Here is a 144,179-nt window from a genome sequence, read left to right as displayed (position 1 = left end):
TGGGCATTGACACAATTTTCATCATTTTGGCTCTGTATACCACCACAATGGATTTGAAATGAAACAATCAAGATGTGCTTTAAGTGCAGACTTTCAGCATTAATTTCAGGGTATTTACATCCAAATCAGGTGAACGGTGTAGGAATTACAATACATTTTATATGTGGCCCCCCCCTTTTTAAGGGACCAAAAGTAATTGGACAATTGGCTGCTCAGCTGTTCCATGGCCAGGTGTATGTTATTCTCTCATAAAGGGAGTTCGTTATTTCATTGACAAGGAGCAGATAAAAGGTCTAGAGTTCATTTCAAGTATGGTATTTGTGTTTGGAATCTGTTGCTGTCAACTCTCAATATGAAGTCCAAAGAGCTGTCACCATCAGTGAAGCAAGCCATCGTTAGGTTTGTTTTGATTTTTCAGCCTATCAGAGAGATAGCAAAAACATTAGGTGTGGCCAAATCAACTGTTTGGTACATTCTTAAAAAGAAAGAACGCACTGGTGAGCTCAGCAACACCAAAAGACCCGGAAAACCACGGAAAACAACTGTGGTGGATGACAGAAGAATTCTTTCCCTGGTGAAGAAAAACCCCTTCACAACAGTTGGCCAGATCAAGAACACTCTCCAGGAGGTAGGCGTATCTGTGTCAAAGTCAACAATTAAGAGAAGACTTCACAAGAGTAAATACAGAGGGTTCACCACAAGATGTAAACCATTGGTGAGTCTCAAAAACAGGAAGACCAGATTAGAGTTTGCCAAAAAACATCTAAAAGAGCCTGTACAGTTCTGGAACAACATCCTATGGACAGATGAGACCAAGATCAACTTGTACCAGAATGATGGGAAGAGAAGAGTATGGAGAAGGGAAGGAACTGCTCATGATCCAAAGCATACCACCTCATCAGTGAAGCATGGTGGAGGTAGTGTTATGGCGTGGGCATGTATGGCTGCCAATGGAACTGGTTCCCTTGTATTTATCGATGATGTGACTGCTGACAAAAGCAGTAGGATGAATTCTGAAGTGTTTCGGGCAATGTTATCTGCTCAGATTCAGCCAAATGCTTCAGAACTCATAGGACGGCGCTTCACAGTGCAGATGGACAATGACCCGAAGCATACTGCGAAAGCAACCAAAGAGTTTTTTAAGGCAAAGAAGTGGAATGTTCTGCAAGGGCCAAGTCAATCACCTGACCTAAATCCAATTGAGCATGCATTTCACTTGCTAAAGACAAAACTGAAGGGAAAATGCCCCAAGAACAAGCAGGAACTGAAGACAGTTGCAGTAGAGGCCTGGCAGAGCATCACCAGGGACGAAACCCAGCGTCTGGTGATGTCTATGGGTTCCAGACTTCAGGCTGTCATTGACTGCAAAGGATTTGCAACCAAGTATTAAAAGTGACAATTAGATTTATGATTATGTTAGTTTGTCCAATTATTTTTGGTCCCTTAAAAAGGGGGGGGGCACATATAAAATGTGTTGTAATTTCTACACCGTTCACCTGATATGGATGTAAATACCCTGAAATTAAAGCTGAAAGTCTGCACTTAAAGCCCATCTTGATTGTTTCATTTCAAATCCATTGTAGTGGTATACAGAGCCAAAATGGTGAAAATGGTGTCAATGTCCAAATACTTATGGACCTAACTGTATGTCCAAATCAGGTTGGCGACTTTTACAACAAATTGATTATGTGCTCTCTTCTTAGATTGCTCTTTAATTTGCAGTCTATAACCACATCCTTTTATTTACAACAGCACGTGTGGACATGCTGACAGTCCATGCTATGGTGTGGAACAAGTACAAGGGTGAGACTCTTCACCTGGCCCTCTCCACAAGATATGTGAAGGTATTCATGTTAGCTGTGTTATTGTATTTTGTGCATGTGTCCGGTTCTGTAGGGACATCTATATGGTGGTTCCAATGAAATCCCACAGTTGAATAGTAATATTTATTGATTCATATTATTATCATAAAACAGACTTGTCAAAGGGCTGTGGTTGAGGCAGCAAAACTGTCAGAGCTTAAGGTGGAGCTACATTGCTCTGACCAGATGGCACTAAAGTGGGTTGCTGATGTTCAGTATTGGGCTGTGTAATAGAATTTTGGGTTGTATGTAAAATGTGCTTTTTATTCAATTGTGGTTGAACTGTAAGCTCCTTTGTTAATTGTTAAGGAAAACCCTGGGACTAGGTTACATTTAGCAGAAATGGAGTTAGGTCAAGAGGGGTGAAGGATTTTGAGGAATGTTTGTTTGACCTAAGGGTGTAGTTTGATCAGGGAGGGAAATCCAGAGACACAATGTTTGGGTGGCTTAAGAGTTATGAGTTTTTGGGAATGTGTTAAAAAGAATATGCTTTTCCTGTTAAGACCTCCATTGTGGAGAAGTGTGTTCAATGTTTATATTGATTGATTGTTGTTTAGAGAGACCAGGGCCACGTTCGTCGTAAGGGTTGAAGCTAAGTTAATCAATTGTCCCTTTAGCCCGTTAACATTAGCGAGATGAGTGAGAACAGCAAATATCGGTTCGTCAACGGCTGATCCGCATCCAAATCATGTGGTTAATTTAAATCAGGCTAAACTTATCAGGGAAATTGCACGTGCACGTCCTACTTCAAAAGGCAGGAAAGGTCGATCGCCAAAACCGTGATTTTCTAACGGTATGATGGCGGAAAAGACCAAAGAGAGAGCGGTGATAGGCTATTCTCGCCATCCGAGCAAACTATTATAATGAGTCTCTAGACAATAAGCATATTATCATGGCTAAGTCAAACACCGCCACCGCTGCCAGAGCAAGACAAGCAGCTTGGGAAAAAATTGCCGATAAGCTAAATGCGAAAGTTTTGGGGAAATGTATAGGCTCATCTTAAGTGCCTCATTACCCCAATTTATCAGATCACATTTCTTTAATTGTGCCTGCTGGTATAGGCTTAATGGAAATTTATAATCGAATGAGATCTTGCTAGCGAAAATAATGATCTCAACTCTTTCAGAATAAGTAGGCTAGATAAAAGCAAGGCCAAAGAGTATCTAATTGATACGAATTCATAGACAATTATGAGGATATATGTAGGCTACTGCGCTTATATCATGTACTATATATGTGTATATGTGTAAATCCCTCTTTGATGTCATTGACTGGGACATGGCCAGGGAATATGATGAATTGATTCATCAGCTGGTTAAGCGCCAAGTACACTTTTCTTACAGCAACGCATGCTGCGGCTTTGCCAATGTTTTCTGCATCGCCTATACTGTATAAAAATTTAGCCTATAGCCTACCTGACGCAAAAAAAACTCAAGGCTATGCAGTCTGAAGTTTCAAGTAGCTTTATTGTCAATTTCTTCACATGTCAAGACATAAAAAGGAATCGATATGACGTTTCCCACTCTCCCACAGTGAAACATAAAAAGCACAGGCACAACAAATAAGACAAGACATTTCGTAAAACATAGCATTACATATTCACATACAGCAGCATAAGCTCATAATAAAGCATAAAGCTTGCTGCAGCGTGTGATATTTGCAATGTACGGCCCGAGAAGGTCTTGCAAACAAATGAGTCCATGTCGGCTGAATCGATATCGCTCAAACAAGAACTCATCCGTGTGAAATAAAGGATCTAATTGGCAATCGCGAAGAACTCTATTGGTATGGAAAGCTAATCGAACTAAAATATAGCTCCTTGGTCAACTGGGTCTCTCAAAAAGGGATCTGCCATGTTATTTTCTGGGGGTGTGGCAAGCTTATCCAGCTACACTTACGTTAGCCTGCTCTGGAGCAGGTTAGTGCTAAATGATAAGTTACTATGGTGATTTATTGAAAGTTGCTTCCACGAACCAAAAAGAGGGGCGTTTTTTATCTTAGCCTGAAAATTAGCTCGCTAAACCGCTTAGCGAGCTACGACGAATACCACCCAGGGGGGTATTCCAGGTAGCGGGTTTAACAAACTGTGAGCGTAAGACCCAAACATAAACAAAATATCTAAAACATTTTTTTTTAAAGTGAGATGATGTTGTCAGAATCAGAATCAGAATGGGATTTATTCACCATGACAGTTTGCACAGACAAGGAATTTGCTTTGGCAGGAAGGTGCATACAATAAACATATACCTAAAATTTAAATATGTGGACTATCTATACTAAGGGTACATAAACTAGCAGTACTAAGTGGGATTAGAATAGAATTAAATATACAATAAAATAAAATATAAGTTTCCGTAAATTACAATATAAAAATACAAAAATACAAATATTAAAAAAAATACAAATGTACAAGATACCATTATTGTAATGCAGTGCAAAAAGCAGTGTGTTTTAAGCAAGAAGTCATTAGAGTCAGTGTGGTCCCTTGGCCTTGTTGAAGAGGCCAACAGCGGAAGGGAAGAAACTGTTGTAAGAGTCTTCTGATGAATATAATGAAAGATTATTAAAAATAAAAAGTTGTTGTACGTTTTTAGGGCAACGTTGTAATATTGCAACGTTGGGCATAGTTGGGAGCAGAATTTCAGCATTTGCTCTCAAACTGTCAGAACAAATACACAAAACAACTGCTGGTTAATTTGGAGTGTGTATTGCTTACTGGCACTATAACAGTACATTTCATTAATAAAAATCACCCAACAGTCATATTTTTATGAATCATAATTTATTAAAAATCTATAAAAACTGGATAAAATGTTATACAAAACAGAATGAAAACTTCAAAGAATCAGTGTCCTTGCAATTTCAAGTCCTTTGCAAAAAAGTGTTTACTTGCAATGGTAGTCCCAAAAACAGTTCCTTTCCTCCGAAAAGCAGAGACAGACATTGCACTTTCTGCAAAGCATACTGGAATATCCTTTCACGCAGTGTCTGCAGCGTCCTCTTGTTGTCTTCACCAGGAGATGTGCGACCATGTCCCTGCGCACATCGGTTGGTGGTTCACATACCTTCTTGTCTGGAACCCTATTTGGTGGACTCCCATTTCCTAGGGATGGTCTTCTCTGAGCAGTCACAGGTCTCTGAGGTGTCACTCTTATCGATGTCAAAGGGCTCCTACTGGCTGAAGATGGCCGCCCTCTCCTTGGTGTGACAGCTGTGTTTGTCAGGATGAGAGAAGAAGCTAGTTGTGCCTGAAACAGTCTCCTGTTCAACGTGTTTTTCTTTGGAGCATTGAGAGCTTTGCAGTCCCGTTTGTAGAGGAGCCAGGCGTTGATCACGGCAAGGATGATGGTGTGCCAGAAGGTGTAACTGTACCAGCGGCGTGATTTCATGGGGAACTTATATTTGGCTGCAAAAGAGTCCAGCAAATCCACACCACCCATGTATTGGTTGTATACTCCCACAATATGGGATGTATCAATGTAGGATTTGGTGGCTTTGTTCCAGCGTTGAATATTTTGTACAGGATCAGTGCCACCAAAGGATGACACAAGTGTGACCGCCCTGTTGTCATACCATTTGACAGCGCATATGTTGTGGTTTGCCTCCACTCTGTTGTCAAAGCTTCCTCTGCCTCATCACAACGTCACCTGACGTTCCAAGTTCGGATTTGGCTCGTTTTCCATCGACACTGCCTTGGTATACATCAAAGTCACAGATCATGCCAGAGATTCCAGTTCTGACCCACAATTTAAATCCCCATGGGTTAGGTTTGCCTCGCATATATTGTTTTATACTGCTGAATTTCCCCTTGAATGGAATCATCATCTCATCCACTGAGTTGTGCTCTTTGGGTACCACCTGCAGGCACTTCTCTCGGAATGAGTCAAGCCACGGTCTGAGTTTCCACAGTTTGTCTTTCTTCATGGTCTCTGGCATTGTCAGGTTGTTGACTAAATGTAATGATGTCAGCAGGGATTGGAACCTGTGGCGTGACATCACATCAGAAACCGGGGTGTAGCGCGTGTCTGACTCCCAGTACATACGGACCCCAGACATTTGCACCAGGCCCATCTTCAGGTACATGCCAATCATCTGTTCAATTTCCTTGGTGTTTGTGTTTATATTTGTTCCAGTCTTTTGAAAGCTGTACTGATTAGTGTGTTCTGTCAGAGCCTGAATCATGTCTTCGGACACAAACATCTGGAAGTACTCCAGTGGTGTGTGGAAGGAAAACGTCTTCACTGGTCAAGTCTGGACCAGAGAAATCAGTATTAGGACTGATGAAATCCTTTTTCAGCCAGCGATGTTGACTCCATGTCAACATCGCTCTCTCCATTTTGGACAGCCTCAATGACATCGTGGACACTGAAGAAAGCTCTCCTTGCTGATGTCATTCTGAAATGGAAATAATAGTTAGAGAATGTTCAAGTATAACTAATTCCAATGCAAATTAATCCTATTCAGGCAATACATTCCACTGAAGGCACACAATACTGTCTGGATAGCCTAATGTGCTAATTACAAAAGGAAAATACAACCCCCCAGAACTCTTACATCCCCACATTCCAGAACATTCACACCTGTCCCTAAACAATGCACCATACATGCAACCCCCACATTCCAAAACATTTACACTTGTCCCTGAACAACCATCCTCCAAAACATTCCACAAACATTATCTGGCTTGTGTAACGAGGAGATATTTGGGCAAACAAACCAAGTCCAGATATAAAAACTTATATTTCACTGCTAACATAGAAATAACATTTAGAATTATTCAAATCTGGTCTAAACTTAAAATTATAACAAATAACCCATTTATAAAGTGTGAATCATCAAATACATTATATTTCTGTAAGTATTTATCCTATACCTGAACATTTGAGAAGTGGAATGTCGTGTGCAAGGTGCCTGTAGTGTGCAAGGTGCACATGGTATTTTAGCTACCCTTTTCACCCAACGTTGCAAAATTACAACAATGACATAACAAGCTAAAAATCTAATGTGATGCATGAATTTCAAAATAACGTAATATTTACATAAACTACATATTATAACAATCACCCAAAAAAATATTTCATGAAATTTACTTACTTCAATGTTTAGATATATAGTTGAATGAAACAAGGAGATGCACTTCCAGGAAAGTTGGCAGGTAGAGTGAGTTCATGGCCTTCTGGCCAGACCTATATACACATTTACAATCCAATGGCATTGCAAGGCAATACAATAGGACCCATTGACTATGTAAATGTGGTCTTTTCCCCAAAAATCTTTTTTGAAAATGTGTTTTTTGGAGCGATAAAAGTGACGTTGTAATATTGCAACAAGGGGTCTTACAGGGTTGGGGAAACTCCGACTTTTCTGTTCCAGAAAAGCTGATTTGAATTTGTCAAGTCAGCTCGGAGTACGTCCGAGTACTTATTCGACACCACCCTTATTGGGCTCATCTCTGGTGGAGACGAGTCTGATTATAGGTGGGAAGCGGCCAACCTGGTGACCTGGTGCAGCCAGAACAACTTAGAGCTCAATGCTCTTAAGACAGTGGAGATGGTTGTGGACTTCAGGAGGAACACAGCCCCACTCACCCCCATCACCCTGTGTGACTCCCCAGTCAACACTGTGGAGTCCTTGCGCTTCCTGGGCACTATCCTCTCCCAGGACCTCAAGTGGGAACTGAACATCAGCTCCCTCATCAAGAAAGCACAACAGAGGATGTACTTCCTTCGGCAGCTGAAGAAGTTCAACCTGCCAAAGACAATGATGGTGCACTTCTACTCAGCCTTCATTGAGTCCATCCTCACCTCCTCCATCACCGTCTGGTACGCTGCTGCCACTGCCAAGGACAAGAGCAGACTGCAGCGTATCATCCGCACTGCTGAGAAGGTGATTGGCTGCAATCTGCCTACCCTCGAGGACCTGCACACCTCGAGGACCCTGAGGCGAGCGAGGAAGATTGTGGCCGACTCCTCCCACCCTGGACACTCCCTGTTTCAGTCACTCCCCTCCGGCAGAAGGCTGCGGTCCATCAGGACCAATACCTCACGCCACAAAAACAGTTTCTTCCCTTCCGCTGTTGGCCTCTTCAACAAGGCCAAGGGACCACACTGACTCTAATGACTTCTTGCTTAAAACACACTGCTTTTTGCACTGCATTACAATAATGGTATCTTGTACATTTGTATTTTTTGTAATATTTGTATTTTTGTATTTTTATATTGTAATTTACGGCAACTTATATTTTATTTTATTGTATATTTAATTCTATTCTAATCCCACTTAGTACTGCTAGTTTATGTACCCTTAGTATAGATAGTCCACATATTTAAATTTTAGGTATATGTTTATTGTATGCACCTTCCTGCCAAAGCAAATTCCTTGTCTGTGCAAACTTTCATGGCGAATAAATCCCATTCTGATTCTGATTCTTCTGTCCACTCTGAGTTAAGTGCGGGCATGAGAAGTACTAAAATCCAGCAGTGGAGCTCCGTGGGAGACGATTGCTGCCGAGTCAATGCATACATTTGAATGCAGTAGCCAGTCCATACATTGAACATTTAACCCCACTGTCCGTTAAAATTCCAGGTGAAAAAGTGGTGGACTTAATAAAATAGCATGTTAATGTTATATTAAATATAAAAACATATATATATATATATATGTTGCTTAGGCTTATAAGCTTGTGATTTGAGCAGGTAACATTACAGGTACGCGTGTTCCATTCGACACCAGGGCTCTCGCCTAGCAAGGGTGGCAGTATGCAGGTTACCACTCATTTCACCTGAGCAAAAGCACGGAGGGGGGATACGGAAGGAGAGGATTTATTACACAAAAGTGGTAAATATTTGGCAAATTAGCAAAAAAGGAAATCAAGATGAAAAGCAACAAATAGCTAATCCCCTTTACTGTAAAATACAAAATGCTTGTAACAAGCTTCAAGTTCATGGACAAGCTTTGGGCTGATGTAGTGTTTCTAACAGTTGTCAGTATGTTCTGTTCTTCTGTAAATTGTTACTGTAACTGTACAAAAAAGAAACTATGCCAGTGTGATGATTGTAAGTATTTTATTTTTGGTCAGGTATTGACCAAAATGTATGTAATTTGTTTTAAACAAATAAAATAGCTTTTTTCTTTCATTTGCTGCCAATTATTTTTGTTTTACTGTACTTTATAGCCTGGTATTGATTTTTGTTAACCAGTGTTAGTGAGCAGTTTTGTAAAACATTTATGTACAAATGGTTAATATGTGTTCTGTTGATAGTTTATAGGCATTCTACTACACTCAACGTTTTTTCACTTTAATTGGATGGTCCTAAAACACGTCTACAAACATTTAGTGGAGAATGCCTTCTAATAGTTTGTAAATAATCAAGAAGAGAAGCACATTATCTTTAGTTGAGAATCAATACATTATCAACAGATAGTAAACATATCAGTTAACTGACAATTAGTTGAATGTTGGTTCAAAAACCTTGAAAGTCAGCAGACATTTTGTAAAGTCTGTATATCAACCCTTGAAATGCATCTGATAATCTACAGACAGTTAGTTGAATGTATGGTACTAGTCTGTTGAAACTGTGTTGAATGTAAACTGATACATTGTTGACCTGCTACTGAGTAGTTACTGATAACATATAGTGTGTCAACAGATGGACCATCAAAATGAGTTGTTCAAACTTCATCTCATGAAGAAAATGCCAAAAACTGACCAAGTAGGCCTACTTAGGGCAGAAGAATAAAGGCTAATCTTGAAATAGATTACAGATCCAGTTACAGGAGGGTGCATGGTAACAGGTGATGTTAACTGTAGGAACAATAGCCTATATAAATACTCATAGTTGAATTTATTTTGCTGAATTTCTATTTTGACCAAGAGATTGTGTACTTAGGGCAGAAGCATGAAGGCTGATCTTGTAGGGCTAAGTGTCAACCTGCCCCCACCTCTCATATGGTAAAATCTGGAGTTACTGGATGGAGTATCAACTTGAAGGCTTGCACACCTCATTGTGTAACTTACTGTAGCATTGCTAGTCATATGTTCATATAAGTAAGGTTCAAGATTGGTTGTTCTTGGGTATAAAAGGAATTGTGAAGCATTGTTCTGTGGATTCTTGATCTCCTGAGACCTCCTCAGCTCTGGCTTGTCCTACTCCTCCTTCCTCACCTCCTGCTTTCTATCTCTAGTTTACAATAATCATGGTACAGTAAGTACGAGTTAACCTTCATCTGTAATTGATTTCATTCATTTGCAATATGATAAAACTATTATTTTATTTAACCTTACTTTGACCATTCTTGCTCTGATTTAACCCAGTCAAATAACTGTAATTCCATTGGTATTGGCATTATTTTGTTAATGTTAATACACCTTTCAGTTTCCCATCTTCCTTCAAACCATAGGGGAATTAGTTTTGGTTGTTTGGCCAATATTGACCCCCTACAATCTTGAAAGAAATGTGCTGGTACACCAGTTACAGGACGGTACATGGTCCACAGGCGAATCATGTAAATTGTACAACCCCAATTCCAAAAAAGTTGGGACGTTGTACAAAATAAAATAAAAAACAGAATCCAATGATTTACAAATCGCATAAACCCATTATGTTATTCACGATAGAACATATAAAACATGTCAAATGTTTAAACTGATGAAATGTACAATTTTAAGGAAAAAAATCAGGAATTTGATGGCAGCAACATGTCTCAAAACAGTTGGTACAGGGGCAGTAAAAGGCTGGAAAAAGAATGTGTTACCAAATAAAAACAGCTGGAGGAACATTTTGCAACTAACTAGGTTAATTGCAAACAGGTCAGTAACATGATTGGGTGTAAAAAAAAAACTTTGAGAGGCAGAGTCTCTCAGAAGTAACGATGAGCAGAGGTTCACCAATCTGCGGAAACCTGCATCTACATATTATGGAACTATTTCAGAATAATGTTCCTCATCGTAAAATTGTGAAGACTGAATATATCATCATCTACAGTACATAATATAATACAACTAGAGAGGGTACAATTTCTCGGGAAATTGTTGGATGTGCTTGCTTGCGTCGGTTGCACAGGGGTCTGTATATTTTATAAAGATTACATAGATTTAAAAGCATCTTTTTTTTGCTGCTCATTTATACTCAAAATACGAGTGAAGCGTAGAATGAAAAATGATGTCTTCTCATTTCCCCTGCAAGAGGCAGCCTCATAGCTGAATCAAAACAAATACATTTGGCAGACCGGTGTAAAAATTGACCTAATCTCTATGATTTAAACGTCCTTTTAAGTTTCCCTTCTCGTGATATTTTCAGGCATTTAGCCTACTCATATTGCATTAATTCATTAATAAAGAACCCCCTTTGAAGATTATTCTACGATGTTACCGGCAGTAGAAGATGGAATCGTGATTAAAACAGTACCATCTGCTAACTGAAAATATGCCCCCAAAAACGTAAATAAGCTTGACATTTATTTAGTGGAAAATCGCTCATTCATAAAAAGCTCACTGGTAGCGATCATTGTCAGTAACAACGCAAAATGCGATATAGCCCTGTGTGGAGAAGCTGCCCCGGTAAATTGTACTACTACGGTACAGTAGCCTACTAGACTACTGCTGTGTTCGTCTTGGTAGCGATTGCGTTGGTTGAATTGGATTTAACGTTCCGTTGTGCGGTTTAGGCTGAAATTAATTATTTTCATGAACAGATTGACAAAGTTTAGGCTGTGGCAATGAAGTTCAGGTTAGTAGTCAGATAGTTTCACCTATTGAAAGACTTTTGATTTAAGTAAGGGGAGTGCCGAACATGTTCTGTCGCCGTTTGACTTCCTAAACAGCTGTGTAGATGTTTTTGTAGTGTGTCTCGCGTAGGCTACAGCGTTGCAATGAGCAACACTGGTTTGGAACCACAGGTAATGATAATTTCACCAACAAATCGTTTACTTTACTTGTAATGTAATGTCATAATAAATCCTACAACGAAAATGTATTTGTGAGGAATGTTTATTTTAACGATTGAAAACAAATACATCCTAGACCACTGTAGTATGTGTTGCCCGGGCAACACAGACTAATGTCATGATGCTAATACTTCAGTGAAATAGTAGACTACTGTTTCCGAAAGTAGATGTACTTCCTTAATAATATCAGCTTATATTGTACATTACACATCACAATTGTGTGTCATATCACAAAGTAAAATGAGTAAATAGTTATCACCCTGGCCTCTTTTCTTGTGGCGTTTCTGCAGCTGCCTTGCAGTAAAGCTATAGTTAGCCTAGCTATCCCCCAAGTTAACAGATGCGAAACGAATGTTCTGCCAAAGGTAGTCACGCGTGTTTTCGTGACGTTAGTGACGCAGGGACGTTAGTAACGTCAGTGACTGTGGCTAGCAAATTAGCCACCGTTAGCTTCACTTTTCGCCACAAAAACTTAACTTAAGCCTAAACCATGCAACGGAACGTAAATTCCAATAGAAGCAACTCAATCGCTAACAAGACGAAACTTTTGACACCTACTTTGTCTATGTAGGCCAAATATTGACTGAGTTTTAGGGGGGCAAAAAAAAAATAAAAAAAAATAATAATATATATGTGAGAGAACAAAGGTTGTGCCCTTGCCGAAGGCAAAGCACACCCAATTATTCAGAGAATCTGGAGAAATCTCTTTGTGTAAGGGACAAGGGGGAAAATAAATTCTGCATGCCTGTGATCTTCAGGCACTCAGGCGGCACTGCATAAAAAAACAGGCATGATTCTGTAATGGAAATCATTGCATGGGCTCAGAAACACCCTCCAGAACTCATTGTCTGTGAACACAGTTTGCCGTGCCATCCACAAATGCAGGTTAAAGCTCTATCATGCAAAGAAGAAGCCACATGTGAACATGATCCAGAAACACTGCCATTTTCTCTAGGCTAAAGCTCATTTAAAATGGACTGCCAAAGTGGGAAAACTGTTCTGTGGTCAGACAAATTGAAATTTGAAATTCTTTTTTGAAACCTTGGACGCTGCATACTCCAGACTAAAGAGGAGAGGGACCAACCGGCTTGTTATCGGAGCTCTGTTCAAAAACCTGTTTTTCTGATGGTATGGGGGTGCATTAGTGCCTAGTGGTCAGCTTGCACATCTGGAAAGGCAACATCAATGCTGAAAGGTATATACAGGTTTTAGAGCAACATTGCATTTGCTTGCATTCAGGCATCATCCTTTTCAGGGAAGGTCTTGAACATTTTAGGAAGACAATGTTAAACCACATCCTGCATCTGTTACAATTGCATGACTTCGTAATAGAAGAGTACGGATGCTGAACCTTTCACCAGTTAAAATCATTTGGTGGATCATGAAACGAAAAATATGACAAAGACCCAGGATCGTTGAGCAGCAAGAATCCTGTATCAGACACAAAAGGGACAACAGTCCTCTCCCACAACTACAGCAACTGGTTTCCTCAGTTCCCAGACAGATACTGACTGTTGTTAAAAGAAGAGGGGATGCTACACAGTGGTGAACATGGCCTTGTCCCAACTTTTTTGAGACGTGTTGCTGCCATCAAATTCAAAATGACCTTTTTTCCTTAAAATTGTACATTTCATCAGTTTAAACATTTGACATGTTGTATGTGTTCTAATGTGAATAACAATGGGTTTATAAGATTTGTTAATCATTGTATTCTGTTTTTTATTTTATTTTACACAACGTCCCAACTTTTCTGGAATTGGGGTTGTAGGAACAATAGCTGATAAAAAATATACTCATTGTTGGATTTCTATTTGTAGGCGATGAAGAAGACCAAATGCAATTTAAATGATTTGCCTTTATTTCAGTATTTTCAGCATTTGTTCGGTTCTGAGTGCACGTCCACAGTGTGTAACATTAGCGATGTAAGGGCTGAGAATGTTGCTGGAAACGGTAACGTTAACTTTGGTATTCATCAGGGAATTAAAGCACATTGAATCGCAGTCTTAAAATCCTCTCCCGGCGTATAACTAAGTTAATTACATTTTGTTCGAGATTGGTCGCTGAACCAGGAAAGGACATCCCATGTCTGCCAACTGTATCAAGTGGGAGGGGATCGGTAGTAAAAATGCAGAGTTTGTCATGGAAAACCTGCTAGAGAGCAGGTTAGGTTCACAGAGTAAGTTGCCATGGACACTGACCAAAAGTTTTCGTTACCTCTCTTTCTGGAACGGAAAACCCGGAGTATGCCTCTTTTCAGGGTTAACTAACTAAAAGTTTTAACTAAACCGGCTACCTGGAATACCCCCCCAGATGCTTGACAATTCCAGGGCACTCCTTTTAAATATCAAAGCTGAAGATAGGTTGGGCATCAGAACTTGTGAGACGCTGTTTGGGCGTGCGCTACTTCTGATCCCATCTGATACATGTCCAGGGCATCAGAACTTGTGAGACGCTGTTTGGGCGTGCGCTACTTATAATCCTATCTGATTCATGGACAGGTGGTTTTGTGTTATCGTCTTATGTCTGTGTGTTGATGATGGTCACGTTGGTATAAAGTTTTGTTTGAATTTAAAGTCTTGTCCGGAGGGTCTTTATCACTCAGCTGAACGACATTTGTGTCCTCCAGAAGATTGGTCACAGAGTGCTCTGTTAAGTACCTTTTTATATTGAATAATTTGTATTAATCCAGCATTTTGACTATTTGAGCGCACAGTATTCAGAATTTTCCACATAAATAAATAACTAAAACTACTCATCTTAAATAAATACAATAAATACAGACCATATCACACCACCAATCATACACACTCATGGATACATACTAAAAGAATCTGAGATATTAGCAGCATAGTGGAAACAATACAATGTAACAGTTCAAGTTTGTCAGTTCTGGGGTGTGGCTGAGTTAATGAGTCTGACAGCTTCTGGAAAGAAGCTGTTCTTCAGCCTGGATGTTCTGGCCTTGATGCTGCACAGCCTCCTACCTGAGGGGAGAGGGACAAATAGTCCATTGGCAGGGTGAGAAAAGTATTTCATGATGTTAGTAGCCCCGGACCTGCATCTGTTGATGTATGTATCACAGATTGTCGGGAGACTGCATCCAGTAATTTTCTCCGCCAACTTAACCACACGCTGCAGGGCCTTCCTATCTGCACACACCTATAAAAAGATGTGAGGACTGTAGTTCCTAGACCAGCCCGTTTAAGCCTCCTCAAAAAGTACCGCCTTTGGTGAGCCTTTTTTACCAGGCTACTGCAGTTGGTTTTCCAATTGATCATTAATATGCACTCCGAGGTATTTGTAGCTGGAGACAACTTCCACATCAGCCCCCTCAATGCAGATGGGAGGGGGATGGCTCCTGTTGTTTTTCCTAAAGTCCACAATCATTTCTTTATTTTTTTTTACATTTATGCAGAGATTATTATCCCGACACCAGGCCACCAATTGTTCCACCTCTGACCTGTAGGCTGACTCGTTATTCCGAGAAATGAGTCCCACCACAACAGTGTCGTCTGCAAACTTGACAATGTTGTTGCTTGGATGTCTGGCAGAGCAGTCATATGTCAACAGTGTGTAAAGCAATGGGCTCAGGACACATCCCTGTGGCAAGCCGGTATTGAAGCAATAGTGAAAGAAAAGATGTTATGGATCCTTACAGACTGTTGGTTAAAAAGTTCAGTACCCAGTTGCACAGTGAATAACCCAGTCCATGAGTCTCCAGTTTATGTATCAATGTCTGTGGAATAATAGTAGACCTAAAATCCTTAAAAAGCTGTCTCGCATAGGTGTCTTTGCTGTCAAGATGGGTGAGGGCCAGATGTACAACCGATGAGACAGCATATGCAGTGGACCTGTTCTTTTAATATGCGTACTGATTCTGGTCAGTGCTGACATAAATGTTGTCACTGATTTGAGTCATAACCAACCGCTCAAAGCACTTCATCACTATCGGGGTGAGTGCTACCGGGCGATAGTCATTCAAGCACGACACTGTAGTAGTCTTAGGCACAGGAATGATGATAGCAGATTTGAAGCATGATGGTACAACTGCCTTTGAGAGTGAGATATTAAAAAGTACCTCTGCGAGCTGATGTGCACAGTCTTTCAGGACCCTGCCTGGGATGTTATCTGGGCCTGCAGCTTTCCGTGGTTTGACTCTCTGTAGGACCCTTCTCACGTCTTCTGTTGTTACACTGGGTGGCTGCTCACCAGGTGGTATAGTGAGTCTAGTGCTTGGAGTGGTGTTAGAGTCCTCAAAGCGAGCATAAAAAGTGTTAAGAGCATCAGGAAGAGATGGGTCTCTGGGACATTCAGTATCTCTTCTTTTGTAGTCAGTGATGGAGTGATTGAGTCCATCCTCATCTCCTCCATCACCATCTGGTGATGGAGGAGGTGATTCTCAGCAGTGCGTATCATCCGCACTGCTGAGAAGGTGATTGGCTGCAATCTGCCTACCCTCAAGGACCTGCACACCTCGAGGACCCTGAGGCGAGAGAGGAAGATTGTGGCCGACTCCTCCCACCCTGGACACTCCCTGTTTCAGTCACTATCCTCCGGCAGAAGGCTGCGGTCCTTCAGGACCAATACCTCACGCCACAAAAACAGTTTCTTCCCTTCCGCTGTTGGCCTCTTCATAAGGCCAAGGGTCCGCACTGACTTTTATGACTAAATGTCCTTAAGCACATTTCATTTTGCACTGCATCACAAATTGTATCTGGTACCATTTGTATTTTTTGTATATTTTGTAATATTTGTATTTTTTTATATTGTAAAAACCTATATTTTATTTAATATTTATTGTACTTTTTATTTTAATTCTAATTCCACTTAGTTACTGCTAGTTATGTACCCTTGTAAATAGTTAGTCCTCATATTTAAATTTAAGATGTTTTGTTATGTTTAATGTATGCACCTTCCTACCAAAGCAAATTCCTTGTCTGTGCAAACTTTCATGGCAAATAAAACCCATTCTGATTCAGATTCTAATTCTGATGCTCATAACGCCAGCCCACATTCTCTGGGGGTCATTTGTAGAAAAGTAATACTGTATCTTAAGTATACACAAGATACAAAATTACTACTGTGATAATAGACAACGTACACCAAATACCTTTTCTTTACATACTTATTTTTTTGTAGAGCAAACCAGTACAACAAACCCTGATCTTCGGGCTCTGCAGCAGTCCATTGAGGGGCTTCATATAAGTGTGCATGCACGAAAACAAAGCCTGTAATAATCTATTTATTATGTTAAATATGAGGAACATAATCAAATTACATTAGAGATAATTTCATTTAGATAAAATGTTCTCACACCACCCCTCCCTGAGTCACCACCTTACCGCGGTGGAGGGGTTTGCGTGTCCTAATGATCCTGGAAGCTATGTTGTCGGGGGCTTTATGCCCCTGGTAGGGTCACCCAGGTCAAACAGGTTCCAGGTGAAAGACAAGACAAAGCGTGGCTCAAAAAACCTACCATGAAAAAACACAACAATGGTTCCCAGTTGCCCTTGCCCGGACGCGGGTCACCGGGGTCCCCCCCCTGGGGTGCTGGAAAGCGCTCCTCCCTGAGATGCCCTTGTCCTCCTGGGGGACTTCAATGCTCATGTGGGCAACGACAGTGAGACCTGGAGGAGCGTGATTGGGAGGAAAGGCCCCCGCGATCTGAACCCGAGCGGTGTTTTGTTGTTGGACTTCTGTGCTAGACATGGCTTGTCCATAACGAACACCATGTTCAAGCATAAGGGTGTCCATATGTGCACTTGGCACTTGGTCGGTGCATGTCGCGGCAGTAACCCCTTGAACCCGGTGGTGGATGCCGGAGGTGAGGGATGCCGTCAAGCCGAAGAAGGAGGCCTATCGGACTTTATTGCCTGGTAGGAATCCAGAGGCAGCTGATGTGTACCGGCAGGCTAAGCGGAATGCGGCTTTGGCGGTCGCAGAGGCAAAAACCCGGGCGTGGGAGGAGTTCCGCGAGGCCATGGAGAACGACTTCCGAACGGCTTCGAAAAGGTTCTGGACCACCATCCGGCGACTCAGGAGGGGGAAGCAATGCACTGTCAACGCTGTATATGGTGGGGATGGTGCGCTGCTGAACTCGACGGGGGATGTCCTGGATCGGTGGAAGGAATACTTCGCTCCTTCATTCCACCAACACGCTTTCCAACGTCGAGGCAGAGTCTGGGGACATCGGGATGGGGCCTTCTATCTCTGGGGCTGAGGTCATCGAGGTGGTTAAAAAGCTCTGCGGTGGCAGGGCCCCTGGGGTGGATGATGTCCGCCCGGATTTCCTTAAGGCTCTGGATGTTGTAGGGCTCTCTTGGTTGACACGACTACCGGAGGGTGTGCTCCAACTTTAGGGGGATAACACTCCTCAGCCTCCCTGGGAAAGTCTATTCAGGGGTCCTGGAGAAGAGGGTCTATCGGATTGTCGAACCTCGGATTCAGGAGGAGCAATGTGATTTTTGGCCTGGCCGTGGAACTGTGGACCAGCTCTACACCCTTGGCAGGGTCCTGTAGGGTGCATGGGAGTTCGCTCAACCAGTCTACACATGTTTTGTGGATTTGGAAAAGGCGTTCGACCGTGTCCCTCGGGTCCTCATGTGGGGGGTGCTCCGGGAGTACGGGGTACCGGATTCCCTGATCAGGGCTGTTCGGTCCCTGACCGGTGAGTTTGGTCCGCATTGCCGGTAGTAAGTCGAACTTTTTCCCGGTGAGGGTTGGACTCAGCCAGGGCTGCCCTTTGTCACCGATTCTGTTCATAACTTATATGGACAGAATTTCTAGGCGCAGCCATGGCGTTGAGGGGGTCCGGTTTGGTGACCTCAGGATCGGGTCGCTGCTTTTTGCAGATGATGTGGTCCTGTTGGCTTCATCGGGCCGTGACCTTCAGCTCTCACTGGAGCGGTTCGCAACCGAATGCGAAGCAGCTGGGATGGGAATCAGCACCTCCAAATCTGAGGCCATGGTTATCGACCGGAAAAGGGTGGAGTGCAATCTCCGGGTCGGGGAGGAGATCTTGTCCCAAGCGGAGGACTTCAAGTATCTCGGGGTCTTGTTCACGAGTGAGGGAGGGATGGAGCGTGAGATCGACAGGCGGATCGGTGCGGCGTCCGCAGTGATGTGGGCTCTGCATCGGTCCGTGAAGAAGGAGCTGAGTCGAAAGGCGAAGCTCTCTATTTACCAGTCGATCTACGTTCCTACCCTCACCTATGGTCACGAACTGTGGGTAGTGACCGAAAAAACGAGATTGCGAATACAAGCGGCCGAAATGAGTTTTCTCCGCAGGGTGTCTGGGCTATCTCTTAGAGATAGGGTGAGAAGCTCGGTCATCCGGGAGGGGCTCAGAGTAGAACCGCTGCTCCTCCGCGTCGAGAGGGGCCAGTTGAGGTGGCTCGGGCATCTGATAAGGATGCCTCCTGGACGCCTCCCTGGTGAGGTGTTCTGGGCAAGTCCCACTGGGAAGAGGGCCCGGGGAAGACCCAGGACACACTGGAGGGACTATGTCTCTCGGCTGGCCTGGGAACGCCTCGGGATCCCCCAGGAAGAGCTGGTGGAATTGGCCGGGGAGAGGGAAGTCTGGGCCTCCCTGCTTAGGTTGCTGCCCCCGCGACCCGACCCCCGGAAAAGCGGCAGATGATGGATGGATGGACTTAATTTAAGATTCGTATATGTTTTGTGTTTTGCACCTCGCTGCCACAGTAAATTCTGTGTTTGTATAACATACATGGCGAATAAACCGAATTCTGATTCTGATTAAAGTTCCAAACCTAACAAGTAAATCAGAGCTAAAGAGGCAAGTTCGGTAATCATACAAAAATGTATTTTTTGCAGTGGGACACTTAGAGACAGCAAGAATATGGATATCATGTGTTTCTATATGAGGTGCGTTGATTGGTTGACAAGCCCCAGCATCAGTAAAAAGAAATTTCTCAACTTTTTAAACGCTTTTTATCTGACACGTCGTGCCTTGATTCCCCTCCCTCAATTTTCATTGACAGTGTATGGCAACATGCCGTGCCGCTGCATATGTGAACGCCCAATACTTTTCTGCTGTACTATATATTGTACTTTGTAATTGTTTTCTCCATTGACAAGTGAAATATGTACAGTAGTTAGTTACCTATAAGTTAGCCACCATAATTTTCTTCTGAAAATAGCATCTCATCTCGATACTCACTGGGGGATTCAAACACATAAAAACTTTTCGTACCCTTTATGGTACTTTAGAACTTGCCTTAACCCTTGTCCTGCCTTCGGGTCACATGACCCAAAAGGGACATGTCTGTTGCAGTGCCAATAACCAAGTTGCTAAGAAAACACAAAGACTATCACAAAATGACGTCACAAACCACACCATGGTAGATTAAATGATGAACATTTGTATGATTACTTTTTATACTTTAATACATTCAGTAGGCCTAAACTTTTTCAGCAATGGTCAATTTAACCCCTACACTCCACCAAACATTGCCAAACGGGTGTATACTTTGGGTGGTTCAACTGCCTTAAAAAAATAAAAAGAGTATACAAACTTCCCATTTGGAGACCAAGGGGGTATATTCCAGAAAGCGGGTTTAACAAACTGTTAGCCTAGCCTTGAACTCTGAGTTGATTTACCCTAAAATGGGAAACTCAGACGTTTTGGTCCCAGAACAGTTTATTTGAATGAGTTCAATCAACTAGGAGTATGTCCACTCTGAGTTAAGTGCAGGCATGAGGACTATAAAAAGCCTAAATCAGTGGAACTCCAATACTAGGATCAACCATGGCACCCGGCGACAAAAAACATCCTCCTACTTATCCACACTTCAGTTAGAAGTGTTAATACGCGTTTGTGGTGAATCTAAGCACATATTCAGGAAAATAGCAACATGGCTTTCGCAGCGAAAGGAGAGACCATTGGCATGGGAGACAATTCTTGGCCAAGTCATTTACATTTAGTCATTTAGCAGACGCTCTTATCCAGAGCGACACAGTAAGTACAGGGACATTTCCCCCGAGGCAAGTAGGGTGAAGTGCCTTGCCCAAGGACACAATGTCATTTTTCACAGCCGAGAATCGAACCGGCAACCTTCTGATTACCAGCATGATTCCCTAACAGACCAGCCACCTGAGTCAGGTGGCAAATGTCAAATGCAGACATTTGAATGCAGTAGCCAGTCCATACATTGAATTTCAAATTGAAGTATCAGTACAGTAAACCCGTAAAGGGGCGATTGATTGCAGAACCGAATTTACCTTGTCACAGTTGAATAACGACAGTTCAGTGGGTAAAATGGACATACAGTGAACCTCAAATTGGTCCATTGGCACCTCTTTCCTATGTAAATCTCACAATTAAAAAATGTAGCTGTGAAACAGTAGTTCTTGAAAAATCCCCCGCTGTGACGTCCCAAACGGGGCTCCACCTTTTTTGGCTCTGGTCTGTACCTTTGTCCATCCATCCATCATCTTCCGCTTGTCCGGGGGTCGGGTCGCGGGGGCAGCAACCTAAGCAGGGAGGCCCAGACTTTCCTCTCCCCGGCCACTTCCACCAGCTCTTCCTGGGGGCCCCGAGGCGTTCCCAGGCCAGCCGAGAGACATAGTCCCTCCAGCGTGTCCTGGGTCTTCCCCGGGGCCTCTTCCCAGTGGGACGTGCCCAGAACACCTCACCAGGGAGGCGTCCAGGAGGCATCCTTATCAGATGCCCGAGCCACCTCAACTGGCCCCTCTCGACGCGGAGGAGCAGCGGTTCTACTCTGAGCCCCTCCCGGATGACCGAGCTTCTCACCCTATCTCTAAGGGAGAGCCCGGACACCCTGCGGAGAAAACTCATTTCGGCCGCTTGTATTCGCGATCTCGTTCTTTCGGTCACTAAACTTCTATATCTGTTTCAGAATATTCCCCTGCCACCTCCAAAACACCTTTTTTCTGACAGTTAATAAGTTGTTCACTAATTTCATTTGGAATAACAGACGTCCTAGACTCTGCCTATCACTTCTATATTTGCCATACGATAGAGGAGGACTTCAATGTCCTAACTTACAGTGGTACTATTGGGCTACTCAACTTAGAACCATTATGTTCTATTTTTCTTCTCAAAGTACTCTGTCTTGGGTTGACATGGAATCTTCTACAATCTCTTCTGGCTTGCCCTTAAACCTATACCTTTATTCATCTGAACTCAAAAACCTTTGTAAAAACACCTTTAACCCAATAGTAATGAATATGATAAATGTTTGGTATGAAGTCAAGAGATACTTACGAATTCCTAACAACTTGTCTAGTTTTAGCCCCATCTGGGGCAACACAAGTTTTAAACCAGGGAGGCTTGATGCAGGGTTTAAAGTTTAAGCAGGTAAAGGAATAAAGACAGTTGCAGATTTATACTCGTCCAATCAGCTCATGTCCTTTGGGGAAATAGCTCATTCTTTTGAAATTCCTGGAAAACAATTCTTTAAGTATTTACAAATAAGACATTTCATTTCTACCTCCCAACATAACTCTTTAATGAAACCCCCTCTAACTATTTTAGAGAGGGAAATTATAAAAGATTGCTATAACAGGGGTTTAATTTCATCACTTTATGATATCATAATTTCAGGATCACAAGAATCCTCAAATCGTAAGCTAGAAGCTTGGAGTAAGGACTTAAATGAGGATATAAATGTGAATGATTGGATGAAGGCATGTAAGGGGGCTCAAACCCAAACAGTAAATGTAAGACTGAAACTACAACAATATAAGTGGTTAATGCGTACTTATATCTCTCCAGCTACATTACACAAATACAGTGAAAACATCCCTGACACTTGTGTGAAATGTAACAAATTTAAAGGCACTTTGTACCACTGTATTTGGGAATGTGAACACATAATGAACTTCTGGAAAGAGGTTAGCGATAAGATGAATACAATTTTAAATATTAGTTTCCCATTATCTGCAAAATCATTTCTATTACACGTATATCCTTGTCACGTTACACTAAGAAGTACAGATTATTCTTTCATAGACATGAGTTTGTTACAAGCAAAATGTTTAATTGCCCTACATTGGAAGAACGTCCAAGCACCTAGAGTAGGTAGTTGGATGAAAGAAATGGCTATGAACATGTCTATGGAAAAAATTACTTATATTGTGAGAGGTAAATACAGGAAATTTGAGGAAATATGGAATCCATTCTTTTCATTCCTTGAGCATGGTGGAGCTGACGGGATGGCACTTAATGGAGAAGGTGTTTGAAAACTTGTAGAATCTTGCGAGAGGCTTGTGTTTGTTTTTTCTCCTTTATTTTCTTATTTTTTGTTAAACTGTTTGTCTTTGTCTTTTTATTATTAATATGTTATATCTGTGTCATGCTGGTACATACGTGTACCTCAATTGTCAAAATGTTAACAGTGTGTTAAAAATCAATAAAGATATTTGGGAAGAAATAAGGCTTTGAAATCTTCTCTGCTTGAGACTGGGGGGGCGTGTCACATGAAGGAGCTGAATCTCCGCCCCCTCGAATTTATTGAATTTAGCAAAAACAGCAACACTAGCTGAATCAATTGCAGATATCAGAACAGACCTACCTGCAGTCTCTGAGTGTTTTGTGTATGAATTACTTTGTCTTTGCATCGTACCAGCTGAGTAACAGAATGCAACCGTCTGTGATCTGACGTAGATACACTACCGTTAAAGTTTGGGGTCACCCAGACAATTTCGTGTTTTCCATGAAAACTCACACTTTTATTTATCAAATAACTTTCAAAATGAATAGAAAATATAGTCAAGACATTTACAAGGTTAATTATTATTATTAGAAATAATTATTTTTAATTGAAATATAAATGTTGTTCTTCAAACTTTACTTTCGTCAAATAATGCTCCATTTGCAGCAATTACAACATTGCAGACCTTTGGCATTTTAATCCTTCTAATCATCCATTAGTCTTCTAAGGCAATTAGCAAACACAATGTACCATTCGAACACATACAATAATAGTTGAACCTCGCCAAAACAGAACTTCTCATCATCCCGGCTAAACCCTCCATCTCCCACGATCTCTCAATCACCCTGGGATCTGCGACGGTGACCCCTTCATCCTCTGCCAGGAACCTTGGGGTTACCATGGACGACGAGCTCTCCCTCACGGCCCACATTGCTGCGGTCTCCCGGTCGTGTAGATTCACCCTCTACAACATCCGGAAGATCAGGAGATACCTGTCTGAGCACTCCACCCAGCTGCTAGTCCAAGCACTCGTCCTCTCCAAGTTGGACTATTGCAACTCTCTGCTCGCTGGTCTCCCAGCATGTGCAACCCGCCCTCTTCAGAGGATTCAGAACGCGGCGGCCCGCCTGGTCTACAATCTACCCAGACGCTCCCATGTTACCCCGCTCCTCATCTCTCTCCACTGGCTACCTATCATGGCCCGTATCAGATTCAAGACCCTGGTATTGACCTTCCGAGCAGTGAACGGGACTGCACCCGTCTACATCAAGTCTCTCCTGCAGCCTTACACCCCCACCCGCCACCTACGGTCTTCTTCAGACAACCGCCTGGTGGTCCCACCGCTCAAGACCGCCCGGTCCCAACACAAGCTCTTCTCCTGTCTAGCCCCCCAGTGGTGGAATCAACTCCCCACCTCCATCAGAGACACTGACTGTCTCTCCACCTTCAAGAAAAGGCTCAAGACGCACTTGTTCCGGGAGTACAACGGTACTTAGGAACGGTTCGCTTGACCCGATGTTAGTTTCCTCAAGGATCACAATGACTCTTGCTTAGAGACTTGTTGCTCTTGTGGTTAGTGGTAACTGATTTAAATTTTTGGTTCTCGCTGTGATATATTGTTTTATTACTGTTGCTTGCTTTTTTCCACAGGTACACTTGCACTTATAGCTGTTCATGTTGTTTGGTTGTGACTTGTTCAACTACATGCTCTTATGGTTCTTCCCTTTGGCACTTACTTTGGTTGTTCACAATGTGTGCTTCATGTTTTGGCTACTCACGATGTTTTTTGGCTATCTTGTTGTTATGATCAGTGACCTATGCACTTTGTAAAGCTCTCTCTTGGAAGTCGCTTTGGATAAAAGTGTCTGCTAAATGAATAAATGTAAATGTAGTTGCTGGAAATGGGCCTCTATACACCTATATTTCATTAAAAACCAGACGTTTTCACCTAGAATAGTCATTTACCACATTAACAATGTATAGTGTATTTCTGATTAATTTAACGTTATCTTCTTTGTCAGTGTAGATTGCCGTGATGTAGATCGGTCGGGTTTTGGCTCCGCCTATACAAAACCTGAGCTGAAAACGGAAGAAAAACTGTTCAACGGTTTAACTCCACATTTCAGTGCGACAACGTTTTCGTGCTTTGCACATTCTTTCAGGAACTAATTTTGCCCGTATATAATGTACTGAGAAGCAAATCATGGAATATGCTTTACAGGATCTTTAAATGTACACTGAAATAATGAAAATAATTATTCATCATTCATTTACACATTCTGATCCTGTTAAACAGAGCATGGATGGGCATCACCAGGAGATGTGTGGGGGGGTCCATCAGCCTGCATAGCTGCACACAGTGACATGTTCAGTTAACGGCAGGTACATTCTGCATCTATTATTCTGTCAAATGTATTCCCAGTTACCAATAAAGTTGTACACACTGCATGTACCGGGGGGAAAAATGACCAAGAGATGGAGTAGCTACTTAGGGCAGAAGATCAGGAAGGCTAATCTTGAAATTGATTGCTGGAACCTCAGTTACAGGTGGGTGCATGATTAAAGGTGAATAATGTTAATTGTAGGAACGATATATAAATACTCATGGGTGGATTTCTATTTGTAGGCAATAAAGAACACCAATTAAATGTCAATGATTTGTCTGTATTTCAGTGCCAAAACGCATTTGGTTGGTTCTGAGTGCACTTCCACAATGTGTAACATTAGCGATGTAAGTGCTGAGAATGTTGCAAACATAAATGATGGAGTGTGACAGAAAACGGTTACATTCATCAGGGAATTAAATCTAATCGCGGTCTTATAATCCTCTCCCGACGTAAGGCTAAGAGGTCAGTCGGCTGAACCAGGAAAGGACACCCCATGTCTGCCAACTATATCAGGCTTAGAAAGTGGGAGGGGATAGGTAGAAATGCAAAGTTTGTTATGAAAAACCTGCTAGCGAGCAGGTTAGGTTCACAGAGTCAGTTACCATGGACACTGACCCAAAGTTTGCGTTACCTCTCTTTCTGGAATGGAAAACCCAGAGTGTGGGTTCTGCAGGGTGACATGGCAGAGGGTTCTGCAGGGTTCCCTTGTACCACAGATAAGCTACAAATTCTCATGAACTTTCACTCAGGGCTGACAGAAAAATCACCTTCACTTTCTAAATAAACAAAGCCAACCATCCACTCTATAATTTACTTGAAAAATATATTGCAAAGTGTATCCTCCTTGGAGACAATGGTTCATGTGGGGGTAAGGTGAATGGGGTTGGCAAGTAAGACAATATTTTGTATAAACCCAATGAAAATGAAAAGTTAGTGATCTGGCTTAGGCACTGTAGGGGGCTTGGTGGGAAAGTGGTAAGAATGAATCTGATGGGTTGAGAAGTATTTATCTAGTAGCCCAGAGGATCAATGGGTTACATAAGAGTAGCCCCCCAGCAGGGGAAGTTATCTTTGGGCTGCACACAAAGTGGAAAGGCTCTTGTATTTTTTTAGAAACATGACAATCTTTACATGATTAAGTGATTACAGAGTACAATTACATCCACTATAATAGTCCATTAATGAATTTTATAGGTTTAGGTAATCTATATGAAATACAGTAAATATTCAGAGATGACAACCTGCAAAAAGGACTACCATCCCTGAAGCTATCCATGAATCATGTCTCTGACAAAGTGGCTCAATAGCTGCTAAAATTGAATAAATAAAACAACCCTGCATATGATTGTCCATCAGAAATCTGCCAAACAGCAAACTTGTGCATTCACTAATACACTTTGCACAAAGTAAAGTTAGGCTGTGCAAAGTAGGCATTGGGACACTGTCAAGCTACTTCTTTTTTCATAAAGTTAAAATAGTCAGATACAGTTAGCAAAACATTTGGGTGGGGTGTTTTGGGTCCAGATCCATGCGGCAATGGGTCCAGATCAGCGTGCATCTCACTGTGTGCAGCTATGCAGGTTGCAACTTTATTGGTAACTGGGAATACATTTGACAGAATAATAGATGCAGAATGTACCTGCCGTTAACTGAACATGTCACTGTGTGCCATGTTCAGGGAGTCAGGTGGCTGAGCGGTGAAGGAATCGGGCTAGTAATCCGAAGGTTGCCAGTTCGATTCCCGGTCATGCCAACTGACGTTGTGTCCTTGGGCAAGGCACTTCACCCTACTTGCCTCGGGGGGAATGTCCCTGTACTTACTGTAAGTCGCTCTGGATAAGAGCGTCTGCTAAATGACTAAATGTAAATGTGTGCAGCTATGCAGGCTGATGGACCTCCCCACACACCTCCTGGTGATGCCCATCCATGCTCTGTTTAACAGGATCAGAATGTGTAAATGAATGATGAATAATTATTTTCATTATTTCAGTGTACATTTAAAGATCCTGTAAAGCATATTCCATGATTTGCTTCTCAGTACATTATGTACGGGCAAAATGAGTTCCTGAAAGCATGTGCAAAGCACGAAAACTTTGTCGCACTGAAATGTGGAGTTAGACCATTGAACAGTTTCTCTTCCGTTTTCAGCTCAGGTTTTGTATAGGCGTTGCCAATACCCGACCGATCTACGTCACAGCGACCTATCTACATCAGATCACAGATGGTTGCATTCTGTTACTCAGCTGGTACGATCTGAAAAAAGCACTTGTCAGAAGGAGGAGCACTTTGCTCAAGTAGCGGTCATAATGCCAGTAGAGAGTGGTATGAAGCTATGGGAAGTGAATGATTGCAGTTATTTTTCTAACGATTGTGCTACCAATTACTAAGTCTAGGATTTAAAAAATGTTATTAACCCAAAAAAGGATGAAAGAAGTGCTTCAAGCATTCATGTCTATGTTTAATACTAATGTAAACAGCTTGCACTAAACTAAAGTAAAAAGATTTTAGTTCACCCCTCAACCCTGCTTCCACCCCTGGTTACCTCAGTGCTTATGTCTGGACGTGTCAGAGTGGATGATGTGTTAAAGTAGCATGGGGCCTTTGGAAGGCTGGGAATCGGGCCAAACGCTGCCTAAATCCAGTCCCCCGCTCCAGTTTCCTGAGCCATCTAAGTTGTGTAGGGCTGTGCTAAAGCCCTGCACAATGGCCTGCACAGACCAATACACAAATTTACTCATGTGTGACCAAAGGGAAGAATGTGTATAAGCCATAGTGTGTGTGTGTGTGTGTGTGTGTGGGTGTGAGAATTAATGCATTTCAGAGATGCATGATCGAGCTGTTAATTTCAAATAAATAATGTCAAATAATGTCAAACACTTAATATTGTCATACAAAGGTATACAAATAATTATATTTTGTTTAAATAATCAGTTTTGTTTTAAAATCACCTTCAGTATTCTATTGCCCCTCAAGCCAGTATCACACAAATAGTGGATACTGACAAGATAGATGGTTCAAAAACTGCAGTGATAGGGAAGGTAACTTTTATTGACACATTCAGCAATACATTGCGGACGGAAAGATAATTTGTCAGAGTATTTGGAAAAAACATCTCTTGGCCATCATGAGGGACAGATAAATCTTATTGGGTCATTCCTATGGCAAGAGGATAGGGATATAGAGTTCAGTGGACCATAGTCAGATTTTGATCCTGTACAATTATTCTAGGAGTAAGGTCTAATTCATGTACCAATGATTTGTAAAGACATAAAATCCTCAAAGTCCTCAAATCTACCAGTAACATTTAATTTGAACAAGACACCAATTTAACATAGCCTAATTAACTATTTGTGGTTGCAGGTTGAAATTCACCCCTGTGTTTAGGATTAAACTGATAAATGAAGACACTTTCATAAATATATGTAGCACTGAAGGTCAGCAGACCTGAAGCACTGCTGTCAGCATATTATACATGCTTAATAGCTGATGTGTCCCAGGTGTCTTGAGGTAACTATATTGTCTGAATAAATGTATTTAAAAACCAATGACAAGGAGCCAAAGTGTGCTAGTGAGAACACACCCAATGAAGTACGATAGTTGGTTAAAACTATCGTCAACAAGTTTGTTTCAAGCTTGTAACCATGATCTTTACAAACGGTGGTTATCACGCACAGCTAGTTACACAAATGCTTTTATGCGACTCAAGAAATATCGTTTTAAAGAAAAATCCTTTCAACTTCACTAATAGAACTAAAAGCCTTAAATGAGTTGTAAAATATAATACAATTTCAGTATAACCAATGCAAGTACACTATTGCTATATTTGATTAAAGTTAGCCAAGGCCAATTTATTTGGTCCTCTACATGTGTCCGCCTTGTGTTTTGTCAAATATATACCAAAAATCCATTTTACCTCACTCCACCGCATTTGACGGGAAGAATCCGGGTTGTTTGTACACAAACCGCGTCATAGACATCTCCTAGTGTTCGTTTGCTGGTGAAGATGAAATGCCACTCCCCGCCCTCCTCAGGCTGATGCAATGCTGATACATATAAAGGTACGGTCCAACCTTTCCTCGTTTACACAGTGTAGATTCCAGTTTGGCATCGCATCATCGAGGAGAGTTATTTTCAAATGACAACAAACGCTTTTAATTGATAAAAGGACACAACATTGAACAGATATCTTGTCTAAAAAAGACATACTTTCGAACGTCTATTGATAAATTTCTTAGGATAGGCTAAATTATTCTCAATAGCCTTTCGTATCTCGTCGGCGAAGGACTCTTCAAATACGATTTTTTCGTCGAAGATATCCACGTTTTAATACAAGGAGTCTTGTTCAATTTCTAAGGTAAGTTTCGATCTCCAAATTCGGGTGTCCCTAATATCAAGAGACAAATACCTAAAATATTGGATACCTTACATTGGCGTCCTCGTCTTCTTCAAACTATTGTACATAGGGTTATACTTAACTCAGGCTTGTATGGTAGAGATTGAAATGTTATCAATGATTAGTTTAACACAATAATATATATATGTATATAAAAACAGCATTGCCAAGTCCAATAAAAATTCCTGATGTAGTCTATCCTATTTAAGATTAAGTTAACTAGGTTACTGCCGATGTGTTTTTACCTTCATCCTGAAAGATCAAATAACAGTTTAGAAATGATGCAACTCTCTGCTTAAAAGACCGCAAGAAGACACATTAGACTGGGCTCTGCGCAAAATGGAGCCATGCCCATAACATAGAAGCACGTGTCTTTGTTTCTAAACCAACCATATATGTGATAGGCTAAAAAGAATAATTACATTGATAAACATTAGGTTAGCCTATTATGGGAACAGTTTAAATAAGCAAACGGTTATTTAAACTCAGTAATAAGTTATTATAACCCAAACATATTTTCTGTAATATTATTTTAGAATATCAGAGATATTGACTTTAGCATGTATATAACGCCGATCTTTGGCAAGATTTGTCTTTCAAGGCTTTCTGGCATTGATGATGCAGTGGCTTATGCCGACTGGTATTTTTCCACTGCCTTCACAGGATGAGTCACCCCCCTCTTTGTAAATGTCGGACACGTGACCATATATTTATAAAGTTGGCTGCGACGGGTTCCGTTTTCACTATCAAATATTGATTTTAAAACAATTTAACCCAAACTGAAATATTATTACTGTTGCGATAGTAATAAATGTTATTCGTTTTGTTTCATTCACAGCATGAAACAAGCCACTGCGAAAACGGAGATGAGCCGTTTTAACATTTCCCCAGATGAAGATAGCTGTTGCAGCTCAAATAGTAATGAATACAGTTATCAAGACTGCAACGCCAAGAAGGTCCCACTTAGCAGGTGAGAATATGGGCTTGACAATCCATCATATTCAAAGCTCAGAAATATAAAAATATATTTAAAATAAAAAACACATTGTACATCATTTTAAGCCAATACCCGGATATGGATGCAGAGAATCAAAACTTCCTTCCAGAATACAATCTGGGCAAGAAAAAATATGAAACAGAATATGTAAGTACTGCCAACTAGTTAATCACATTTGGAATTGATAATTGTGGGCATAGTGTCTCAGAGGCCTTTTTCTAACAGTGTTTTACCTCTTCCAAACAGCACCATGGCACTGCTTCTTTTGGGATGTCTGTCTTCAACCTGGGAAATGCCATTATGGGCAGTGGAATCCTTGGCTTGGCCTACGCTATGGCCAATACTGGCATTGTTCTGTTTGTGTAAGTATTCATACTTTTTGTCAAGAATTATAAAGCCAAATATGTAGCTACATTTGCTGAAATCTAACATTTGCCTAAATATCTTGCCAATGTAGCACTTATGAAGTCATTAGGGACTACCATGGGCCACTGGTCATAATTATGTGACTCATGACTAGCTAAGCTAACAGTCTGCTTTTACACCTACAGCAGCTGTGTCCTTTCAGCTGGATGACCCTCAAAAGATTTTATAGATGACCATAGGTAGTGTAGCTGAATTAAGTGGCTACATACAGACTGAAGCATTCATTACGAATTAGTTGAAGGGTAAAAAGTAGAAAAGATCCTTTGGGTATTATCTAGTATTAACTAAAGATTAAACACCCCTCTGTTACTTAATTAGAGCAAAACCACAATCACTTGTTAAAGGTAACTTCCTCCCACTCTGTGTCAACCTTAATACAGGGATGTCATAGCTTGTGAACACCCCAGCTTGTATTTACAAACAGAAGGAGTAGAAATGTGAGTTGAGGTTGGGTGAGTGCCGCCCACAAGCTAGCAACTCAGGCTTTACTGGCTAGTGGGTTGAGAGAAGCTGCTTAGCAGTGGTAATCTTGCTGGCATTTGGGCCAGAGTTATATAAACTCCAAGGTACCTTTCCGGCCTCTCACATGATGTTGTATTGCACATGAAGGAAATGTTCTTGTCTGGACTTAACAGGAAAGTAGATTTGAACATCCCTAAACGTTGTTTAAATCTACACTCTGTGTAATATCAGGAGACAGGTGGCTGAGCGGTTAGGGAATCGGGCTAGTAATCTGAAGGTTGCCAGTTCGATTCCCGGCCGTGCAAAATTACGTTGTGTCCTTGGGCAAGGCACTTCACCCTACTTACCTTGGGGGAATGTCCCTGTACTTACTGTAAGTCGCTCTGGATAAGAGCGTCTGCTAAATAACAATGTAATATAGTTATACATAGTTTGAGCTGATTTATTTGAAGATAATTTACAAAAAAGGGTGGACTATGTTTTTTCTTCAACAAAATATAAAACTCTTTGCTTTTCATGAACTTTCATGTATATTTTTGCTGCTATTTCAGTCATGTCTTCAGATGTCTATTTGCAATGTTGATACTGTATCAAATTGTATCAACTTCAAAGTAGTTTTTCAGATTATTTTATGTTACAATACATTCTGAATTGGACTTAAATTTGAGAGGACAAGGATGCTTTCACTGTCTCTTTCTTTGTTTGTTAGCTAGCTAACTACATATCTGGACTACATTGGAGTTATATAAGTTATTGACTAAACAGTCGATGATATATCTGGCAATACATCCAGCCATGAGTTTACAGCTAATTGCAGTCGGGAATAAAGTCGTTTTATGGGAATAATTGGAGAAAAACGTAATTTGAATTTGTGGTGACAATTGTGAAAATCATAATGGACCATATCAGAAAATGTCTGTTCTTAGAGGCACTATTGTCTGTCTCTCCCCAGAATTCTGCTGGTTGCTGTATCTATTTTCTCCCTCTACTCAGTGCACTTGCTGCTGAAGACTGCCAATGAAGGAGGTAACTTAAAGTACCAGTTTGTTCATACATTACATTATACAGGAAATAATAAAAACAAAAAAACAACAAAAAACTAAAAAAACTGACATTGTGTCCTTGGGCAAGGCACTTCACCCTACTTGCCTTGGGGGAATGTCCCTGTACTTACTGTAAGTCGCTCTGGATAAGAGCGTCTACTAAATGACTAAATGTAAAATGTAAATGTAAGTAACTACATACCAATATACATTGTATAAGAACAATATTGCAGTTACATAGGAACTGCTATGTAGTTACACTGTATGTAGTTACACTGCTATGTAGTTAAACTACTTTATGATTTAGCGGTACAAGCTATTACCCAAGTTAAAATTGGTATGGGGGAAATTGGGCTTTTCGGCCATTAGTGGATGTTGACATTAATTGCCTCTTTACAACATCCACTACATCCCTCCCCATACTGTGCCTTTTTAGACTTTTCTAATAACTTACACCCCTAATACTATTTAATTACATATTTATCATACACACATACATATTCTAACATAGTATGGTAAGTACGATTGGATAATAATGAGAAAACATATGAGGAAGTAACATGTTGGTCAATCCTTATTGGTTGTGCTTTGCCTTCGGCAAGGGCACAACCTTTGTTCTCTCACATATATCTTATTATTATTATTATTATTATTATTTTCCCACCCCTAAGGATCAGTCAATATTTGGACTACATAGAAAACGGCGGTGTCAAAATGTTCGTCTTGGTCTCGATTGCGTTGCTTCTATTGGGATTTACGTTCCGTTGCATGGTTTAGGCTGAACTTAAGTTTTTGTGGCAAAAACTGCCTTTTGTCAACAAAGGGTATCAGTGCTAGTCTACGTCACAGCGTCAGCACACGTTAGCAACGACGCATGGATACAACGTGCATGGATGTTGCACGATACAGCGAGTATCGTGCCGTGGTGTACTAACAGCATCATACATGTACATTTAAGCAAATCAAGCCTTGCATGTACAGTAAGTAATGTAACATTAAATAATGTATTAAACTCAAGCTTGTGTGGTGCATCGCTGGCTTCAGTGCCACAGCCTAAACTTTATGTCAAAAGAAACATTCTCATTTCCGGCGCTTTCAAACAATCCCCCCACAGTTCGGCTAGCCACCACAACTAGCTTGCTCGTAGCAAACCTCTTTTGAAATAGCCAATTCTCCCTAAATAGATGTCAAGCTTATTTACGTTTTTGGGGGCATATTTTCAGTAGGCAGATGGTACTGTTTGAATCGCAATTCCATCTGAAATACTGCCGGTGACAGCGTTGTTACAGTCGTTTGTTGAAAAGTTTTTTTTTTAATGAATTACGCAATATGAGTAGGCTAAAAATTTCACTAAAAGAGAAAAACTTAAAGGGACGGACCCACCTGCAACCGACGCAAGCAAGCACACCCTACAATTTCCCCAGAAATTGTACCCTCTCTAGTTTCACATTGCTGCTCTTAAATCAGAGAAGAGCCGCAGGGGTGAAATACCCGGTTTTTTAAAGTTGTTATGAGTGCTATTAATTGTATCCTCTAAATATCATTTTCTGTTTAATTACCCCCCTTAGGGTCCCTGGTCTATGAGCAGCTGGGCTATAAGGCATTTGGCATGCCAGGAAAACTGGCCACATCCTGCTCCATCACCATGCAAAACATTGGAGGTAAGACAAGGAACAATTGATGCACCCTTTAAACTTTCTATCTAGGCTGCGAAAAAAATATCAATTTGTGGTACAATTGTCTTCATCAAGTTGTTCCAGAATACACTGCACAATTGCACACCTGCATTACACAATTGGTGTCCATAATATTATTTCCACATCTTTATACTTAAATAATATGGCTATAATGACAGAGCAAGGAATGGCAACATTTAGTTGTTTTGTTTGTTTTTCAGCAATGTCCAGCTACCTCTACATTGTGAAGTACGAACTACCAATTGTCATTCAAGCCTTCTTAGGGGCCAGCAACGGGTAAGGCACTATATGTCTTATGTTTATATGTGTGTATGTACATAGGTATATGTATGTACAGTTAGGCAGGTGCGAAAAAAAATGCTGTAAAGTAAGAATGCTTTAAAAAATAGACATGTTAATTGAATATATTTATCAATTAACTAAATGCAAAGTGAGTGAACAGAAGAAAAATCTACATCAAATCCATATTTGGTATGAGCTCTTTTGAAGAAGCACAAAGAAACGGGCAACGTTGAGGACCGTAGACGCAGCGGTCGGCCAAGGAAACTTACTGCATCAGCTGAAAGACACATCATGCTCACTTCCCTTCGCAATCGGAAGATGTCCAGCAGTGCCATCAGCTAAGAATTGGCAGAAAACAGTGGGACCCTGGTACATCCATCTACTGTCCGGAGAAGTCTGGTCAGAAGTGGCCTTCATGCAAGACTTGCGGCCAAAAAGCCATACCTCCGACGTGGAAACAAGGCCAAGCGACTCAACTATGAACTATGAACCACGAAATCACAGGAACTGGGGTGCAGAAAAATGGCAGCAGGTGCTCTGGACTGATGAGTCAAAATGTTAAATATTTGGCTGTAGCAAAAGGCAGTTTGTTTGCCGAAGGGCTGGAGAGTGGTACACGAATGAGTGTCTGCAGGCAACAGTGAAGCATGGTGGAGGTTCTTTGCAAGTTTGGGGCTGCATTTCTGCAAATGGAGTTGGGGATTTGGTCGGAATTAATGGTATCCTCAATGCTGAGAAGTACAGGCAGATACTTGTCCATCATGCAATACCATCAGGGAGGCATCTAATTGGCCCCAAATTTACATTTAGTCATTTAGCAGACGCTCTTATCCAGAGCGACTTACAGTAAGTACAGGGACATTCTCCCCGAGGCAAGTAGGGTGAAGTGCCTTGCCCAAGGACACAACGTCATTTGGCAGAGCCGGGGATCGAACCAGCAACCTTCTGATTACTAGCCCGATTCCCTAACCGCTCAGCCACCTGACTCCCCACCAAATTTATTCCCAAACATACAGCGAAAGTCATTAACCCTTGTGTTCTCTTCGGGTCATTCTGACCCATCAGTCATTGTTACCCACTGTCATATTGCGACAACTTTACTGCATACAAAAACAAAGTGAAGCATTTTCTTTTAACCGTCGGGCTGTCTCAGACCCTCCACATTGCGAAGGTTAAAAGAAAATTATTTTTATTTGTTTTTGTATTGGGTAAAATTGGGTAAACACAACAATGGTTCGTTATGAACCTTTGGGTCATGTGACCCGAAGGAAGCACAAGGGTTAAGAACTATCTTCAGCGAAAGAAGAACAAGGTGTCCTGGAAGTGATGGTATGGCCCCCACAGAGCCCTGATCTCTCGAGTCTATCTGGGATTACATGAAGAGAGAGAAGCAACTGAGGCTGCCTTTCATCCACAGAAGAACTGTGGTTAGCTCTCCAAGATGTTTGGGCTAACCTACTTGCCGAGTTCCTTCAAAAACTGTGCACACGTATACCTAGAAGAATTGATGTTTTGAAGGCAAAAAGTGGTCACACCAAATATTAAATTGATGTAGATTTTTCTTCTGTTCACTCACTTTGCATTTTGTTAATTGATAAATATAAACTATTAATGTCTATTTTTGAAAGCATTCTTTGAGGGAGAATGTTAGGAGGGGGCATATTCCAATAGGCATTTGAGCGACTGTGTATGTACATATGTCCTTATGTGTATTTAATGACTTGTGGTGTCTGTGTTTTAGAGAATGGTATGCAAATGGAGACTATCTGGTGCTGCTGGTGTCACTCTTTATCATCTTGCCTCTCTCCCTGCTGCGAAACCTGGGTAAGGATGTACAGGAAGTGGGTTTTGTAGCTGTATATTTGAATGACAAAGAGATTAATGGATGTTCTCAAGTTTCATTTAAATTAAGCTAACACACACACAGATTCCTGGATTTATCAATAGATAGATAGTACAGTGTCCGTGATGCCCGTGCCTGTGATGCAGCCAGTGATTAAGATGTTGGTTAGGTTATGTTAGTTGAGTGTGTTAGTTTAATTGGAATTTATGCATGTTCACAAAATGCAGGCAAAGGTTTTGCATCAGTAAATCCATCAATTCACTAACATAACAAAATGTCCTGACCTATACTGAAAATAAAGTGGATACTTTATATTGTCGGTTAGTTATCTAGCTAGCATTTCATCCAGAATTAAAACCTTCTGAATTAAGAGGATTTAATATCGTGCAAGTGTTGTCAGCTCTGCTTATCGGGCCGTATCTGCGTAATAGCGATAGGAAAATTAGCTAAGTGAGTTTGGCCAAAACATTTAATGATGCCTAGCAAAGCAATGGAAATCAAATTCCTGTAATCAATATAGAGCTAAGCTATAGTGACTTTGTGTAGCCTACAGAGCAACAATTGTAACATTACAGAATTTTGCCTACTCACTTTTGCAAATTTGATTTTGGGCATATGGATTCCGGTGACCTGTTTCGTACTGTCCACTTGACTGAGTTTGCATTCGCAAGAATTAACCATATCTGTCTTAATGTTGAGCAGCCTTTTGGATCGTCATTGCGAGCTAAGACAAAGCATACTGATTGGTAGAGCAGTTTGCGAGATGCATGGCTACGTCCCTTAGTGCAGTGGTTCCCAAAGTGGGGGTCGCAAGACAGCGGGGGGGCATGTCTTTTCTGTCTCTACATCAGTGGTTCCCAAAGTGGGGGTCGTGACCAGCGAGGGGGGGTCGCGAGATGATTTCCAGAAATCAAGGAACATTTTAAAACCATTAGAAATAGCATATTTTAGCAAAGAAAATTACAAGTAAAAAATAGTAGTTAAATTAATGCATGCAAATAAAAAAGCCATCAGCCTTTTGATTTTCCATTCACTGTAAGTACAGCAAACCATCTGACATCTGACCAGAAGGACGCATTACTTGAACTGTCAAGCGACCGAACGTTAAAGGCAGCGTTCTCAGCCAAGACACTGGCTGAGTTTTGGATTTCAGTGGAGAGGGACTACATGGCCACGGGAACTAGGGGTGCTGCAGCACCCCCTGACAGCACGTGAATAAAAAATAATATGGCTTGAAAATCCACCACCGCGGCACAGCCCCACAGTAGCGGATTGGCCATCGGGAACACCGGGAGATGAATAACGATGGAAAACCGGTTTAAGAAACGTAAGGGTGGGGCTGAAAAATTAAGAGACAAAAAGACATCACCTTCACTAGACAAGGTTTTACCATTTGAAAAACGGCTATTTTATTTTACACAAAGCTCAAAAACTATTTTGCGCTCTAATAAAGGCCCCAAAATTTGGCTCACATGCTCGCATTAACTAACGAATTCCCGAACTAGCATCACATCAAACACAGAATGTGCATGCATTAGCATGCGGGGGTCGCGAGTCACTGGCACCATTATTTTATGGGTCGTGGGCTGAAATGTTTGGGAACCCCTGCCTTAGTGCAACACGGTCATGTTTATTTATAGTCCATTTTTCTCTAAAATTGTTTCAAACTCTTTGCATGCTTCAATGCACATCCATACACCTATCATATTTCAAGAGAGACAAATTCCTGGCAGTATGATGAATCTGTCTAGCAGCTCTCAGTCAGAAATAGCTTGAATTTGATTCAAGCTATTAATGATTAATGAAACTGCCCAGGACACTTCTGGTTCACACCTCCAAAAGCAAAGTCTTTAATTTACACATAGAAAACTCTTATGCATGTACTACTGACACGTCTAGCTAATGAAACTGTTACTATACAATATGTACAAAAGAGAACAAGCCTTATGCACATTAACCATATATCAAATCAGAGGAGCAGGAAACCAAAACAAAATCACAAGGACCATCCAGTGATGTCTGGTTCTCTCTGACCTATCTGATCTAAAGTAAATACTTTTATTTCAATTTTCTTCCTTAGGTTATCTTGGTTACACCAGTGGTTTCTCTCTCCTGTGCATGGTTTTCTTCCTGATTGTGGTGAGTTGATCCCCCCCCAACACTATATTTTCTATAATGACACGATTGTCCTATATCATGTATAGTTATTTCCATTTTCAACTCATTGTCTAAAATAACAATATTGTATCAATTTATGCTAAAAATAAACCTAAAAAAAGAAAGCTTGGGGCGCTTCAATGGCACAGGGTAAGTGGCGAACCATGTAGGCCAAGGGCTTACATTTGGTACTTTAACTGTAGGCTACTACTCTAAATCCAGCCTGGGCCATTTCTAGCATGTCCTCGTCTCTCCTTTGTATTTCCTGCCTCTGTTCACTGTATTGGTCCCATTAAAGTAGATATGTGTAGTTATTGGAAGGTCTAAGTATTGTGGTGTCAATGGATGAACTTGTGATGATTAACAAAACTGAACTGATCTGTGTTCTATTTAAGGTGATATATAAGAAATTTCAGATCCCTTGCCCTCTGATGCCAGAGGACTTTGATGGTTTGAATGAAACTTTAAAGGTCCTGAACACCACTGCATCCCACCTTAACCGAACAGCAGTGGCCTATGGTGAAGATGTCTGCACTCCAAAATACTTTGTGTTTAACTCTCAGGTAAAACCTGAAAATCTTGAAAAGACAATATATTGATGTTTAAGTCGTTCATGGGTTCATCTTAGAAAGGCAATGATTAACATTTATCATATTGTTAGTAGTAGTATCTAAATCTGCAATGTTGTGCATGAAGAAATATACATGACATGCAGTACATCAACACTATTTTATTTACTAGCAAAATTGTGGCTTAAAGTTTAGATTCAGGTGCTATTAATCAGCGTTAGTTTATAGGTATTAAAGCCTTTGTAAGATTCATAACATGAATATGCTTGAAGACTATATCAGTGTTAATATTAGGAATGGTTAGGGTTGGTGGTATTGTAAGATGAGATAAGTGTTAGTTAATAGGTCATATATTAACTGCATCTTATGATAAGCACCAAATTTCACAAATGACACATATTTCCCATAGCACTGGTCATGTGACAGTTGTGTTTTGCCCATGGCAGGTTGCATGATTACAGTTGAGTCTTGTGGCATACAAAGTACACAACACTGTGTGTTACCCTGTGTATAAGATGTTGATTGAATGCACTTTTGGTGTTTGTAGTTATCTTAGTGATCTGCTTCAATGTGAGTATGTGTTTGAAAAGTTATTTAAGATATCTGCCAAACCCTAATCCTAAACTCTTCTCCTTAGACCGTCTATGCTGTTCCCATTCTGACATTTGCCTTTGTGTGCCACCCTGCCATCCTGCCCATGTACGAGGAGCTAAAAGAGTAGGTCATCCTTATCATTTTCACATGTCAAGCAGTGTTTACAAATACATCGCAGATAGAACTTATGTCTTTATTCCCACTCTCTTCTAGTCGTTCTCATAGAAAGATGCAGGGAGTTGCCAATGTCTCTTTTTTGGCTATGTTCATCATGTACCTGCTGGCTGCCCTCTTTGGATATCTAACTTTCAATGGTAAGCTATAATTACATTTTAATTAAAAAAAGAATTGCAGTATAAAATTCTACACACATGTATGGTCATTTAAAAAATCCTGCATATGGGAGTGAATGTTTAAACTGGCTGACAGTAGACACAGTAAAGTAGTAAAGTTGTATACTGCATCATACGTGCAATACGATGACTGTCGTATGTACTACTAAATTACTAAGAACAAAATCCACAACAAGAAACTAACAGCTGCAGTTTATTGAGGCCAATAGCCAAGAATCAAGAAATGTATTATTAAAGATCAGGTGATCAGAAGTCCTGCTGTGTCAATTATACAGCAAGGATTATTCAATCTTAAACTTTGGCTAAGACCACAACTGTGGTCATCGACAGGGAACTGTGATATATTATTTGAATTTGATCGTTACGTTTGTCTTGAGGGTCTGTCCAAATGTTACAATACAGAATGTTGAGCGTATTTGAGTTTGTGTTCTTTTTCCGTACGGATTAGTGAACGTGGAGCCAGAACTGCTTCACACCTACTCCAAGGTCTACAAGGCTGATGTTATCCTACTGATTGTGCGCTTAGCTGTGTTGACTGCTGTCACTCTCACTGTCCCTGTTGTGCTCTTCCCTGTGAGTAATCTCTGTGTGTGTCTGTCTCTTTTATGAGACAGACACACACATATGGCTATCTTAATATTGATACAGTGTCTATGATTATAGTAAAACTACATTTGTATCATTGCAAGGTCAAGCTTGGAAGTCTATAACTTTGTGTTTCTGCTTTTCTTGTCCTTGTAGATCCGCACCTCAGTCAATCAGCTCCTGTGTCCCTCCAAGGATTTCAGCTGGATTCGTCACTCGATCATCACCATTGTGCTGCTGGCCAGCACCAATGCACTGGTCATCTTTGTTCCAACCATCAGAGACATTTTTGGTTTTATTGGTGAGTGGCTGGCTCTTCTTTCTACACCTTCTATACCAGAGGCGTGTTCCATAAAGCAAGTTTACCGAATAAGCCCGGCTTAAGTCAGTTAGTCAGACCAATTTCCAGTTGCTTCGGTTCCATAAAGCCAGATTAATGTAGTTCAAACTCAGTTCCTATGGTAACATATTCTGAAAAACGTTTTACTTATGGTAGTTTGTGAAAACAAACGTTTAGGCTGATGCAACATAAAATCTCGATCTAAATTACTCCAATAGAACGCTCCAAGTTACATAAATTATGTACAATTACAAAAAAAACGAAATCCATGCCTCTATCCTCCATTTTTCCAATACAAAAACCATGTTAAAAGGTTATTGGTTTATTGTCAGCTGTTTATTTGAAACAATGTCAAAAATGTAAATGCAGATGTGTTCTGTGGGCCTATGGTTTTTGTAATCAAAGAAGTAAAGATCTATAAAAAAAAAAGCTTCTTTCGGGGCACGTGGCCATTAACATTGCGTTTTGCCGTGGTGGATCCATGTTCAACCTCTCGGGCTGCTTAAGAATAGGGTGCACCCGCAATTATCTTGACTACTTGAATCTGACTCGAATTTGTCGCATTACGAGAACTAGAATTGGTCTTTATGGAACCGCTTTTGACCTGACTGACTTGTTAGGTTAATTCAAGTCAGGGTTGGGACTTTAATCCCAGCTTTTTTGAGCAGTCTTTATGGAACAAGCCCCTGGTCAAAGTGGGACAGATCTCCCAGGGCCCCAATGGGGGGAGGAGACATTACCAAAATAGGGAGGAAGGGGGTCCAAAATTATTAGCCGTGCCCCTGTGTCAGGGTGTGGTGAGTTGATTTGATTTAAACTTTCGACTTTATACTTGCAAGCACATTTTCATAATGCTTAAATAAAAACTGATCTAAAAATAATGTATTCTTTCTATTTTGCAGGTGCTTCGGCTGCAGCTATGTTGATTTTTATTCTGCCCTCTGCTTTCTATATCAAACTGGTCAAGAAAGAGTCGATGAAGTCTGTCCAGAAGATTGGGGTAAAACAACCTTTTTGGGTTGACAGATGTACAAATATGCAGTATACCATGTACCATATAGAGTACATAACTATCAAACTTAGATCACATACATAGGATACATAGCAAAAGGATTGATAGAATTGATAATAGTAGTCTGACTTCATGGTCAATTCAGTAGTTCTTAGTAATAAGTCAATTCAATTGATAAAAAATTATATCCTCCATCTCCAGGCAACCATCTTTTTGTGCAGTGGTTTCTTTGTCATGATTGGAAGCATGACACTCATCATCCTCGACTGGATCCACAATGCCTCAGCCCCTTCTAGCCATGCTGATGGGCACTAAGAGGAAGCTACCAGCAGAGGGCAATGGCATGCAGCTCAGGAGCAAAACATCTGATTGCAATGACTGCAAAAAAACACTCACACAATGCTCGAACAAAACCTGAGAGCAAGAGACCATACCATTCCAAGAGAATGTATCTGAAATTGTACAGTATACTGTAAGGCCACAATGATGGTTTTTCTCTTATTTTGTTTTTATTTTTTAATCTGTTTTCACATGCTTTTTGTAGTTCTGGTACAGTTTAAACCTTTGATGGTGCCTCAAACAGGGATGACTTACTCTTTAAATGTAGCTCAACTACAGGTCCTGCGGATCTTGCGCATGCTTGCCTAAATTTTTTCCTTTTAAGATAGCTAATATTCCGTACCTGAGCCACGCAAACGTCCTGGACAGAAATCAATAGAGGCAACAGAGCATTTGAACTCAAGGTGAATTAATTTGTTACGTTTTTCACTTTGAAAATTTGTATTTGTAATACATGTTTATATATTGAAAAGCACTTAATCTTTAGCACATTTGTGAAAATTTTGCAGTTCACTGACAACTACACTGCTTCAGTATTTGTACCAAGGCTCCATGACTTTGGTAATCGTGCCAGCTTTAATTGTATAATGCATTGTATATGTTTAAAATACCTGCCTTCTCAATACACTGGATGCTGCAAAATATCTCTAATGGCAGTAGAATATTTAAGAGTATGATGCTTTTAGGACATTGACATTATTTGTAGGAGAAATGAGAATAGCTAGGATACTCTGTTCCATCTCCCTAAGATAAGGAGGGAGTAAAACATTTTTCTGTATGGAAGAATACCTTGAATTTAACCACATGAAGTGGTTGTAATGTACCTGTTTAACATGCAAAAGTGTTTTGACGGCAATGCCGCACAACCAAATATCACGTGTTATAAAACAGCTTCTATTGTACAGGTGAGTGGAGTTCGGGAGAGTGTATGTTGTGTTTTTTTATGTTTGCAGATCTTATATGTATGTTCCACACTTGCAAGAAAAGAGATGAATAAGGATGTGTCACGTCCACTTGTGATATAAGCCACCTCAAGCAGGTTACTGTGCTTCCAATGCTAACCTCACGCATAATTCAAACTTGTCCTATTATTTATGGAATAATGTGAAATCAGTGTAATTTAATCTATTTTACTATATTTATATATTGTGTACATATATGATTTTAAATGTATGTATTGGACACAGTGAAGCTGAGAACAAAGCTAGTGAATTCTGTGTTTGTGGATATCCCCCCTTACTATAATGCTTTCATGGGAAGCAGTGAGCCCTACCACCCCCCATGCGCAACAAGCTTGAATTTCTCCCTTAACAATAAGTAGTCCCATTTTATGTACACTGAAAGTCAATGTTAAGTGTGGAACCTACTGTAATAGAGGTGGGTGATCTGCGTACACACTAGTTTTAACCCTGATTGTAACTCGTGTACATGTTATATGCACATCTTGGTTGGAGAGTACATCAGCCATCTCGTGACCTCAGGAGCAAAGAGGGCATTGCCCATCAGTGTTACACCCTTGTTTCAATGAAACACTATGTATATCCTGTAATTATTGTCCAATTAAAAAAAAACTAAAATGATCCCCAACATTGTTTTGTGTGCATTTTATTTGTATCTTGTATTAGCAATCTGTATTCATTAAATGCCTCTGGATTATCAGATAAATGCAGAATTCATGGTCAACAGACAAGCTGCTTATGTAATGTTTTTGTAAGGTGAGGTTATTTAGTGTATTTACCAAACATCAATATTTTTTGTTATTCCTCTTGTATTACTTGGTACTGATACTATGATTAATTAAATCCTTCATCGGAAGCAGTGGCATCTTGCAAAACTGGCAATTTATTAAAAAGAAAATCTTCCAAACTAGTTTCTAAAATCAACAAGCAGTTTAACTCACATTACACAATTACTATATGAATTGAATCAAAAAGTGTGAAAATATAGTTTTTAAACACTCCAATTTATTTAACTGCTTTCTAGGTATTGTGCACAATATTCACACAGCATATTGGATACTTGTAAAGGCCAGGAGTCATATATGTTCCCTGTTCAGAAGGGTACAAAGTGTGCTGCTGACTACTGCAAGAAACAAACAAATCCAGTCCCTGGTACTATCACACTGGATACATTGTTGTGGCAAGAGATTCATTCAGGCAAAACATTAATCTTGACACTATGTTCTGAATTCTCATACACTTTTATAAAAACATGAACAATATAAATTTACCTTGATAATCATGTAGGTCCAGGCATCGTACCAGTGGACATGTTTTGGGTTCATCTCAACAGACACACTAACCTTAACTACCAAACTACTCTGGGTCCAGTAGCTCCCAAAAAACATATTTTATGCAAAATTAAGGGCCCTTGCTCTACAATTTCTGACTGATCATTTTTTTTTACACAAAATATTGAATCTATAGAAAAATCTTCATTCAAAGTAAGCTGAAAGATATCAAAAATTGGTGCTCCAGTCTTTTTTTCTCTCTGCATGGATGCCTGGTTACAGCTGGTTTAAATTGCACTTAAGCAGCTGATGGGCTTCGACTGTCCCCAATTGGCTGTTGTCATTTCTTGCGGACATGTTTGTATTTATCCACATAGGCCTTCACCAGGTTGGCTACCTTCCCAGAGTTCACCTCTCCACTTCTGCTGTGGCAGACCTGAGAAACCAAATAAAAAAACATGTACAATGCCTTTGTCCGGAGAAATAAGCATTTTTAGCACTAATGCCCGATGATATGCCACATACATGCAGAGTAACATATACCTTTTAGATTAAAAAATGGTTTTAAGATATCAATATCAGCCTTTCACAGAAGAGTACTCAAGGCATATATGACAAGTGGTGATATTTTGGTCCGCAAGTAGGTCATCATGGTAATTCTTCAGTTTTTTCCAGATCATGAAAGAGCAGACTAAGATTTCAAATTATGTATCATACAATGAAATATTTGAAGAAAAATGCTTATTTGAATGTTGGTACCTCTTAAATCAGCTATTTGAGAAAATCCCCTTGAAAGATTTAGATTTTTTTTTATTCTACAGGCAGATAATGGGTGGGAACAATAGCTGGTTAACTCAACCATATGGACATAGCTAACTTAATGTAGCTAACAACCGTTTGGCTAAGAAAAGCATACAAATTCATGACTGTCGATTCTCTGCATGTTTTAGCACATAACAGCAACAGAAAAACAAGTTTGCCTACATATAACTACATGAACATCCAGTCCCTAAACAGGACAGACACATATATGTTAAACATACCCAAGTCACATACCCAACTGTAAGTCGCTCTGGATAAGAGTGTCTGCTAAATGATTAAATGTAAGTACAAAAGTGTGTTTCACGGCAGACAACGGTGTTGTGAATTGTGGAGGCTAAATGTAGGGCTGGGCGGTACGGCCTAAAATGTATATCACAGTATAACTCTGAAGCACATATAACGGTATATATAACGATATATAGATGTTGTGTCAATGCAATCCACACCGCTGCAGCTAATCTACCGCACTCAGACGGATTTGGATGGGGTACTAAGGCAGGTGTCTCGCATGAGTTGAATTTTTCCAACTATTGCAGTGCTTTGCCACGGAAGAAGAGCTAATATGTAGTGGTGTATAAAGTACCCAAAAGCCATACTTGAGTAAAAGTAAAAATACCTTACAGGAAAATGACTCAAGTAAAAGTAAAAGTAACCTTTTAGAAAACTACTTGAGTAAAAGTCTTAAAGTATCTGATCTTTACTGTACTTAGGTATCAAAAGAAATTTTCTGATATTTAATGTACTTAAGTATTGAAAGTAAAAGTACAACTAAATGCTGTTAATAAAAAAGCAAGGCACAACCTGAGAGTAATAAGCTGGCGATCTGATACAAAGACATAGCATTACATCAGGATCATCAGTTTTACAAGCAAGTTATCAGTACAGTGACTGTGAAATACTTTCAGCAACATGCACACACATCCCTTGAACAATAACGTTAGCTATCTTGCTCCACACTGCTAGACTACGTTACTGTACTTTACATTTACATTTAGTCATTTAGCAGACGCTCTTATCCAGAGCGACTTACAGTAAGTACAGGGACATTCCCCCGAGACAAGTAGGGTGAAGTGTCTTGCCCAAGGACACAGCGTCAGTTGGCATGACCGGGAATCGAACTGGCAACCTTCGGATTACTAGCCCGATTCCCTCACCGCTCAGCCACCTGACTCCATGACTTTAGATTGTCACCATCCTAGCTAGCTATCTACCTCACCAGAGATGGAATAAAGAATAATAATAATCTTTGTAGGTTATTAGCTAGCTTGAAATATTATATACACATCTTACCCAGGGAGTCAGTTGGCTGAGCGGTGAGGGAGTCGGGCTAGTAATCCGAAGGTTGCCAGTTCGATTCCCGGTCATGCCAACTGACGTTGTGTCCTTGGGCAAGGCACTTCACCTTACTTGCCTCGGGGAAATGTCCCTGTACTTACTGTAAGTCGCTCTGGATAAGAGCGTCTGCTAAATGACTAAATGTAAATGTAAATGTAAATGTGAAAGAACATGACTAGTCTAGCTCTACTGTACAAGGTTGTGCTGGTGGCATTTAATGAAGAGGTTGTGGGGTTTCTCATTTTTTGTTTGAGACCTGTATGCTTTTGCTTCGATTATTGTTGTGTCCCCTTTGTTGTTGATCTTAATGTTTTGGATATATCCTTCCACTGTGCATATGCAGTCCATTTTGCCTCGATCTGTTCTGGAGGATATCGCGGAGATATTACTCCAAAAAGAATCACTGACACAGACAGTGTTGTGCATGAACAAGTTCAAAAGACGTAGCAACAGTAACTAAGGGGGCGGGGTGCATTAACGTGCGCTAGGACCACTGATTTTCGCCAAACCTGCTTGCAGTCTGTGTTCTACCACAGTCCCCGACGTTGGACTAATCACTCTCATGATTATTTGTTTTTCTAAAGATGATTTGATTTTGTAACGAGTAACGAAGGTTTCAGGGGACATGTATCGGAGTAAAAGTATCAGTTCTTTGCAAAATGTAGCGAAGTAAAATTAAAAAGAAATATAAGTAGTAAAGTAAAGTACAGATATCCAAAAAAATGACTTAAGTACAGTAACAAAGTATTTCTACTTCGTTACTAAGTATTTCTACGAAGTATTTCTACTTTGTTACTATACAACACTGCTAATATGTAGCTTCAACCAGTAGGTTTATGGGATCACAAGAAATCTTACCCCAACTCACTTAGTGAGCTATAACAAATTATTACATGGCTGAATACTCTATTCTGTTGGCCTAAAATAAACATTTCACAATTCTAATTCTGAATACATTTCCACTATGCATGTACTCCATGATAAACAAATCCATTAGATTTTGATTGTCGATTGTCTAACCAGCAGCGATACCTTTGTTCATAGCAGTGGCCATTAATAATTAGTTTAATATTTTGTAATAATTAGCATTCACCATAGTAGCAACTTTTGAGGAAACAAACGCCACGTCTTTATTTATGGGTTGTGTCTTAACCCTTGTGTTATCTTCGGGTCATTCTGACCCATCAGTCATTGTGACCCACCGTCGTATTGCGACAAATTTACCTCATACAAAAACAAAGTGAAGCATTTTCTTTTAACTGTCGGGCTGTCTCAGACCCCCCACATTGGAATGGTTAAAAGAAAGTTATTTTTATTTGTTTTTGTATTGGGTAAAATTGGGTAAACACAACGATGGTTCGTTATGAACCTTTGGGTCATGTGACCCGAAGGCAGCACGAGGGTTAACCAAAATTAAGGAACAATAAGCCAACAAAACCAAAGATGCTGATCAATCTGAACCCCCAATCATGCCCCAAAACCCAACTAGAAAACAAGCTTTAAACAAGCCTTCTTTGCTAACAAAATATGAGTGTTAACTTATCCTAAAATTGTTATTATATTAAGTGACTTCTAAAAAAACGTATCTTTTGGAATATGAAAAAAAAAATTGTTAATAAAAAATATTTTTTTTTGCTCCCTAGCGCAATTAAATTGAAGGCATGCAAATCTTTTTACCAGCAGGTGTCACATACAGCCGATTAGCTTTGATTAGACAAGTGTTGCTGCAGAAAAATAGGGCGCAATATGGAAATGTTGATCCACTTACTTTCTCAACGGCTTTACGAACAATCTCTTTATACTCCTCTTTTGTGATGTCCTTCTTTTGGTAGTAGGGTTTGATGGCAGTCTTGACTTCATTAACAGCTCTTTCTTGAATTTGCAGTTTCTGAATAAAAAATAATAATATATATATATGTATAAATAAAAAAACTGAAGAGGGAACCATTGTTAAATGTGTACATCATACACATGCAATTATAGACTAATATCCCATCTGACAGAAGCATATAAGTAACTCCTAAAACACAATTGACAGTGAAACATTAATTCAAGAGATGGCAAACCTCCACAATACATCACAATATGAAACAAAAGACTACTTACTGAACTTCAGAAGGTACAAAACAAGATAGTATACCCCAGAAGAAGCTAGTTTAAAGCTATTTTGCTACCATTTCTGTTAAATTACTGCCAGCCTCCCATTCTGCCATTTTTCCCTCTACTTTTCAAGGCTGTGATTAGGGCTGAACGATTTCGGAAAATAAGCTAATTGCGATTATTTTGACTAATATTGCAATTGCGATTTAAAATGCAATTATTATATGATTTATTATTAATACATATAGATATACTACTGATCTCAATTCAGCAACAAAACACACAAAGTTCCGAAAACATACTGTAGCCTACCTCTTCGAAAATATTTTGGTAAATCGAAGCTAAGCGTAGGCTAATTTACTTTTGTTAGTTATATTATTGTTTTTATAATTTGCTATTTTAATTATTACTTTTATCACTTGTATTATCGTTTTTATTGATTTTATGTAAAGCACCTTGAGCTACAATTCTTGTATGAAATGTGCTATATAAATAAAGTCTTACTTACTTACTTACAAATAACATGTGCGTTGCACTTTCTTAACTAAAGCTAGCTAGCTAGCTAGCTCTACCGTTTTGGGAAACAACGTGCGCTGTGGGGACCTTAAAAAATATTTAAAACTCACGCATCTAAAGGTAAAATCTTAAAAGAAAAAGAAACACTGTCTGAACATTTCGGATCGAGTCAGTAGCCTAACAGAAACAGTATGGCACCGTCAGCCATAGTGATCCTACTGTATGTGTATCACCGAGGGGTATCATATATTTTGTGATGAACGCTTAATGCTTGAGTAATTTTGTAGTAGGCTACATTGTAGTTAGGCTTTGAAACATTTCGATCAGTGATCCTGTCGGGTGTTATTTGGCTTATTTGACACACTGGTGTTCAGAATTTTAGCTATGCATAGTACATATTTATATTTATTGTGATATTGATACATGGCTTGTGGTGTTTTTTTTAGGGCCGAATTAGGTTGGTGGTGTTGCCCCGTGAGGTAGCAACGTTAGCCAGGCAGGTTTTGCACAATACTTGACACTGCAAAGCATCTTTTTTTTAAGGCAAAATTGGCAAAGTGACTGTAGTCTCAGGTTCTGTCGAGCCTGAGGCCATGATCGTAGAGGTCAAGGTATAGTGTAGCGTGCAAAGATGATCCTTCGTCTGCAAACTGCGTTACTCTTGCGTGTCACGTGACCAAAGTAAAATCGCAGCCTTTGCGATTACAAAATCGCGTTCTGTCCCATCGCGATATTAATTGCAAATGCAATTAATCGTTCAGCCCTAGACTAGGTCCTAAGATGCAGAATCTTACTGGGGCATCCAGAGGCACACCATGTTTACAAGTCAAAATATGACTATCAACATGGGGTAGGTGCCAGGTCATCGCCTTCCCTCCCCAGGATTTTTCCTGCATAGAGAAAAGTTTGGCATGCGCCAAAGCCGTTTTCCCGAGCGCCAATGACAAATCCACAAGCTGTGTTCATAAAGCGTGCAATGCATGTCAGCGAATATGTTGTCAATAGTATGTTTCAAGTAGGCTACAGAAATCAGGCTGTGCAACATTTTAGGCCGTCTATCAGCAGTGATTGTTAGAGTGCATGTCCGAGAATTGCACGGACGCGCTTCACACCGCAATTGAGATTGCATGTGTGCGTCCTTGAGAACTGTAAATCGTATAACTTATGTTGTCAGTTCATTTAGGCCTGTTATTGTATAAGTCTATATTTCTTGCAAATTTAAATCAAGTTAACTGGTGATTTTCGTTGTTTGTATTCTTCCCCTGCTAGCTAAATTGCACGTCTGTTGATTCGATAGCGATTGCTGCCCTTGCTCAGGTTTGTATTTTAGGTGCATTATTATGCTGAAGTAGTTTTAATTAATAAAAAGTGTGTTTATTGTTATTATTTGCTACAGAATGCTTAGCCTATCAAGATCAAATGAAGCAGGGTTAGGGTTAGGGTTGTACATGCTTCAGAGTGGCCTACCTTAATCGATAGACTAGGCTACTGACCATTTACTACAAGTTGTTACGTCAATTATTAATTGGCGGCATTTATGCCATTTAGAACATACTTTATGAGTCTAAGGTCTCTTTCAGTAGCCTAACTTTATTGCTTTAGTGGAAATAGGACAAAAATATGTGCAATATTACATTAGCTATTAGACTATTACTTTACAATAACCTGTTCCGAAATATAGGTTTAGTTTTGGCGAGGGGGGTGGGGGTGGAGGGAGATACAAAACACCTGGGAATAAATACATTGATTAGAAAAAAGAAAAAAAGGATATATATATTTATTTATTTTTGAGCGCCGAAGATCCATTTTGACCCAGGAAAAACCCTGATCCCCCTTTCGTACTTACTCATCAACCGGGAAGCTGGAGAGTACAGTTACACTCTCTTCATTGTGAAGAGTATGAAAAAATGCCCAATACAATCTCAAGAGAAATCACCATAAGGGGCCAGGCCAAAGTGACACCATGCTCCATCAGCTATGCTGAGGACCGAGTGAGCAAAGGCAGAAGACGAGACCTCCATCAGGTTGTATCAAATAAAAGTTGCCACCTCACAGATCGCCTCCACTCCCACGGCACGGAGGATGGCTACTGAAGTCACCACTCTTTTAGCGGAATGAGCCTGAATGCCAGGTGACACGGGACATCCCATACCCTCATACGCAATACTGATATTTGCAGAGCCAGTAAGAGTTTTTGTGTAGACAAAGGGTACCCAGCCTTTGATCCACCATTGTAGATCAGTAACTGGGGGGGAAGATCTTCTAGATGAGGGAGTCAGGTGGCTGAGCGGTGAGGGAGTCGGGCTGGTAATCTGAAGGTTGCCAGTTCGATTCCCAGCCGTGCCAAATGACGTTGTGTCCTTGGGCAAGGCACTTCACCCTACTTGCCTCGGGGGGAATGTCCCTGTACTTACTGTAAGTCGCTCTGGATAAGAGCGTCTGCTAAAATGACTAAATGTAAATGTAGATGCAGTGTATGTTGAGTAACGCGAGAAAGGGCGTACTGGACATAAACAATGTAAATATAATTCAATAAAAAAATAATTCTTCCTCTGCTGTGCAGAGAGTGGAAGAACAATCTTAGCTCACAGCTCTGTGACGTGAACATCCGACTAACGACCTTGGCACAAAATGAGTTAGGGCGCATCACTGATCTTGTTTGGTCACCTGAGATGACAATCCGCATGTGGACAAGTCACTCACTTAGCCATAGTCAGAGCGAGGAGTAAGCTTGTTTTGAGAGAAAGGAAGTGCTGGGGTTTGCTGTCGATTAGATCAAACGGAGACTTACATAGAGCCTTTCAGCACCGTAGACAGGTCCCACCTGGGCACTGATGCTGTCTGAGGGGGCCTGAGCCTGTATGTACCAGCAACAAAACATTTAACCAACAGGCGGCTTAACAGAATTGTCCTTGCGAAACCATGTCAAGCCGTGACGGACGCTTTACAGTAACCACGGCTAGTCCATCTACTGTGTACCTGGGGCCTCATGTATAAACGTTGCGTACGCACAAAAAGCTTGCTGGTTTTCACGCACACGGTGTGATGTATAAAAATGTACTTGACGTGAGAATGTGCGGACCGTCCGCAAAGTCTTGTCTGGCTCTGTAACTTGGCGAATTCTAACTGAAAAGTGACAAAACCCACCAAACATAAAAAAAAATAAGTTTCCACGACAGTTACTGTTATACGTCTATGACGTTGACTATTCAAAAAACATCAAAATAAAAGTTTGATCATTAATGTGGATGATCACATCAAAATGCCAAAACCCAAACAGAAAATGCTTTATACCGTTTAATTCGCCACCACTTAATAACTTCTGTTAAACTTGAGGGTGTCAAACGAACGACAAAATCACTCGTCACGCTAACCCTATAGCTGCCATGCTGTTACGATGCGCCACCACTCGTTTCTTAATTTCGAGTTTTACATCAGACCATTTCTTCTTAATTTCTGCCATGATCCGGTTCTCCAAACCCACAGCATTTACGGCCCTATAATAATAATAATATAATATTGATAGGCCATCTGCATATTAATTTATGGGAGGAGGCAAGGCCAGGTCAGTGGCTCGTTCACGTGCGGTCAATCTCACGTTGATTGTGATTTATAAAGGAAAGGAGAGCAGGACCTGGCGTACGACCGGTTTTATACATGTGAATATTTCTGTGCGTAGGTACTTTTCAAGTTTTGGCCGTACGCCATCTTCTGGTATGAAAGCTGTGCAATCTTTTATACATGAGGCCCCTAGACATTTCTAAACAACAATAAATCAATATAAACGTCTGTCACATTCTTCTAAGACAATACATCACAGTTGAAACAACGCAGCATCAGAACCTGATGTCCCAACGCTCCTTCACCCCAGGTGATAGGAAGTCTCATGCTGCATTTCTCTCCAAGTCAGGAAGTCATAAAACTCCAGTAGTTGACCATCCAAAACGGTCAACTGTCCTTTGTGGGGTCATAAATATCTTAAACCAACCAGACTTCATAAAATAAGATAATCCTTTATTAGTCCCAAAATGGGGAAATTCGCAGGATTACAGCAGTGGAGAGATAGTGCAAACTACAAACAAGAGTAAAAAGAACAACATAGTGCAAGAACAACCCATCCCATCCCATCATCTTCCGCTTATCCGGGGGTCGGGTCGCGGGGGCAGCAACCTCAGCAGGGAGGCCCAGACTTCCCTCTCCCTGGCCACTTCCACCAGCTCTTCCTGGGGGACCTCGAGGCGTTCCCAGGCCAGCCGAGAGACATAGTCCCTCCAGCGTGTCCTGGGTCTTCCCCGGGGCCTCTTCCCAGTGGGACGTGCCCAGAACACCTCCCCAGGGAGGCGTCCAGGAGGCATCCTTATCAGATGCCCGAGCCACCTCAACTGGCCCCTCTCGACGTGGAGGAGCAGCTGTTCGACTCTGAGCCCCTCCCGGATGACCGAGCTTCTCACCCTATCTCTAAGGGAGAGCCCGGACACCCTGCGGAGAAAACTTTTCGTTCTTTCGGTCACTACCTACAGTTCGTGACCATAGGTGAGGGTTGGAACATAGATCGACTCGAGAGATGGTGAGCGCACCCCTCCCTGTCGAGTGATATAATACATTGTCAACAGGTTGTCAGATCGAAGGAGAACATCCTGATCCTTCAACACTGGAATGAAGGGGAGTAACGATCGTTAGACCACTAAGCTCAAGGAGGTTGATGTGACGCATCTCTGAGGGTTCCCATTCTCCTTCTATTGAGCCCTCTTGGCATACCCCTACCCGCCCGGTCAGGGACGCACCCATGAAGAACAGGTAGTGGGGACGCTCCTCGGCCACTGTCGCCTCCACGTGCAATGCTCGCCAGGTTCTGTAATTGGTCAGATCGGTTCCAACAGACTGTAGTATCACCAGTAGCTTGCAACAGCACTGTACTGGGTTGAGTCACAGCCGGGAAAACCACCTCTACAGAAGCCACATGTGTAAGAGGCCAAGGGGCACTACTACATGGGCTGCATCTACCATCCTGTAGAAGAAATACGATTTCCTATGTACTTAATGTTATTCAAAAATCAATATAACTAGTCATTGGATACTAGTTAGTGTGTTCTCATGTGCGTTTGCTATTGATAAGATTAGATTACAGTGGATATAAAAACTATACACACCCCTGTTAAAATTACAAGTTTTTGTGATGTAAAAAAATGAGACAAAGATAAATCATGTCAGAAATGTTTACACCTTTAATGTGACCTTTGATTGTGGCATTGATTTTATTACAGCACTCAGTCTTTTGGGTAGGAGTCTAATAATAGCATGGCACATCTTGACTTGGCAATATTTGCCCACTGTTCTTTGCAGAGGCACTCCAAATCTGTCAGATTGCGAGGACATCTCCTGTGCACAACCCTCTTCAGATTACAGATGCTCAATTGGATTCAGGTCTGGGCTCTGGCTGGGCCATTCCAAAACGTTAAACTTCTTCTGGTGAACCCATGCTTCTGTGGATTTTGATGTGTGCTTTGGGTCGTTGTCGTGCTGAAAGGTGAACTTCCTCTTAATCTTTTGAAACAGAAGCCTGAAGGTTTTGTGCCAACATTTCCTCCCCTATGGGGAGTCAGATGGCTGAGCGGAGAGGGAGTCAGGCTAGTAATCTGAAGGTTGCCAGTTCGATTCCCAGCCGTGCAAAATTACGTTGTGTCCTTGGGCAAGGCACTTCACCCTACTTGCTTCTGGGGGAATGTCCCTGTACTTACTGTAAGTCGCTCTGGATAAGAGCGTCTGCTAAATGACTAAACGTAAATGTATTTGGAACTGTTCATAATTCCCTCCACCCTGACTAAGGCCCCGGTTTCAGCTGAAGAAAAACAGCCCCAAAGCATGATGCTGCCACCATCATGCTTCACTGTGGATATGGTGTTATTTGGGTGATGTGCTGTGTTGTTTTTGCGCCAAACATACTTTTTGGAATTATGGCCAAAAAATTCAACTGTGGTTTCATTAGACCGTAATACATTTTCCCACATGCTTTTGCAAGACTAGATGTTTTGCAAACTTCAGCCGGGCTTGGATGTTTTTCTTTGTAAGAAAAGGCTTCCATCTTGCCACCCTACCCCATAGCCCATACATATGAAAAATACGGGAAATTGTTGTCACATGTAGCACACAGCCAGTACTTGCCAGAAAGTCCTGCAGCTCCTTTAATGTTGCTGTACGCCTTTTCTGACCAGTTTTCATCTAGTCTTTTCATCAATTTTGGAGGGCCGTCCAGTTCTTGGTAATGTCTCTGTTGTGCCATATTTTCTCCACTTGATGATGACTGTCTTCCACTGTGTTCCATGGTATATTTAATGCTTTGGAAATTATTTTGTACCCTTCTCCAAACGATATCATTCAACAATGAGATCCCTCTGATGCTTTGGAAGCTCTCTGCAGACCATGGCTTTTGCTGATGGACCATGGCTGACATGCAACTAAGAAAATGTCAGCATATCCTACTGGAACAGCTGACCTTTATTTGTGATTAATCAGTCACTTGAAATGATGGCAGGTGTGTAATGACTTCTATTTAACATGAGTTTGACTGTGATTGGTTAATACTGAACACAGCCACATCCCCAGTTACGAGAGTAAAAACGTTTTGACATGATTTATCTTTGTCCCATTCTTTTACATCACAAACACCTGGCATTTTAACAGGGGTGTTTAGACTTTTGTATCCACCTTATGTCTATTTGTCATGTTGAATAGATGTTCAGGGTACAGAGAAAGTACTGGGTAAACGGGGAGAGCTCCACCTATGATCTCTCTCTGCCCTGAGAGTGATCATGGGCTGAGAGCTGTGAATCTCTTTCTCTGGACCATTACTGCCTGACTCACTATTTATGTTAACTTTCTTGTGCCCTATAAAAGGTGGTCCTCTGGCCTTCAGAGCTAGGAGAAAAATGATCGAGACCAAAGCCTGGTGTTGTCATTTATCAAGGGGTCTGGTTCTCTCCCAATCTGCAGATTGATGATACTTACAAAGAAATCCAGAACTCAACTGAATGTTTTCACTCTGTTGATGAAGAGACAGACACCAGACTTCACCAGGTTCAATTAGGCTACAAGTAAAACTAACTATTGTTACCATTAGACTCTTCCAGTTACCAGACAAGGACTTATTCTTTCCCCCTCTTTTCACCTTTCCATTGTCTGTTTCTAATTGTTAATTTTGTAATCCAAGTCAAATACTAAACCAATAACATATCTAGTAGTGTAATTGCGTAATTCGTTCCCTCATGTTATCTGATCTGCTTTACTCTTAAAAACTCTGAGCGATCGATCATTAGAAGAGGGAATGGGATATTGCACCTTTGAAACAGCCTGAAAGATGCATTCACGGTTTAACAACTCAGAAAAAAGAAGAAATCCTGTGCACAATGCAATGCCTTAGATTAGCCTATTTATTATATTTAGTCAGTAGATGTAAAGGGAACAAAACATCGGCTGTCAGGCTAGTTGTATAGATAGGCCGTCTACTATGTGTAAAACAAAAGTTTTACACGTGTAAAAATTTTGTTTTACACATACATGCTACTGTTCTTGTGTAACTGGCCATCCACACTTGGAATGTTTGGAGTCCCAATGTTACACTAATAGTCTACATAAAACTGCATTGCCTGTTATATTACCTATTATCTATATATTTAGGGTTCATCCGGTAGGAGGGAACCTATTGTATTTGTTAGTTTTATTATTAGGATTCCTCAGTAAGGAGGAAACCTATTGTTATTGTTGGTTTTATTAGGATTCCTCCGTAAGGAGGAAACCTATTATTATTATTAGTTTTATTATTATTATTCTAGTTCCATGGGAGTCAATGGCAGCCCCTAGAACCCTTGGATAACTTTTTGTGAAATTTGGCACACTTTAAGGACAGTTCCTTCTATACCTACACCAAGTTTCATGTATCCCATTAGACCACTCTAGCGCCACCAATGGGTCAAAGTTTGACTTGTGTTTACACACACAACTTTTTAACCGTATGACTTATTTTCAAAAATGAGGTACCATTGGATTCCCTGGATCAAGACGAGTTCTACGCACCCTATGACGTCAATTTCCGGTTTTATCAAAAACCTTTGAAAGCCTACTCCTCCTACAATTGTTTTCCAATCTTCCCCAGAATTGACACACATCATCGTCACAGCAGCCCTCACTCAGGTATTACTTTTATATTGGATTTTCAAAACCGTTTGTCCGGTACAGCCAATCAAAACTGGCAACAAAGCAACCAAACAGGAATTTGGGTAAAATCTCAGCAAATCTTTGAAATATAAACACCAAAGTTGGTATATCGGTGGAAGGCACTACAACATGTTACCATGTGCAAAGGCAACTTCATACCTCCAAAAATGATTGATATAACGCAAATCGAATATATCGCTAACGCTAAAATAATGCTTTACACATCCGCCGGCCAAAAACTGATACTTTGATTCAATCACAAGTTCATATGAAGACTCTTGAGAATGTTGAGTACACAAATCTGAGACAAAGTTGACTGTAACATGAAAAGTCGATTTTTTGTGAATATTTGAAACATGCATGCTTGGCTAATTGCTAACGAAATTTCCAATGAAATGTCTCCCCTGCTCCTCAGCGCGCGTGTCCACATTCTCACACACTCAGCCTTTCCCTTGACACGCGCAAGCTTGGCAAGACGCATACACAACATTGCAGACAATTGTGGGCTGACCAAGCACCCACTCATTCCTTGGCTTGAAGTGAAGGCCCTTGTGGATCTTGATGGTAATGCATTTTAGAAAAAGTTCTCAAAATCCTGAAACATTGATAGTATAGGCCATGAGTAACTACCACACCACAAATGACCCAGCATTACCCATAGGTGGCGCTACGGCCACGCCCCAATTGTCCATTTTCAAAGTGATGGCATTTCCACCCTATCAGTCTAAAACTACATGCCTTATTTATAATGGGAAACTATACAGTGGTGACCCATACAGTCCACCATGTACGGTGAACATTTTGAAAACGTACAAATATCTTCTTATGAACCATGACTCCAATTGACAAAAAATGTGGTTTGATGTGTAGGCCACATGTAGTTATGCTTGTTTGCGACCACAATAGCTATGGGAATAAGAGTGAATGCAATGAGGAGGATGTTGAAACTCAATGCTCTGAGTTGGTGCATGTCAGTCTAGGCAGAGGTAGCCTTTTAAACCTCTACAGCCACACCCCAATTTGCCCATTTTCAAAGTGATGCCAGTTGCATCCCATTTGTCCCAAAATTCTGAAATTCATTAGATATACCTTATTTCTCATGAGGAACAAAAAAGCCTCAAGAACCTATAACGGCCACCATATTGGATTTTTCTGTATAATAAAGATTAAGAAAACACGTTTTTTTGCTACTCCTCATTCAATTCTGGTCCAAACTTCCCCAGAATTGGCCCACATCATTGTCAGAGCAACCCTCACTCATGCATTCAACAGATTTTTGATTTTCACAACCGTTTGTCTGGTACAGCCAATCAAATTTGGCAACAACGCAACCAAACAGGAAGTTGGGTCAAATCTCAGCAAATCTTTAAGATATCAACACCAAACTTGGTATGTCACGTGGAAGACACTACAACATGTTACCATGTGCAAAGGCATCTTCATATCTCCAAAAATGCTTGATATAAAGCAAATCGAATTTATTGCTAATTCTAAAATTATGCTTTACACATCCGCCGGTCAAAAACTGACACTGATTAAATCAAAAGTTCATATGAAGACTCTTGAGAATGTTTAGTACACAAATCTGATTTTTGGTGAATATTTGAAAAATGCATGCTTGGCTAATTGTTAAGGACATTTCCAATGAAATGTCTCCCCTGACCCTCAGCGCGCGCGCTCCACATTCTCACACACTCAGCCTTTCCCTTGACACACGCGCAAGCTTGACGAGACGCATACACAACAGTTCAGGCAATTGTGGGCTGACCAAGCCCCCACTCATTGCTAGGTCTTAAGCAAAGGCCCATGTGGATCTTGATGGTATTGCATTTCCGATTTTGTATGCAATGGTAAAAAGTTCTCAAAATCCTGAAACATTGATAGTATAGGCCAAGAGTAACTACCACACCACAAATGGCCCAATATCACCCATAGGTGACGCTACAGGCAACGCCATGATGCACATAGATAAAAGGCTTTCTGGAATGGGTATGCTCACCAAGCCCCCTCCCTTCACTCATTGGCTTGAAAAAAAAAGCCCTTGTGGATCTTGTTGGTATTGCATTTCAGATTTGGTATCCCATTGGTAAGTCTACAGCATGGATTTTTCTATACAGTGACAATTTGTGAAGAATATACATTTTTCAATGGTTCGCAATCTTAGGAGGAATCCGCCATTGCTGCTTGCAGCTATATTTATTATTATTATTAATCTTCTTCTCCTTGCGCCTCAATAACTCAACATGTTATTGGTAACAAATGTTCTAATTTGGCACATTGATACTACATCCAAGTGGGTACCCTCACACCAAATATGGGACACCGACTGTAGGGGGCGCCACAGGCCACGCCCTGAAGTCTGATTTTCAAAGTGATGGCATTTCCACCCCATTGCTCCAATTCTTCTGAAACTTGGTGTGCATGGCTCATTTTTCATGAGGAACAAAAAGCCTCAAGGACCCATAAGGTCCGCCATGATGGATTTTCCTGTACAGTGATAATTTGGGAAAACCTTCAAAATTCCTCTTCTCTTGAACCAAAGCTCTAATTGACTTGAAATTTTGAACAGATATGTATCATGGATGTATCTAAAAACGTTACTTAAGACAGTTGAATCAAATACAAAATGGCTGAAAGGGGTGTACTTATGTAAATGTCCACATTGCCTCAATACGTTTGTGTCACTAAATCAAATGTCATTTTGAATGGTGGTTTTTCAAACCTAATAGGGTTCAAGATTACATCACTCTGAAGTACCATAAACAATTTCACCTTGGTATGTCAAAATATGATTGAATTAGAGCTGTTTCAACCTTGGCTGAATCTAACAACGCTTACCACAGGAGAAACAGCTTACTTTTTCATACAGTAACTGAACATGACAATATTCAACACTGAGAATAGCTCAATGGGCTGGGACAGTGACCTGCGAAGAATGAGGCTTGTAGATTCGAATCCCGCCACAGTGGTTTAGCCCGTCTTAAATTTGAATATCTGTTTAGTTAAACAAGATGCCATCGTTCTGACGTACCATGCGCAATTTCACCTTGATATGTCAAAAGATCATTGAATTACAGATGTTTAAACTTTGGCCGAATCGAACAATCCGTGCTACAGGAGAAACAGCTTATTTTTTGTATACAGTAACTGACCACGTATTCTCATCCTTGAGGGTAGCCCAATGGGTTGAAACGGTGTCCTACAAAGTGCAAGTCACAGGTTTGAATCCAGGCAGTCTTTTGGCCTGTCATAACATCGATTACTTGTATAGTTAAACAGGCAGACATCATTCTGAAATACCATGCGCAATTTCATGCAATTTCACCTTGAAATGTCAACCGTTACTTAACCTTTGTCCCAAAGCTGACCAAAAACTAATACTCATATCACGCAGTCGGAGCACAGCTAGATAATCAGCATCAGCACCCTTGGGTACCCAGCATGCAGTGCGGCATGTCAAAAAACGCAAAGACTTGTGGAAAATAGTTTGGTTACAACAGCCGTGCGAGGGATTTCAGTTGTTGTGTTCGTTCAGTTAGATGTTTGTTAGTTAATATATCTTGTTGGTCACCCTGATTGTGCATGTTGTGTAGTTTAATGGGACCAGAGTCGGCTGCTGAATATGAGCGCTGCCCTAGCCCAGTTGCCCACATGACTATTGTTAGTTGTGCATTGACTGAGAGTCTGGAAAGAGATCAACTCAAGAAGAGTTTCAGTATCCTATAAAAAGTTAATACTCAGCCCTTACTAATCATAAAATCTCAGCAGTTGGTGTGTAGCAGAGAGGCTAGAGAGACTGACTAGTAACCTTATGCTCATGAGTTCAAATTCCTGTTCAGCCTATTGTTGTTGGCCAAACATGAAGTAGTTTTGCTCTCTTGTTGTCCAAGTCTCGATCTTCTACAGTGTACATGTTTATAATATTTTGCTATTTTGCGGAGGAACCCGTATCGCTGCTTGCAGCTATATTTTATCTTGTTACACTTGCTTTCATTTTTGCAATACTTGGACCATGTCTTGACAATAACTGAAGAACATTATATGTTTTGCCAGTACAACTGGATCTAATTAGACCATTGAATATATATGATGTCTGTGTGTTTATACTTTTGACTGGGGACAACGCAATCTTGTCAGATGACTATAAAATGTTGATAATGTCAGGCTACTTTAGACCAACTGCAGTCTAAACCCGCAACTTGTCTGACATCTTTTAGCCAATAAATTACATTTTTCGGAATGATTGAAGGGCCAGACAATGAACTTTAAAATGAAATAATCACTGACTAACAACATTTAAATGAATGAGAGATTGGCGAGGGCAACTTCATTTTTCTGACCTTGACTTTGCTCAATGCAAAAAGCGCCATCTAGCGATCATTACATGTCAGTAACAACGTTCCTGTCTGAAGACTCAGGCCCCTAAAGGCACTATAAGTAGGGTAAACCGTCTTGGCGCTTCTAGTGTTGAAGGTTTATTATTAAACCGTACAAAAAACTATTACTCAATGTAGAAACAAACCTAAGCAAACGGTAACTGAGAATAGCTACAGTACACACATGGAATATAATCTAAAAGGAAAGAAACCAAGCCTTTGATGACGTTGACTGGTTGCAGACAATGTATTGTGGAATATTTCACCAATATTGTGACCCACCTTCTCCTTTTTGGAGCTGTCTGCATGGGCCTTGCTGTGCTGGCCTGGCTGAGTGGTGGAGGATGGCACAGCTTGGCTGGACAAGGAATGAGCTTTGGGGGCACTATTAGATTTGATGAGCAGGAAGGGTGCTTTTCCATGGCTTGCCATGCTGCTCATCATCTAGGAAGAGATAGCCAAATACGTTTTCAAAGTTGATTTTGATCTCAGTTTCAAGTAGTTGCTGAAGGACTAGGCGGTTAAAAAAAAAAATGTACTTGTGGTATAATAGGGATTGGGCTCATTAGGCAGTGGTTAAGTTTGTATCATCAAAATGTTAAATAAAAGTTATGACCAAACCTAGTTGTAATATATTCCAATAAAAAGCAAACATTTACACAGAATTGATGCAACCTATACTGTGTACCACATTGGTTTTCTGATATGCAAATATAATTTAGCATATTTTTGCTTTAAATAGGAAATCAAAATATAGTATGGAAAAAAAGTCTTAATTTCTTAAATTTAGAATAAAAATAGATTCTTAGAGTAGTCAAATAGCTGAGCCAATATTTTATGGTTTCTAACTAACCCCCATTATAAACATAAAAGGCAAGATACGGAAAATACATATAAAATCAGACTTGTGCTACGTTTGAATACATTACCTTACTCAGAAGTAACATGTTATTGTGAAATATGTGTGTGGTTCTCCTTCACCAATGGAAAATATTTTATGTCTAAAATGTAATTTGTCCAGAATATATTTTTTATCAGCATTGAATACCAAAAGAGATTCAAACACTATTAATAATATAGCTGCAAGCAGCAATGAGGTGGTGAAGCAGGTAAAATGTCCAAGAAAACATTTTAGACATCCTCAGAAGAGGGTTCCGAGTGCATGCAACAAGTTTGGTGTGAATCCATCAAAGATTTGCTGAGATACAACCCAACTTCCTGTTTGCTGGCTTAACGGCACATTTTGATTGGCTTTACTGGGCAAACGGTTTTGAAAATCAAAAAACCATGTGATAGCTATTGTGAGGCTTGGTCTGAAGATAATCTCTGCCAAATACGGTGAAGATAGGGCAACATTTGTAGGATTAGAGAAAAAACTTTTTTCAGTAATTCAAAATGGCGGCCGCATCAATTCGGCTGTGACAAGTTATCATGTCACACACATGATGTCCCAAGGTATTGAGAGACAAAGGATTCACTTAATAAAGGCAAACAAATCAACAGTTATTGGCAGAAACGCATTTCTGCTTCCCTTGGTCACATGACATCAAATTGTTTACACATCCTCAAAAGAGGGTTCCGAGTCAACATACCAAGTTTGGTGTTGATTTCTCAAAGAGTTGCTGAGATATGACCCAACTTCCTGTTTAGTTGCTTTGTTGCCGTTTTTGATTGGCTGTACCGAACGGTTTTGAAAATCAAAAATCCTTTCGACATTTTTAGTGAGGGATGGTCTGACGATGATGTGTGCTAAATCTGGGAAAGATTGGACAAAAAATTGGAGGAGTAGCGAACAAACGTGTTTTCTCAAAATTCAAAAAGGCAGAAAATCTATAGAACCGGAAACTGACACCATAGGGTGTGTTTAACTCGTCTTTATCCAAGGAATCCAACAGTACCTCATTTTTGTCAAATTTTGACCAGTTGGTGGCACTAGAGTGCTCCTATGGGAGACATGAAACTGGGTGTAAATAAAGAAAGGACTGTCCTTAATGAGTGTGACAAATTTCACTACTTTTACCATATGGTTCTAGGGGCTGCCATAGACTCCAATGACGGAAGAATATGTGTATAATAATAACTAGAGGGTACAATTTCTGGGGAAATTGTAGGGTGTGCTTGCATGCGTTTTGCAGATGGGTCAGTTTATTAACTGGAATTTTTACAACTGATATTTCTGTATATTTTATATAAAAATGCCTACTTATTATTTATGAAAATTGCATAGATTTAAAAGCATTGCCTACATTTTTTTGCTGCTCATGTACAATTAAAAATACAAAAAGTGAACTGTAGAATGTCCCTGTACTTACTGTAGTAGTCGCTCTGGATAAGGGCGTCTGCTAAATGACTAAATGTAGAATTAACCTAACCTATGACTTAAACGTCACCTTAAGTTTTTCCCTTCTAGTGATATTTTCAAGCATTTAGAGCTAGCCTACTCCTATTGCATTCATTCATTAGGAACCCCTTTGAAACAAGCTCAACCCCCTTTGAAACAAGCTATTGTAACGTTGTCACTGGCAGTATTTCAGATGGAATCGTGATTCAAACAATACCATCTGCTAAATGAAAATATGCCCCCAAAAACTTATTAAGCTTGACATTTATTTAGGGGGAAATGGTTAATTCAAAATAAGTTTTCTGGAAGCGATCATTGTCAGTAACAATGCCAAATGCGACCATTTGGTCTCAGTCTACAGCCCTGCGTGGAGAAGCTGACCCTGGTAAATTGTGCTACGAGCAAGCTAGCCTAGCTGCTGTTGCTAGCCAAAGTTCAGAGGGGATTGTTTGAATGTGCCGGAAATGAAAAACGTTTCTTTTGTCATAAAGTTTAGACTGTGGCATTGAAGACATTATTTAATGTGACATTACTTACTGTACATGCAAGTCCTGAATTGCTTAAATGTAAGATGCTGCTAGTAAACCCTGGCACGATACAACACTTGCTGTGCAACGGTCTTACTAGCACATCTATGCACGTCTATGCGTCGTTGCTAACGTGTGCTGACGTTGTGACGTAGATGTAGTGTGTCTCGCGTAGGCTACAGCATTGCAGTGAGCAACACTGGTTTGAAACCACAGGTAATGATAATTTCACCAACAAATCGTTTACTTGTAATGTAATGTCATAATAAATCCTACAACGAAAATGTATTTGTGAGGAATGTTTATTTTAACGATTGAAAACAGATGCATCATAGACCGCTGTAGTATGTGTTACCCGGGCAACAGAGGCTAATGTCATGATGCTAATGCTTCAGTGAAAAAGTAGATGTGGGCCTACTTCCTTAATAATATCAGCTAATATTATACATTACATTTCACAATTGTGTTTCACATCACAAAGTAAAATGAGTAAATAGTTATCACCCTGGCATCTTTACTTGTGGCGTTTCTGCAGCTGCCTTGCAGTAAAGCTATAGTTAGCCTAGCTATCCCCCAAGTTAACAGATGCAAAACGCGTGTTTTCGTGACGTTAGTAGCGTCAGTGACTGTGGCTAGCAAGTTAACCACCGTTAGCTTCACATTTCGCCACAAAAACGTAATTTCTACTTAAACCGTGCAACAGAACGTAAATACAAATACAAGCAACTCAATCGCAACCAAGACGAAACTTTTGACACCTAGGTTGTCTATGTAGTCCAAATATTGACTGAGTTTTGGGGGGCAAAAAGAATAATAATAATAATAATATATATATGAGAGAACAAAGGTTGTGCCCTTGCCGGAGGCAAAGCACACCCAATAAGAATATATATGTGAGAGAGCAATGGTTGTGCTCGCCGAAGGCTTGAGCACAACCAACTAGAGAGGGTACAATTTCTGGGGTGTGCTTGCTTGCATCGGTTGCAGAGGGGTCAGTTTTGTACTGACATTTTTACAACTGATATTTCTGTATATTTTATATAAAAATGCATACTTATTATTTATTAAGATGACATAGATTTAAAAGCATACATTTGTTGCTGCTCATTTACAACTCAAAATGCTAAGAGTGAAGTGTAGAATGAACAGTTATCCCTGCAAGAGGGAATGGTGATCGGCTATATATCAGCCTCAGACTAGTTGAAAATTCACTGGTAGCGATCATTGTCAGTAACAACGCAAAATGCGATATAGCACTGTGTGGAGAAGCGGACCCCGGTAAATTGCTGTGTTCGTCTTGGTACTGTAGCGATTGTGTTGCTTGAATTCGATTTAACGTTCCGTTGTACGGTTTAGGCTGAAATTATTTTTTTCATGAATAGATTGACAAAGTTTAGGCTGTGGCAATGAAGTTCAGGTTAGTAGTCAGATAGTTTCACCCATTGAAAGACTTTTGATTTAAGTAAGGGGACTGCCGAACATATTCTGTTGCCGTTTGGCTTCCTAAACAGCTGTGGAGCTTTCTAGTGTGTCTTGCGTACAGCGTTGCAGTGAGCTACACTGGTTTGAAACCACAGGTAATGATAATTTCGCCAGAAAATCGTTTACTTGTAATCTAATGTCATAATAAATCCTACAACGAAAATGTTTTGTGAGGAATGTTTATTTTAACGATTGAAAACAGCACTAGCGGCCGGGACTTTGCAGAGGCCTCCACGCAAAGTCGGAGCACGAGGCCCCTCCCCTAAATCATCTCAAAATGTATCTCCATCTATTATCTTATACCACTATCAATAGACTGATTGCTGTCTATCTTTAAATATAGCATATATTCAGCAATGTGAGAGAGAAATAAAGTTTCAAAATAACAAAAGCACAATTGCATCAGCACAACAGCAGCTTATTTGTCATTGTTCAAAACCAAAGACAGCGCTATACCCTTCTGATATTTCAGCACCGCCACTGAAATAAGACACAATCAATGGAGGGAAAGGAAAACATTTATTCTTGACAATAAGTAAGCAAGTATATTAGTTGTTGGTGAAGACGTGCTGCTGCTAACTACCTGCTGCTGCGGTAGTGTTTCGTCTGTGGAGATGCTGATGATAGCTTCATCTCTTGCTGGTCTAAATAAGTGTGTAATCTTTGGGTGTTTTGCTCGAGCTTGTTCAGACAACCGTTTATTGCTGCGCATTTAAGCACCGCTTGCATATTTTCTTTTACTTATGTCTCTAGCGTCATATAGAAAAACGTAATGATTAGCATTTTTGAAATGTGCACGTTCAAGGGGCGTAATGGCGTAGTAGTGCACGTCAGATACGCAAAAGCCATTGTTGCCAGATTTAGGGATTTTGACACTATTTAGCCCATGATAGTGGATGAAGATCTGTTACGTTGTGTATATTACGGGATTCCTTTACCCGGTAGTTGAACCTTGGGGCTCTCAATGAGCGGCCTCAAAGTTTTTCACTTTTTAAAATATAGATATTTTTATATAGACCTGGTCCAGGGCTCAACATAATTTTTTTTTGGCACTGGCCCCCCTGGGCCAGTGGGTTTGAAACTTACTGGCCCCCCCTCCAAAAGTTGTAATTGGGTGTGCTTTGCCTTCGGCAAGGGCACAACCTTTGTTCTCTCACATACGTATATATTTATTATTATTATTTATTTTTGCCCCCCTAAATCTTCGTCAATATTTGGCCTACATAGACAACCTAGGTGTCAAAAGTTTCGTCTTAGTAGCGATTGAGTTGCTTGTATTTTTATTTACGTTCCGTTGCATGGTTTAGGCTCAAGTTAAGTTTTTGTGGCGAAAAGTGAAGCTAACGGTGGCTAATTTTCTAGCCACAGTCACTGACGTTACTAACGTCACTACGTCACGAAAACACGCGTGACTACCTGTAGCAGAACATTTGTTTCGCATCTGTTAACTTGGGGGATAGCTAGGCTAACTATAGCTTTACTGCAAGGCAGCTGCAGAAACACCACAAGCAAAGAGGAGAGGGTGATAACTATTTACTCATTGGGTGTGCTTTGCCTTCGGCAAGGGCACAACCTTTGTTCTCTCACATATATATTATTATTATTATTCTTTTTGCCCCCCTAAAACTCAGTCAATATTTGGCCTACATAGACAACGTAGGTGTCAAAAGTTTCGTCTTGGTAGCGATTGAGTTGCTTCTATTGGAATTTACGTTCCGTTGCATGGTTTGGGCTTAAGTTAAGTTTTTGTGGCGAAAAGTGAAGCTAACGGTGGCTAATTTGCTAGCCACAGTCACTGACGTTACTAACGTCACTAACGTCACGAAAACACGCGTGACTACCTTTGGCAGAACATTCGTTTCGCATCTGTTAACTTGGGGGATAGCTAGGCTAACTATAGCTTTACTGCAAGGCAGCTGCAGAAACGCCACAAGCAAAGAGGCCAGGGTGATAACTATTTACTCATTTTACTTTGTGATATGACACACAATTGTGATGTGTAATGTACAGTATAAGCTGATATTATTAAGGAAGTACATCTACTTTCGGAAACAGTAGTCTACTATTTCACTGAAGTATTAGCATCATGACATTAGCCTGTGTTGCCCGGGCAACACATACTACAGTGGTCTATGATGTAGCGTTATCTGTTTTCAATCGTTAAAATAAACATTCCTCACATATACATTTTCGTTGTAGGATTTATTCTGACATTAGTAAACGATTTGTTGGTGAAATTACCATTACCTGTGGTTTCAAACCAGTGTAGCTCACTGCAACGCTGTAGCTTACGCGAGACACACTACAAAAACATCTACACTACACAGCTGTTTAGGAAGTCAAACGGCGACAGAACATGTTCGGCACTCCCCTTACTTAAATCAAAAGTCTATCTAACTACTAACCTGAACTTCATTGCCACAGCCTAAACGTTGTCAATCTGTTCATGAAAATAATTAATTTCAGCTTAAACCGTACAACGGAACGTTAAATCCAATTCAACCAACGCAATCGCTACCAAGACGAACAGTAGTCTAGTACTTTACCGTAGTAGTACAATTTACCGGGGCAGCTTCTCCACACAGGGCTATATCGCATTTTGCGTTGTAACTGGCAATGATCTCTACCACTGAGCTTTTTATGAATGAGCGATTTTCCACTAAATAAATGTCAAGCTTATTTACGTTTTGGGGGGCATATTTTCAGTTAGCAGATGGTACTGTTTGAATCGCGATTCCATCTTCTACTGCCGGGTAACGTCGTAGAATAATCTCCAAAGGGGTTCTTTATTAATGAATGAATGCAATGAGTAGGCTAAATGCCTGAAAATATCACGAGAAGGGAAAAACTTAAGATGACGTTTAAGTCATAGAGATTAGGTCAATTTTTACACCGGTCTGCCAAATGTATTCGTTTTGATTCAACGTTGAGGCTGCCTCTTGCAGGGGAAATGAGAAGACATCTATTTCATTCTACACTTCACTCGTATTTTCAGTTGTAAATGAGCAGCAAAAAAAAAATGCTTTTAAATCTATGTAATCTTTATAAATAATAAGTATTCATTTTTATATAAAATATACAGAAATATCAGTTGTAAAAATGTCATTCAAAAACGGACCCCTGTGCAACCGACGCAAGCAAGCACACCCTACAATTTCCCCAGAAATTGTACCCTCTCTAGTTTCACTTTGTGATGTGAAACACAATTGTGAAATGTAATGTACAATATTAGCTGATATTAGTAAGGAAGTAGGCCTACATCTACTTTCGGAAACGGTAGTCTACTATTTCATTGAAGCATTAGCATCATGACATTAGCCTCTGTTGCCCGGGCAACACATACTACAGTGGTCTATGATGCATCTGTTTTCAATCGTTAAAATAAACATTCCTCAAAAATACATTTTCGTTGTAGGATTTATTATGACATTACAAGTAAACGATTTGTTGGTGAAATCATCATTACCTGTGGTTTCAAACCAGTTTTGCTCACTGCAACGCTGTAGCCTAGGCGAGGCACACTACAAAAACATCTACACAGCTGTTTAGGAAGTCAAACGGCAACAGAACATGTTCGGCACTCCCCTTACTTAAATCAAAAGTCTTTCAATAGGTGAAACTATCTGACTACTAACCTGAACTTCATTGCCACAGCCTAAACTTTGTCAATCTGTTCATGAAAATTATTAATTTCAGCCTAAACCGTACAACGGAACGTTGAATCGAATTCAACCAACGCAATCGCTACCAAGACGAACACAGCAGTAGTCTAGTACTGTACTGTAGTAGTAGAATTTATGGGGCAGCTTCTCCACACAGGGCTATATCACATTTTGCGTTGTTACTGACAATGATCGCTACCAGTGAGCTTTTTATGAATGAGCGATTTTCCACTAAATAAATGTCAAGCTTATTTATGTTTTTGGGGGCATATTTTCAGTTAGCAGATGGTACTGTTTGAATCGCGATTCCATCTTCTACTGCCGGTAACGTCGTAGAATAATCTTCAAAGGGGGTTCTTTATTAATGAATGAATGCAATATGAGTAGGCTAAATGCCTGAAAATATCACGAGAAGGGAAAACTTAAAAGGACGTTTAAGTCATAGAGATTAGGTAAATTTTTACACCGGTCTGCCAAATGTATTCGTTTTGATTCAGTTATGAGGCTGCCTCTTGCAGGGGAAATGAGAAGACATTTCATTCTACACGTCACTCGTATTTTGAGTTGTAAATGAGCAGCAAAAAAAGATGCTTTTAAATCTATGTAATCTTTATAAATAATAAGTAGGTCCTATGCATTTTTATATAAAATATACAGAAATATCAATATCAATATTGTAAAAATGTCATAAAAAAATGGACCACTGTGCAACCGACCCAAGCAAGCACACCCTACAATTTCCCCAGAAATGGTATCCTCTCTAGTTTATCATTGTTACAACAAAACCAAAGACTTTTAAGTTGTGGTATTCTGTTAACATGTTTAACCATTTATTAAACACATCCTGGATATAAAAAGAACAAAAATGAAATCACATTTCTAGTGATAAAAAATAAAAAGGTAATAGTCAGCAAAACAATTGACTTTTAACCTCAAACATGACGTGCTCTCTTCACTGCTGACAGCCATCTCTGCACAACTCTTGTCTGGCAGAAACTGAAACCTCTGGTCCCTCAATGCTAATATATAAAAGCTTCCATAGCATTTAATCAGTATGATACTAAGTACCCAAGTCGACACCATTCTTCTGCTGCAGTTCAATAGCCTGGGAGAACAAGGCGAACGGCTGGCCCGTCTTAATTACGTGATATGCCGTTGTTATAAGTCGTGCAATAACACGATGGGCATCTATATTTAAATTCCTGACCAGCATGGTCAACGGCCTCGAAGATGGATTGTCAACCATCCGCTTAGCTGTCACGCAAACCAGGTGCTGTCTGCTAGCATGGCTGGTCAGGGATTGTTTTAGAAAATTGTCGGTCCGCTTTAGACGGGAACATACAACAGACGACACAGTGCATCTTCGTTCCATAAAAAAAGTTGCTTCTGTTTGAGCTCGTAGCTCTGCTGCCATCTTCACTTTATTGTCTCGCGCCAGTTGTTAAAAAATTTGTCGAGATTAGAGAATTACAATTTGACCACCACTCGTCACTCACTACTCAAATCTTGATTTGCCAACTGTGCGCCCCACGAGCTGAAAAGTTATTTATGCTTTAGCAGATAGCAAAACATATGAAGGATGTTAACTTTTACAATGCCATTTTTTTTTTCAATCAATAATTTGCAGTGGCCTGATCAGGCCAGTGAGTTGCTAGTTTAACTGCCCCGTCGTTACTTTTTACTGGCCCCGGGCCATCGTTATTGTCGAGCCCTGTGATCTGTGGTGGCTGTGGCGGTTTCCCAGCCACCACTGGAAAACAGATGCATAGACCGCTGTAGTATGTGTTGCCTGGGCAACAGAGGCTAATGTCATGATGCTAATGCTTCAGTGAAATAGTAGATTACTTTTTCCGAAAGTAGATGTACTTCCTTAAAAATATCAGCTTATATTGTATATTACACTTCATAATTGTGTTTCATATCACAAAGTAAAATTAGTAAATAGTTATCACCCTGGCCTCTTTGCTTGTGGCGTTTCTGCAGCTGCCTTGCAGTAAAGCTATAGTTAGCCTAGCTATCTCCCAGAAGTTAAGCAGCTGCTAAACTAATGTTCTGCTACAGGTAGTCACGCGTGTTTTCGTGACGTCAGTGACTGTGGCTAGCAAGTTAGCCACCGTTAGCTTCACTTTTCGCCACAAAAACTTAATTTCAACTTAAACCATGCAACGGAACGTAAATAAAAATACAAGCAACGCAATCGCTAAGAAGACAAACCTTTTGACACTGACATCGTCTATGTAGCCAAATATTGAGTGATCCTTAGGGGTGGGAAAAGAAACAATAACTAGAGAGGGTACAATTTCTGGGGAAATTGTAGGGTGTGCTTGCTTGCGGAAGTTTTTCCCTTCTAGTGATATTTTCAAGCATTTATCCTACTCATATTGCATATTTCATTAAGAACACCCTTTGAAACAGCTGCGAACCCCCTTTGAAACAAGCTACTGTAACAACGTTGTCACTGGCAGTGTGGAATTGCGATTCAAACAGTACCGTCTGCTAACTGAAAATATGCCCCCCAAAACGTAAATAAGTTTGACATTAATGTAGGGGGAAATGGCTAATTCAAATAAGTTTGCTAGAGGCAAGCTAGCTGCTGTTGCTCCACATTTCACTGATTGTTTGAAAGCACCGGAAATGAGAATGTTTCTTTTGACATAAAGTTTAGCTGTGGCTTTGAAGACAGTACGACACACTGCCAGTGGGCGAGCAGAGTCTGAGGCTAATGTCAAAACAAGCCGCGGTGTCACTCAAATTCCAAGTTTTACACAAATCACAAAAATATGCTGACCCGCTGGCTATCTTCGCAATCGCCATATCTTTAAGACACTGCCCTCCTTCTGATTTTTGATGTAGAATTGACCCTGGTACGAAATTAAGAAAATACTCAGAGATCGACAACAGCTGACGCAATCGTCAACGGAGGCTGACGCCTGGGACACACTGCCTGCGATTGCCTGCGATCTGCAGCGATTGTTTTGGCAGCTGGTCGAATTTTTTCGCGAGACGCTTGCGAAATCGGCTAAAGGATGATGAAATACACCATATTAGTTGATATATTTGAATAAAAAAACATGTTATTAAGATTTTACTCCATTAATTGTAGACTACGGTGAACATTTGTAAAGTTGTAGACTTTATAAGTACACAATGTTGGTAACGAATGTCTTAACATGTGGTTACCCTGATGAAAACAAATTAAAATAAACGGATTGATCCGTTGAGCTAGCATGCCCGTAGTTGTTTTGTTTGTTTGAGAGAAACGAGTTGTCACGCGTTGCACACAACACACAGGCAGACATAGCCTACTGAGAGAGAACCCCCAAGTCGATTTCTAAAATCAGCATCAAATTAATTCTCGAAGTTGAAAGCACAGTTGTATGTCAGCAACAATTTTACAAGGACAACGTAGATAAGGATCAATGCTGGGATATAGCCAATGCCATGTTTATGTACCATGTCAGCGTAAAGGAAAGCTCAGAGTAGCTGAAAGGCTTGGTGGCGGAGAAATGCGCGTCTGGTGTGAACAGCTTTTGCTCAGTCGTAGCCGATCGTGGCGCTGCGCGGCGCGTCCAGGCGCTTCGCAGCCAGTGTGTCCCAGGTGTGACGGGGCTCTCACGTAGCAAACCAAAGTTTTTACAGCAACCTACATTAAAATCTCACCACCTGGCTGTCTTCACAATAGTCATATCGTCATAACATTGCCCTCCTTCTGTTTTTTGGTGTAGAATTGACCGAACTATAAAATTACGAAAATACTAAACTACTATGACGCTTGCATGGCTGCCGCCTAGGCAGTCTCACGGGCGACGCGCACTCGCTCAAATTACAAAGACTTTCACGACCTAAATAAAAAAAAACGAGATGGCAGTTCCACTCAAAATTGCTTTCTCAACAAAACCCAATGGTTGGTAATTTTGGTGGTTGGCATTTTTCACTCATAATCCAAGCTCCAATTTGCGTGCTTGAACGTCTCTATCACGTTGTATCCATGCGTCGCTGCTAACGTGTGCTGACGTAGTGACGTAGGCTAGCACTGGTACCCTTCGTTGACAGAAGACACTTTTTGCCACAAAAACGTTGTAACCTCCGAAACTGTGCAACAGAGTGTAAATTAAAATACAAGCAACTCAATCGCTACCAAGACGAAACTTTTGACACCTAGGTTGTCTATGTAGTCCAAATATTGACTGAGGCATAGGGGGCAAAAATAAATAATAATAAATATATATGTGAGAGAACAAAGGTTGTGCTCTCGCCGAAGGCTTGAGCACACCCAATAAATATAAATATATGAGAGAGAACAATGGTTGTGTGCTCTCACCGAAGGCTTGAGCACACCTAATAATAGTAATAGTAAGAAAAGTTAGAAACACTTAAGTGGCTCTGCAGCTTCGCTGCTTGGCCACCAAATATTATGTGTTCATTTTTCACACCTATTGAGGAGTATGTTTTGCTATGAATGATGTGAGCTGAACTCCAAAAGATAAGAAACAGACAATGGGTTGAACGATCACTTAAGTTCAACCCATTCTAAAGTTGGTACTAGGTCATTGAAGAAATCTCCAAATAACAGTTATAAAATCTGGGAAAATGTGTAATTTGTAATAGGATTGAACATGGAACGCTTTTGTTGTTACCTGCCCTCCATCTTCTCCCAGTCCCTTGCAGAATATGACTATGTGAGCCGAGCAACATGTCCCTGGACGTGAACATGCATTCAGCCTACACATTCTGTGGTCCATGCACACCAAATTCTTATTTTTTAATTCAAAATATTAAGCACTGTATATGAGATGAGGGCAAACGACACAGAAATGAAAGGGGGGTGATCGCATGCATGTGACTGGCCTGAACCAAAGCAAAACAGTTAAACTAAATTAGAATTACTAATAATATTTGTTATATTTCCTACCCATATTATACTTCAGATAAAAATGTTGCATGTAACGTTTTCTTTATGTGTCTGCAGGGGGATTGGATCCTAACTTGGAAAAAGGGTATCAAATTGTTGTTGGCCGGGAGCCTGACCGCCACATAATTTGTTCTGTTTATTTACAAATGTTATGACATACAATCTCTTTCTGATCAGTCAAATGTTTTCATATGTATCCATGCCTCAAGAAACCGACAAGGAGTCACATTTGCAATGAGCACCAGTAAACGCATTAAATCACAATTATTTTGTACTGATCTATAAACAAGCTGATTCAATGTCATGCCCGCACTGCAGCACTGCTCACCTGGCCGTATTGGCATAGTAAAACCGATACGAAAATGTGCTTCTAAATGACAGTATACCCCAAAAACGTATTTGTGAAATGCCAATGGAAAGGTTGTCCAGCAAGTAAATCTTCGTTTGCTAATGCCTAACAAAGCAATGGAATTCAATTACCTGTTGTCTTTATATAGGCTAATGGTGCATGTACACTACAGCATTATTTAATGCTCCACTTTGCTTGCCTTGCCAATACGCACCACGATTGGGGGGCGTGTCAGACAAGTGAATGCAGAGTGGAAGTTCTCTAAGGTCACTGTTGTAGTTTGTATTACGGTGTCATGGCCAAGCATGCAAAATTGGGTTTATGTACTCACGATATCAATCAAAATACAACTTTTACATACAATGCAAGAAATCTGATACACTGGCTAGATGTAGCATGATCTTATCTATTTAACACAACAGTACTGACTTTTTTGTCGTTATCCCTCAGGTGCAGACTTGTGTTAATGTATTTATAAATGTATCGTAATAGTAGTCGGTTGTGTGCCGGCTGGGCTAGCTAGCTAGCATGGAACAAGGTTGCGTAATGTGATGAGACTGAATTTAAAAGTACAAAAAACACATCAGGAACACAGACAATATCGGCAACCCTGTGCCATGCATTTTTTGTTGTTGTTGATTTTACCAATTAAACAGGACTGGGTTCGCAGCCACACATACATAGAGTCCCTTACTGCAAACTCAACCGTTTTAAGAACTCATTTGTTCCAACTTCCATAACATTTCTCAATGCTGCTTGAGGATGAATTCTATGTAATACTTTTTATAGTGCCTTTATTACGGTGATCTTTTAGCATGTATTATTATGAGGTGTATGTATGTGTTATGTTATGGGATATCTTTATCAGTCTGCTTGTCTTTAATGAGTTTGTCATGGAAAGGAATTTACAGGACCATAACATTTTTACAAACCACTCATAAGACCAATACACCTACAGTATTTCAACTACACACAGTGTAGCGTTAGATCAGTGGCTAAAGCGCAATGGGGCACAGCTCAACGCCGTGATATATTTTTCTCATGAGATTCATAGTGCTAGCTCAACATGGCGACAATTTTTTTTTTTTTGCGAAGCGCTCATCCAAACAACGTTAATCGCAGCACAGCATGTTTAGAGATGCAACTTCAGTTTGTTACTCTTACTAAGAGATGGATCTCAAATGTCAATACCGCCAATCCTGATGCTCTGTATACGCTAATAGGTTATTCCTTTTCACATACTCTTAGGATCTAGGGCCTGAGAAAGGTGCATAGGTCTACTTCTCATTCTCCTTGAAATTCTCTCTCGGAGCAGAGTTTTTCTGCTACCTCCATTAATTTCTGTTCAGGAGTCGTCACTCACCCTGTATGGAACCCAACTGTTCTCTACCCCCAGGCCGTCCTCAGCCTTGAGGAGCTGGAAATACTCTGGTGTTACTTCTATAATTATTTTACAAAACTCTAGAAAGAGCCATTTTAAATCAGCTATCTCCTTTCCTAACCAAGAGCAACCTGCTAGACACTCACCAATATAAGTTCAAGGCAAACACTCCACTCCCTATACAGTTATAGCCTCTGACCTCTCAACTGTCCTGGTTCTCCTCGACCTGTCTGCAGCCTTAGACATGGCCACCCACCAGCTTCCCAGGCTGGTTGCAATGGGTATTGCTGAAACTGCCCTCAAACACATGGCTTCTCTTACCACTGCTACGATGGCTATACTCAGTGTCACTTAATGTTTGTACAGGATTCATTTTTCACTTGGCCTAAGGGAATAGAAAGCTGTACATTACTTGTTATGGTCCCTGGAAACATTCTGGATTTTGTATTTGAGATCCTGCTGTCACACTGTCTTGTATAAGACTGCACCCACTAAATATTTATGTTGCAGATAATATGATGCAGTTTTTCAATGTGTTGTAGTTGAAATGTTATTGTTGCACTATAGTTGAGATATTGCTATTGTTCCACAATAAAAATTATTTGAGCTGTTGTCCTGTTAGATAATATAGAGTAGCCTATTAGCCTCACTTACTGCCATTTGCAGAGCGTTTCAGCCTGGTTTTGCTAAGACAACATAAAAACATAAATCAGTATTTTGCAGTTAGCAAGCAATGCAAGCCTACAGTGTTGTGTCCCGTTTGTGCACTTCATTAAAAAGGAGGCAATCTTATAAAACTTTTCAGGATCTACATTATATGCATCTGTTTTAGCGATTTATAAATTATGAGAATATTTATTTTTAGATATATATTTAAGTGACTGACTGACCAAATGAACCAAAACAGTTTGGAATTTGGCCTTCTTGGTCACTCAGTTACTTTACAGCATTGCTCCACCAGATTTTGGTTATGCCCAACAAATGAATAATTCAATAGTTGCTAGCTAGCACGACTACCTTTCAATTCTCAAACTGTGGCTTTTTCAGTGTTAAACAATTTTGCAAAATTATTGTAGCATATAATATTATATTTCAGTTATAACTCATTATTTCATTGTGAGTTGTATCTCACGTTTTTCTGGAAAATCAGGCTAAAATATAGTTTCAACATGCATACATTTTTTGCCCCAAAACAACGAAGCAGCATCTATGCTGCGGTTTCGTTAGCTCCATTACGTCTTTTTGTGGCTGATGGCACCTCTGCACCCCCGCTTGTGTGGCAGCCTTAGTCTGGTCCTAATCAGACCCTAGTACATTTCATTTGTACAGAGGGTCTGGGATCGCTCCATTGACAAGTGTTAACTTCCTTGAAGGCGGGTACTCTGTTGAAGTTTCAAACTATTGGATCTGCCCCGAGCCACTCTGATCTGCCATAACCAATCGCTAGCGTTCGCCTTAGCCAACTCCTTCACCACTACTGTAACGGAGCTAGCTGCCGTAGCTGGAAAATCAAACTTTGGCTTCGCTCGCATCTTTCTCCGCTGTTATTACTGAACTACAACTCAAACTAGCACACAACATCAACTTCATTGTTCTCAGCCACTCCCTCTGTTCGCTGATTGGCCTTACAAATTTTTTTTGTTGAGAAAACCGACTTATGTGCCGAATTCCCAGACCTAGTACAGAAGCAAAATCTAAATTGAGCGGAAGTACGTAGGAGGGCAGAGCCAGGCTATGGCGGCCTCACCCCGGTTGCTTAAATTGTCGTGTAAAATTGGGAAACAAACTGTACTCCTTATAGATCTTGACAACAACTTGAATGAAATAAAACAATGCTTTTATTATAGGGTACACAGTAGACTAGGCTTAGTAGAACCCTACAAAAACACTCAGTGAAAAAAATCTTGCTCAATTAACATTTCTTAGTGATCTACCCTGTTAACCCTCGTCTACCCAAAATACTATGCGATGAGGTTGAGTATCCACTCTTCACTTACCTGTGTGGTGCGGCTATCTGGCTGGGCGGCTGTCAGACTGCCATGCTGCATGGGAGGTGGTGGTGGGGGAGGAGGGGGGAGGCCCTGGGCTGTCACACAAGGAACCTGTAGGAGAGGCACTGTGGGATGGAGGTGTATGGGGACCTGAGGCGGCATTCCATATGGCGCTGCTGACGGCAGGTTGACCGGTACTCCATGTTGACCCAGGGGATAGTGGAGAACATTGAACTGGGGGTGCATCACACCTAGGGAGACTTGACTTTCACTCTGTGTTTGAAGAGTCAGATCATCTTTAGGGAGATCTACAAAAAGATATGATAGAAAATGAGATATGATGCCAATGAACACGTGTCCTTAATTTCATTTTTGTATTTTTTTTCACGTTTCAAGTTTTTTCACAGATACAGAGGAACAGAAAAGTAAACACACACACACAGACAGAAAATAATACAAAAACTAAAAACGTAACAACCATGAACATGCTGGATTGCATTGATTCCACAAAGTGATCCTGGGACATATACAGTTTTCAACCCTCATCCTGTCATTGACCTTTAAAAAGAGTCCATTTCACCCATTTCTCTTCACATTGTTCTGCCTGTACTCTTAATCTATGTGTTAGATGTTCCATCACATACATCTCATTCACAATTTTCAGCCATTCATCTCGAGTTGGGGGACCTGGTTTATACCATCTTTTTGTAATGGCTTTTTTACAGGCTGCTATCAAGATTTTGAACAAGTTCCTGTCTGATCTTGCCACAATATTTCCAGCCATATTACCAAAATACATTTTACATTTACATTTAGTCATTTAGCAGACGCTCTTATCCAGAGCGACTTACAGTAAGTACAGGGACATTCCCCCGAGGCAAGTAGGGTGAGAATATCTACAAGCACAAGAATCTTAGCTTTCCAATGATGTGTAACATGTGTAGTAGTCAAAAAATTGTATTTATTAACATTTAGTGCGTAGTAACAGGGGGGGGTAGGGGGCAGTGTTTTCGCCGAAAACACTGCCCCCGAGAATCGAACCAGCAACCTTCTGATTACTAGCCCGATTCTCTAACCGCTCAGCCACCTGACTCCCTGTACAAATACAGTACTGTACATGAATTAGGTACTTCATAACCCAGGATGCTGGTCAAAGTCAAGTGCACATCTTCCCAAAACTGAATAATGTTTGGGCAGAGCCAGAAGACATGAGCATGATCTACATCTACAGCACCACATTCTCTCCAACATGGTTGGGACACTGATACAAATTTGCTCCTAAGTTTGGGAGTAATAAAAAATCGTATTATATTCTTCCAACAGTGTTCTCTCCATGAACGTGATGATGCAGTAGATTGCTGGGTTCTCCATATATGTAGCCAATCTTCCTCAGAAATATTCACACCCAACTCAACTTTTTCCCATTTCTGCTTGACATATAGGGTTGAATTCCCTTTACTCTCCATTAATTGCTGATACAATGCAGATATTATTCTGTATCTCCCTGAGTTGTATGTTCCTATTACAATTGAAATTACACAATGTTTGTCCTGGTTTGTATTAGGTTTTACCTCCCTCTCAAAGTAGTCCCTTAGTTGCAAATATCTGAAATGATCCCGGTTATAAAAAGCAAACTTTTCTCTCATCCGCTGAAAACTCATGAAATTACCCTCTTTTGTTACTGTACAGAGTGCTGTTATTCCATTTCGTATCCACTGTTTGAATCTCTGGTCAAGAGTGTTTAGAATGAATTGTTCGTCATAGGCTGCCCACCTAAGTAGTCTGAGATCACCCTCTAATTTACATTTACGCGTGGTGTCATACCACACTTTGAATGTAAATTGGGTGATCCTGTCCATCTGTTTAATTAAATCTTTAGCGTCCTTACCACCCCCAATGAGACTTTGGATTTCCCTTCCTTGTACATATTGTTCAAGGTTTTTCCATTTAGCCTCATAGCGTTCATCACACCAGCAAACTATAGGTCTAATCTGCAGCATGAAAATATTCCTTGAGGTTTGGCAACGCCATTCCCCCTTTATGTTTCCCAAGTTGAAGAGTCTCAAATCTGATTCTCGGTCTTTGTTCATTCCATATGAACCTTGAGATAATTTTGTCCCATGCTCTGAATTGTTTTTCAGGTATCTCAATGGGAAGAGCCTGAAAGAGGTAGAGGAGTAGTGGGAGAATATTCATCTTTATGGCCTCTATTCGTGAACTAAAGTCCAGGGACAGGACAGCCCACCTGTTTATATCATTCTTGATAGTTTTGTCCATTTTAACAAAATTGGCTTCATATAAGTCTTCCATCCCCCTTGTTATAGTTACCCCAAGGTATTTCATTGTTGTTGATTTCCAGTTTAGATTTGTTGTATAGCTTTGGATGGGGAATAGTTCAATGTTAATATCTGAGTTTATCAAGTTCAACTTATAACCAGAATAAAAACCAAAGATCTCAAGTTGGTTAATTAGTACAGGAAGACATGTGTCTGGGTCTTTTAGGTAGCAGATCACATCATCAGCAAAAAGCCCAATGGTGTGGTCTTCATTCCCAACATTAATACCTGTCTAATTGCTTGCGCCAGCGGTTCTATAAAAATTGCAATAAGTGTTGGTGATAGGCAACAACCTTGCCTGGTAGATCTCTCTAATTGTATGCTCTCTGTCAGACTGCCATTTATTTTAATCCTTGCAGTTGGTTTTTGATAAAGTGTTTTAATGCATTGTATTGTATAGTGTTTTTAACACTGCCCCCTACCCCCCCCTGTTACTACGCACTAAATGTTAATAAATAAAAATTTTAGACTACTACACATGTTACACATCATTGGAAAGCTAAGATTCTTGTGCTTGTAGATATGTAAACCATTTCAAGATCGAGTCACAACAACAAGTTTAGTCAACGTCTTTGTCCAGTCACCACTTTGGTGTTGTTTACAAAGCCAAACGTCTCTACACTCTGAAGTTATGTCCCCTGTTGTCAGGACCCCTGTCAGTCCTACTAGTGTTGAGTAATAGAAGCTTGAACACAAGGAAAGTGAAAATTTCTATTTCCGCCTAGATTTTGTTTTGAAAACAGAGGCCTGAAGAGGCCTAGAGGTGGTAGGTATTAGCTGGAAGACTAAATTGGACCACAGGTTGAAGCCTTACCCAATTCAAAAGTCAAACATAATACCACAATATATTCATATTTGACACATGTTTTTATAAGAGTACATCCAGGCATTTTCTAAAAGGGCCTTTTGGAGACTCCAAAATGACCCTTTGTAACCAAGGTCAAATACTCAGGATAAAAGGTATTATTTTTCATAATTGTTATCTCTAATGAAAGGTGGTACTTAGAACTATCATATATAATAGTTAAATCCCTAATTAGTATTACTGAAACACAAAAATTGAAGCATGAACACATTGGAGTGCTTTATCTGATTCCCAGGATTGGCGCACAAAGAAAACTGATTCTGTCAACCATATTGCGCAATCGACTCTTATTTTGAAGGCTCCACAGACGCATACAAATGAGGTATTGGCATTTTCAGCTAGCTGTCAGCTACAAGGCTAACGAGCTAATTTCAGAGCCAGTCGAAGCCAGTTTGAGAAATTAGTTTAGAACGAGTGTGGGGGGGGGGGGCGGGGGGGGGCAGGACGCACAGACCTAGTTGGCTTTAGAGGGCTGTCTACGGGGCATGGAAGCTCCTATTGGGTCAAACAAGGTGTCAATCAAAAGGGGAGGGTTCAACGGACATTTTGATGCCTTCATATCGTAAATACTCCGTTGCTAACCGGAGAAAAGAACACTTTTATGTGAACAAGTTGTTTCTTCCGTCGGCTAAGTTGCAAAATGAAACAAAGGATAATGGCTATTCATGAATGTAAAACATTGTATTTGGACGAATTACTTTACATGGTTAGATACTTTGAACCCTTGGGAATGTACGCAGATCAAGTTTTGATGTGTTGTTTGCATACCTGGACGACACAGAACCTTTGAGGGTAAGTAGAGACGTTTGGCTTTGTAAACAACACCAAAGTGGTGACTGGACAAAGACGTTGACTAAACTTGTTGTTGTGACTCGATCTTGAAATGGTTTACATATCTACAAGCACAAGAATCGTAGCTTTCCAATGATGTGTAACATGTGTAGTAGTCTAAAAAATGTATTTATTAACATTTAGTGCGTAGTAACAGGGGGGGGTAGGGGGCAGTGTTTTCGGTCCCGCGGGCGGGCCCGGACGAAAAACAGGTTAACATTCAATGACAGTATCTTAATCATTTCCGTGGTTGTAATACTGCAATCCAGACCTTAACATAAAAACAATAACAGTAAGTGAACTCTGAACTATAAATTGAACATAGAACATTGTGACTTCCAAAGAAAAGGATGAGTTTAGCCATCCTCTATGTTCCCTGTTGGTGGGAGGAGGGAAAGGTGCCTCATGCTCGTAGGGGCCCTCCCTAGTGGTGAGAAAATACTCGTTCCTACTAGAAATGTCCAACATTCGGCGCTAAGGCCATTTCCTCCATCGGTTTTGAAAGATAGACTTGCTAGAGTCTTTAGTCTATATATATGTCGCCCTGAATCGATTGTAGTTTGCATCGAAAGGGGAAGAAAAAAACAGCAACAAAAGAGCAGGCTAGCAATAGGTAGAAACCTTGCCTTCAAAATTATATGCAATATAAATAGATTATAACAGAGACTCAGATCGAATGGGAATCTAATTCAATGTAGATTTATGTGTAATCTAATAACCAAAATAATACCTCTATTTTTATGTCTCTTCAAAAATGAGCTTACGATTTCTTCTTTCTTTGAGCGTTTATCTCCCTGGTCCGTCAGTCATGATCCCTTCTAAACTCTGTGAGTCTGTCCCTTGCACGGTGAGCTGCTCTGCCTGAAGTAGTGTTTTTCCATGGAAGTAGCTCATTCAGCCGTTCCTCAACGGCCGTTGCCGTGTTTGTCTTCTCCACAGTCACCTGGTATCCTCGTCTATTCAGGTCCTCGGCCGCCTCATCTGCACTCCTGTAGACCTGTAGTCCAGTTTCCCAGTGGACGCGCATCCTCGTGTAGGGTGTCTGGAAACGGATCCCCTTCTCCTTCAATATGGTTTTGATCGGCCCATATGCTTTGCGTTTCTTCACGATGTCAGTTGCATAGTCATTATCAAAGTAAATTCGCTGTCTATCGATCTCAAACTTCGTCTGCCAGGCTTTCTGAAGAACCAACTCTTTGACTTGGAATTGAAGAAAGTTCACTATTATCGATCTAGGAGTTGCTGTCGCAGCTGGCTTAGGGATCAGTGCACGGTGCGCCCGCTGTATCTGAAGGTCAACTCCAGGTGGCAGACCGAGCTGTTTTTCGAGCAGTTCACTTACAAAGTGAGCGACTGATTTACCTTCTTTGCCTTCTGGTATTCCATAGATTCGCAGGTTATTTCGTCTAGAGCGGCTCTCCAGATCAATCATCTTGTCCCGCATCTCTGTGCTTTGTTTCACCACTGTTATCAACGTGTCTTTCAATTCCAGGCAGACTGACTCCAGGTCGGCTATGCGTGTTTGCGCCTCCGTAACGCTAGCATTCTGACTCTGCAACTCATGCAGAACTTCTACTTTGAATTCGGCAAGGTCATCCTTCATAGACTGTGACATCGCTTTTAAATTCACTTAGGTCCTTTCTCATGTCCTGTTTGAAATATTTCAGCTCTTTAGATAGTTGTGACAGACTTTCTAACACATTGTTAATGTTAGCTTCGTTACTCCTACTCGTGGCCATTTCTTCCTCTCCCTCTTTCCCATTTCCTGACTTTTTAGGCATCTTTTTGTCTTTCTTTTGACTCTTTTGCATCTTCCCTCCTCTGACATTGGATTTTAGATGTATATGATTCTGATATTTTTTAATAGGAGGTATTTTTCTAAAACCGATTAGAGGAGCTCTCTACTATGCGTCCATCTCGCTCTAGCGCCACCGGAAGTTCCTTGTATTAAATATTTATTTGACATGAAATACAAAATTTATAATTTCTTCGCTCTCTCGTCTACAGAAGGTACAAAACAGAGCTGCCATACTTATCATGGGGACTCGCAAGTACAAATTAGTCAGAAATATCCTAACTTATTTGCATTGGCTCCCTGTTTACTGTATGTCTAACAAAGCACTAAACAGGGCTTGAAATTTCTACCATTTTGGTCTACCATATATGCTCCAGAAATTGTGTCTGTGAGACCTAAAATAATATTTGAGATTTGTGCGAGTGCAAATAATCATGGTGTGACCGTTTTTTAGTTCTTTACAAAACACTATGTGCCTGCTGTGAGCTGATACAGTGACCGGTCCACCATTCTATCCAATGTCTAACCAATTAAACTTCACCTTTACATTCTAAACTTTAATACAGATTTCATATTGGTTAATATTAGCTGTCAGTCACTTTGTACCTGTGCTCAGTTGTCACATGATGCATTTTCCGTGAGACTCAAGCATTTCAACCATTTCTCATGCTCTCATGCAACACCTTGTATTTCCCCCATCCCGTCTCCCAGAATGTTTGTACCCAAAACGTTGAAAGGTATGGTAATCTCAAGACAAAATTTGTATAAAACTTGAGCCCTGTAAATCTATAACTTTAAAATTGTAGTTGTGGTGCTCATTAACATTCATTGGGTGCTCAAAAATATTTGATGGTGCTCTTAACTTTGGAGCACCAGTGCCACCAAGTAAAACTGTTTGTGAAATTGTACTGAAATGTTTCAGTACAATTCTGAAAGTTGTTAAGAATAGTGAGGATTTCATGCTATTTTCAGAGATTAGTGATTTCTTATCATTTTGTTTGAAACTTAATTGAAAATGTAAAGGATGTGGAAGTTGGCCAGCCTTTATTAGAATAACCTGGTGTATATTTTAGATTTTTCAGTACAATTCTAAAAAAGTTAAGATTAGCGAAGATTTCATGCATTTTTCAGAGATTAGCGATTTCATTTTGTTTGAAACTTAATTGAAAAGGAAAGGGTGTGGAAGTAGGCCAGACATTAATAGAATAATCTGGTGTCCGTTTGAGTTTTTATATTCATAAAAATATTATAAAAGTCAAATCTTTCAAAATTGTATGGGTAGTTTTCACCCGGTCCCTAACGCGACGCTACTCCGAATGTGAGACAAATGTCGAATACGAAACCAACTTCACCTCGGTCAATTGCCACACTTTTTCGATTTATTTAGTATGAAATCCTCCCACACCTTGGATGACTTAGGTCGTACTGATTTCTCTGCCTCCGCCATGTGTTTCAGAGCAACGTTACTCAACAACATCTCTCCGATGGTCTCGCCTCTACGCTCAACTCAACTTTTTTTTAAATATATACTCAAACATCTCCACGACTTATTGAGTGGAGTAATAGTCGCGCGACACAACGAATCGATAATGAAATTCGTTGCCAGCTCGTAATAATCGATTTTTATCAATTTTAATCGATTTGTTGTTGCAGCCCTAACTCAAACTCAAAGATATTTATAAATAACAATATGGCACTAGCTAACTCTACAGAGCCATCATTTAGCATTATAATTATAGTGCTAGCTTTGAGAGTGGCATCTAACGTTGCATATTTAACATTGTGCTAACTATCTATTTTACTCCTTTACTCCTGAGTAAAATAGACAGCAAAGCATTTTGTAGCTCACCATTCAGTGACCATTTGAATGGATTTTCAGATGGCAGGGCTTCGTCTTCTGAATCAGACAGCTCAAATATAATATTGTAGTGCTGGACTAAGCAGATTTTAATGTGCCATTGCTGTGCGTGACTGTTGCTATGAAAGATTGTTTGACATAAGCAGAGCTGTCGAGATGTCAATGAAAGTGATCAGTCACGCCAATCCAAAAGAGAGATGCTTATTAAGAATCTTGGAGGCTTAACCCCCTGTCTTAAACCAGAGGTGACGAGTCTCGGTGTAATCCTGGACTCAGATTTGAATTTCAACTCTCACATTAATAAAGTGACCAAAACAGCTTTCTTTCACCTGAGGAATATAGCAATATAACGGTACGACCATTCATAAACCAAAATGATGCAGAGAAGTTAATTCATGCTTTTATATCCAGCCGGCTGGACTACTGTAACGCACTTTTCACTGGTCTTCCCAAGAAAACCACTGAAAGACTACAGCTCATTCAAAATTCTGTAGCTAGATTATTAACCAAAACTAAAAGGAGAGAACACATTAGTCCTGTCCTAGCTACTTTACACTGGCTCCCTGTTACCTTCAGAATTAACTTTAAGGTCCTTTTCCTCACATACAAAGCTCTACACGGACAAGGACCTAGCTACATTGCTAACTCCTTCATAAACTACACACCAGCTAGAACACTGCGATCATCAAATGCAGGCCTATTAGAGGTCACCAGAAGCAGTCATAAGAAGATTGGTGATTCGGCCGTTGTCAATTACGCCCCAAAACTATGGAACAAATTACCCATAAATATTAGGGAAGCAAACACTCTAGACATTTTTAAAAGACAGCTTAAAACCTACCTTTTTACCGAAGCATTTAAGTAATTTTATCTCAAAAGGGTTTTACTACTTTTAAAGTTGTTTTCTCTCTTGAACAGAGATCTTATTGGGATTTTTATTTTTGTTTGAATTGTTTCTCACTTATTGTTTTTATTGATTTTATGTAAAGCACCTTGAGCTACAATTCTTGTATGAAATGTGCTATATAAATAAAGTCTTACTTACTTACACACTTGTGATGTTACGCTGTGGGACCCACATTCGAACGATCACATATTTGTGACGCTACTCATTAAACGGGTTCAATTAGGTTTTTGAATAATTCTGAATGTTTATTTCCACTCAGATTCAGATTCTTGATGCTAAATAAGACACTAAACTTTGATATTATATATACATTTTCTCCATTTAAAACCAAGTTTCTTGTGGCTTTAACAGCAATGAATCAATTAATGATTAACATCCTTAAGCATAGGTATTGCATTTGTTATTTCTTCCGGTATAGTGTTATTGTATGTATCACCTGCGTTAATTGTTTTGTTTTGAGCATTCCCAATGTATGTACAAATGTGTCACCGGTTTGTTTTGTACATGGGATTTACCCCTATGTACAGCACTGTGTACATTGTATCGGTAACCTGTTCATTTCTATAGTGTGTTTTAATACATTATTTAGATGTCTTTCTTTTTGTCTGGACTGCTTTACCGCTGCAATTTCCCCTTGGGATTAATAAAGTACATGTACACTTAACACGTGCTATGGGAGACCAAACCTTCTACTAGGCCTAATACCAATCAAGACAAATCTGTCAAATGAAAATGTTTAAATATGTCTCCCTAAACCACAAATTAAAACAGAACTCAACTTCAACATTGGCATTCCTCGAAAGCTTGGTCCACCGTTGCACGTGATACCAAGTGTCTTTAGGTAGGTAGGCAGGTACTTTATTAATCCCAAAGGGAAATTGCAGCATTCTACAGGTCCATATAAAAGTTAAGAAATCAAAATCAAAACAACTTAAATGCAGTTGAATTTGAAGAAGATCAGAAGTTGCCAATTCAAAATATATAGGCGGTATACTCTAAGTCTTAATCATTCAAGCATTAAAAAAGATGTTCTAACTAAAGAAGGCGTCTTCTCACCTGTTGTGGGCTGGTCTTCCTCTCGTCTGATCCAGCCTCCTCCTCCCCCAGCACCTCGCTCCCTCCTGGAGTAATAGCTCTGCACATCTGCTGGAAGTGTTCTCCTTACTGCCCAACTGGAAGCTGATGACCAACCTGATCGGTCAAGAGGCAACTCACCAAGATCGGCTTCTTTCCTACGACTATCTCGGTTCTCATTGAATCGGCTGTATGCGTCACTCCCTGAATTTTTTGCTGTCCCTGAGAAACTGCTTCTTGACTGCCAGCGATTTTCTACTTGCTCCTCCGGCTCGTTGCACATCCGGTACCATGAGTCAGACAACCCACTGCTTACTTGATCATCCCAGCGATTGTTTTCATCCACTGACAAGGTCTCATGGCTCCTGGCACCAGCATCACCCGTGGTCTTTTCCTGAACCCAATCTAGATTGGTTAAACAGCCCTGATCTGGCGATGGGTCTCCAAAACTGTCGTTTTTGAAGCGGCGCTTGTCTCCACCACCACTCCTGTGATCTGTCCAACGTTCCCCACCCCAGCGGTCTGTCTTCCAACTTGGCAACTGAGCCCCTGAAGTGGGCTTTTCAGGGGATGTTCCACATTTGTACAGTCTTGTCCTAGACCTGGATCTTGAGTTAGAACGAGATCTGGTTCTGGAGAGGCTTTTAGATCTACACCGCCTTCTGCTCTTTTCCTCATGATTGCATTCTTTTTTGGATGAGTCCTTCTTATTGTTCCCTCCCCTATCCCAGCTGCGGATATGAGTGGAGTGACTTGAAGGCGGGCTGCCATCTCTTTCCCTTGTGTGTTCTCGGGAGCCAGAACTTGAACCTCGGGATGAGTCTTGTCTGGAGTCTTTCTTTGGAGACCAGGTAGTGGTGGCAGAGTGGAAACGAGATTGGCGCTGTCTACCATTCCTTTTGTCCTGGCTCTCCATTCCACTTGAGCTTTCTTGTTCCTGCTGACTCCCATTACCATCCAGCAAGCTCAGACTGGTGGGTGCCAGGAGCTCTGCATTAATTATACTGCTTTCTATTTGTGGATTAATGGTCAGGTCATTGTTGTGCTCACTGCTAGGTGTATCACAGTCCATTGGTACACCATCAGTGTCATCTTTTGATTGATTGTCCACTTTGGTTGTGGTCTTAGAGATCTCATTTGTCCAGTCTTGCGAACTGTGAATACTTACATTTTCAAAAGCTTTATTTTCTGAGGTGTCTTGAGCTTTCAGGGGCTTGGTACCAACCAGAGAGTCAGAGAATTGAGACTCATCACAAGGTCCCTGTTCTCTTATAGTGCTGAGAACCATCTCAGCATTCACCGCTATTGAAATCTCCTTTTTAAAGTTCTTCTCGACTGAATCTGCAACAACCCTTACGGGATAAGCGTTCTCATCTTGTATTTCTTCCAAATGTTTGCCAGACTGTAGAAACTTTGGACTTTCCAATGGCAACACAGAGCTGCAATGAAGTGACAAGTCTTCAATTTGTCCAGAAAAAAAAGTGTTTTTGTGATCTTCAGCCTGATTCCCATCAGATGACACACCATGGCAATCCAGAGATGCTTCAGTTGGTGAAGAAGGAACCCCTTCTCCACTCTCTGTCTCCTTCACTAACAGTTGTTCGTCTGGAGAACTGTCTTTGTCTACCTGGCTCCTAACTTCGCCCTGATCTAGTATGAAATTGCTTAACGACGATTTAGGACATAGTTCTTCATTGACAAGGCTAGAATTCTGATTCCACTGCAATGGAGTAGATTCAGCATCTGAGTTTCCAGATTCCACATTGTTTTCCTCTTTACCTTTCTTATTCTTTTCAATCTCCTTGTCGACTCCATCATCCTCTTCACTTGCTGTAAGCCTGCTAAGGAGTCTAGGAGTGGCTTTCCTTCTCCCATGGCCTGTCTTTTTACCTTCTGACTTTCGGCAAGCTGGCCGTTTGCCCTTTCTAGTTGCTAGGGGGGCTTTGCCATGTGTGGGTGACATGTTTGCAGACAAGTCTGAGTCCGAGGACTGTGACTGTGAGGATGCAGCATCTTGCAGAGGAGCTTGTTCCTGGGCTTTGCTGGTACGGTTAGAGCGTCTAGAAGTCATAGACTCAGTCTGTTTGAAGGGAGATCTTGAACTTGATGTCCGACCCCCTTTCTTCTCCCCTCCTTTTGGGCATGTGACTGCATAACCTCGTCCCTGAAATACTGTGGAGCAATTATATTAAATTAGTTGCTTTAGTATTTGTAAACATGTCACATTTACAATTTCTGCAGATAAAATTCTAAGGCTTTTTTTTATCTCTCAAAATGAAGGGCAGCACAATGTGCAGGTGCTAAGTAAGCCATTTCTACACAAAACACGAACAATATGGAGAAAAACATCCTAGGTTTGAATACATTACATTTCACATGACTGGTTGTTGAGTAATTGATTTGGTCCTCACAAACTATAATTGGCTTATTTATGTATTTTATTTGTCATGAATACCATAACAGATACCAAATAAATATTAAGGAGTTGTGCGTGATCTGGATTCCAAAATGTAAAAAAAAAAAAGCAGACTTGAATGATTTGTCATTTAAATCACCGTGTAACAAACTGGTACTAGGTAATCACACAGAAATCAAGTGAAATCTGAAATCAGACCCTTGCATGAATTATGCAAGTAATCTCTTGCACTCATTGGAGCTTTCCCAACACATAGCCCTATAATGACTCAATTTTATCATGTCTCTTTGACCTGGATAGTCTTGATTGCTAGCAAGTGTAAAATTAATACATTTTGAGATTGTTTGATAATTAATTCAGTGTTATTTGTTTTCATACACAACAGGATACAAGTTGACAAGCTTAATTACAGCCTTTCATTTTTCGATACTAAATCATATTAGCAAAATCTTAAATTATATTTCCAAACATTAGTAAACTACCCATTATACCTGGTTATTTTACGGTAGCACCATAACTGTACTGAAACAAAACTGAAGCGATGTGCTACCGGTCTGAAACCCACTTTCCTTTATATTTTGCTTGTCCAGTTAACATTCAATATAGATATTTACCCAGGGCTGAGGGTGACTAACCCTTACTTTTATGAATTGGCTTTTAAATTAAACTATTTCACAAATGTCAATACTTCTATACATAGATACCCATCTACTACTGAATTATATATGCTGCTTGGGGTGTTTAATTTTATTTAAATCCTTTAATTTCAGCTAACTAAGATAATTAGTAATATAGAACACACACAAAACTTACCAAAATGGCCCAAGCCAGAATGTGTTGTAGAAATTGAGAAAGGTGAGAAGCTTCTAAGGGGGAACTGGATGTTCCTCCAACCAGCGGCATTCAAACAGTGTCTATGGAAAGAACATTGCATTACAAAAACATGTTGAAACAAACCACATCTGTCTACAGTATAATTCCAGGAATCTGTGTGTTTGTCAGCCTGTCTGTGTCTGTGTCTAGATTATCTCCAGAAAAGGCATTGTATGAAATTGAAATATGTCAGGTGCTTGTTTGGGACCCAAGGACTGCAGCAGACCATGTGAATTTGCTTGGGTGCACAGTTTGCAACAAATAAATATTAATACAGTGCATCCAGGAAAGTATTCACAGCGCTTCACTTTGGTAGCTATCATTGTCAGTAACAACGCAAAATGCGATATAGCCGTGTGGAGAAGCTGCCCCGGTAAATTGTACTACTACAGTACAGTAATAGACTACTACTGTGTTCGTCTTGGTAGCGATTGCGTTGGTTGAATTCGTTTCAACGTTCCGTTGTACGGTTTCGGCTGAAATTAATTATTTTCATGAACAGATTGACAAAGTTTAGGCTGTGGCAATGAAGTTCAGGTTAGTAGTCAGACAGTTTCACCTATTGAAAGACTTTTGATTTAAGTAAGGGGAGTGCCGAACATGAAACAAGCTACTGTAACAACGTTGTCACTGGCAGTGTGGAATTGCGATTCAAACAGTACCGTCTGCTAACTGAAAATATGCCCCCCAAAACGTAAATAAGTTTGACATTAATGTAGGGGGAAATGGCTAATTCAAATAAGTTTGCTAGAGGCAAGCTAGCTGCTGTTGCTCCACATTTCACTGATTGTTTGAAAGCACCGGAAATGAGAATGTTTCTTTTGACATAAAGTTTAGCTGTGGCTTTGAAGACAGTACGACACACTGCCAGTGGGCGAGCAGAGTCTGAGGCTAATGTCAAAACAAGCCGCGGTGTCACTCAAATTCCAAGTTTTACACAAATCACAAAAATATGCTGACCCGCTGGCTATCTTCGCAATCGCCATATCTTTAAGACACTGCCCTCCTTCTGATTTTTGATGTAGAATTGACCCTGGTACGAAATTAAGAAAATACTCAGAGATCGACAACAGCTGACGCAATCGTCAACGGAGGCTGACGCCTGGGACACACTGCCTGCGATTGCCTGCGATCTGCAGCGATTGTTTTGGCAGCTGGTCGAATTTTTTCGCGAGACGCTTGCGAAATCGGCTAAAGGATGATGAAATACACCATATTAGTTGATATATTTGAATAAAAAAACATGTTATTAAGATTTTACTCCATTAATTGTAGACTACGGTGAACATTTGTAAAGTTGTAGACTTTATAAGTACACAATGTTGGTAACGAATGTCTTAACATGTGGTTACCCTGATGAAAACAAATTAAAATAAACGGATTGATCCGTTGAGCTAGCATGCCCGTAGTTGTTTTGTTTGTTTGAGAGAAACGAGTTGTCACGCGTTGCACACAACACACAGGCAGACATAGCCTACTGAGAGAGAACCCCCAAGTCGATTTCTAAAATCAGCATCAAATTAATTCTCGAAGTTGAAAGCACAGTTGTATGTCAGCAACAATTTTACAAGGACAACGTAGATAAGGATCAATGCTGGGATATAGCCAATGCCATGTTTATGTACCATGTCAGCGTAAAGGAAAGCTCAGAGTAGCTGAAAGGCTTGGTGGCGGAGAAATGCGCGTCTGGTGTGAACAGCTTTTGCTCAGTCGTAGCCGATCGTGGCGCTGCGCGGCGCGTCCAGGCGCTTCGCAGCCAGTGTGTCCCAGGTGTGACGGGGCTCTCACGTAGCAAACCAAAGTTTTTACAGCAACCTACATTAAAATCTCACCACCTGGCTGTCTTCACAATAGTCATATCGTCATAACATTGCCCTCCTTCTGTTTTTTGGTGTAGAATTGACCGAACTATAAAATTACGAAAATACTAAACTACTATGACGCTTGCATGGCTGCCGCCTAGGCAGTCTCACGGGCGACGCGCACTCGCTCAAATTACAAAGACTTTCACGACCTAAATAAAAAAAAACGAGATGGCAGTTCCACTCAAAATTGCTTTCTCAACAAAACCCAATGGTTGGTAATTTTGGTGGTTGGCATTTTTCACTCATAATCCAAGCTCCAATTTGCGTGCTTGAACGTCTCTATCACGTTGTATCCATGCGTCGCTGCTAACGTGTGCTGACGTAGTGACGTAGGCTACTACGTCACTACGTACCCTTCATTGGAGACATGCTGCTTTACTGTTTGTGTATATGTTGGCATCAACAACCTATGTTATTCAGAAGAATATACCTTTTTCTTATTTTCATTTGTAATATTAAAAGGTTAATTGCCAAGATAACCATATGATGAGTTTCGCCATAATTCTACAGTTATTAATAATGTTGGTGTTTTGGAGCCCCCTTTGGAGCTGTGGCGTACTGCAGATATGCAGCTTATGTGTGTGTTGTTTCCGTAACTAGACAGAAGAAGTTTGCCTGTCAACGGTAGGTCCACTGTGCAAAATGACCGTCATACTTTATAAACTTCCAGATCGATAAATGTAATGAATGTAGATAACTTCGACATATTACATGTATTTTATATGATTAGTATGTTTGTGTCGTTTGTAAAGCAGTTTTGTCAATGTGCAGAAAGTATTTTTGTATACCACGAGGTTCATCATTATACACTGATTAGCTAGCTGGTTAGCTGGGAATTTCCCATTCCTCAAGTTCTGTTAGCTAGCTAAACGTGCTGTCATACTGAACCCGATGTATTTTGTCATTTTATTTACTTGTGCAGATGCTGTGTATGCCAACTGTTTATATTTGTGCATTAACATGTATGTTGCTCCAATAGTGTGTTATGTGTGAAATATGTGCATTATTCATGTACCGTTTTATTTGTAGGCTATGTGATTAATGTGTTGTATGAAATGAGACAGAAGAAGTTTGCCTTTCAACGATGCTGTTTATGCCAACTGTTTATATTTGTGCATGAACAGGAATTAAAGAACCAAGCAATCTTCGTCAAAAGTGTTTGTCAGTCCCCTGTTTGACCACCGTCACACTGGTGCCGTGACCTTGCGATTCAAGATCAGCTTGATGCAGATCGCCTGACCGAGGGTGCAGCGTGATTTGGAGGAAGTCCGTGTTTTAAACGTCATTTGTGCTGGAGCTTGATAATGGTCAGGTACTCGGGACTGTCAAAGTATCATTGACGAGGTAGAATTTTGGTTATTTTCACACTGTTTATATCCGCACTGAAATCTGTAATTTAGTTTTATTTTATTTGTCTTTTATTTTCTCTTTATATATCAATTTCTTCTCTATTGTCCTGCTTAGAGGTAAAATGGCTAGCAAGTTTCCGTGTGATGAGTCTGGGCTTAGTCACTTCTCTTTCGGGAGAGGTAGAGGTGTAAGGGGAATGAATATGCAAACCAGTAGGTCTGTTGGGAGGGATGTGGGTGCGAGATAGGGACTTAGGATCGAGTCAGGATGTAGGTGGGTCACCTATGGGGCAGGGGCCGCAGGATGGGCCACACCACTCAACACCTAGTGGTGAAAGTGCAACATTACACCAGTTCGGTGATATGATTTACCAGCTGGGTTCGCAGATAGGTGAATCAATTGTAGCCTCACTCCTGTCTAGTGGTGCTATTGGTGGCGCCAACCACGGTAGTGCTCATTTACACAACGCAGAGTACCAGAACACTCAGCATACTGGCAATATGAATACATCGAATGACAATTCACACGTTAAAGTTGTTTTGAAATCTGACAAGGAACCTATTATTTTCAGGGGGGATAAAACTGACAAATACACGGTGACTGAATGGGTTGAGTTGATGAAATCGTACCTCAACAAAACTATGGTGTCCAGTCACAGATGGAGGTGGTAATGGGGAGGCTGATGGGGAAAGCCAGGGATGTAGTTAAGATAGGCTTCAGGAGTGATCCCTTGCTCGAGACATATTGTACCCCAGATGTGATATATAACATACTGAAACAGTATTTCAGTGACACGTCTTCATGCCTGCCCTTACAAGACTTCTACTCAACCCTGCCAAGTCAGAGAGAAAGTCCCATTGATTACTGGATACGCCTCAATAAAGCTGCAGACTTAGCTGAGGAGGGGTTAAAACGTCAGGGCAGACAAGCAGAGAACATGGGGGGGGAAATTGCAAAGATGTTTGTGAAGCACTGCCCAGATCCAGAGCTTGCATCTGTGTTTAAGTACAAACAGATTCATGAGTGGACATCAAAGGAGATACAGCAGAGGATAGATGAATATCATCGGGAGCGTGTGTCTTCTGTGAACGTGTGCGCAACTCAGACCCGTGCGGTGGCACTGCTTTGTCAAGAAATGCATACGGAGCCTCACGACGTAGGCAACATGGAGACAGCCAGTGGTAACTCTCTATCCCCCCCAACTCTCTCTCTGGGGGTTATGCCATCTCTCTCTCCTTCGCCTGTCTTGTCCCTGGCCCAACAGCAGCCCTTCTCTCCAGGTCACCAGAGCCAACAACTTTATTCCTCTACTGTGTCGCAGAACCGTCAGCAGATTACCTCTTCTGTGCCACAGGGCCAGTTGCCTCCAAGTCAGCAGCAAGGCAGTGATGCTATTCTCGGTGAGATGTCTATGCTCAGGGAGCTTCTGACTAAAGTGCAGGTTAGAGAGGAAAGGCCCACCTGTCGGCGTGGTGGTACACAAGTCCGCAGCCGGACCCACTTTAACCGTGAAACCAACTGTCAGGTCTGTAACGATACAGACCACACTACGGAGGCCCACTGCCGCTCTAACCGTCTCTGCTTTACATGCTTCAAGCCTGGTTATTCAAGGCATTCATGTCCCAGCGGAGCATCAGGCCGCGATGTTGGGCAGGGAAACTGAATGATCTGTACTTTAAGGGAGGCTGTACAGGTCCTGAAGAAAACTCCCACCTACATGATGCTGCAGCACTGTATGATAAAGTTAAGGATTTGGATAAGTCAGAGACTTATTATTTCAAACACACAGAAAATTAGGAGCAGTGACAGTCTATTTTACACTCCTGTTACAATTGGAAAAGTGACTCTTGGCGCTATGTTAGATAGTGGTTCAATGGCTTGCTCTTTGAGTGCAGAAGCGCAACGGAAGCTTGATGAAGCTGGTGTTCTCTCTCTTAGCAGTCAGGAGGTGACTAGTGTGGTTTTTGTTGGATGTGGTGGCATTCGCGTGAGGCCTAAATCAGTGGTGAATCTGGAGATGGAAATGTATGGATATAGAGTGTCAGTGCCCACTTTTGTTGTGGAAAATCAACAGGATGAATTGATCATTGGCTCCAATGTCATCAGGTATGTAGTCCGCAAGTTCAAGGGAGATCCGAGCTACTGGGAAGGCTGTGTCAACTTCGGGCTCAGGTTACCACGAACTTGAGCAGTTCCTCTCTCTACTGGCTGGGCTGGAACGCTGGTCTGATGATGTGGTCCCAGACAAAGTAGGCACAGTCAGATGCAACAGAGCTGTTACTCTGACGGCTGGCAGTGAGCACCTTGTGTGGGGGACCCTTCCTAAAAATGTGAAGATATCTCCTGGTAGTGCCGTCATGACTGAACCGACCACTTCTCACTCTGCAGGGGCGTTATGGTTGCCAGAGTAGTGACTCCTCTCCGGGGTGACAGATGGGTTCCACTCAAGATCCTTAATCTCTCAGACAGCCCAGTCACGTTGCGTAGGAACGCCAAGCTAGCGGATGTCTACACCTGTCTTGCACTGGAGGATATGGATGTTCCAGAGCTCAGGAGCTCTCTTCAGGCTACATCTGTTGAGCCTGCTGGGACATCAGTTGCATCAGATGTCAAGACCGTGCAGGAGACTGGTACGCGTCGGCCTAGGAGATCTGGACCTCGGATCTTGTGATGTGTCGGCAGACTGGCGGGGAAAGTTGGCTGATCTTGTGCTTAAATATGAAGATGTCTTCTCTCGCCATAATCTGGACTGTGGCGAAGCCAAGGAGTTTGTGCATCGGATTTGTCTCACAGACGAGAGGCCATTCCGTCTGCCCTACCGACGTGTTCCACCTGCCGAATACCAGAAGCTCCTCCAGGTCCTCAAGGAGATGGAAGAGAAAGAAATCATTAGGAAGTCCGCCAGTGAGTTTGCTTCACCTCTCGTCCTTGTATGGAAGAAAAATGGTGACTTGCGAGTGTGCACAGACTTCCGCTGGCTCAACAAACGGACACTGAAGGATGCCCATCCTCGGCCTCACCAAGCTGATTGCTTAGCTGCCATGGGTGGAAATGCGTTCTTTAGTACGATGGATCTGACATCTACTCTGGATTCTATAATATGCCACTCCATGAAGATGACCGCAAGTATTCTGCATTCACAACACCCATGGGCTTGTATGAATACAACCGGCTTCCCCAGGGTCTGTGCAACAGTCCAGGCAGTTTCATGAGGATGATGACCTGCATATTCGGTGACCAGAACTTTCTCAGCCTCTTATGCTATCTTGATGATCTGTTGGTCTTTGCTCCGACTGAGGAGTTAGCTTTGGAACGGCTGGAGCTGGTTTTCAGTCGCCTTCGCCTGCACAACCTGAAATTAGCTCAGAAGAAGTGTTGGTTGCTCAGGAGGTCCGTGAAGTTCCTTGGGCACATCATTGATGGATCTGGTGTGTCTACAGATGCCGCAAAGGTGGGAGCTGTCAGCAACATGACCACAGCAGATATAATGGAGCCTGATGGACTCACTCCGTCTCAGTCTCGTGTCAGATCATTTCTGGGGATGGTAAACTATTATCAGCATTTTGTGCCTAATTACTCCGCCATGGCGAGGCCTCTCTTTGAACTCCTGGCTGGCCAGAAGCAGAAGCGCAAGGGAAGACAGCGCATCATACGCACACCTCAGTCACGGAGGTTGACACCTGCTGACTGGACAGCTGACCACCAACAGGCATTTGAGGGTCTGAAGGCAGCTTTGGTGTCCTCAGTTGTTTTGGCCCACCCAGACTTCAGTCGTCCATTTGTGCTGTGCACTGATGCCTCCTTGGATGGATTGGGAGCGGTTCTCTCACAGGTGCAGGAGGGTGACTCTATGGCGCGGCCTGTGGCTTTCGCCAGTAAATCCCTTTCACGGACTCAGAAGAAGTACCATGCTCATCGCCTTGAATTCCTTGCGCTGAAGTGGTCTGTGTGTGACAAGTTTAGTCACTGGCTTAAGGGTCACGTCTTCACTGTATGGACCGATAATAATCCCCTCACACACATCATGACAAAACCACGGCTAGATGCCTGCGAACAACGGTGGGTGGCGAAGTTAGCTTCCTATGTATTCGACATCAAATACATCCCCGGCCCCAAGAACACTGTGGCGGATGCGCTTAGCCGGCGGCCGTTTGCGAAGTCAGTAGTTGGAAAGAGATTGCTTCGGGACACTTACAGTGAGCTCCTTGTAAAAGCGGCCCCCGTCTCTTCTGACTCTGTCCAGGAAGCCTTCCGACAGTCGAACATCTTTCGGGATGATCATGGCAGCAAGGGGGAGAAAGAGCTTTATGTGTCTCAATGTGTGAAGACCCAGTCCTTCTCCAAAGAGGAAGTCTCTGCCATCCTGGAAACACACAGCCTGTGGGAGTCCGGTACCAGGATGCGAGCTGTAAATGCTCTTCAGCAGCTCCCGCAGCTGATTCCCCCTGATGACAATCCCTTATCCGTGTTCTCGGAGAATGAGTTACGTGAAGGGCAGTTGAGTGATTCAATTCTTTCCAGGGTGTTGTACTTTGTGGAACGTGGCCGACGTCCGTCCAGGAGAGAGAAACCCAAGGAACATGTGACGGTCATCAGATACCTCAAACATTGGGAGAAATTGACAACTTCCAATGGACTCCTTTACAGTGTCCAAAGATCAGGTCTCTAAGAAGAAGAGATACCAGTTTGTGGTTCCTGACTCCCTCAAATCTGAGGTCCTCAGAGGCGTTCACGACAGCGCTGGCCATCAGGGCCAATTTAGGAACCTGAGCCTGGCCCGAGACTACGGGCTACCCCCCTTTCTATCTCATGTATGGTAGAGTTCCACGTCTTCCAGTTGATGTCCTCTTCAAGAACATCTTGAGAGATCCAGAGATTGGTAGTTATGATAGTTATGTGGTATCTCTCACAAAAGACCTTCAAGAGGCCATGGCTATTGCTCAGGGACACGTTGATAAGGAGCAGGGTCGTCAAGCTGAACTCTATAACCGCCGTGCAAAAGGAAAATCCATCTCTGCAGGTGACCGGGTCCTGGTCTCGAACAAACGTGAGAGAGGGAAGCGTAAGACGGCAGACCGATGGGAGTCCACATTGTTGTGAGCGTGAATGCCTCCTCTCATACCTATTAGGATTAGGAACCCAGTAACTGAACAAGAGAGAGTTGTGCACCGTAACTTGCTGATGCTTGTTAACTTCTTGCCTGTGGATGTGGACAATCTCTCAGATCAGACCTTTGCATCCTCCTGCGAGAAGGAGTCAAATGATGTCAATGGCATGGAAGGAATGATGCCTGTTGTGGATGAGGAAGATGCCAGGACTAGAACTCAAGAGTGGGTCAGCAATATGACAACTGTGGGTGTGGACAGCCGGGTGGGGGATGGTTCACTTAGGGATGTCCTGAGTACAAACAGAGAGTCTGAGCATGCGGGCAGTTTGCTAACACAGTCACAGACAGGGAGCTCTGACAACAGTCACACAAATGGCCCCACAGCTGACACTCAGGGCACTCACACACAGTCTTTGCATTCCAACAACTCAGATGATGTACGCATTACAATACCACCTTCCATTCAGTCTGATTCAAGCAGTATTCACGGAGCCAGATCCCGTGCTGGACGTATACTTAGACCGGTTAACCATCTGTTGTGTCAGATGTCTCAATGGCGTATTGTCGGGGATACCAGTCAGCTTGTTGACAAAGCCGCTAATTCAATGTTTCAACTATTCCAGTGAAATAGGTATTTTTCTATATATATATAAATATATGTGTATATATGGTGTTTTTCAGTGTACACTTTGGGTAATTTAGATATTTTTTATTACTTCTCCATGGATGTGTTTGAGTGTACCTGTTGGGACCTTTTTCTATGTATGGGATATGGTTTGTGTGGGGTGTAGACTGCATCCTACTTCCAGAAGCTGGTAGTGAGCAAGGCGCCGCTCTCTTTCCACTTCATCCTTTTGGGGATACTTTTCCAGTTGGAGTATTGGTGTGACCATGTCATGTTAAGTTCTTTCTTGACCACTATGTTAAATGTAATGCCTTGTTAATCTAACAACTATGGGCGAAATTCAGAAGGGGTGGGTGTAACAGAGTTGAAAAATCTGTTTAACTATATGATGAGTTTCGCCATAATTCTACAGTTATTAACCTTTTAAGAATCCTGTTAAATTTGCCTGAAAACGCCTAAACAGCATACCCAAAGTAAATTGGAAGCTGTTCTTGAACCATTTGGAGTACATGCATGTAAATGATCTCTTTTGAAAGCTGACACTCTGAAGTTATGTCCCCTGTTGTCAGGACCCCTGTCAGTCCTACTAGTGTTAAGTAATAGAAGCTTGAACACAAGGAAAGTGAAAATTTCTATTTCCGCCTAAATTTTGTTTTGAAAACAGAGGCCTGAAGAGGCCTAGAGGTGGTAGGTATTAGCTGGAAGACTAAATTGGACCACAGGTTGAAGCCTTACCCAATTCAAATCAAAAGTCAAACATAATACCACAATATATTCATATTTGACACATGTTTTTATAAAAGTACATCCATTCATTTTCTAAAAGGGCCTTTTGGAGACTCCAAAATGACCCTTTGTAACCAAGGTCAAATACTCCCAGGATTGGCGCACAAAGAAAACTGATTGCGCAATACCATATTGCGCAATCGACTTTTATTTTGACGGCTCCACAGACACATACAAATGAGGTATTGGCATTTTCAGCTAGCTTTCAGCTACAAGGCTAACGAGCTCATTTCAGAGCCAGTCGAAGCCAGTTCGAGAAATTTGTTTAGAAAGAGTGTGGGGGGGGGGGGCGGGGCAGGACGCACAGACCTAATTGGCTTTAGAGGGCTGTCAACGGGGCATGGAAGCTCCTATTGGGTCAAACAAGGTGTCAATCAAAAGGGGAGGGTTCAACGGACATTTTGATGCCTTCATATCGTAAATACTCTAGAAAAAAAATTGAGAAAAGAACACTTTTATGTGAACAAGTTGTTTCTTCCGTCGGCTAACTTGCATAATGAAACAAAGGATAATGGATATTCATGAACGTAAAACATTGTATTTGGACGAATTACTTTACATGGTTAGATACTTTGAACCCTTGGGAATGTACGCAGATCAAGTTTTGATGTGTTTGCATACCTGGACGACACAGAACCTTTGAGGGTAAGTAGAGACGTTTGGCTTTGTAAACAACACCAAAGTGGTGACTGGACAAAGACGTTGACTAAACTTGTTGTTGTGACTCGATCTTGAAATGGTTTACATATCTACAAGCACAAGAATCGTAGCTTTCCAATGATGTATAACATGTGTAGCGTCTAAAAAATATATTTGTTAGAATTTAGTGCGTCGTAACTGAGGAAGTTTGAAGTTTCACAAAAATCTTGTGTTTGCATTTTCGATGCGTTTTGAGGAGAATTTTCAGGCTAAGACAGAGGGGGAGGCACTTCAAGTGACACTTGCGCTTGTGCTGGTTGAGTAAGCTAGCTGTTAGCCTCGTTTCCCTCAGAGGAAAAAATGTCAAAGAGACAACAAAATGTGCTTAACTGCTGTTTGTCTCATCCAATGCGTTTTTTTGGTTAATTTAATCCAATGGATAATTGCTGCTTGTAAAAACGATTGTTGCCGTGTTTTTTTTTTTTTTTTTACATTTCACACCCATGCAGTGCATGTTCTGAAATTAAAATATACATTGCCCTGATGTACAAGCAGGGAGTCAGATGGCTGAGCGGTGAGGGAGTCGGGCTAGTAATCTGAAGGTTGCCAGTTCGATTTCCAGCCGTGCCAAATTATGTTGTGTCCTTGGGCAAGGCACTTCACCCTACTTGCTTCGGGGGGAATGTCCCTGTACTTACTGTAAGTCGCTCTGGATAAGAGCGTCTGCTAAATGACTAAAATGTTAAATGTAACAAGCAGGTTTTTTTAGTCAGAGAGGCTATGTAGGCAGTGTATTTTTTTGTGTTCGGTTTTCCGGTTTCCTCCCACCCCCGTTTTGAGTCGCCGGATCCACCCCCCTTCTGTGCTCCGGGACCTCCCACTTAGCCGGATATACAGAAAATACACAGAAAATACAGAGAAAACACTGAAATGGTAATCTTTTTTTCTTCCCCCTAATTTGATAAATAAAACCGAACCAAAACCGAAACCCCAAAAAACGAACCGAAGGCTTGTTGAATTGTTGCACCCCTAATAATTACTAGTCAGTCTGTTTGCCTTTCTAAACTTTTGCTTGTTTTTCTGATCGGATTCCTGTTCCTCTGTTTTTTTCAGTCTCTTCACCCTGGAATTCCCTTCACTCCCACCTGGCCACCAGTAACCACCGACCTGCACGTTCGGCACCACCATCTGCCTCCCATCACCTGTACTTACCTGTCTTCACGTCTGGCAATACCCCTTCAGTCATTTTTGTATCACCAATAAACATCGCCTTTTTCACCACCTACCTGTCCAGGTCTGCGTTTGGGTTCAGTCACTGGGGATTGTGACAGTTTCTAAAACTTGGAGTCCACCTGTGGTAAATTCAGTTGATGACATGATTTGGAAAGGCACACATCAGTCTATATAAGGTCCCACAGTTGACAGTGCATGTCAGAGCACAAACCAAGCCATGAAGTCCAAGGAATTGTCTGTAGACATCCAAGACAGGATTGTATCAAGGCCAAGATCTGGGGAAGGGTCCAGAAAGATTTCTGCAGCATTAAAGGTCCCAATGAGCACAGTGGCCTCCATCATTCGTAAATGGAAGAAGTTTGGAACCACCAGGACTCTTCCTAAAGCTGGCCGTCCGGCCAAACTGAGCGATCGGCGGAGAAGGGCCTTAGTCAGGGAGGTGACCAAGAACCCGATGGTCACTGACAAAGCTCCAGCCTTGCTCTGTGAAGAGAACCTTCCAGAAGGAGACCCATCTCTGCAGCAGTCCACCAATCAGGCCTGTATGGTAGTGGCCAGAGAGAAGCCACTCCTCAGTAAAAGGCACATGACAGCCTGTCTGGAGTTTGCCAAAAGGCACCTGAAGGACTCAGACCATGAGAAACAAAATTCCCTGCTCTGATGAAACAAAGATTGTACACTCTGCCTGAATGCCAAGCGTCATGTCTGGAGGAAACCAGGCACCGCTCATCACCTGGCCAATACCATTCCTACGAAGCATGTTGGTGGCAGCATCATGCTGTGGGGATTTTTTTCAGCGGCAGGAACTGGGAGAAAAGTCAGGATTGAGGGAAAGATGAATGCAAAAATGTACAGAGACATCCTTGATGAAAACCTGCTCCAGAGCCCTCTGGACCTCAGACTGGGCAACGACCCTAAGCACACAGCCAAGATAACAAAGGAGTGGCTTCAGGACAACTCTGTGAATGTCCTTGAGTGGCCCAGCCAGAGACAGACTTGAACCCGATAGAACATGTCTGGAAAGATCTGAAAATGGCTGAGCACCCCCATCCAACCTGATGGAGCTTGAGAGGTACTGCAAAGAAGAGTGGGAGAAACTGACCATAAATAGGTGTGCCAAGCTTGTAGTGTCACACTCAAAATGACTGGAGGTTGTAATTGCTGCCAAAGGTGCTTCAACAAAAGTATTGAGTAAAGGCTGTGAATACTTATGTACATGTTATGTTTTCGTTCTTAATTTTTGCTAATCAAAAATATGAAACAAACTTTTTTCACTTTGTCATTATGGGGTATTTTGTGTAGAATTATGAGGGGAAAAAAGTAATTGAATCAATTTTGGAATAAGGGAAGTGAAGACCTGTGAATACTTTCCAGATGCACTGTATGCAAAATATGAAAATACTAAAACATATAGTCTAGGCCTAGCCTACTGTAATAAGTGATAAAACATCTAGTGTGCTCACTACTACACATTTAATTTGACTGCTACTTTCTGCCAGCCCTCTCTCCTGGATTTTGCAGACTTTGAGGTGCTCCCTAGCGTTCTGATAAAATCTTCAAATTCGGAATAACCTTCGAGCAAGCGCTTAATCTTTGGCTCTGTTGCAGAAAAAAAACGTGGTGCTCTTTTTGGCCATGGTGAGCAACCAATAGCAGCATTGCTGATCAAGGTTTCTACTATCGATACGATACATACCCCCTTTTAAACCAACGCATGAACCCGCAATTATCCCAGACAACTTAAACCAGCTATACTAATCCTAAACAACGGGGGTGTTTGAAGAACCTAATTAGCTCGTTTGTATGGTACAGCCAATCAAAGTCGGCAACGAAGCCTCCAAAAAGGAAGCAAGGTCATTACTCAGCAGATCTTTTCTGTATTGACCCCATCTGGTACGCTGCTGCCACTGCCAATGACAAGAGCAGGCTGCAGCGTATCATCCGCACTGCTCAGAAGGTGATCTGCCTACCCTCGAGGACCTGCACACCTCGAGGCGTGCGAGGAAGATAGTGGCCGACTCCTCCCACCCTGGACACTCCCTGTTTCAGTCACTCCCCTCTGGCATAAGGCTGCGGTTCATCAGGACCAATACCACACGCCACAAAAACATCTTCCCATCCGCTGTTGGCGTCTTCAACAAGGCCAAGGGTTCACACTGACTTTAATGACAATGTCGTAAAACACACTGCATTTTGCACTGCATTACACAATTGCATCTTTTGTACCATTTGTATTTTTTGTAATATTTGTATTTTTATATTGTAAATTAAGGTAAGCAAATTCCTTGTCTGTGCAAACTTTCATGGCGATTAAAACCCATTCTGATTCTGATATGGACTCGGGACCCTGTTCTAAAGACGTCCAAAAAAATTGTGCAATTTGACATCTAGGGGGCCCTGCAATAAACAAAGATTTGGCACAGGTCATCTTCAGACCAACCCTCACAAATGTTATCACACAGTTTTTAGATTTTTCGAAACCGTTTGTCCGGTAGTCAATCAAAATTGGCAGCAGTGCCACCAAACAGGAAGCTGGGTTGTACCTCAGCAAATCATTGATAGATTCACACCAAACTTGCTACGCGTACTCGGAACACTTTTTTCGTCATTGAATCTGCTCGACCCCCTCATTGCTGCTTGCAGCTATATTTCTTTATGATTTGGTGGTCAATCAAATCTCTTTTTGCTGCTAGCTTAAACATTTTCACAAAACAGAATGCACACAAGCAGAAAAGAAAAACCTTCAGTGAACTACTACAATTTGCAAAAGAACATCTCACCAAAAACTGCACATGTATTCACAAAAAACGATTATAAGCCAGTCATGTGCCATGCTCACCTGGAGTTGCCCCAAGCAGAAACAGGCACAGCAGCCAACAGCCATGGGAAATTCTCTGTCTGGTGCATACATTGTTTACGTCCAGATACAGAGAACTCCTCCTCCGCCACCCAAAGAGGTTCAGAACTGTTGAGTAGACAACTCAGTCAAAACACATGCAGTGCTATTCTTTTGTTTATTGAACAAACAAAAGATTCAGTTGATGATACCAGACATTTAAATACATGTTTTAATACTATGTAGTGATGTATAATTGTTAAGTTAAAACAATTTCCTCAATATTTATCATTACACGCAAATCATCTGCTATTTGGGCAACTTCCTAAGCAAAGTTAAGTAAAGTATCCATATTATTGCAATCCATAGGGCCTACTATGTAGGCTACACAAAGAAATACCACTGTGTGCAAAATTCATAATACATGATCATTCGCCACGTCTGCCTGCTTAGTTTGAATACATGTTTAAAATATGATAGGTAAAATTATAATCCAAGTAGAATTTACTTTCATATTTACTGAAAATTGATATAATACATATCTTCAATGTAGCCTTTAATGCCGAACAGCAACAGAGACAACGGTCTGATCAAATATGTGTAGGCCATAAGAAAGCTAACCATATCCCTTGTATAATACATAAAACGAGAAAGCAAGAGAATTGTAAGAGACACTGTACTTCCGTGTTAATCTAACATTGGATACATTTACCCAAGGATAGCATCCAATCCCATTGATATGTTACATATTTTAACTGTCTGAAGAACCCTTTTCATGCAAGAATGCTAGATAAAATATATTAAAAGCCCTTTATTAGTTTTACCAATATGTTGGTGTTGACATGAATATTAACATATTTAAAATATAAATATGCTAAACTGAGGAGTCATTACATGCTTGAGGTCACGGTCAAACCCTTTTTGCTACAATAAAATGGAGTTGAAATAGGAAGTTCACAAATAATGTATGTTATTATACAATGCTTGACATTTACCTTATTGGATTCTGACAAAAAGTGTAAAAGGCTATTAAGCATGTCAATTCCTGCAAATGCGAAATATAATACAAATGCGAAATTTTATACTGTAACTATGGTGTACCTTAATTACCACATCACATGCCTTCATTACCACGTGCCTAAAACAAAACACTCGCTAGCAATTGGGTTGTCTCTGGATCCCATACAAATACAAATGGCATTGTTAGGTGGAATAGTTTTAGTATGGTGAGTTATAATCCATAGATGGTGTTCAATCCCAGCATGGTTGTCCTTATGTAAATACTTATTTACGAATTCTTGTGGAATTCTAAGATGACCTCGTTGCAACTTGGTACAAGATTATTTCAACAATGAATCTTTCAAACCGATTTACATTTATTTTTTGGAATCTAGATCATAATAGATTACTAAAATGACTCCTCCATAGATGAATAGGGGTACTTAACATGTATTCATAGAATGGAATATAATGTAATATTTTTTGGTATTCAATGTAGATGCTAAATGTGTGCTGGACAAATAACTTTTGGGGATTTGTCATCGTCCATTGGTTGAAAAGAATCACAACAATTATTCAACAGCATTTCACGTGCTCAGGGAGATGATGGGTTCAAACCTGCTGCAGGTCAGACAGTTTGATCATCTATTTGATTTCCACTACACAAGAATGAAACACAAATTCTTGACGCAAGTAGGCCATTAAAGATCCTGTAAAGTAAATTCCATGTTTTGCTTCCAAGTACATTATATACGTGTGAAATGAGTTCCTGAAAGCATGTGCAAAGCGCTAAAACTTTGTCGCACTGAAATGTGGAGTTAAACCGAAGAACAGTTTCTCTTCCGTTTTCAGATCAGGTTTTAATGGGTGGAGCCAAAAAAGGACCCATCTACGTCAGATCACTGAATGGCTATTGATAATGAAAGGAAAAATAGGTGGATAGATTTGGTGAAGAGCCACGCTCATGGAAAGTTTCGGATAAACTCCAGCAGCCACCTCTGCACTGACCATTTCACGGCGGACAGTTTTAACATGGACCAGAGACAGACGGGGTTCACCAACACACGGCTTCTCTTGCAGCGCGGAGCCGTACCGAGCATCGCCCCCCCGGCCGTTCATGCTCCGGTTGCACCTGGACCATCCACCGCCGCAAGCAATTCATCACTCAGTTCTGTGTGCTTGTTATAATTATACTAGATAACTTTCAGAGGTATCACTGCTATGAGTTAGTGCAAACCGCTAACTTGATATTAGGCTACTCTGCGTAGAATGATGGTATTTTGGTGAAATGGTAGCTAATGTGCTGGAAGTAGTTGGAGAGCTCACTGTCTGTTGTCTCTGGTGTCAATTTTTACTCCTGTGTTACAGCTCAGGGGAACATTTCATTTATATGCATCTGTATGTTTCACTCATTGAACAAATAAATTCTAATTCTATACCGTTTTGTTCGGCTTGACGTAGCGTCCATTATCTGGGTCGTAGGTAGCTTACTTGAGAGAGGCGGCGCCTTCCAGCGAGGGGGCCGAGCTTCAGCTCCTTCAGGCGACACGCCCCCCCAGTCTCGAACAGAGAAGTTTGCTGATTTTCTTACATTTACATTTAGTCATTTAGCAGACACTCTTATCCAGAGCGAGTTCAAAGCCTAATTTAACATACTTGTCTGTGGGGTTTTTTTCATTCGAATTTGGACGGGTAGTTAATAACACATTATTCTGTGGTGTGGTGAACTTGAAACTCGTTTTTAATTCCACTTTACAGGATCTTTAAGATAAGTACTGTTGTACTGGCCTCTGTTGGAAACTGAAACTGGACTAGCCGATGATAATACAGACTTCATGGAGTGGAATGAACCAAGTAGCTTGGCCTTGATTCACCAAAGGGAAACGGTGACTTCCTACAAGTGGATACGAGGCAACATCTGTTGTTCTGATTAAATGCATTCATAGAAACCGGTGGAATGCATCTAATTTCATCTGTGCCTAATGCATACGCATTAGGCACAGAAAGGGAGTGGAGGATTTATTACACCAATTGTAATTGTGCATTATACGAGCTCATTAAAATGCTTTGTTTATTTACGCAACAATATATATCAATTTATAGAAGTTACTGTTTTATGAAAATGCTGTTTGAGGGTGGTTTACTTACATGCCCTGTATCAAAGTACCCGGTGATGTGCCAGATGTAGACAGGGACCAGGTGAAGTGTAAAGCTTGTCGAACCTGGTAGAAAAAAAAAAGCAAAACAACATAAAGTGCCTTCAAACTCCTTACGTAACAGACTCATGGTTCAATGCATGCTTTTGATATTGAAACAGGATCATCTTCAAGGACTATTGAAACAAGACTAGTCCTTACTGGACTGTCCTTACTAAACAAAGAAATTATGAGATTAACTCTAGTTAATGTAAGAACTCACAAACCTTTTTCCTGCTGATTACAGAAGGGTCTTTATCCTTGCCTGTAGGAAACAATGTAGTGATATTGTAATACCTTTAAGACCTATAATTCTAGATTCACGTATGGAAATTAGGAATTTGATTTGGGAATATGTTTTGCACACGCACATTTCTTAATATGCCTGTTTTCTTTGGCAGGAGTCCTTTGGGTCATCTGCAGTTCCTTTTGCTGACTCCTGAAATAAAAGGATTTTACAATATAAATGTTGAACTGAATTGCTCCTTATGGTATTTCATAATATAAGTATAATAATAAGTATGTAGTCTTTTTAACACTTGCTTCAACAAACACCTCTCAGGCTCTAATGCGCCAATTTTCTTCTTCACAGGGACCTACAATAAGTAACAAAGTAGTAGAGTGAATCAAGGGATGAAGCTAAAACATTACATACATACAAGATAATTTCACTACAGTAGTCAAGATTCAAGTTGTAAAATAGAGTGCTGAGATTCAATAATGAAATAGACAAAAAAGCCAAAATAACCTTTTCACTCACCAATACAAGTCCCAAAGTTGTGTCCCATTGGTAGATGTCATTGAATGACTGTCTGTCCACTGGACAAGATGGAACGGTCTGTGACTTTAAAACACATTTATAGTTTTCATCAAATGTAAAGCCTTGAATTTACCATTGCAGTGCTTATGTCTCCTGGGTATAGAGGAATGGGTTTTAGTTAAATAGTCAAAGTAAAATATAATGCAGTGTTTCCTTTAGGTTTTTTTTTTAGCAGTGTGGGCAGGTCTGTCCGAACAACCCCCCCCCCCCCCTCCCCCTGCTATTTTGGAGCAGGCTTATGTATGTCTACTGTCTAATAGTTAATGTAATATTGCACATATTTTCGGCCCATTTCCCCTAAAGCAATAAGATTAGGCTACTTAAAGACCACCCTTCCACTCATAAAGTATGTTCTAAATGGCATAAATGCTGCCAATTAATAATTGACGTAACAACTTATTGTAAATGGTCAGTAGCCTAGCCTATCGATTAAGGTAGGCCACTCTAAAGTATGTGTACACTGTTTGCTTGATTTGATCTTGACATATAGGCTAAGCATTCTGGGGCAAATAACAAAAAACCCACTATTAATTACATTATCTTAATGCAGTGTAACTACTTCAGCATAACGATGCACCTAAAATACAAACGTGAGCAAGGGCGTTCAGCAATCGCTATCAAATCAACAGCCACGTACAATTTAGCTAGCAGGTGAAGAATACAAACAACGAAAATCATCAGTTAACTTAATTTAAATTTGCTACAACTATAGACTAATACAATAACAGGCTTGAATGTACTTACAACATAAGTTATAAGACTTCTCAAGGACAAACAGTGGTCCGTGCTATTCTCCGACATGCACTCTAACAATCACTGCTGATAGACGGCCTTTTGTACAGCCCTATTTCTGATACCGTGGCGGCAGAAATGTTGCCGTGGCGGCCCGCCACGCCAAAATCAACATAGAGGAAACACTGTAATGACAATGTACAAATATCAGAATTATGAACCTTAATACCTATTCTGTAACCTTATCCTCCTATACCAGCAGTGCAAAAACAAGTTACATTTTGACGTGCACTTTAAAGGGGTCATTGACTGCAAAATAGGGCTGGCCAATATATTGAATATTAGCGATAATATCGCAATCATTTTTATAACAATGTAAAATTTGAAAATATTGTGAATATCGAATATAATTACAAAAATGCTGGTCCTTGTGTTGCTTTTGTTTTAAGATCACTGTCTGGCTCCTCTGTGTTCACATACACACACACAGACTGAAAATTGCACTTGCACAGGCACTCTCTTTTGGTCCTGTCACATAAGGACCTCTGCATAAATTGTTCCATGTGAGGTCCACTTTGTCAAATTGCAAGTACCATGTTATGGCAACTGCTTAAATTTGCACTACACATTTTGTACTTTGTAACAATAGCTGTTCTATCTAAATTGTTTTTGTTGTTTTCTAATGGAGGCAAAATAAATCATGTTTTTTTATTATTTAAATGAAAATGCAAACATATCGAGAAAAGAATTGCCACGCGCTGCTCTGTGTACTTCCAGGGGAATTACAAAGAAGAAAGTTTGGAAGTTTTTCAAGGATATTGAAAATGGACTACGGTCATAAATGCAGTGTTCCAGGCTGTACAGGGAATGCTGACACTTTTCATAGTCTTCCCAAGGAACCAAACACTCGACGGGCATGGCTGATGTTTGTCTATGAGAAGATCCCTGTGAAGTTCGACAATTATTCATTTGCACAAACCATTTTACCAAAGACAGTTTTGAAAACCTTGGACAATATAAAGCAGGATTTGCTAAGCCGCTGTTGCTGAAAAGAGGTGCTGTTCCGACCGTATGCTCATCTCAACTGCAAGCTGTAGTATGATTTTGTCGCTAACAGTTATTAGCAATGCTAACGTATCCTGTATCTAGCGTAGGTAAAATGTGTGCATTTCATTTTCCTGTTTCATTCGAATAAATAACCTGTGTCGTCATGTAAATCTACAATTCACGATGCATGTTTGGCTATGTTGCGTCTTTGCTCCACAGCTTCGCTCGTTGTAAAGCAACCAATCAGCGCACAGCTCATCTATATATTCATGAGCATACCATAAAAGAGAGAAAGCCCTGGAATAAAATGAGAGGTTATTTCACAGGGTTGCATTAGGGCGCATAGAACAGCACCCTTTTCAGCCCAACCAATGTTACATACCCTATTCGGAGACCTTAAGGAACAGTGTGAAATCCCCTATAAATCAGTCAATGACCCCTTTAAAACCTCAATTTTGTTTACTCCATACCTGCTCAGATCTGCAATACACATCACAATTCACCTAATTAACTACAGTGTTTCCTCTACATGCATTTTGACACTATATGCAGAATTCTATGAAATATCACAGTCACAATAATATTAATCTGCGGAGCTGTCTGCTCCATGGAACTCAAATGAACGGTCTTCTGCTGCTCTCTCTGATTGGAGGATGAGCAACTGAACAGTGACAGGACGTCAATCATTCACAAAGTCATGACAAATGAAAAAACTACAGCAAGAGTGCAGCAGAGCACTTTCTCCTCTCTGCTCAGCCTGGCAGTGACAAACAGGGCAGAGGATAGATCCTCCAGATACATACATTTAACTAGCTAGTAAAATTATGTTTGCTATATTTTTGTATTCGCAATGTAATGTTTTCGATGTTGATGGCCAACTAGCCTAATTATTACTATTTAATTAACTGTGGAATAATAATCCAGCTAGTTTGGTAACTTTAGCTAGAGCTAGAACTAGATTGTACTCAAGCTAGCTAAACTAGCGAACTCAGTGAACATAACTTCAGTAAAGAAAATAAATTCTGTTTAAGCTATTTGTTAAAATATTGTTGATTGTATTTTCAGATGAGTTTGTTAGCTACAATGTTTCCTCCCAGAAGAGAAAGATGCCTGATTACGTCAATGAGGAAGATAGCACTAGTAGTACATTAAGATTCAAATAGCGAGGGGGTCAGTGTATTTATGCCCCAAAATTTTTTACGAAAAAAAAAGAACCCTAGAGGAAACACTGAACTAAATCAACCTCATTCCTACCTCTGCCCATGTGAGAATGCAGCCAAGACAGAAGATGTGGCAGCAGCTGTCAGGCATAGCTAGGTTGTCTTGACTCATGACTCCCAGGCAAATGGGACAGCGCTCTGCCACTTCATTTACGGTAAACTCCCTGAGTCCACCTGATAAAGGACAGCCATTGAAAGACAACATGTTAATCACAAAACACAAGCACAGAGTGGTATTCAGAGGTGGTCAAAGGTATTCATTAACTTATTAATTCATTCAAATAAACCCTGAAATTAATTGATTAGATGATTCATTTAAAAACCACTGCAGACTACATGAAAGGCTAAGACTTCTGAATACAAAACTATTCCCATTCACACAAAAAAAACTATTACTAGAAACAAGGTTGAATTTTGTTTCAAAAGGAAGTGAGAAGAACAGATTTGGTTATTATGCAATGACAAGCATTGTCATTAATAATTAACCATACACATCATTGGCCAGTCACTCAGTGCTAATAAGGAAAAAACATTCAGCTATCGATGCATTCTTAACTCTCGGCCTAAATTATCAGTGTTAATTTTATAAGCTAAAACCTTCACTTTCTTTTTTATGTCAGGGAGACCAGACTAAATAAATCAAAGATCAACATGACAACAATGTGACAGGTGGACATTTACGCTATGCTGTTTTTCTTTTGTATCCTCTCGTGCATCAGGTTAAACAGAACAAGGCTTAAGTTTGGTACCCACGGAGAAAGGCTTCTTGAAAATTATGGAAAAAACACATTTCCTATAGTCTTACTTGACAAAGTAAACATTCGCCTGCATGAAATTTTCTTTGAGTTTACCATTTTCCGATTTTCCAGCCATCTTCAGCACTTCACAGCTTTAATCCTGATGACCACAAGCCAAAAAACAGAGATTTTCATTAACAAACACTGAAGTTGGAAATTGGACAAAGAAAACCAAAATGTGTTTGTCATGTTTCAAGCATTTGCTTATATGTAAATGAAAAAAAAGGGTTAGGGCAATGGACAAGTGCATTTGATTACTGGGGCCTCTACGAGAAACAGTAGTACTCTGTTCCTAAGGGATGCACCAAAATTTAATTGGCCGAAGGCCGAATACGATTTTTCCCAGTTTTTTTTTTTTTTTGGTGCAAATGTTTTTGCCATTGCATAAATTAAATGGCCTAAATGCAATTTTACTTTTTCTCTTGCTTCTCAAGGAAAATAAATCTATTTAAAAAAAACAATTTGAAACTATTTAACATTTTGTAGATTCCAGCAGACATTACACAAACAAAGCAGAATATAACTTAAAATAAATACATAAAAAATAGTTGTATTTGGCCATTGTTGAGCCCCTCTCCTTGAATAGCCAATATTAGTCCTATAACTGACTGCTCAAAGAATGTAACGTACTCTCTACGCCTACAACAAAAAGCGCATTAAAAAAAGAATCCAAAAAGGTGGATGAACCCAAAACACATTAAATCAACCTAGACACAATGAAGCCCACAAACTTGCTAAAAAATGAGTAAACAAACATCTTTGCTGAGCTTTTTTGCTCGGGGGAAAAAGGCCCATGGAGGACAGAATCCGGTCATTTTTCAAAATAAAACAACTTTCAGACTCTGATAATGAATTAAACAGAAATAATGTTTGTTTGTTTTTTCTGTGCGGCCCGGTACCAAATGATCCACGGACAGGTACCAGTCCACGGACCTGTGGTTGGGTAACGCTGCATTACAGTAACTGAACCAAAGAGTATTGAAGACAAGAGGCAAAGCTCTGGTGTTTTTTGACAACCACCACTAGATGGCGCAAAGGTAGCAATGCCACCATTTTGGACTGTGAGTTACAGTCAAAGAGTATAGAAGCACTTTCTGCTTCGATAAGAATGTAAGATGATCTAATCTCGATAATTTTTTTTACAACTGGCGCGAGACTGGCACGGGACAATAAAGTGAGGATGGCAGCAAAGTAGAGCTACGAGCTCAAACGGAAGCAACTTTTTTTTAAGGAACTAAGATGCACTGTGTCGTCTGTCGTATGTTCCTGTCTAAAGCAGACAAGAGTGGATCTTTTTACACAGGCACTGACAATTTTCGAAAACAATCCCTGACCAGCCATGCTAGCAGACAGCACCTGGTTTGCGTGACAGCTAAGCGGATGGTTGACAATCCATCTTCCAGGCCGTTGACCATGCTGGTCAGGAATTTAAATGCAGATGCCCATCGTGTTGTTGCACAATTTATAACAATGGCATATCACGTAATTAAGACGGGCCAGCCGTTCGCCTCGTTCCCCCGGGCTATTGAACTGCAGCAGAAGAATGGTGTTGCTTTGGGTATTTGGTATCATACTGATGAAATGCTATGGAAGCTTCTATATATTAGCATTGAGGGACCAGAGGTTTCAGTTTCAGCCAGACAGAGTTGTGCAAAGATGGCTGTCAACAGGGAAGAGAGCACATCATGTTTGAGGTTAAAAGTCAATAGTTTTGCTGACTATTACCTTTTTATTTTTTATCACTAGAAATGTGATTTAATTTTTGTTCTTTTTATATCCAGGATGTGTTTAATAAATGGTTAAACATGTTAACAGAATAACACAACTTATGTCTTTGGTTATGTTGTTGTAACAATGATAAATTACTACTTTTGTAGGGGGGGCCAGTAAAAATTGTCTTGGGGCCAGTAAGTTTCAAACCCTTTTTTATGTTGAGCCCTGCAGGTCTACAAACGCCTTTGTAAGCAGAGATTTGTTAAAACGTTTGTTAACCAAGACCGTAGGTCGAGGTCAACAAGAAGTCCACATTTGCAGTTTGTCGTCTTACCAGACTTGGTAGCCACCTGTTTGTTTACTACACAATTTGCACCGAACATTGCTCTGCTCTTTGTCGGATTTCAAAAAGCCAAACAACTTCCAAATAACTGAAGACAAACCCTTTTTATCAATTATTTCTTCATTGGAAGAATCTCTCGCCATGGCTATCGCTGCCATTGTTTTCGGCAATAAGACTCATTTTCCGCGGTTAACATTAGCTACTCCACTCGAGGTGCTCAGTATATTTTAGTGAGCGTAGGCTACCATTTCTCCGCAACTTCCTGCTGTATTACAGAAATTAAAAGGACTGCTGTTACTAATTATTCTCTATCGACATTATCGAAAATGAATTAATGTTACGATATCTTTATTGAGGGACATTACTTTGATAATTTATTCGATTTATCACCCAGGCCTACTAACTGTACTCCAGATGTACCATTGTTCAATCACAGACAGTGCTGTTGAGTCACCGTAGACTTCCAGTTAGGGGTGGGCGGTATATCGGTATGGCGTTGTGCCATGATACAGATTTTGCCATATTTACATTTACATTTAGTCATTTAGCAGACGCTCTTATCCAGAGCGACTTACAGTAAGTACAGGGACATTCACCCGAGGCAAGTAGGGTGAAGTGCCTTGCCCAAGGACACAACGTCAGTTGGCATGACCGGGAATCGAACTGGCAACCTTCGGATTACTAGCCCGATTCCCTCACCGCTCAGCCACCTGACTCCCCACAACTCCACCATATCATGGATATCACGATAATGTATTAAGTAAAGTGTTTCTGTTTGGTATAAAATATAAGTCAAGTGATACAGCCTAGTGGGCTAGTTCAAATTTGTATCTTTTACTAAAACATTTAAGCATGGACGTGTCATGACATTTAAAAAATAACAAATATATTGTGATATATCGTTACTGTCAGTGCTTAGGAATTATTCTGTAATAAACATTTTAGGCCATACTGCCCAGCCCTACTTCCAGTTCAATATAATGTATTTTTTTTATTTTTTGTGTGACATTTATATATTTAGTATAGTTTTAACTAAAAATGTATAACTTTTTAAAGCTTCTCAAAAAAAGAAGAATAATTCATTTTTATTGTGTCACATTGTGTGGTCAATTTTGCAATTAACCTCTGAACCATGCATTAAACTAGCCTGATTCTAACCAGACTCTTGTACATTTCATTTGTACAGAGTGTCTGGGATCACTCCATTGACAAGCATTAACTTCCTTGAAGGCGAGTACTCTGTTGAAGTTTAAAACTATTGGATCTGCCATAACCAATTGCTAGCGTTCTCCTTAGCCAACTCCTTCACCACTAACGGAGCTAGCTGGAAAATCAAACTTTTCCCAAACCCCGTGGGGAGGACAACAACATCATGGCCACCAACAAAAATCAGCAAAGATTGTTCTTGCTCCGGCTCTAACTTCTGGATATTCGGCTGCGTTGCCACAACAGACCGAATGGCTTCGATCGCACCTTTCTCCGCCGCCATTACTTAACTACAACTCAAACTAGGGCGACATCAACGTCATCGTTCTCAGCCACTCCCTCCTCCTCGCTGATTGGACCGCCAAAAATGTGGCTGCCAAAAACTGACTAACATACCGAAAGCCCAGACCTAGTAAAGAAGCAAAATAAAAATTGTGCGAAAGTACGTAGGAGGGCAGAGACAGGCTAGCATTAAACAATCAATTTTAAAATGTGGGTCTCGTCACTTTCATATGGTAGTTTGGTCGACAGTAATTTCAGTGTACAAAATAGTGGCCCCATCCCCAAAGTCCACCCATCTTAAAATTCCTGGCCTCGCCACTGCTCGTCATTCAACGTTCAAAGATCAAACCGGTGATACCAGTTAAATCAAACTACAAAATGTACAGACTTGTATGGTGTTCGCATTGATCGCTTCCTAGCTAGCAAATCTAAATAAATGGGGACGTTAGTAACATTAGCTAGACGAATTAGTAGCTGTAGTATACCTACTTTACACAATGTTAGTTGATGACTGCGCAGCTGGTTGGCTAGATACCCAGTTTCTAACTAGCAAGCAAGCGCAAGGCAGATACTTAAAGTTGACCTAGCTAGCCTAGCTATGTAGGTTTGCAAAGTTGTGGGCATTCTCTTTGGACACTATTAACAACACGTAGGTAGCAAGCTAGCCAGTTGCAAGCTAACCACACACGCACTAGGCTAAGCTAGTTAGCTATGTTAGTTTTCCAACCAAATCAAGTCATTTAACCCTCTCTTGAATCTCACTGATAACTATTTTCTTGCAACAACCAGAGCTAGAGCTAACTAGCTGACGGTGCTGTAGCAGAAAGTTCCCTAAAAGTCTGTGATACGCACAATTGGAACACTTATTATGACCACCAAGTAAAAAAAAAAAAGGTGCTACCTCGAATGTTCCTTGCACCACAGTAGCTAGCTGGCCATTTCAGTTAAGCTAGTTAAGCTACGCTTGTTGGCGGAAAGTGTTTGCTAATAGTTTGTTTACCTACCCCGTAACGTATCAAATGTATGAGCTGAAGTTGTAGCTTAGAATCCAACTTGATTCCTGGTACACTTTAGATTATGCAGCGACCATGTAAACCAAATGTAGGAAGCATTTACATGTGAAACTCAAAGCGGCCAAGTAAACGTCTCGGCCACATGTCTCAGTCTGTCCAGAACTTCTATGAACCCAGACCAAATCTGTCTGGCTTGTCAGTTTGCACCACATGGTGTCGCAAGTCTTCCGAGTATTCACTGCTATCTACTTCCGGGTCTTCACATAATCTTTGAAGTTGTAAACACGGATATAATTTAGGTACATGTAAAGATTTGATACGGCTCTCCCATAATGGGGTGCTCTCTCCCATTATTATTATTTTTATATAGCACTTATTGTTTCTAATGACTTTAAGGAACAAACTGTACAAATGAGCGTGGTTGCAAGTGGTTTGCAGTGACAGAAGATTGATAATACTAAACCTGGGGAGGGGAGATTATAACAATACTGGTGTACAGTCAGAGAGACAGACTATTATATAACAATATAACAGCCTGCTGATGGTGATGGAGAGAGGCTGGGGCAGAGGCTGGTGATGACGATGTAGATAGGCTGGGGCAGAGCCGGGTATGGTGTTGGAGAGAGGCTGGGGCAGAGCCTGGTGATGGAGAGAGGCTGGGGCAAAGCCTGGCAATGGTGATGGCGAGAGGCTGGTGATAATTATGTAGAGAGGCTGGGGCAGAACCTGAGACTGAGGCAGAGCCTGGAGATGGAGAGAGGCTAGGGCAGAGCCTGGTGATGGAGAGAGGCTGGGGCAGAGCTTGGAGATGGAGAGAGGCTGAGGCAGAGCCTGGTGGTGGTGATGGGGAAAGGCTACCTGAACTGCACGCAGCCTGTTTTACAAGATTGACACAATGTGGGCCACAATCAGGCCTGGAGTGGCCATCGGGAGAATCGGGAAAATTCCTGTTGGGCCGCTCTACCCGCTCATAAATTGGGCCGGCAGACTCGTCTGCTTTCTTTTTGTTTTTTCACACACCGAATAAAAATATACGTGCTAAGTTTAAGTTACTGTCTGGGAGTCAGGTGGCTGAGCGGTGAGGGAATCGGGCTAGTAATCCGAAGGTTGCCAGTTCGATTCCCGGTCATGCCAACTGACGTTGTGTCCTTGGGCAAGGCACTTCACCCTACTTGCCTTGGGGGAATGTCCCTGTACTGACTGCAAGTCGCTCTGGATAAGAGCGTCTGCTAAATGACTAAATGTAAATGTACTGTGTGACTGATAAGTAAGGTAATATACATACATATAATACACTAGATTTTAATTTCAATAAGCGAATGCTTAATAAAATGTATGGGGAAAAAATGCCAGGAGGAGCTGAAAAAGCCAGGTAAAAAAAGGAGGATGCAGCCTAATGTGCTAAATTGACCGATGTTTTCAAGAAAACAAACAAGCACACACAAACTTGCGACTATAGGTACAGCACAGTGACTTTAGCTAGTAAAAAACATCAAAACAGTGGACCAGTGAAGCTATGGAGGATCTGCGGGCGTGCTTGGACTGCACTGACTGGGACATGTTCACGACTGCTACCAATAGTCTGGATGAGCTCACAGAGGCTGTGACATCATACATCAGCTTCTGTGAGGACTGCTGTATACCAACACGCACCAGGGTAAGCTACAACAACGACAAACCTTGGTTTACAGCTAAACTCAGAAGGTTGAGGTCAGAGAAAGAGGCCGCGTTCAAGAGTGGGGACAAAGACAGTTTCAAGGAGTCGAAGAACAGGTTTAGCAAGGCGGTGAGGGAGGCTAAACGACTGTACTCAGAGAGGCTAAAACACCAATTCTCTGCAAACGACTCTGCTTCTGTCTGGAGAGGGCTCAGGCAAATTACCAACTACAAGCCCAGAGCCCCCCACTCCACTAACGACTCCCGCCTGGCCAACGACCTGAATGAGTTCTACTGCAGATTTGAAAGACAATTGGACAGTCTTGAACTACCCCTTCCCACCCAGGAGGCCTCCCACCTCCCCCCCTCTACAGTGACGACTCTCTCCATTCAGGAGGGTGAAGTTAACAGACTTTTCAAGAGGCAGAACCCCCGCAAAGCAGCTGGGCCGGACTCTGTCTCTCCAGCCACCCTCAAGCACTGCGCTGACCAGCTGTCTCCGGTGTTTACCCACATCTTTAACACCTCCCTTGAGACATGCCATGTGCCAGCCTGTCTCAAGTCCTCCACCATCATCCCTGTGCCCAAAAAGCCAAGGCCAACAGGACATAATGACTACAGACCCGTCGCCCTGACCTCTGTGGTAATGAAGTCTTTCGAGCGCCTGGTGCTGGCACACCTTAAATCCATCACTGACCCTCTACTGGACCCCCTGCAGTTTGCCTACAGAGCCAACAGGTCTGTGGACGATGCAGTTAACATGGCCCTCCACTTCACCCTACAGCACCTGGACTCCCCAGCATCCTATGCCAGGATCCTGTTTGTGGACTTCAGCTCTGCCTTCAACACCATCATCCCTGCCCTGCTTCAGGACAAGCTCTCCCAGCTGAACGTGCCTGATTCCACCTGCAGGTGGATCACAGACTTCCTGTCTGACAGGAAGCAGTGCGTTAAGCTGGGAACGCAAGTCTCTGACTCCCGGTCCATCAGCACCGGATCACCTCAGGGCTGCGTCCTTTCTCCTCTGCTCTTCTCCCTGTACACCAACAGTTTCACCTCCAGTCATCCGTCCGTCAAACTCCTGAAGTTTGCGGACGACACCACCCTTATTGGGCTCATCTCTGGTGGAGACGAGTCTGATTATAGGTGGGAAGCGGCCAACCTGGTGACCTGGTGCAGCCAGAACAACTTAGAGCTTAATGCCCTTAAGACAGTGGAGATGGTTGTGGACTTCAGGAGGAACACAGCCCCACTCACCCCCATCACCCTGTGTGACTCCCCAGTCAACACTGTGGAGTCCTTCCGCTTCCTGGGCACTATCCTCTCCCAGGACCTCAAGTGGGAACTGAACATCAGCTCCCTCATCAAGAAAGCACAACAGAGGATGTACTTCCTTCGGCAGCTGAAGAAGTTCAACCTGCCAAAGACAATGATGGTGCACTTCTACTCAGCCATCATTGAGTCCATCCTCACCTCCTCCATCACCGTCTGGTACGCTGCTGCCACTGCCAAGGACAAGAGCAGACTGCAGCGTATCATCCGTACTGCTGAGAAGGTGATTGGCTGCAATCTGCCTACCCTCGAGGACCTGCACACCTCGAGGACCCTGAGGCGAGCGAGGAAGATTGTGGCCGACTCCTCCCACCCTGGACACTCCCTGTTTCAGTCACTCCCCTCCGGCAGAAGGCTGCGGTCTATCAGGACCAATACCTCACGCCACAAAAACAGTTTCTTCCCTTCCGCTGTTGGCCTCTTCAACAAGGCCAAGGGACCACACTGACTCAAATGACTCATTGCCTAAATCACTCTGCTTTTGCACTGCACCATAACATGGTATCTTGTACATTTGTATTTTTTGTAATATTTGTATTTTTGTATTTTATATTGTAATTTACGGCAATTTATATTTATCCCACTTAGTACTGCTAGTTTATGTACCCTTAGTATAGTTAGTCCACATATTTAAATTTTAGGTATATGTTTATTGTATCCACCTTCCTGCCAAAGCAAATTCCTTGTCTGTGCAAACTTTCATGGCGAATAAATCCCTTTCTGATTCTGATTCTGATTCTAGTAGCCTACTGTAGCTAGTGCTATCTTGAAATGTTGGCAAACTTTTTTTTTTTAAGTGACTTACATTGAATGATAAATGTTTTAGTTTAGTTCAGGTTTTTTTCTTCTTTGGATTATCTGCTAGATTTCAGTGACTAATTTAGACTTTTTTTGTTATGTGATTGTGGTTTAATACAGATAAGCCTGATGCAGAGGGAAGTGAGAAAAAGAAAGGAGACAGGGACAGAGACATTGATGATAAGAGAGACAACAGCAACAACACAGATAGTCCCTGAGCCACAAGCAAGTAGTGTTGATGAGGAGACTCAAAAATTAGATTATTGCTCATCCTCAGTCAAATGACCTTGACATATTTTTTAGTTATCATCCTCAACAGCCAGCGAAACATCACTTCGCAAAGGTGTATCACAGAAAGGATGCAACCAACCGAAAGTGGTTGACATACAATGAAAAAAGCAATTCTCTGTACTGTTTTGTATGTTTGGCATTTGCACCTGTTGCAGGTGATAGTCCTTTCATAAAGGGAGGTATGAGTGTGTGGAAACATGTTCATCAGAACATGAGAAAAGTTATGCCCACAAAGATAGTGCAGATGCTTACTTTTTAAAGGGTAAAAAGGCAGATGTCTTTACATTATGAACAAGTAAAGAAAAAGCACCAGGTAATGGAGCGCATAGTAGATGTCACAAACGTAATTGGCAAATGTGGACTTAGTTACAGAGGAGATAAAGCAGAGGCTGCTTATACACTTGAAAACACTGCAATCAATCATGGCAACATTCTAGTGTTGATACTTTTGATCTAGTTCGATATGTCTTCAACAGCACTTAAATAGCTGTATTTACCAAAGCAAGAAGCACCATGACACTGGGGGAAAGGGCAGAGGCTCTCTTGTGACTCTCCTTTCAAAATACATCATCTTTAAAAGCTGTGGATGTCATCAGCCAAATTATAAAGTGCACAATTGCAGATGAGGTTACATTTACATTTAGTCATTTAGCAGACGCTCTTATCCAGAGCGACTTACAGTAAGTACAGGGACATTCCCCCAGAGGAAAGTAGTAAGTAAGTAAGTAAGACTTTATTTATATAGCACATTTCATACAAGAATTGTAGCTCAAGGTGCTTTACATAAAATCAATAAAAACAATAATACAAGTGATAAAAGTAATAATTAAAATAGCAAATTATAAAAACAATAATATAACTAATAAAAGTAGTAAAACCCTTCTGAGATAAAATTACTTAAATGCTTTGGTAAAAAGGTAGGTTTTAAGCTGTCTTTTAAAAATGTCGTACATATTTGCTTCCCTAATATTTATGGGTAATTTGTTCCATAGTTTTGGGGTGTAATTGACAAAGGCCGAATCACCAATCTTCTTATGACTGCTTCTGGTGACCTCTAATAGGCCTGCATTTGATGATCGCAGTGTTCTAGCTGGTGTGTAGTTTATAAGGGAGTTAGCATTGTAGCTAGGTCCTTGTCCGTGTAGAGCTTTGTATGTGAGGAAAAGGACCTTCAAGTCAATTCTGAAGGTAACGGGGAGCCAGTGTAAAGTAGCTAGGACAGGACTAATGTGTTCTCTCCTTTTAGTTTTGGTTAATAATCTAGCTGCAGAATTTTGAATGAGCTGTAGTCTTTCAGTAGTTTTCTTGGGAAGACCAGTGAAAAGTGCGTTACAGTAGTCCAGCCGGCTGGATATAAAAGCATGAATTAACTTCTCTGCATCATTTTGGTTTATGAATGGTCGTACCTTTGCTATATTCCTCAGGTGAAAGAAAGCTGTTTTGGTCACTTTATTAATGTGAGAGTTGAAATTCAAATCTGAGTCCAGGATTACACCGAGACTCGTCACCTCTGGTTTAAGACAGGGGGTTAAGCCTCCTAGATTCTTAGTAAGCATCTCTCTTTTGGATTTGGGGCCACATAGTAGGACTTCGGTTTTGTCTTCATTTAATTTAAGAAAGTTATCATTCATCCATTTGTTTATTGCCAACAGGCAGTTGGTAATGGAACAGTACTGTCAGTACTGTGATATTTCCTGAAACCTGACTGCGAGACTTCCAGGATGTTATTTTCTTCAAGAAAATAATTTAATTGGACTAAAACTATCTTTTCCAGTACTTTACTAATAAATGGAAGGTTTGATATTGGTCTGTATTGTAATTTGCAAGTAGACTGTTATCCAATTTGGGTTTCTTTAATAGGGGCTTTACAGCAGCTGTTTTGAAGGCATCTGGGAAGACGCCAGTTCTAATGGATGTGTTTATAATCTCTAGCACCGGACCTGAGACACTATCAAACACTCGCTTAAAGAATGTTGTGGGTATAGGATCAATATCTGAGGTTGTGGGGTTAGATTCGCTGACAATTTTGGAAAGTTCACTAAGTGTGATACAGGTAAATGTGCTCATGGTTATTTTGCAGAATCTACTGATGTCAGTTTTGACCCCACTATTAATAATACTAGCTCTGATCAAAGTTATTTTGTTCTTGAAGAACAAAGCAAGCTCTTCACATTTAACTGCTGAGGATGGAGGTGGAGCAGGGACAGTGTTTAGCAGCTGGTCAATGGTGGAGAAAAGAACTCTGGAATTTCTGGCATTTTCTGTAATAATGTTGGAGAAATATTCTCTCCTTGCTAGACGGATGGTTTTGTTATAGGTGGTTAGTGTATCTTTGTAGATATTGTAGTGGATAGTGATCTTTGTTTTCCTCCATTTTCTCTCTGCTGCACGGCATTTTCTTTTCGTTTCAATAACATTTTTATTTCTCAGCCATGGGGAGGTTCTGCTTGTGCACTTATTTTTGGTTTTCAGTGGTGCAACAGAGTCTAACACAGATAATAGTGCTTCATTGAGGTTCTCTACCATTTCATTCAGAGAGCAATCATGGTTAGTCGGCTCATATAGAGCAAATTGTTCAGAAAATTTCATCATAGCTGTATTGTCTAAATATCTTCTATGGAGTAAGAATTCTTTTTTGGTTTTTGTTAGGATAATTTCCACATTAAAAAGTATATATTGATGGTCTGAGAGGGGTAGATCAGTTATTGAAATATTATTGATATTTTGTCCAGTTGTTATCACTAGATCTAGTGTGTTTCCGTGCCGGTGTGTTGGGTCTGTTATGTGTTGAGTTAGATTGAAACTGTCAAGGAGATTTACATTTACATTTACATTTATTCATTTAGCAGACGCTTTTATCCAAAGCGACTTCCAAGAGAGAGCTTTACAAAGTGCATAGGTCACTGATCATAACAACAAGATAGCCAAAAAAACATCGCGAGTAGCCAAAACATGAAGCACACATTGTGAACAACCAAAGTAAGTGCCAAAGGGAAGAACCATAAGAGCATGTAGTTAAACAAGTCACAACCAAACAACATGAACAGCTATAAGTGCAAGTGTACCTGTGGGAAAAAGCAAGCAACAGTAATAAAACAATATATCACAGCGAGAACCAAAAGATTTAAATCAGTTACCACTAACCACAAGAGCAACAAGTCTCTAAGCAAGAGTCATTGTGATCCTTGAGGAAACTAACATCGGGTCAAGCGAACCGTTCCTAAGTACCGTTGTACTCCCGGAACAAGTGCGTCTTGAGCCTTTTCTTGAAGGTGGAGAGACAGTCAGTGTCTCTGATGGAGGTGGGGAGTTGATTCCACCACTGGGGGGCCAGACAGGAGAAGAGCTTGTGTTGGGACCGGGCGGTCTTGAGCGGTGGGACCACCAGGCGGTTGTCTGAAGAAGACCGTAGGTGGCGGGTGGGGGTGTAAGGCTGCAGGAGAGACTTGATGTAGACGGGTGCAGTCCCGTTCACTGCTCGGAAGGTCAATACCAGGGTCTTGAATCTGATACGGGCCATGATAGGTAGCCAGTGGAGAGAGATGAGGAGCGGGGTAACATGGGAGCGTCTGGGTAGATTGTAGACCAGGCGGGCCGCCGCGTTCTGAATCCTCTGAAGAGGGCGGGTTGCACATGCTGGGAGACCAGCGAGCAGAGAGTTGCAATAGTTCAACTTGGAGAGGACGAGTGCTTGGACTAGCAGCTGGGTGGAGTGCTCAGACAGGTATCTCCTGATCTTCCGGATGTTGTAGAGGGTGAATCTACACGACCGGGAGACCGCAGCAATGTGGGCCGTGAGGGAGAGCTCGTCGTCCATGGTAACCCCAAGGTTCCTGGCAGAGGATGAAGGGGTCACCGTCGCAGATCCCAGGGTGATTGAGAGATCGTGGGAGATGGAGGGTTTAGCCGGGATGATGAGAAGTTCTGTTTTGGCGAGGTTCAGCTGGAGGTGGTGCTCGGTCATCCAGGCGGAGATGTCTGTGAGGCAGGCCTCAATCCTAGCTGAGATCCCCGGATCGGTCGGGGGGAACGACAGGTACAGCTGCGTGTCGTCAGCGTAGCAGTGGTAGGAGAAGCCATGGGAGGTGATGATTGGTCCAAGTGAGGTGGTGTACAGAGAGAAGAGGAGGGGTCCAAGGACGGAGCCCTGTGGGACACCAGTGGAGAGCTGGCGAGGGCCCGACAGTTTGCCTCCCCAGGAAACCTGGTAGGATCTTCCCGACAGGTAGGATGAGATCCACTGGAGTGCAGGGCCAGTGATGCCCATCTCAGAAAGTCTGGCGAGCAGGATCTGGTGGTTAACCGTATCAAACGCTGCAGAAAGGTCCAGCAGAATGATAACGGATGACCTGGAAGCCGCTCTGGCAGACTGGAGGGCAGTGGTGACTGAAAGGAGGGCAGTCTCTGTGGAGTGGCCAGTCTTGAAGCCCGATTGGTTGGGGTCAAGCAGGTTGTTCTGAGAGAGAAAGTTAGACAGTTGGTTAGATACAGCACGTTCAATTGTTTTTGAAAGGAAGGGTAACAGTGATACCGGTCTGTAGTTCTGGAGAACGGCAGGGTTAAGGGAGGGTTTTTTGAGTAGAGGGGTAACTCTAGCCTGTTTGAAGGCAGAGGGGAAGGTGCCAGAGGTGAGAGAGGAGTTTAGGACATGGAGAAGAAAAGTTATGATGGAGGGGGAGATGGTTTGAAAGAGAGGGGAGGGTATAGGATCAAGGGGACAGGAGGTGGGGCGATGAGAGAGAATGAGGTCAGAGATCTCTGTCTCAGACAGGGGAGAAAAAGAGTTTAGACATTTAGTTGGGTCAGTCATGGAGGGTGAGAGGGTAGGAAAGGTGGGTTTAGGGAACCGACTGCTAATGTCGGCGACTTTTTTCTCAAAGAAGGAGGAGAAGTCGTCTGCTGTCAGGGTGGAGGGAGGGGGTGGGGGAAGTGGGTTAAGAAGGGTGGAGAAGGTAGAGAAAAGTTTGTGGGGGTTTGAAGCAGAGTTAATTTTGTTCAGAAAGTAGAGGGTTTTAGCACCAGTTATGTGAGAAGAGAAGGATTTGAGGAGGGAGTGATACTTATCAAGGTCCAGACCGCCTTTGGACTTGCGCCATCTCCTCTCGGCTGCCCGAAGGGTGGACCGTTCTTCACGAATAACATCCGTAAGCCACGGGCAGGAGGGAGAAGATCGTGCAGGCCTGGTTGACAGGGGACAGAGAGAGTCAAGTGATGCAGTTAAAGTGGTTAACAAGGTGTCGGTGGCAGTGTTAGTGGGGTGGGACGAGAACTCGTCAATGGGGGGGAGGGAGGATGTTACAATAGAGGAGAAATGGGAGGGGGATAGGGAGCGGAGGTTGCGCCGGAAAGTTACAAGGGGAGGGGAGGTAGAAGGAGTTGGAGGGAGAGAGATAGAGAATTGGATAAAGTAGTGATCAGAAATATGCAGTGGGGTTACAGAGGTTAAGTCAGTGATACAGTTACGTGTCAGGATGAGGTCTAGCTGTTTGCCTGCCTTGTGGGTCGCCGGTGTGCTCAGCAGCGTCAGGTCGAAGGAGGTCAGGAGAGACAAGAAGTCGACGGCCTGAGTTCCTTGGAGGTGGATGTTGAAGTCCCCAAGGACTATCAGGGGGGTTCCATCATCCGGGAGGACGCTGAGGAGCATGTCCAGCTCCTCCACAAAGTCGGCTAGGGGGCCTGGTGGGCGATAAAGAACAATTAAGCATGCTTTGATAGGATCAGTTAGCATCGCATAATGGTGTTCAAATGATTTGGCAGTAACAGGGAGTGGTGTGGATGTGTATTTAATATGTGGGGAAAGAAGCAACCCTGTCCCACCACCCCGCCCGGTTGAGCGGGGTGAGTGAGTGAAGGAGTGGTTGACGGAGAGAGCAGCTGGAGTTGCAGTGTTCTCAGGGCGGATCCATGTCTCTGTCAGCGCAAGGGCATGAAGAGAAGCATGAGATGCAAACGCTGGGATGAAATCTGCCTTGTTCACAGCGGACTGGCAGTTCCAGAGCCCTATAGAAAGAGAGAGGGCAGGTGGAGAAGATCTGGATAGGTAGCGAAGGTTAGAAGTTGACCGTATATACTTTGTGATATATCTACGTCTACGGGTAGTGTAATGAACGGGAATGCTGAAGAAACACATGCTAGCTATGAATATGTTGTAGGTGGATTAGAATACAAATAGGGTGATACTTATCAGAAGAGGTGATCCACCACGTCGGCCATCCTCGGTGGACTCCCGCAGGTAGACTCCCTGTCTTTGTTCGACCGAGTCTTCGTGCACCGAGGCTGCCAGACGAGGCTGCCTCTGCAGTGCTACTCGCCTAAATATGCTAAAGGCGCAGCTGACAATGGCCCTAATTATGTTAAAAAAGATTTAAGAGCTCAATAGTTCTTGGGTCTGCTTTTTTATTTACTTGGATATTTAAGTCTCCGTTTAAAACTACTTTGTCATATCTAGTGACACATAGTGATAATAATTCAGAGAATTCTTGTATGAATATTGATGAGTGCTTGGATGGCCGATATATAATAGCAAAAAGTATTGATTCGGTTTTGAGCTCTATAGCAAGATATTCATATGATGTGAATTCACCTAGCTCAGTGATTTTGAACAAGAGGAAGTAGGGTGAAGTGCCTTGCCCAAGGACACAACGTCATTTGGCACGGCCAGGAATTGAACTGGCAACCTTCAGATTACCCGATTCCTTAACCGCTCAGCCACCTGACTCCCTAAAATGGATTAGGGTTGTAGAAAGTACATCTCTCTTTTCATTGCTTAAAGATGTTGCAGTTTTTCTCAGAGAATTGTATAAGTGTATGCAGAGGTGGGAAGAGACAAGTGATGACAAAAGTCACAGAAGACTGTGCCCAATAGGGGAAACCAGGTGGTGGGCTAAGGACCAGGCTCTCACTAAGGTCTTTGGGAATTTTGGTAAGCCTTAGATGCTCTCCATGTTGACCTGCAGCTGACTCTTGCTTCAATTGAGTATGAAATTAGTATAAAGCCAACAGTGGGGGTCAAAGCAAAGGGTAAAGTTGAAGCCCTTCTAAAGTATGAAACAATCCTTACTGCTCAAACCTTTTTGAGCAAACCTTTCTGCAAATGCGGAAAAAAGTTCTGCAATGCAGAACTTTTTTCTTTTTTTGCTTGACTTGACCCTAAAAGCGTTGGCAAAATCAAGGCAAATGGGCTCCCTAGCTCATCTCTACAAGACATCAGCAAGTGTCTGTTTACATTTTATGATATCCACTGTTGGCACTTTGCTTGCTGAGCTGTCTGGCTTGGCATTCCAGTGGGAGAGACTGAAGAAGTCCCCTCTGGAAGTTTACTTTGTAAGGACAGGTAGTGAGATGCTGGTTGGAGGTGTGGAGGATACAGGTGGACCATTGTATATGAAACCAGAGGTGGAGCTGGAGAGCAGGGCCTGTTCCTGCTGTAAAAACGGTGCCATTTGTGTTTCTCACCCTTTTACAGTACAACCTTCTCACTGATGCCTACCATGTAATTGGTTTGGCATACAAGTTTCTGTTGACAATCTCAATCACTCAGGTCGCCTGTGAGAGAAGCTTGTCAACATAAAAAATTGTTAAGAACAGCTTAAGAAGCTCAATGTCTCAGGAGCACTTAGAGGCATTCATGTTAATGGCCACAGAAAAGGAGATCCTCATGTCTATCGACAATGAGACAGTAATTTAAAAAGTTGCAGAAACCAGTGCACTGCTTAGGCGGCTATTGATGCTTTAGGGCCTTACCTTTCTTTCGAGATGCATATTGATTTTCCATGTTGTTACTTTTATTTTTCGTTTTCTATTTTGAATGCAAATGTACATAATGTTACAGTTGTATGTTTTATAGCAGAAATATTTCATATAATTTATTTCAATATTTTATTGATTAAATTGATATGCATATAAAAAACAATTGTGATAAAAGTATATTTCTACGTTCAATACTTGTCCGAAAAAAAATATAGCAGGCCAGTAAGAACAGATCTGTCGCTTCATTTATCTAGTAGGTTCCACCACGGTGGGAGGGGGTGGGCTGGTTTTGGCCATTAGACTCCCGGGCTGAAAATGGGTCCCACTCCAGCCCTGGCCACAACGGACACATTTTGTCAATCTTATAAAACAGGGCAAGAGGCTCACCGAGACCAGATAGCGGGAAATGTATTCTCTGGACGACATCAATGGTAACCCTAGCCAGATTCTCCCCTGTGGTCAAAGACACTTCATAAAGACCAACAAACTCTTCATGAGGTATTAGGCCATAGTCCACATACTGGATGCAGATCAACTCCTGCTCTACCCCTGCAACATCTTGGGTACCATCCATGATGATGGAGTACTGGAGTGTCGGCAAGTTCCCCACAGCCATCTCCCACACAATGTTTGCAGACAGGAAATTCACATTGACACATACAAATGTCTTGGCTTTTGAAAAAGTGTTTGGGCAATTTTGCAACAAATTGTTTATTATTTTCTTTGTTTAGCCTTCTGTGCCCCACTCTGCCGTTTACGATTCATTTTCAATCAATCCGATCATCCAGCAGAAACTCTTATTAGACCTTTAAATTTGAGAGAAAAAAAACAATCAGCGTGAAACCGGTCTCGCGGCATTATTCTAATAGGCTCAATATTTACATTTACATTTATTCATTTAGCAGACGCTTTTATCCAAAGCGACTTCCAAGAGAGAGCTTTACAAAGTGCATAGGTCACTGATCATAACAACAAGATAGCCAAAAAACATCGCGAGTAGCCAAAACATGAAGCACACATTGTGAACAACCAAAGTAAGTGCCAAAGGGAAGAACCATAAGAGCATGTAGTTAAACAAGTTACAATTAAACAACATGAACAGCTATAAGTGCAAGTGTACCTGTGGAAAAAAGCAAGCAACAGTAATAAAACAATATATCACAGTGAGAACAAAAATTTAAATCAGTTACCACTAACCACAAGAGCAACAAGTCTCTAAGCAAGAGTCATTGTGATCCTTGAGGAAACTAACATCGGGTCAAGCGAACCGTTCCTAAGTACCGTTGTACTCCCGGAACAAGTGCGTCTTGAGCCTTTTCTTGAAGGTGGAGAGACAGTCAGTGTCTCTGATGGAGGTGGGGAGTTGATTCCACCACTGGGGGGCCAGACAGGAGAAAAGCTTGTGTTGGGACCGGGCAGTCTTGAGCGGTGGGACCACCAGGCGGTTGTCTGAAGAAGACCGTAGGTGGCGGGTGGGGGTGTAAGGCTGCAGGAGAGACTTGATGTAGACGGGTGCAGTCCCGTTCACTGCTCGGAAGGTCAATACCAGGGTCTTGAATCTGATACGGGCCATGATAGGTAGCCAATATGGGGCATACCAGTGGCAGTGCGGAAGAATATTTGTATTTTGTAACATGTGGGGGCATGTCGTATGTCAATGGTGGCCCTGTGTAGCAAAAGCTTATCAGCGTTGAGATGTCACTGACGTATCAGAAGAAATGGAGGACAAGATTATTGTAGCTTCATCATATAGCTTCATGTAGCTTTATTACAATAGCTTAATCAGCTGTATGCGTCATCATTGCAATGGCCTCACAAAACAGGCTTTCTGTGGTTGGCCAATTTTCCTCTCTGAAGGAAAATTGCTTTTTGACCACCTCCAACATGGTGGAACTTGGAGTGTTACTGATTTTAAGACATCAAAACAAGGCTCAGACACTCTGCAATGCATGCAGTTATGTCAACAGATTAAGTGTTATTCATTTGACTTGGAAACAGAATTAATGCAAACATTACTAAAAGAGTAAAAGACTAAGAAACATTTGCCAATACAAATCTTTACATACTGTACAATTATTCTATGGTCATGTGTAATTAATTCCGTCTTCCCTCTGATGCTTCCTTTTCAATCAAATTCCAGGACCCTGCTTTGTTGACTTTTCCTAGATGTGTGTTTTATCACCCAGTATTTTGTCATTTTCACCACACCAGGAAAAGCTAATTTAAGGCTATTTGTCTCCTGTTTACTGTTAAATTGCTGCCAAGTGCACGTTCGGCTATTTTGTTTCCTGCATTCCGAGGCTGCGATTCTCTTTTCTATCAGCAGACGTCGCAAGGGATACCGTATACGAGTCTTCTGTTATTCAAACAAAGTTAATATATAGTGTATAAATGTACCTAATATGTATTGGCTAGTTTATATGTAATTAGAGAGGGTACAATTTCTGGGAAAATTGTGAGGTGTGCTTGCGTCCGTTGCAAATGGGTCGTTTTTTTTTTAACTTACTTTATACAAATGCAGCTAACTTATATTTTGGTATAATTAAAATATGTATGCATTCTTACTATTTATGAAGATTGCATAGATTAAAAAGCATAAATTTGTGGCTGCTCATTTACACTTTATAATAAGAGTGAAGTGTAAAATGAAACAGTGTTTTCTTCTAATTTCTCTGAGATTCTTCACATACCCTGCAAGAGGTAATGGGGATAGGCTATGTTGCAGCCTCACAAAGTTGAAACAGTTGCGTCAAAACAAAGAAATTGGGCAATCCTGTGAGAAACAGTAAATTAAAACAAAGTATTTAGCTAACTGGCTAATATGGGCTCACTGGCTATCACAGCTGGTAGATCCGGTACTGTATTTTTGTGGACAACACTAATAGGATAGGTAGGCTAAGTAGAGCTACTACAGCCTAGTAGTTTTGCATTTCTACCATGTTTCCTGCAATAACACCAGCCTTGGCTGTATTTTTTGTCAGCTGTAAGCTGTGTTCAGTTCACTTATGTAAAGGGTAAACTGATGTAGCAGAGCCAACAGACAAACCACGTACCATCACACCTTTCCCCTACCCCCGACAAGGAGAAAGGGGGTTTTCCCCCTTGTCCTTATCTCCAGAGCAGGAGCTTTAAAGCTTCTGGCCCAGCTTGGGGTCAGAAGGTAGACCAAAATGGCCTTACAGTATGGAGACAAAGGATTTTAAGGAATAACTAACTTTTCTGGATTTACAAACATATTCTCAAGGACTACATGGCTCATGGACACTATTTCAATGACAGTTGATGTGTTATAATGTATGCTTTCCCTTTAATGCTGTGTTGATATAATTTGATGTTTTAATGTAACTTCCTTTCCTGTTATGATAAATCAGTCAATCTTGATATCAAAATGATTCTAAACTACAAACTAAACCATTTATTAATGTTGTATTGTTATATTTTGAAGTATAAGCAATACATGGACATTTGAAATAGCTGAACTCTGAAAAGTTATCAACCACTTCACACCCATACGTCAATCTCAGGATGGACGCCCAGGTGGGAGTAACTGACCAATCAAAGAGTTCACCTCCAAAAGGATACCCCCTTTCGCAAGGATTATAAAACCTTGACGCACAAGCAATCCTTGCTTTTTCGCAAGGATTCACCGGAAGTGTTCGCGACACATCTGACCTATCCTTCTCAATCAGCAACTCACTGGACCACTAGGAACTTGAACGAAAGATTCCTTTTCTCTAACCGTTTGACAACGACGAACGGGAACTTTGACTCTTCTTCTTCAAACTGACAACAGTAACTGCGATATTGCTACGTTTCTTACTTGTGAACATTGGCATATTGTGATTTAATTTGTTACGTTTGATTTTAGTTTGCAAATGATTTAACCTAACTTTCGTTAGGATTAGTTAACATACTCTCCCATTGTTCTCCAGAAGCCTATCTCTCTCTCTCTCTCTCCCTTCCCCCTCCCCACGCGCTCTCAACCTACCATCTTGTACCAACCCTCATCCTAGTTTAGGACCTACTGTATACAGTTCAACTCAACTCACTTTCAACTAACCTATAACTTCTCTGGTATTTGTTCATTATAATTACATTTCCTTAAATAAATCATTGTTTATAATACTCGCGTTATCCCTCACGTTATCTGATCTGCTCTACTTTCATAGAATTCACTACTTAAGATTAGACTGATTATTACGAAGGCTATTATTCAATAAGGTTTCCTCTGTCCCTTTAACAAATAAGAGGTGGTGCCCCTAAGAACTACATACTTAATTATAAACTAAGTATTGCTAATCTTAAACGAGCAAACCCCGCTACACTGACTAAATGTAGGCTATAATTGTAGTTTTTGGTCCGGACCAAGATATCCAAGACTCAAGAGAACCAAACTACAAGTGTGAACACGACAGTCATAAGCTCCACCAGCGATGAGCAGTAGCCTAATTAGAAACTAGCATAGAGTTTTGCATATTGTGTTGATGTAAACACACAAGCCACAGTACAATTTATTGTTCAGGCAGCAAACATTTGGGAGCAGGATAAATGAGAGCAAGTAGAGACCGTAGCTTCTAGCTTTTAAGTTCAAAACTAATACACTTTTCTCATTTTTGCAATACATGGACCGTGCCCTGTCAATAAATAAAGAACAATAACTGTTTTGCCAGGATAACTGGATCTATCAAACCCTTGAATGTTTATGATGTCCCTGTGTGTGAATATATGCTACTGACAGGGTGACCCGCTAACCCACAACTCCCTTTGCCAGGTCGCTACACTACTTCGCATTTATAGACCAACTGCAGTCTAACCCGCAACTTGTGTAACATACTTTATTGTCAGAGCCAGGACTCGAACTCAGGTCTCCTGTGTGATGGTCAGACTCACACTCCTTGAGCCACTGGAGGATGGTGAAACCAACAGTAAGACGCACTTAGAACTGGAGATTCTGAATATGTTTTAATCAGTTTGAGCAATAATCCATAGGTAGGCAAAGAATAGCAAAAAGTAGTACTCAAAACAAAACCAGTCCCAAAAGGACATTCCACAAAAATATTCCACAGGTAACAAAAAACACAATGACTTTGGAGAACTTACTTAGGCAACCGGCTTCAGAACACCTAAACACCAAGCAAGGTGTGCTATGAGACCCTTAAATACACATAGCAGAACGAGGCCCAGGTGAACCTAATAACATAATTACAAACTGAGTAAGCCGGGCATGAGGACCTCTAGAGGCCAAAACACAAAAAAAACAAGCAATACACTGACACTTTATAATACATTTAAATTTGCTAAATGATTGAAGGGCTAGACAACAAACGTTCTTATGAAGTAATCACTAACTAACAACATGAAATGGATGACAAATTGACAAAGGCAAGTTCATTTTTCGACTTTGCCTTTAGCTCCATGCAAGAAGCACCATCTAGCGACTATTACATGTAAGTAACAATGTCCCTGTCTGTAGACTCACAGGCCAATTTGATCGGCGCTATACAGTAAGTAGGGCAAAATAGCTCGGTGTTAAGTGAAATGTAATATGGTTTGAGTGAGCAGGTTAAAATATCTTCATATACATTTTTATTCTTAACATTACAGATATGCCCATAGATGATGAATTGCTCTATAAACAGTTCTGACCCTCGCAGTGCATAACTTAACTGGGCTATTATACCACTAGTTGATCTTAGGGAGATGGCAGAGATTGGAGGGCATACAGACATGTTAATAGATCTTTAGTTTAAATATCCTGACAATTTAAATACTGACATTCTCAACATTTAAGGTGTAAGACTCCCAGAAAGATTAGTTAATAGGTAAGACTTTGTTTTTAATGTACTTACATAGCCAGTGCCGCTGCTAGCCATTTTGGAGCCTTAAGCATAATTCCTTTATGATGCCCCCTCCCCCCAATTTAGCTTGCACCTAAGTTATAACATATTTGAGTTTGCTAACATTAGCAATAACTTCAGTTAGTTCAAAGTGTAGACATAGGCTAACCATTACATTAGCAGCACATTTCCCGTATTTAAGAATGATTAAACATGAACTTACCTGCAAGTGATGCATGGGCATAATCTCGCAGTTTCTTTCTTTTCTCTGCTCATGACTCCTGCTGTCTTTTCGAGATTTCCAAAAAAGTTGACTTTGCCTACTGTCAAACTTCGTCAGGCCAACAGACCACTCATAGGGAAGTGCACCCACGGGGAGATTGGGAAGTTGTGTTTGTTTTTTGTTGGGGGGAAGGGGGGCACCATCGTTACTTTCTTGAGCAATTAAATATATCTCTTGTTCTGCCTGTTTAGTGATTACCTAAAAAGTGCCTAATATTTCTATACTAAAATAATATCGGCATTATAACTGTTATGACTATGATGATTTTTCATTAGTATATTTTTGGTGCCGCCTCAGCACTTGGTGCCCTACGTATAGCGCGTAATGTGCGTGGTGGGAGCGGCGGCACTGTACATCCCTAGGATCCCTATGGGTAGTGTGACGTAGCACCGGCTCTGACCACCAGAGGGTGCTGTCACAGGTGTGGCGACACTTTCACTAGCAGAGAGAGGGAAGTGGCAGGGCCCTTGCACAATCACTGAAAAGCTAGGTCCAGTCAACTATCGTTGATCTATCGTTCATCAGCCAACCAAACATGACATGCAACAACTGATTCATCGGAATGCCTATGTCTTTTCTGAGTTCCCGGGTAGGACATCCTTAATCGAGCATTCCACTGTAACAGAGCCAGGAGTCACTGTGAAGCAACGACCCTTCCGAATACAAGAGGCAAAAAGGGAGCCAATGGAATCAGAGGTCAGGAGTTATACAGGAGTCCCATAGCAACTGGTGTAGCCCTGTTCTGGGAGCAGCCTAGCTGACTCACTAGCCTAGGACGTAAAGTTCTTTCTTACTCGATACAAATACAGATCAGGAAAGTATTTTTTTTAACAAGTATAGTATAGGTCTATACCACTACTATGCTTCAAGGTCCAAAACCTTCTGACTGTTTTGCGGGGATTCTTGGCTTTTACATGCAAACAAACAGCCAATCAAATTAGGTAGAAATGGCTACAACATATCCTGGCCCCTAATTGACTAGGCCTTAGCATATCAATTACCAACTTAAAACTTAAAATTGGGTCCATCAACAACATTTTTGTGAAACTTCTTTTAAGCGAGGATCTTCCTCTTTTCACAAGTAAATATGCAAAGGTAAATATGTACATGTAAGTATTTCAAATCTTATCAAACTTTCTCTTTCATCTTCATTCTTCACCCTGCAATAAACTAAGTTTAGTTATGGGTCTGTGAATGACACTGGTCTTGGTCCAGACCTCAGCGCTTCGGACAACTCCTTTGTAGTCTGGCATCACCTTGATGATTCTGCCTAACAGCCAGGAGTTCCTTGGCAGTGACGAATCAGCGACGAGGACAACATCTCATCAGGCCGAGCCACTTTTGCCGTTCTTGCAGGAGCGGTAGGTATTCATATTCATTGATACGAGACTGGTCTAGCTCTGCTTATGTTTCTCGCAGCTCTCGTTCAGCACCAACAAAATTTGTGCCATTGTCGGAACGAAGGATTGACACTTGTCCTCTTCTGCCTTGGAAATGCCGCAGGGCATTAATACACAAATCAGTGTCAAGGGAATGGGCTACCTCTAAATGCACTGCTCTCAGAGTTAAGCATGTGAAAAGCACTCCATAACGCTTCACCTTGACACGTCCTCTTCTGACCTCGATAGTTCCAAAATAATCCACACCCGTGTTGGTGAAGGGTGGTTTGTCAGGAAGCAGACGATCTTGCGGCAGGTCCGCCATTTTCTGCTCTCCTGTCTTTGCATTCAGTCTTCTGCAGAGATTGCATTCTGTAATCACTCTTCTTGTTGCTGCATTGGCTCTTGGTATCCAATACCGTTGTCCAAGTCTGGCTAACACGTGGTTTCTGCCTCCATGACCAGTCTCTTGGTGGATGTGGTGAAGAATGAGGTGGGCTATTCTGTGTTGTTTATGCAGAATGGCAGGATGCTTGGTCTCCTCAGGCATAGCCGATCGGTTCAGACGTCCTCCTACCCTCAACACACCATCTTCGATGTATGGATCCAGTTTGAAAATTGGACTATTCCTTTTCACACGGGAGCATCCTGTGTGCAAGGCCTTTATCTCTTCAGCATAGGTTTGTCTCGGACTGAATTTGATCAGATCTATTTCAGCTCTGGATATATCTGCCACGGTAAGTGTTCTTTTTTTCCAGGTTTTTCTTACATGTCACCATCTGCTGATCAACCATGGATTTGCGCAGCAACTCTTTTCTCGCTCAAGTGTTGCAACGTCTTTTTCAAGCGCAGAATCCAAGCTGTAGCCTTTTTCAACTTGTGCCAACCAGAGTAATACTCAACAATCTGATCCAATGGATCTGTGCACTCGTCCAGATTTGTGCATGACACTGCAGCAGATGTCTTCACCTCAACTTCATGTCCTGTAAGATAAGTACACTGTTCAGGTTGTTCTGGCCACTCACTTTCATTCTGCAGGAAACTGGGCCCCTGAAACCAGCTCTCACTTTCCATGAAACTCTTGGTCTTCAAGCCTCTTGTAGCTTGATCTGCTGGGTTTTGAGAAGTGTTGACATACTTTCACTGAGACGGTGTTGTAGCCTCTCTAATGAAAGAAACACGGTTTTCCACAAAGGTTTTGAAATGAAGGGCATCATTTTCAATGTACCTTAACACTGTTGTACTATCTGTCCAGAAGACCGACTCCATCAGGGGAACTTCAAGTTCTTCTCTCACAATCCGATCCAACTTGACTGCGATCATTGCTACTGTCAACTCCATTCTCGGGATCATGATCTGTTTGAGTGGAGCGACTCTAGACTTTCCCATCAAGAAGGTTACATGTTTCTCACCTTGATCATTCATTGACATGAGATACAACACAACGCCATACCCATCTTGACTTATGTCTGAGAAGTGGTGAATTTGAGCAGCCATTGTGGGCCCAAATGCCGTGGGCTTGAAACATTGGTTCCAACTGAGTTCTGATAGCTTGTCTAGGTCTGTCTGCCACTTCATCTATATTTGGCGTGGCTTGTCAAGGATTTCTTCATCCCAACCTTTCTTCTCTTTGCAGAGATCTCTCTAAATGAGCTTGGCAGGTAGGAGCAGTGGTGCTAAAAAGCCCATCGGGTCATACACCGAACTGACAACAGATAAGATGCCACGTCTTGTGCAATGCTTGTCCGGCAGGTTTATCTTGAACCTAAAGCTGTCAGTGCTTGTGCACCATTGCACGCCTAATACCAGTTCCACTGGAAATTCATTGTGCTCCAAGTCTAAATCTTTGACTTCAGCTGCTCGTTCATGTTCAGGGATGGAGCCCAGCAGGAATTGACTGTTGCTGACCCATTTGGTCAAATGGAAACCACCACTGGCACACAACGTCATCAGCTCCTTCACAAGAACAATGGCTTTGTCTTCTGTAGCTACTGACTTCAAGCAGTCGTCCACATAAAAGTTCTTCAGAATCAGAATCAGAATGGGATTTATTCGCCATGGAAGTTTGCACAGACAGGAATTTGCTTTGGCAGGAAGGTGCATACAATAAACATATAGGGACCTAAAATTTAAATATGTGGATTATCTATTCTAAGGGTACATAAACTAGCAGTACTAAGTGGAATTAGAATTAAATAAAATAAAATATAAGTTGCCGTAATTTACAATATAAAAATACAAATATTACAAAAAATACAAATGTACAAGATACAATTTTGTAATGCAGTGCAAAAAGCAGTGTGTTTTAAGCAGGAAGTCATTAGAGTCAGTGTGGTCCCTTGGCCTTGTTGAAGAGGCCAACAGCGGAAGGGAAGAAACTGTTTTTGTGGCGTGAGGTATTGGTCCTGATGGACCGCAGCCTTCTGCCGGAGGGGAGTGACTGAAACAGGAAGTGTCCAGGGTGGGAGGAGTGGGCCACAATCTTCCTCGCTCGCCTCAGGGTCCTCGAGGTGTGCAGGTCCTCGAGAGTAGGCAGATTGCAGCCAATCACCTTCTCAGCAGTGCGGATGATACGCTGCAGCCTGCTCTTTTCCTTGGCAGTGGCAGCAGCGTACCAGACGGTGATAGAGGAGGTAAGGATGGACTCAATGATGGCTGAGTAGAAGTGCACCATCATTGTCTTTGGCAGGTTGAACTTCTTCAGCTGGCGAAGGAAGTACATCCTCTGTTGTGCTTTCTTGATAAGGGAGCTGATGTTCAGTTCCCACTTGAGGTCCTGGGAGAGGATAGTGCCCAGGAAGCGGAAGGACTCCACAGTGTTGACTGGGGAGTCACACAGGGTGAAGGGGGTGAATGGGGCTGTGTTCTTCCTGAAGTCCACAACCATCTCCACTCCCTTAAGAGCATTGAGCTCTAAGTTGTTCTGGCTGCACCAGGTCACCAGGTTGGCCGCTTCCCACCTATAATCAGACTCGTCTCCACCAGAGATGAGCCCAATAAGGGTGGTGTCGTCCGCAAACTTCAGGAGTTTGACGGACGGATGACTGGAGGTGCAGCTGTTGGTGTACAGGGAGAAGAGCAGAGGAGAAAGGACGCAGCCCTGAGGTGATCCGGTGCTGATGGACCAGGAGTCAGAGACTTGTGTTCCCAGCTTAACGCACTGCTTCCTGTCAGACAGGAAGTCTGTGATCCACATGCAGGTGGAATCAGGCACGTTCAGCTGGCAGAGCTTGTACTGAAGCAGGGCGGGGATGATGGTATTGAAGGCAGAGCTGAAGTCCACAAACAGGATCCTGGCATAGGATGCTGGGGAGTCCAGGTGCTGTAGGGTGAAGTGGAGGGCCATGTTAACTGCATCGTCCACAGACCTGTTGGCTCTGTAGGCAAACTGCAGGGGGTCCAGTAGAGGGTCTGTGATGGATTTAAGGTGTGCCAGCACCAGGCACTCGAAAGACTTCATTACCACAGAGGTCAGGGCGACGGGTCTGTAGTCATTATGTCCTGTTGGCCTTGGCTCAGAAATGACTGTATGGCCTCAGTGCTTCTTGTTGCTGCATCTTCCGCTGTTCTTCTCAGTGCATATGACGCACAACTAGGGGACAATGTAGCTCCGAACAGATGCACAAACATTCTATACTCCTCTACTTACACATTCAGATTGCTGCCTGACCACCAGAGAAAGCGTAGCAAATCTGCATCAGAGTCTGGAAACTGCACCTGGTAGAACATGGATTCGATGTCCGCCATCATTGCGACAGGCTCCTGTCTGAATCTCAGCAACACTCCGATGAGGGTGTTTGTTAAATCAGGTCCTTGCAACAACTGGTAATTCAGCGACACCCCTTGATACGTTGCCGCACAGTCAAAGACGACTCGCAGTTTCTTGTATTTTGGATGGTACACCCCATGGTGTGGGATGAACCATACTCTTCCATCGCTGCGACTCAACTGCTCTTCTGGAACCCTTGTTTCGTAACCTTTCTCCAGAATGTTGTTCATGAAAGCCTTGTACTCTTCCTTTCCTTTGAGGGGAGGAACCTCAATGGGTCCTCTTAAATAAGGAACTGGAAGAAGTCTTCCAGTAGCCATCTCATGCTCACGTTATAAATGTCAAATGGTTAGTACTCAGGTGGTTAGTACTCAAGCAGTTAGTACTCGGGCGCATTACCATTAGTGTCGGCGGTAAGGTCGGTACCCAGTTTAAATTACCATCAGCAATGATCTTTGCTACTTTGGTTTTCAAAGTTCCGTTGGCTCTCTCGACTGTCCCTTGTGACTGGGGATGATAAACACAGCCAGACCTTTGTCTGATTCTTAACAGTTTTAATGCCAATTTAAATGCTTCCGCCACAAAATTCGGTCCATTGTCTGAGCTTATGCTATCCTGGATCCCAAATCTTGGAAAGACCTCTCTACACAGAAAATATTGCTACTGATCGGGAATCTGGACCTGCAGTTGGCACTGCCTCTACCCATCTACTGAACCGACAGATCACTACCAAGATGTATCTCAGTCTTCCTATATGTTGCATCTTGTCTACATAGTCTATACTACACTGTTTGACAAGAAGACTAGCTAGCTAACCAGCCATGCCATTGTCCCCAAATGTTGTGTTGGCAGCAGCCAATCTGAAGTAGATTGACTAGCGAGGTGAATAGCGAATGGGATGTGAGATGAGCGGTTACGTAACACTGACAGTAAATTCAGAAAAGTATAATTTTCCAAATAGGTTAATAGAAATATTGAAGTCCCTCATTGTTGTAACTACATGTTAGCTTGTTAAAGTCTTTCAAAATTGTAAACTGAGGCTTTGAGGCCCTATTGTTATGGTTACTTATTTCAGACACTTTGTCCGTATTTTACGGAAAATAAGCCGCGGCTTGTACTCCGATTTTACAGTTTTCTTGTGCGGCTTATATTTCGAAGCGGCTTATAGTCCGGTTTTAGAACAAAAAAGTGGCTTCTCTCAAGATCTCTACTGACCGTGCAGCTAATTTTATGCTCAACACTTGAACGGGGGCTGATTACTTGAAAGAGGAATTATTTACTGTTACACTATCAGGGCTTGGAAATACAGTGACTTGCTAAAGTAGGCAAATGGCTAGTAGAACATAACATTTCATAACAATTTCAATTAATCAAACAGCTGCAAACCGAGTGAAATGTTATAGGCTAGGCTAGCTAGCAAAATAACGCTAGCATCGCTAACACCATTACTTATTCAACTTTGATAGTCGAACCAAGCTCTTTGTAAGTTCGTTTTAGATATAATTGGGTGTGCTTGCCTTCGGCAAGAGGACAACCTTTGTTCTCTCACATATATAGGTATTATTATTGTTTATTTTTGTGCCCCTAAGCCTCAGTCAATATTTGGACTATATAGACAACGTCGGTGTCAAAAGGTTTGTCTTGGTAGCGATTGCGTTGGTTGTATTTGTATTTACGTTCCGTTGCATTGTAAGTAGAAATTGCGTTTTTGTGGTGAAAAGTGAAGCTAACGGTGGCTAATTTGCTAGCCACAGTCACTGAAGTTACTAACGTCACTAACGTCCCTAACGTCACGAAAACACGCAGGTGACTACCTGTAGCAGAACATTTGTTTTGCATCTCGTTAACTTCTGGGGGGATAGCTAGGCTTTACTGCAAGGCAGCTGCAGAAACGCCACAAGCAAAGAGGCCAGGGTGATAACTATTTACTCATTTTACTTTGTGATATGAAACACAATTGTGAAGTGTAATGTACAATATAAGATGATATTATTAAGAAAGTACATGTACTTTCGGAAACAGTAGGCTACTATTTCACTGAAGCATTAGCATCATGACATTAGCCTCTGTTGCCCGGGCAACACATACTACAGCGGTCTATGATGCATCTGGGAGTCAGATGGCTGAGCGGTGAGGGAGTCGGACTAGTAATCCGAAGGTTGCCAGTTCGATTCCCGGTCATGCCAACTGACGTTGTGTCCTTGGGCAAGGCACTTCACCCTACTTGTCTCAGGGGAATGTCCCTGTACTTACTGTAAGTCGCTCTGGATAAGAGCGTCTGCTAAATGACTAAACGTAAACGTAAACGTAAACGTAAATCTGTTTTCAATAAAAATTCCTCACTAATACATTTTCGTTGTAGGATTTATTATGACAATAGATTACAAGTCAACTATTTGTTGGTGAAATTATCATTACCTGTGGTTTCAAACCAGTGTAGCTCACTGCAACGCTGTACTGTAGCCTACGCGAGACACACAAGTATAGTAGCTAACAAAAACATCTCCACACAGCTGTTTAGGAAGTCAAACGGCGACAGAACATGTTCGGCACTCCCCTTAGCTCTACTTAAATCAAAAGTCTTTCAATAGGTGAAACTATCTGAT

At 41.4% G+C, this 144,179-nt stretch overlaps 2 protein-coding genes across 5 annotated transcripts; one reads left to right on the top strand and one right to left on the bottom strand.

Annotated features, from left to right (window-relative positions):
* The first annotated feature begins 29,459 nt into the window (after positions 1–29,459).
* Positions 29,460–44,068, top strand: slc38a2 (solute carrier family 38 member 2). Its single transcript, XM_067254835.1, has 16 exons — positions 29,460–29,743; positions 30,621–30,752; positions 30,845–30,926; positions 31,026–31,141; positions 32,620–32,693; positions 34,279–34,371; positions 34,608–34,683; positions 36,431–36,513; positions 38,613–38,671; positions 39,085–39,252; positions 39,896–39,975; positions 40,066–40,166; positions 40,654–40,778; positions 40,947–41,091; positions 42,033–42,130; positions 42,344–44,068. Exons 2-16 carry the CDS (start codon positions 30,622–30,624, stop codon positions 42,455–42,457), a joined length of 1,545 nt encoding a protein of 514 aa, XP_067110936.1. The 5' UTR covers positions 29,460–29,743; position 30,621; the 3' UTR covers positions 42,458–44,068.
* A 357-nt stretch (positions 44,069–44,425) lies between these two features.
* scaf11 (SR-related CTD-associated factor 11) lies at positions 44,426–118,639 on the bottom strand. Of its 4 annotated transcripts, XM_067254830.1 has the most exons (14): positions 118,471–118,639; positions 113,977–114,022; positions 113,160–113,299; positions 110,067–110,150; positions 109,850–109,902; positions 109,678–109,745; positions 109,534–109,571; positions 109,260–109,333; positions 106,116–106,241; positions 91,612–91,712; positions 88,365–90,554; positions 78,723–79,024; positions 48,637–48,756; positions 44,426–45,147 (listed from the first exon to the last, which is right to left on the bottom strand). In XM_067254830.1, exons 2-14 carry the CDS (start codon positions 113,996–113,998, stop codon positions 45,052–45,054), a joined length of 3,414 nt encoding a protein of 1,137 aa, XP_067110931.1. In that variant the 5' UTR covers positions 113,999–114,022; positions 118,471–118,639; the 3' UTR covers positions 44,426–45,051. The 4 variants fall into 4 exon arrangements, with proteins under 4 accessions (XP_067110931.1, XP_067110932.1, XP_067110933.1 ...); XM_067254831.1 differs by lacking the exon at positions 113,977–114,022; XM_067254832.1 differs by lacking the exons at positions 113,160–113,299; positions 113,977–114,022.
* Positions 118,640–144,179: the final 25,540 nt, after the last annotated feature.

Source organism: Osmerus mordax, chromosome 17, assembly GCF_038355195.1.
Source record: "Osmerus mordax isolate fOsmMor3 chromosome 17, fOsmMor3.pri, whole genome shotgun sequence".
Classification (NCBI taxonomy): Eukaryota; Metazoa; Chordata; class Actinopteri; order Osmeriformes; family Osmeridae; genus Osmerus; species Osmerus mordax.
The sequence above is the reverse complement of the archived record's forward strand: the minus strand, read 5'-3'. Positions and strand labels throughout refer to the sequence as shown.

Coding starts and splice junctions, on each gene's coding strand:
- slc38a2 (XM_067254835.1), top strand. CDS start 30,622: ATGAAACAAGCCACTGCGAAAACGGAGATGAGCCGTTTTAACATTTCC. Junction 30,753..30,844: donor AAGAAGGTCCCACTTAGCAG/GTGAGAATATGG, acceptor CATCATTTTAAG/CCAATACCCGGATATGGATG. Junction 42,131..42,343: donor AGTCTGTCCAGAAGATTGGG/GTAAAACAACCT, acceptor CTCCATCTCCAG/GCAACCATCTTTTTGTGCAG.
- scaf11 (XM_067254830.1), bottom strand. CDS start 113,998: ATGGCTGGAAAATCGGAAAATG. Junction 91,713..106,115: donor TCTGCTTGGGGCAACTCCAG/GTGAGCATGGCA, acceptor TTCTTTCCATAG/ACACTGTTTGAATGCCGCTG. Junction 79,025..88,364: donor GGAAGACCAGCCCACAACAG/GTGAGAAGACGC, acceptor ATCTTTTTGTAG/ATCTCCCTAAAGATGATCTG.